We start from the raw sequence: 144,179 nt of genomic DNA on the forward strand, positions 1-144,179 counted from the left end.
TATGGGCAACTACAGGAAGCCAGTGGAGGGAGATGAAGAGGGGTGTGACATAGGTTCTCTTGGGCTGGTTGAAGACGAGGCGTGCTGCTGCATTCTGAATCATCTGAAGGGCTCTGATGGAGCTGGCCGAGAGTAGTGAGTTGCAGTAGTCCAGTTTTGAGATAACAAGTGCCTGGACTAGTATCTGTGTAGCCTGTTTGGTGAGGTAGGGTCTGATTTTCTTTATGTTGTACAGCATGAACCTACAGGACCGTGCAGTTGTTGAGATGTGGTCTGTAAAGGTCAAGCTGTCATCAAGAATCACCCCAAGGTTCATGGCCGTCCTGGTTGGCTTGAGATCAAGGGAGTCAATCAGGATCCTGAGCAGAGACCCCCATACTTTAATTTCTTGGTGCATGGGGGACTCCTATACTACAGGACAGAGCATCAAGGTGAGCCCTGTGACCTCCTCATGGTCCCCCGACCAAAGACCTAACTCCTGATAAACCTGGCCCACTCAAACCTGCTGGATGGCCACCTGGAGGCCTGCAACACCTTGGAAAAGTTAAATGACAGATTCCTCTGGAACAGCATGGACACAGAAGTCTGCTCTTACTGTCAAGAGTGCCCCCATTGACAGCACACTGCACCCCGGAACCCTTTACCTGTGCTAATCATCCCGCTCCCCATCATTGGCGTCCCCTCAAGAAGATGGACCTCGTAGGGCCACTCCTGAACTCCAAGTGAGGTCACGAGTACATCCTGATAATTATAAATTATGTAAAATACCCAGAGGCAGTTTGCCTTCAGAAAGCCACCTCCCACAATATCACCAAAGAGCTCATGCTCCTGTTCAGCCACATGGAGATCCCAAAGGACATTCTGATAGATCAAGGTGCCCCCTTTATATCCTGTCTAATAGTTTATCTGTGTCAGCTGTTGCAAATGAAGCACCTAAGGATGTCTATCTACCACCCCCAGATTGACGGCCTCATCGAATGCTTCAATCAGACACTCAAGCAGATGCTGCAATGGGTGGTAGATGAAGAGGGGAGGATTTGGGATTTGGGATCTCCTCTTTTCCTTCTGAGAGACTCCAATGGCCCCCACAGGATTCACCCCTTTCAAGCTCCTCTTGGGACAGTTGGATATGGCCCACTAAACCTGGGAAGAACAGCCCTCACCGCTCAGCTCCCCCAACGTGTATGTATAGGACATGCAAGAGTGGATCAACTGAGAGGCCCTGATCATCCATAAACACATGGAGACCATTCAACGGGACGAACAACAAGTCTATAATTCAACAGTCCAGCCCTGGGAGTTCCAGACTGGTGATGAAGTACTCCTCCTTCAACCGAACACCTCCTGTAAGTTCCTGACATGCTGCCAGAGCCCGTAAATAGTCCTTGAGAAGGTGGGCCCAGCAACTACTGCCTGTGACATCCCGGTAAGTGCACAGACACCCAATTATATCACATTAATCTGCAGAGAAAATGGGTTGAGCCAGTGCCAGTGGTATCTGTATTTGGCAGTCTCCCCCCCAGATCCAAACAGGAGTGCCTTGGTCCAACAAGAAGATGAGCTGTTACACTCACAAATTAAGTATTCTGATGGCATTTTAGTGTATGGATGTTTAGAAAAACATAATTAATTAGCAAAAATAAAAATGTCTTAATCGTTAGTTTATGCAGCCTTTTAGGGGCCCTTGGTAGCTCCTTGTCTAGTCCAATCGTCTTAGTGCCTAAGCCTGGCAGAAGTATCCGGCTTTGCAATGACTTCCAGAAGTGGAACTAAGTCTCAGACTTTGATAGCTACCCCCTCCCCTGTGTAGATAACCTAGTTGAGTGGCAGGGGAGAGTCCATTTCAAATCCACACTTGACTTAAGGGATACTGGCAATTGGCCCTGGCCCCCGAAGCCAAGCCCAAGACAGTCTTCAGTATGCCCAGCGGCCACTGGCAGTACCGGGTTCTCCCCTTTAAGTTACATGGAGCACCAGCTACATTACAAATCTTGATGGACATCATCTTTGTACCACCTCGGTGAGGTCCTGGGGGATGCTCCAGAAGGCAGGGCTGACAGTCACAGTAACTGGGCTACCGCATTGGCCGGGGCTTACTGAAGCCATAAGTAAAGAAGATAGAGGCAGTAATGTAGTCCCACTTCAAAGAAACAGGTACTATGTGTGTCTTTTTGGGGTTGGCAGGATATTACAGAAGATTCATCCCTAATTTCTCCTCTCTAGCCTCCTCCCTCTCAGATGTCATCTAAAAGGACCACACACAACTGATGTGCAGTTGCTGAAAGAACAGCTCCTCTTCAGCACCCCACTTGTTGTGGGCAGTGCAGAGGGACACAATTATTTCTGTATGTAATATTTGTGATAAAGTGATAATCTGACCCCCCCTCTCCCTCTCTCCCTCTCTCCCTCTCTCTGTGTGTGTGTGTGTGTGTGTGTACCTCAGTATCTCCAGTGTACAGTGTGGATTCTCCAGTCCAGCAAAGAGCAGCTTTACTCCTGAATCCTGCAGTTTATTCTCACTCAGGTTCAGTTCTCTCAGTCTTGATGAGTTTGAGCTGAGAATTGAGGACAGAACTCTACAGCTTTCTTCTGTCAGATTACACACACGCAGCCTGGAAAAGAAATTATGAAGCGTTATTTATCTGATTGTGAAATAAGGTGTTTCCATCAGTTGGGAAATAAACCGTCTACCTACAGTGTGTTCAGCAGCTGTGGGGAAAGTTCTGGTGGAGACCATTTACACACTGTCCTTTACTACTTCATTACAGTGTGTTCAGTGTGTAGATCAATGTACATTGTGCACACATTTACTTTCCATTACAAACATTTTCTGGAATATTTTTCTCTCCCACAGAACAATAGAAACATGTTTATAAATGGGTAAAAGCTCCATGAGGACAGATAACATATATACGTATATACACAGATTTTATATATGGAGTTCAAATTTAAATCACTTACAGTATTTATTTCAATTACACACCCATTTCATTAACCTTTTGTGAAACTCAACTTCTTATTAATGGCAATTATTAAAGAAATATTCAATAGGAAACAAATTATTTTTCAAAGCAAGCCAACACATCTATAAATTAAGACCGATAAGATTTAAATCATTCAGTTAAGATGAAAGAAATGTGTGTATAAAAGAAGGACAGGCCGCTCTCTCTGTGTGTAGCTGTAAACCAAGATGGTACAAATGCCTCAGCTGACAGACGATTTCGAGCACACTGTTAGAGATATTTAGAGACCAGTATGATTTTGCTGGAGGATGAAAGCTGGTTTATAAATCACTTCTGTTTGTCATGGTATCTTCATTAAATGCTGTTCAACACTTTAGAGCCAGCACTGATTTAACCAACACAACAACCTTGTGCCATTTCTGTGCATGTCCAAGTTAATCAGTGCTTGGATTTCTTCTTATTGTCACGTTTCAAACAGAGAGACGTGACTGATTGTAACATGAGAGGCTGAAGATTTCTAACCAACTGTCACTAAGAAACTTTAAACTATTTTAACACAGCAGTTTCTCTGTGTGATGCTCGGTGTTCATGATCACCTGGGTACAGTCTAGATCTCTTTTTCTCACATTTCATGTCAAACCGTTTTCTTTTCACCTCACCACATTCACACCTACTTCACATTTCCTGTAAACTGTTTCCAGATTTTCGCCTTCCCAGGTGCTGTTACACTGATTAATAATATGTTTTATTTGAATGATTACAGTGGATATAAAAAGTCTACACACCCCTGATAAACTGGCAGGACTTTGTGAGGTTAAAAAAAAAAAAAACCGAGATAAATCATGTCAGATAAATCAATTCTACCTTTATTGTGAAATTTTAGCCTATAAATTAATAAGATTCAATAAGAATCATTTTACAATAAGTGGGCACGGTGGCTTAGTGGTTAGCATGTTCACCTCACACCTCCAGGGTCGGGGGTTCGATTCCCACTGTGGCTCTGTGTGTGCGGAGATTGCATGTTCTCCCTGTGCTGCGGGGTTTCCTCCGGGTACTCTGGTTTCCTCCCCCAGTCTAAAGACATGCATGGTAGGCTGATTGGCGTGTCCAAAGTGTCTGTAGTGTATGAATGGGTGTGTGTGTGTGAGTGTGTATGTGATTGTGCCCTGCGATGGATTGGCACCCTGTCCTGGGAAAGGCTCCAGGTTCCCCGTGACCCTGAAAAGGATAAGCAGTATAGAGGATGGATGTACAATAAGCTGGTTGCACAAGTGTGCATACCCCTAAACTAATACTAGTTGAAGCACCTTTAGAGCACAGCATGCAATCTTTTTGGGTAAGCGTCAATCAGTTTGGCACATCTTGCCATTCTTCCTTGCAAAGCTCTGTTAAATTGGCAGGGCATCTCCTGTGCACAGCCCTCTACAGGACACCCCACAGATCTTTTTTTATTAGATTTCGGTTTGTTTTGGGTCATTCTCATACTGAAAGTTGAAATTCCTCTTCATCTTAAGTGTTTTAGCAGAAGACTTTCTTTTGCCAACATTGACTGGTATTTGGAGCTGTTCATTATTCCTTCCACCCTGATTAAAGCCCCAGTTCCAGCTGAAGAAAAGCAACACCAAAGCTGCTTTTCTGCCACCTGTGTGTGTGCGTGTACCTCAGTATCTCCAGTGTACAGTGTGTGTGTGTGTGTGTGTGTGTGTGTGTGTGTGTGTGTGTGTGTGTACCTCAGTATCTCCAGTGTACAGTGTGGATTCTCCAGTCCAGCAGAGAGCAGCTTTACTCCTGAATCCTGTAGTTTATTTCCACTCAGGTTCAGTTCTCTCAAGCTGGAGGAGTTTGAGCTGAAAACTGAGGACAGACCTCTACAGCTTTCCTCTGTCAGATTACACAGACGCAGGCTGGAAAAGAAATGATGAAATATCAGAACACTGATCTCAAACACACCAATACAGCTAAAGTTGACCACGTAACAGACATGTCAGTGTGTTTCTCTCACACAAAGAAATCAGAGGATAGGACACCACCATTTACATGTATCATTTACAAAAGCAGGGACGTCTTTCTGCACTCCACAATCTCTGAGCTACAATTTATCATTAAACCATTACTTCATGTACATAACACAGACATGAGAACGAGTAACCTACACACACACACTACACTCTGATCTGTGTTCAAATTTCTACAACCAACACTGCAGATATAGTGCATTTTATTACAGAAAATAAAGAGTTGTAGAACTCGACACTACCAGTTAATAACGACAATACTAGTCGTACTTTACAGTGAGTTATATGTTGAATTTCACAGAGATGATAAAACAGTTGGTGTGTATTGCTCTCTGTGCTCATACAGTTACAAATCGGTCACCTTGATTTTACACAGACACTGGTTCAGTTGTTTGGTGTGGACCCTAGCACAGATGGAGCGTTTGCATATGTCCAAACAGATCCTAAATATAGAAAAAGTTTGATTGGTCCAAGACAAACGAGGTAGGTGTAAAAGCATCTTTATTCTTTTTCATGTGTCCCTCAGTGGAAATGGCTGTGCGATTGGTGATATGTTATAGGATGAGAAAATGGAATAATGAATAATGTCTAATGATGGAAATTTTCCTACATCCTCTATATCACCAATGTTGCAAAAGCTACTTTTCAGCAGTTGATTTATGTAACTAAGTGTGCTGTAACAAAAACAAGCATGGAGAAGCGTGACAGAGCGAAACTCCCCACAAAACTCTGACACAGAATAGGCAACAGCCCAACTAAAGGATGAGGAACTGGTACCTAAAAAGGGAGTGTAGTGAGGTGTGTACCGTGATTAAAACGTCACCTTTATTAACTGCATGGCCAATGAGCTATCTTCCTACCACAGTATATAAGCGATTGTTTATGCCTCACAGAACACGTCATGGTCAAAAACCCACCCCTTCCTTCATTGCTACCGAGTGCAGAGGTGTGTGTTTTTAGCATTGTTGCTTAGCTGTTTGATGCTAGTGTTGTCCACTTGTCATGCGATTTACTTGTCTAGTGTGACATTGGGATACCGAGACTGTGCGGGTGTGGTGTGGTGTGCCATCAAGGCCCCCATTTGTGTAGCATGGCAGTTTAATGTAGCCCGGTCGGAGCACCAGCTGTGGCTGTGATAACTACTAAAGAAGCTATCATATGATTTTCGTATGTGCCATCGTGAGTACTATGTCATTGGATCATTAGATACATCATTTGGTTCTATTACTCGAGCTAAATGATCTTGCATGTTTCCAAATTCAGGTTGTAACACCTGTTTGTTCTTAGGGTCCTCGATTTTGCATGCGTTAAGGCTGGCTGAGTGAGATGTGGTTGTTTCAGTATAGCTCCTCCCCCTCACTCGCGGAGCCATGTTGCTGTTTGGTTTTGGACTGCTTTGCTTGTTTTGGGTTGCCTTGGGCTGTTTTATCTTGCTTTATTTTGCTTTGCTTTGTGTTGGTTACTGTCCCTGAGATCAGTTTCCTTTAATTCAACTGTGTTGTAACAGTCTTTAACAATTATGCTGATACTGCTATGTAGTAATGGTTTTGGTCAGCTTTGGTAAACTTGCTACCTGTAATCAGTTTGAGTGTGGGGTTATCTGTGTTTTTGTGACAGTAAGTTTGTTTCTGTTTTGTCTAGGTTTTTTTTATATTCTTTTGTCTGTTTTGAGCATATTGTAAACAATTGTGTTTTTGTTCTCCTTGTAGGAGCTGAGTACTTCCTGAGTGTAACGTATCGGGACTGGAGGCGGATACAGGTGCAGATCAAAGTCTTTATTAGACCCGTAACTCACAACGAAAACGCGGTCTTCACCGGAAAACGAGAAACTGAAATCGAGAAACTGAGAAACTGAGAAACTGAAAATGGCATGGAAACAAACATCAACGATACAACCAATAATATTGAGCGACGTGCTCAGTAACCAAGGCATTTAAATACCAAACATAATCACCTCAAAACATAAACACTTGTGGCAAAGGAAAGTCCCTTCAATAAATGTTCAGCAGGAAGCGAGCGAACCAAAACAATGTCATGTGACTCGTCAGGAGCCGAGTCACAGTGCCCTCTGCTGGCCGTACCGTAACACTGAGGCTGCGGGGAGTTCTTGGCTGCACCTTAGGCTTAACTTAACTAAGGGTCGTTATTATTGCTGTTTATTTGTAGTGAATTTTGTGGGTATGATTCTGATTGGTGGGGTTCTCTTCCCTTTTGTATAGCTGGTGCTGTCATACTAGCCTGCCCTTCATACAGGAAGCCTCAGTCCTCTTATGACTGTTCATTTCTTCTTGTGACTGTTTTATTGACCAATGCCTGACTGTGTTGGTTGCTTTTTTTAAATTTATTTTTATTTAAATAATTCTTTTTAACTTCAAAATAAAATGTATTTTTATATGGAAACTCTTGCCTGTTCTAAGTGGAACGTATTTGTGTCTTTATTTGGGTTATTTTCCCCGTTTTCTCGGGGTGGCATAGTTGCTACGAACAAAATCGAGCCACAATGCTACAGGAGATATTACTGTCAATTGGACTCTTAAAACTTGAAGTTAAGTAGAGTGTTTTATTGTTTACTTTTTATATTTTGTATTCATATTGGTAAAGGCTGTCGAAGGGACAAGAAGGAATGGATACAGCAGAAGGGTTTTGAAACCTCCATGGCATCTTCAACGAGATGACTGGCACGAGAACAAAGTCCAATGTCCAAAGCAAAGACAAGAATTGGAATCTTTTGAATACCCTGGACAAGCAAAACAAGAGGTTGTTTGAACACTTCCGGGGAACTCTTAATCAACCAGACCTGACCACCACCCACAACTCTGAGTCGGACGAAGTCCAAGAGGATCTCTAAGTGGACACCAGCAAAATCACAATCAAGGAGGTGAAAGTCACAATTAAAACCCTCAAGAACATCAATGCGGCTGGCTTGGATGAGATACCCACTGAGGTCTTAAAGCATGGTGCCCAGGCCATATCCAAAAACTTAACAATGCTGTTTAAGAAATGCTGGCAAACAGAGAAATCCCAGAAGACTAGTGAAGAGGTGAGATAGCCAAGATGCTGAATAAAGGCATGCACCTACTGGCATCACCCTCCTCTCCATGTCTGGGAAGGCATTCTGCATAGTTCTATTGCAGCGGCTGTTAAAAGCAATCGACTGGTGCCTGAGGGAGAAATAAGCCAGGTTTTGTAGCAGAAGAAAATGCATAGAACAAATCTTCACCCTCTGAAACATCGTGGAACTGTGCATTGAATACCGGCAACTGCTGGCCATTAACATAATTGATTTCAAGAAAGCATTTGACAGCATCCATAAAGAATCCATCTGGTAGGGATTCCTATGGTATGCCAGTAGTCTTTATCACCATCTTCAAAGGCCTGTACCTGTGATCAAGCTTCTGTGCCCTGTAGAACCTTGGTGGAATTAGAGGTATGCTTGGGATCATCGTCCTGTTGGAAGGTCCAATGGCACTCAAGCGTCAGCTTCCTCACAGACGCCATGAAGTTTTCTCCTAGGATTTCTTGATACTTCAATGAATCCATCTTGCCTTCCACACGCTGCAGGTTTCCAGTGCCAGAGGATGCAAAGCAGCCCCAGAGCATCACCGAGCCTCCACCATGCTCGACTGTGGACAATGTTCTTCCTTCATTCTTCTTTCTCCAGACATACCGCTGATCCATCGTGCTGAAAAGTTCCAGACTTTTCTTGTGCTTTTGGGTCAGTAGTGGTGTACGTCACGGAGTCCTGGCATGGAAACCTTCTGCATTTAGTATGCGCCTTACTGTGCTCACTGAAACCTCAGTGACTGTTACCACCAAATGTTGCTGCAGGTCTTTTGCAGTCACTCGAGGGTTTTTCACAACCTGCCTTTTCAGAAATCTGCTTGCAGCCATTGATATCTTCCTTTTTCTGCCCTGTCCAGGTATTTCGTACACTTTCTACCCCTAGCCAGTTCAGGTAGTTCATATAACTTCTACCCCTGGCCAGTTCAAGTATTTCATGTGTTCCAGATTTGCAATGGGGGGTGAATAATTTTGATTGCAACTGTATGTAAGTCTATTAGTAAAATCTGTTGCCTATAGCAATCATTGCTGCATTAAATGCCAATGGTGACAGTTAACAAATGGGGAAAAAGAACTTTGTGTTCTTTTAACATAATTCTCAAGAACTATTAATGATATCTTAATACCCTTTTAGATTTTGGTTCTTAAAAAAACTTTTCTTTTGGCATCCTAAGTTTTAAGGCCCTATACAGTTCGATCCCAGAGATATAGGGATCTCAACATGGCTCCATGAGTAAATTGTTAAATTTGACAAATTTTCAGTGGTCAAAAACCAAATGTGAATCTGCATACAGCTGATACTTTTTGTCTTTTAAATAAGAATGTCTGAAAAGCAAATAATGTTGAAACTAGAACTATGTCGTGTTCTCCATCAAAACAATTGCATAGATTATACCAATTTTTAACAATATCCGAGGGCCGAAAATACACTGAGGTGGTCAAGTTGAGTCACAATAACTTGCTCTCAATAGTGTATATTTGAACCAGTTTCAGCAAATTTGGAAGAAGGGATTTTGTTCATTTTAACTGCTTCTGGAGCTACCAATAGTTCACATATGCGGTATCATAGCTACATGTTTGAAACAACTGCATGCCTCTTAGGGCAGTGTGGTAACTCTCCCTATACCCATGTATTCAATAAACCAAGATTTGCCTCACCTTGAGTGTTTGCTTATTAGAATTTCCTCGTTATAAAATGTGAAGCACAGTCAGACATGCTAGATCAAATAATATTCACTGCTAAGGGGTATATTTAATGGAATCACTGATATCACCTCACACTTCCCTATGCCTATTGTCCTGTTTTAGTAGAACTGTAATATCTTGTACACTTTTGCATGTGTGTTCTATGTAAAAATGCGCAGATCTTATTTAGCTGTGTGTCATCTTGTGTAGTTAGGGTGTTGTTTGATGTAGCACCATGGTCATGGAGGAAGGTTGTTTCGTTTCACTGTGTACTGTACCAGCTGTATATGGTTGAAATGACAATAAAGCCCCTTGCCTTGACTTGAACTTCGAAACATATATTTTCAACACCTCGCCATGGACAACTGTAGCATTGGAATTCATTTGGTTAAAGATGGTAAGTGCCACAGCAAGAGTTTTATCAGAAAATGTGGACATACTAAACTTTTTATCTTCCCAAAAGCAGTCGTGAGCTGCTTTTTTGAAGGACTTCTTTCAGGGTACCTGACTCCACAACGACATTGTGTCTGGATCATGTGTGTATGTAATGTATTTCTTGTAGTCCTACAGAAGGTTTGTTATGAACCTTTCAGAGCGCTCCAGAAGGAAACCTCTACAAATCATTGACCTACAAACAGCTGACCATATCAGCACCATCACAGGGAAAACAATCTATCCAGGGCAGAGGTTTTATGTCACATGTGTAAAACTCAGCACTCAGGACCAACAAACCGTCATAGGGGAAGAATCAGACATGGGTGTTGCTGCAATGATTGCGTCTTGCAGAGAAGACCTCCCTGCAATCTCTAGTTTCAGAGAACAGTCTGAAAATTCCATCAATATTAGGCTCACTAAAGCAGGATTTTCACCTTTCAAAGTACAAAACACTAGTAGGAGATACATAGTAGCCTACGGAAAAAGAAAATGCAGTCTGTTCCCAGGTGGCCACCAGCTTAAACATTTCTCCAGCTCTCCTGGAGGGTGAAAAAAAACAAGTCTGTGTGAACACTCTACAAATGAGATGATTCATGCCTTGAAGGATACGTTGATGTATACAGACCTCATGAAGAGGAAACTTCAGATTTTGACATTAGCCCTACCCAGTTGGATTATCGAGAGAATGGCAACAGAATTCAATGTTTCAGTTTACCTAGTGAAGAAGGCTCTAAGAAAGAGTCCAATGGGGTTGACTGAGATTGACATAAAAAAGGGCAAGAAGCTGAGTCAGGAAACTGTGAACAAGGTCATTGCCTTTTCTGACAGTGATGAGTATTCAAGGATGTATCCTGGACAAAATGAGTTTAAGTCTGTGAAGGATGAGAGTGTCAAAAAGACCCCAAAACAGAAAAGACTTCTGCTTGTGAATTTAAGAGAACTATATACTGAATTCCAAGAGAAAGGGCCAAGTTGCAATGAAGATATTGACATTATTGTTTCTATGTGAATAAATAAAGGTATATTTCTAATTTCAGCATTATTTGTTCTTCAGACATTTCTCTTTAAATACAATAAGTATCAGATTTAAACAAAGTGATTCACATTCGGTTAAAAATGGGTAAAACTCTACAGTTTGCACCTGGAGCCACGTTGAGATCCCCATATCTCTGGGATTAAACCATATAGGGCCTTATAAATGAAGATACCAGACACATTCCAAGTCCCTGAGGTCCAAGTCCAAGTGAAGTCTCAAGTATTTGAGGTGGAGTCCAAGTCAAGTCTAAAATCATTTCTTCATCAATTTTAGACAAAAAGTAATAAAACAGTAACAGTACCAGAGGTTTGTTTAAAGTTGATTAAAGTAAATATGATAGAGCATTAAGCAAACAGTGCAGTTCAGTGTAATATTAAAATAATAAACAATGGGTAATACATTTATAAATAAAAAAATACTCACTCAGCTTTCCTGGAGGCTTTGACCACTGGCAGTAGCTTCATAAGACATTTGTTCGATAGGTCATATTTCCTCAAATCAAACACATCCAGCTCCTGTTCTGAGTTCAGTAACACAAACACCAGAGCTGACCACTGAGCAGGAGAGAGTCTGGTTCCACTGAGACGACTGTAACCTCCTCTGTTCAGGTAAGTTTGTACTTCCTGCACCAGAGAATGATCATTCAGTTCATTCAGACAGTGGAATAGATTGATGGATTTCTCTGGAGATGGATTCTCCCTGATCATCTCCTTGATGTACTCAACTATTTGCTGTTTGCTGTGAGAGCTGCCTCCTGTCTGTGGCATTAAGCCTCGTAAGAGAGTCTGATTGGACTCCAGTGAGAGACCCAGAAGGAAGCGGAGGAACAAGTCCAGGTGTCCATTCTCACTCTGTAAGGCCTTGTCCACTGCACTTCTGAGGAGATCAGACATGTTTGTCTTGTTGAGAAGATCAGACAGATCAGTGGTTTGCTGCTCTGTTACATTTCTGCTGATGAAAGACAGAAAGACATATAAAGCAGCCAGAAACTCCAGAACACTCAGATGTACAAAGCTGAACACCTTCCCCAGGTGAAGCCCAAACTCCTCTCTGAAGATTTGGGTACACACTCCTGAGTACACTGACGCTTCTCTCACATCAATGCCACACTCTCTCAGGTCTTCCTCATAGAAGATCAGGTTTCCTGTCTCCAGCTGTTGGAAAGCCAGTTTTCCCAGTGCCAGGATACTCTCTCTGATCTGCTGAGGATCAGGGTCACATTTCTGATGGTACTTCTGTTGCTTGTGTTTGATCTGAAATATCAGGAAGTGTGTGAACATTTGAGTCAGAGTCTTGGGGATCTGTCCACTCTCTGCTTCACCCAACATTCTCTCTAGAACAGTGGCTGAGATCCAGCAGAAGACTGGGATGTGGCACATGATGTAGAAGCTTCTTGAAGACTTCATGTGTGAGATGATTTTATTGGCCAGGCTCTGATCACTGATCCTCTTCCTGAAGTACTCCTCTTTCTGAGAGTCACTGAACCCTCGTACCTCTGTTACCAGGTCTACACACTCAGGAGGGATCTGATTGGCTGCTCCTGGTCGTGAGGTTATCCAGAGGAGAGCAGAGGGAAGCAGGTTCCCCTTGATGAGGTTCGTCAGCAGCACATCCACTGAGGCTGATTCTGTCACATCACACAATCTCGCATTTTTCTGGAAATTTAGAGGAAGTCGACACTCATCCAGACCATCAAAGATGAACACCACTTTGTAGGAGTCACAGTCTATTAATTTTATTTTTGTTATTTCTGGGAAAAAGTGATGAAGAAGATCCATCAGACTGAGATTTTCCTGCTTCATCAGGTTCAGCTCTCTAAAGGGAAGTGGAAACATGAAGGTGACGTCCTGATTTGCTTTCCCTTCAGCCCAGTCCAGAATGAACTTCTGCACAGAGACTGTTTTTCCAATTCCAGCAACTCCTTTAGTCAGAACACTTCTGATGGACTTGTCTTTAAAGAACTCATTACATTTGATGGGTGTCTCCTGTGTTGCTGGTCTCCTGGACGCTGTCTCAATCTGTCTCACCTCATGTTCATTATTGATGTCTCCACTCCAACCTTCTGTGATGTAGAGCTCTGTGTAGATCTCATTCAGAAGTGCTGAGCTTCCATGCTGTGAGATTCCTTCATTAATTCTTTTGAACTTCTCTCTCAGGTTGGATTTCAGCTTTGGCTGGTACACAGACGTCAAAGACTCTAATAAATAAAATAATAACATGTTTTAATGCAAAATCACTGAGCACAACATAAAATGTAAACTCCTGTAAAATGCTGCTGTTCATTCATGATTCATGTACTTTTTTCTCTTAGTAGTAGGCACCGACGCGAGCGGCAGCCAGTCACAGCAGCTCCTGCAGCTTATAACTTTAACTTCTTTTTTTTCACCTCTTTCCGACTTTCTATTGTTCTGCATTTTACGCCAGACTTTTTATTTCACCTTATTGTCTATATGTGTGCCCGAATTTTTAAATGTGTTTCTTGCAGTATTTTTAGATCCACCAAGATTACTCGGACAATGCTTGTTTATTCAAGGGAGCAGCTCCTGATGTACTAGACTAGAGTGGCGGCCTTGTCGACGGACACACCAGCGGAGCTACGGAGGCACAGGCGAGGGACGAGAGCGAGTGTGAAGGTTAGAGAGAGCCAGGAGAGAAAAAGGACACTCAAACCTTGCCTTCCATCATTTGTTATGGGAAATGTAAGATCACTGGCCAACAAGTCAGACGAGATTGCAGCACTGACGAGTAGCCAACGCGAGTACAGAGAGGCCAGTTTGTTGTGCTTCATGGAGACATGACTAACAGGGAACATTCCTGATTCTTTGGTCGAGCTAGCTGGCACTAGTGTGAGCAGACAGAGGAAAACAGAGCGGTAAGAAGAAAGGGAGGAGGTATAACTGTCTTTGTTAACTTAAAATGGTGCAAAACTAAACACATAACAATAAAGGAGAGCATGTGTATGCCAGATATAGAGCTATAGGCTGTGGGACTGAGACCATACTATTTGACCAGGGAGTTCTCTCACGCCATTATTGTGACTGTGTACATTCCACCATCGAGCGCACTAATGATTATTGACGGGAACTTCAACCATGTCCCACTCTCTAAAACCCTTACAAACTTCACACAGTATGTAAAATGTAACACTTCCCCCTCCGGGCAGATCAGACCACAACTTGATCTACCTTGTACCTGTGTACAAGCCTGTAGTCAAACAGCAGCCTGTCACCACCAAGTCTGTAAAGGTGTGGTCCAGTGAGGACGAAAAGGCCCTACAGGACTGCTTCTAGACCAGAGACTGGGACCTGTTCCTTGAGGAACACGCAGAGGACATTGAGGGACTCTCCCAGTGTATTACAGACTACATACACTTCTGTGAGGACCGGATTGTATCCACAAAGAAGTACCGCTGTTTTTTAAACAACCAGCCATGGATCAGCAAAGACATTAAAGCCCTCCTAAACAGGAAAAAGAGAGCATTCATGGCAGAAGACAATGAGGAGGCCAGGTCAATCTAAAAGGAGCTAAAGAGGGAGCTGAGGAAAGCAAAAAAATAGCTACCGGGATAGGCTAGAGTGCAAGCTGGAAAAAAACAGCGCCAAAGAGGTATGGGAGGGCATGAACAGAATTACTGGGCTTATAAATTCCAGCCCAGCCATGGAGGGCAGCCTGGAAAATGCAAATAAGCTAAACCGGTTTTTCAACAGGTTTGACTCAGCCCCCACCCCTGAGAGCTCAAATTGACATTCACACATGCCTGATGATGAGGACAATACAGGAATCATCACAGACACAGGCACCCCAACAACCCCTCCCCCTCCAGCAGCCCATTCATAACATCCAGCCAGGTGAGATGGGAGCTATCCAAGCTCCAAATCAACAAATCTATGGGCCCAGACAACATCAACCCCCGGCTGCTCAAGGTGTGTGCCACACAGCTTACAGGTGTATTTCAACACCTCTTCAATCTTTCCCTAAGGCTGAAAAATGTGCCCCAACTGTGGAAGACCTCCTGCATTGTTCCGGTGGCCAAGAATGGTCATCCAGGGTACCTCAAATGATTACAGACCTGTGGTGCTGACCTGACATGTCATGAACACCTTTGAGGCACCTGAAGACCTGAGACCTGAGGCACCTTAAGCTGATTGTAAGTGACTGCCTTGATCCGCTGCAGTTTGCATACAGGACGATAAGGAGGAGGAGTACAGAGACATAGTGGGGACCTTTGTCAGATGGTCTGAGGATAACTACCTTCAGCTCAACATTGGCAAGAACTGATAGTGGACCTCTGCCGAAACAGAAAGCCCCCAACACCTATTACCATCCAGGGGGAGAAAATAGAGATGGTGGACTCGTACAAGTTCCTGGGAGTGCACATTAACAGCAAGCTGGACTGGTCAGAAAACACAGATGCTCTCTACTGGAAGGGAAGGAGCAGACTATTTTCTCTAAGGAGGTTCAGGTCCTTTGACATGAGCAGAAAGCTACTGCAGATGTTCTATCAGTCTGTAGTAGCCAGTGCCCTGTTCTTTGCTGTGACATGCTGGGGAGGTGGAATTAAGGCTTGGGAGGCTGACAAACTCAACAAGTTGGTGAAGAAGTCCAGTTCTGTTGTTGGTCACAACTGGACAATCTGGAGACAGTGGTGGAGAAGAGAATAAGAAACAAAATCAGGTCCATTTTGGGAAACCCTCTTCATCCACTGTATGCTGAGCTGCTGCAGATGGAGAGCTACAGGCTCATCCCCCCCAGGTGCAAGACGGAATGCTTCAGATGTTCCTTTGTGCCGACAGCCACCAGACTTTACAACACCTAGCCACCCCCTCTCTTGACCTTACTTTTGACTACACTACAAATACACTGATACACTGTTGTAATATGGGTACCATACTGTACTTTTTGCACTGCTCACACATAACATCTTAAAAGCTTTTGTTATATGTCTACACTGATTATACTGTACAGCTGCAATATGTATATAGTATTGCACATATGCGATATGCACATGGGCTACTTGTATAGTGGGACTGTACATTGTTGCTTGCTGTATATACTGCTCATATGTATGTGTGTGTGTGTGTGTGTATTTATTCATATATATATATATATATATATATATATATATATATATATATATATAGAGAGAGAGAGAGAGAGAGAGAGAGAGAGAGAGTTTGCGCTTATGTCTATACATATTTATACATCCTGTATGCACTCTTTATTTTGAGGGGGGGGTGGCTGTGACTCAGGTGGGGGTGGCTGTGACTCAGGTGGGGGTGGCTGTGACTCAGGTGGGGGTGGCTGTGACTCAGGTGGGGGTGGCTGTGACTCAGGTGGGGGTGGCTGTGACTCAGGTGGGGGTGGCTGTGACTCAGGTGGGGGTGGCTGTGACTCAGGTGGGGGTGGCTGTGACTCAGGTGGGGGTGGCTGTGACTCAGGTGGGGGTGGCTGTGACTCAGGTGGTAGAGCGGGTTGTCCACTAATCGTAGGGTTGGCGGTTCGATTCCCGGCCCACGGGACTCCACATGCCGAAGGGTCCTTGGGCAAGACACTTACCATTTATATATCCCTGCATTGTTCTCCTTACTATCTCTTTTATCTCTTCTTTCTTTTGCTTGGCTACTGCTGTGACACCCTAATTTCTCCATCTGGGGATTAATAAAGTAATATCTTATCTTATCTTAACTTAAATATTACTGAAGGAACAGGACATTGTACAGAGTAACCACAAGCTGGACCACGAACAGAACAGAAAAGTAACAGATGTACATGATGATAAACTCAAACTAAAAGTGTTCCTTTCTAAAACTATTTCCTCTCTCTAAAGTGAACCTGATGGAATAAAACCATGACTCAGAGCTCTTACTGTTCTGCAGTGTGTTAGCGAGATCTGTGTGGTTCATGTTCTTCAGGACGTGCAGTGTGATCTTCAGCGCTCCGTCTCTGACACTGTGCAGATCCTCCTCATCCTCCACCTCCCTCTCAGTGCATGCTGGGTAATCTGGACTCAGGAGCTTCCTAAACCTCTTCAGCTCATTCTTTATCAGAGTGATGACTTTGTGTTCCAGCTCCTGGTTAGAAACACACAGGAACAGATCTAAATATTATAATGTTACACACTGAGATGCTTTTATTTTAGGAAAAGAAGAAAAGTCTCTTTCTATTCCCACAGTTACAACTGAAATTCTGCCTGATTACCCATAATGCTGCTGCATATCGATAAAACCGTAAACACACACCGTGAATATGGAGTCCAACTGATTTCTGCTGAGGTTTGATTTCTTCTGTTGTGGTCTGTGAAGAAATAAAACACATGATGTAATATAGACTATATGTATTCATAGCTGCACAACACACACTAATACATACAGAGACAGATATTTAACACTATCCTCTTAACACAATACACTGATTTCAGGATTTCTCACTGACACTAACATGTTTATGAATAAAATAGTGATCTAGTCATTAATGTCCCAGGTGTAAATGTTGTTGTGTAGCAGCACAGACCCTCCAGCTCAGGGTCTGCAGGCTGAACTGAACTCTTAAAGCAGTTTTCCACACTGCCAGTCCGAGAGCTGCAGCACTGCACACTTTAGTGTTTTACTGCTTCAACACCTGATAAAGATCACGAAGGGCTTCAGAATGAGACCAGTGAGTTTGATCAGGTGGAACACTGCTGTAAAACACCTCACTGTACTGACCTCACATCAGGAGAACTGGCTCCGTCTCTGAAGTGAAGTGGAAAATCCATTGACCGGTCACTCTTCATGGACACACAGCTGGGTTCTGGTGAGTCTGATCTTTTTCCCTCCATCATTCTAGAATTAAACAGAAATATCAGCAATAATTAATACTCTGCTGTCTCAGCACTGTTACACAATGTGTTCATCATTAAACACCAATAATTCCATCTTTTCAATTCAGCTCCAGACTGCACACTTATTCAAACAGGAGACACGCCCCATACCTCAGGAATTACACTGATGTCAGGAGTCCCAGTCACAGATAACTGACTCAGCTGGGTCTTAAAGCCTGTAGAGTTCACTGACTCAAAGCTACGCTGCTCTTCTCCTCCACATTACACAGTCCTTTTTACTCTTCTCTCAGTGAAGGATTTCTCTAAACTGTTCTTAGATCAGATCAGTGATATATTCACTGCTATTAAACACCTTAAACCAAAGTTTAGTTCCTCTGTTAACTAGTGAGTGTTTAGAGATACAGATCTGTTCCATGAGACGGTGTGTGTTTATTGCTGGTGAATGGAAAAGTAACTCACCTCTCGTCTCTCTTTAAGTCCTGTTCTCCAGACACACTCATGTTGGAGGTCATGTCTCCTTCTCCAGATTACAGCAGGACACACGTTTACTTCACTCCAACAAATCAAACCCTGTTTCAGCACAGAGTTCACTTACAGGAAATACTCACGGTATCAAGTCATAAAACAACCTGTGTACATTCAAACTTCAGTACAAACCCACAAAACTCTTCTGCATCTAGTGTACATTCAGTGTGTTTATATATTATAGCTTTAGATGTAGATACTCACTGTGTTTTTACTCCTGAAATGGTGTATTTTCTCTCGACACAAAAGGGAGACGCTGAGCTTCACCTTCATGGGCACCTCCTACCTTTTTATTGTGCAGAGGGCAAAGGGCAGTAACTGTGGACAGGTAATAAATACACACCAACACACCCAGATTTTTATCAGATCGCACTCTGATCCATGGAGCACGTCATGGTATAGCACGTCAAGCTGATATAAACAAAACCATTAAAAGAGCTCCTTACCTTTTACTAGTTATTTAGAATAAAAGTGAAGTGTCCTTCTAAAACATTTCCACTTTTTTGGAAACCATTTCTGATGTTTTTTTTTTTACTTATTGCAGCATTTCTGGTTTTTCATGTGTTTTCTCTTTTATTAGACATTGAGACAATAACCACTTGACTGCGATTTGTGAGTTCATGCCCTGCCCACTGTCAACACTTCAACAAATCAACACAAGGTGACTGTGAGATATAGCCGAGCAAATCAGAACACCTGCTTCAACTGAACCTTTAGCCAGAGGCAATAATTCTTTGAAAAACAGAAATATTTCTTCTCAGGTTGTGATGAATTTGGAGTTAGAGCACACATTAAGTCCAGCTTGGGGTCAAACACATTCTCTCACCAAAAGCTGTGATATTCACACACATTTTACATCAAAAAGGTTTTAATTTATCACCTGCACCATGTGATGATTGTGTGTGATATTTTGGATATTTTGAGGTGTGATGTCTGGACTTTTTATCCATTTTCTTTCATTCATTCTTCAATCATTGCTTTTTTTAAAATTCTTATTCTCTCACGTTTTATACCATATGATTTTCTGAGAACATGTTTCCACGGAGTGAATTTGAATTGTTTCGGAATCAGTGTTTACTTTGTAAAACCTCTTCCCTCTCTGGCAATGACTCATAGTCCCATCATTTTTTATATATACACCTCAGTGATTTTATTTTTTATCCCTAATGAGCAAACAAGAGGTTTGGCAACTTTTAGTACTGACATTACAAAAATAATTACATTAATTTCCTGCCAGAGAAGAATAACATCTTGCCTCACTAATCACTTTCCTTTATGTTGAACTTGCAGGACTATAGTGCCTCCACCAGAGAGCATTACAGCGCTGCTGAAAGCCTGCCACGAATAAAATAAATAAATTCATGCAGTATGATGCTACATACATGATAATACATTTATCCTTTCATTAAAGCCAATTAAATCCATGTACAACAGATAAAGCGCCCAACAATTCACAACCTGCTGGTCGCTTGTGTCAAGTCTTAATGGTACAGCCACCATGGTACCCCTGAATGTTAACGAATCTTTCACAATAACAAAGGGATGTAATGATATACGAGTATGATGGTATACCATGATAAAAAAAAAAATCTAAAAATAATAACATAGTGACAAAGAAAACAACTCCATATAACATCGTCATTTGAACTCTAGTCTTCCAATATTATTGGAATCCATAAATAGTGTGCCTCCCACCCCTAAATCCCAGTTTAACCCATGATTAAACCACTACTTTTAACCTCTTTGTGCTTTGGAATTGACAAATTATGAAGCTTGAATAGGAGATAGAAGCTTCTAATACTAAGGTCACTAAATATCCTTTACACAACTACACCCAAATCAGCCTTGTTTTTTCTCCTCAGTGGGGAGTGACGTGTGATACCTGGCTTGCAGGTGAGACGTGGCTTTAAATAGCAGAAATCGTGCTGTGTGATCACTCTGACCTCTACACCATCTGTCTCTGTGGAAATGCTGCGTCACACGACTAAGCTTTTTTTTCCCTTCTTCTTCACTAATCCACTTGCGTGAAGCGCAGTCCGACAGATCCCTTCCAACCCAAAACTGTGACATCTTTACAAGTACTGTAGCTTATTCTTTTAAATATTTATAAGCATTGCCCCAAATCAACAATGTTCTTTAAAAATGACACGAATCCTCTAACGAATCTCGTGAAATATTACAGATTTGAATCTAGCGTGGCATTTAATGGAAGTCAAAGTGACGTAATGTTTGTGATGTGACAATAGCAGTAGCTAACACATCAGGGGGTGGACGAACCAATACAAGGGCCTGGGCCTGTTTTGGGTCTGGCCCTGTTCTAGGTCTAATCCTGTTCTGTGTCTCACCCTGTTTCGGGTCAAACCCTGTTTTTGATCAAGCCCTGTTCTGGCCCTGTTTTGGGTATGGCTCTGTTCTGGGTCTGGCCCTGTTTTGGATCAAGCCCTGTTCTGGGCCTGTTTTGGGTATGGGCCTGTTTTGGAAAATGCAGTTTTCAGACACTATTGGTATTTTGCAAAAGTCTCCCTTTAAGACAGGGTTTTTATATTTTCTGTGTAAAGAGCTTATTTCTGATATTGTTAGTCATGTTAGGGCAATATGAAATATCTTCTCCATCCTACCAAGGTTATTTTCACTTTTGACCCATCACTTTAGCTCAGATCTAGGATTTTGCACACCATGACTCTCTGCCATTCACATGGTGTGCATTCCACTAACCCATGCTTACATGTGGAGCTCGGCTTAGCCGACACCCACTTCTCTCACCCACTTTTCTTCTGACATGTTCCTGACATTCTCCAGCGTACTTGGTGTGTGTGTTCTGTTACAACCACACAATTCGTCCTTTGCCCTGCTATCTTCAGTTCTACTACACTTCTGCTTCCTCTCTGTGATTCCCATAATCCTTTTTATGTCTGTGTTCACAACATTCTTTTTGCTCAAGACCTTGCAACCTTGAGGAAGCCTTTATTAAAAAAAAAAAAAAGGCTCTGAATGGAGCCAACTAAACAAACTTCAGAAAGTTCAGAGCTCTTGTAGTCGTTTAAAAGAGTAGGAGGATCTGTTGTAGATCTGTTAAAGCAGACTGCTAGTATGACGCTTGTACCCTTTTACAAATTAAATAAGGTACAAATCCTTAAACACAGACTGAAAGAGAAAGCCTGAATACCTAACCATGCTGACCTTGTTGTGGGACCAAACGACCCCACGTAAAACCGTTACGTGACATACAACTGAAGCTATGTATCTACAGCAACTCTCAACTTCTTTATCCATAAAGCAAAATTGTGAAGCAGACTGAGATCACTCTCAAGGTGGTCTGAGCACGGTTCGCTAGTGGATCATTTCACAGGGGTCCGAGTTCGTGTGTTGTGTTCAAAGACGAAAAAAAAATAAAACAAAATGCTGAGTCATGAATGTGAGACCACTTGGAGCACCAAAATGGACCAAGCATGAAAACACATTATTTGTCTCTGCTACTCGGCCAGTAAAATAGTTTCAGTACAGTAAGTACTACTCACCAGATACTATCCTGTGTGGGTTCATTCATACATACATACATACATACATACATATATGTATATATATATATATATATATATATATATATATATATATATATATATATATATATATATATATATATATATATATACACATACACATATACATACATACATATATATATATATATATATATATATATATATATATATATATATATATATATATATATATACACACACACACATCTAAACTCCAAAGGTTTAAAAGTGAGCTCAATAAAGACAAGAGGCCTTTTGTGTGTTTCGTCTTTTTATATATACATTTATACCTATATACACTGTACATTTATGCCAAAATAAATCAACATGTAAAATTATATTGTGCACATCACATACTGTACGTGTGATCAAGGGAAGTACGAGAGAGGGTGGGATTCATTATCCAAACACACAACATTAACACTACTGCAATCTGTACACACACACACACACACACACACACAGGTTCTACAGCATGGCCAAAGCCATGTCCGTCAATATCTTATAGTTCTCCTGTTAAATGTCATCAAAGTCAGATATGTGACAAAAACCTGTTCAAATGCTGGCTGGGTTCATTTCCAGGAAGGTCACAACACCAAAAGTAGCTTTAAAATATTAAAAAGGTCTCAAAATGAAACTCTGAAATACAAAAGTTGAAGTCAATAAATAAATAAATAAATAAATAAATAAATAAATAGGCCCAACAAACAGATCAGAGCTCTCGCCACATGTGAGAGAAGTATGCACTGCACTTTTTACTCCAGACTAAGTTTTAGGTATGAACTCTTGCTTATCTATCCAACACCCCACACATCCAATTTCACATTCATATTTTATATATATATATATATATATATATATATATATATATATATATATATATATATATATATATATATACATACATATATATACATACACACACACACACCCTTTTTAAGCCATTTTAAAGCCTTCCTCTATGACTTGAAGGCAACATTTTATTTGAAGGTGACCTACATAACCACTTTATAATACGTGTATAAGAATGGGTACTGTGATATGTAAGGAATAAAGCCCAACAGGGTGTGCTGTTACAGGAATAATCAATAATAAAAAGACAAGGCACCCATTAGCACCCTGAAGTTGATCCTTTTCCTCGAGTAGCATCGCCCAAAGCACTTTATTCCTCTTATACCATAGCATTTACCAAGAATGACTGTTTTTAACGATTAAAGCAAAATGCATCGTGTCATATTATTGACAAAATCCTGAAGACTTCCCCACAGCAGAAAACTTGACGAAACAGCTTTACCTACAGAATGTTTTACAATGATCTCAAAGGCTCTTTCCAAAAAAAAAATGCTAATAATAATAAATGTGTCCAAGACTCCTCATATCAATCAGACATTTTCAATAGTTATATAACAGCTTTGTTTATTACTAGGCTTTCAATTACGTGAACTGTCCGGTATACAATTCCCTGTGAGTTAGTAATTACTATGCAAATGATATAAAATGACCGATAAACATTGCATTTCAGATATAAAATACCTTCATCTTCGGCTGTTACTGCATGTTTCTTAGGAGCCAGCGCTTACTGTTACACTGCGAGGCGGAGAAACTGTTTATTGAGAATAATATTCATAATGATTTAAATGATTTATTAAGCACAGGGTTCGCTCGTGTTCTTTTCATCACTGTTTTATAAAAGCAGCATGCATTACAGCGGTTTTATCTGATCAGATGTTTTTATTTTTGTCTGATGTTACCCGTAATAAAATACATTGTAAAACACGCTCTCTCATGGCCCGTTGCTAGAACATACAGTATTACAACAAGCACGTTACAGAACACCTTCTCTGTAATTATTACATGAGGTTCGCTTATAAAATAATCATATGTTAGGATGTTCACAATTATGTGATGCTTGAGCACATTATTGCTAACGATGCTTCATAGTGTCAGTGTTACAAGCCAGTAATTGTGTACAGGCTTCAAATTCCTTTCTGAACACTAAACTGAGGGCCACAGCAAGGTGCTGAATATGGGATAATTATTCATTCATTACTCTGTAAATGCTAATGCATGTGTTATGAACTCCCAATGTAGTACCTACTGTACGACACCCGCCTCACCCTGAGCTTACACTAGGAAGTGGACTATTCGTTTCCTGTGTAAGTTCACAATGCAGAGTCTTATTCAACAAGAGATTTGCAGTACTTTAATAAATTTCAGCACTCATCTCATCTTCTGGGTTTCATTACAAAACTAACAGTGCCTTGGCTAAAATCTTGCTCATGTGAACTCAGAGTTTGAATAAATATAGGATGAGAAACCATGAGCATTTTTTTTTGGCACAATCCTAAATATTGGTTTGAAATAAAGTTCAGAACCTTATACAGCTGAGGCTAAAAGTTACGTACAGTATACCTAGGCGAAAGATATTACATAAGAATTCCATTGGGTCAGAGGTTTAAATACAGCAAGTTCACCATCTGTTTAAACAATCTGGAAGGTTCCTCCTTCCTGATTGGACATTTGTAATGATAAGGAGTTAACTCTGAGAGCACCTGTAGCTGTATTGAAGCGCTGTGTACGGCGGGAAAAGGTCAACCTCAAGGTTTTTAATCTGAAGAGCTCCATTCTCACTGTGAAGCAAAGGGGTGGCAGCATCATGCTGTGGGGGTGTTTTACTGGAAAAGGGACTGATGCACTTCAGAAAACAGATGAAATACTGAAGAAACTGCATCAGGGTTGGATTTCCTATCAGGACAATGATCCTAAGCAGACCTCTAAAGTTGTAACAAAATGGCTAGTGGGAGCGGCCATCACAAAGCCCTGACCCGAATCCCAGAGCGGATTAGTGGACTGAGCTGAAAAAGCGTGTCTGAGTCAAGAAGCCCACAAACCTGTTCGCCAGTTCTGTCGGGAGGAATGGGAGAACATTCCAGAACAGTACTGTGAGAAGCTTGTGGAAGGATTCAACAAGAGTTTGATTCAAGGTTCAAGCAATGACACCAAAAACACTCTCACACACACAAAAAAAACTGTCTCTTAGCTCGTTTTGAAATTACGGAAATAAAGCAGATACTTTATGATTACATGAAATGTGTGGAGTTGTGGAAAAATGAGCCTTCGTACATGCAAACCTTTGGCCTCGACGGTTTGTTGGTTTTCTTTTACACATTTCTAAAAAAAAAAAAGAACAACCCAAAAAACAAAACAAAATCCCTGTGACAGCTCATCCCTACCATGCCCTTACTTTCACTTCAGTCTGGATTTGTCCTTAACACGCTTAGCTCTCCCTCCGTGTACGACGAAGGTCGCACTTGTCACAGCTCGTTATGCCCGAGAAGGATAAAAAAAATCAAGAGATTTCTGCCAGAGATTCTCACGCCTGATGTCTCTCACCCTTCCTGTCTGATACCTCTAGTCAGAATATGTCACAGTTACAGATACTCCAGACACACTGTGTGTGTGTGTGTGAGATTACAGCTGTACATTGGTGTGAATGATTTACCTCGTTCTTTCTTATTTACTTGACAGGATTCACAATATCTCCGTGTTAATATTGCTTATATGAAATGGTTCACTGCCACAAATACGGTCTGAAATTCGTTCTGCTCGATATAATAAACACCAAGTGTAGTCGAGCAGAGTGAGACAAGGGGGAGCTACAAGGCTAATGCAGATAAGAAATAATAAAGCGCAACCAGATCTTCATTGAGACATAACTGCTATCTAAGAATAATAACCTCATCTTTGCAATGGAGCTGAAACCAAGGTTTGAAGGTGAGATTTTTACCAGAAAGCTGGATATAACAATATAATTAACTTATACTTAAAAACTCATTTATTTAACTGAAATATGTCACACAGATAAAAGTAATCTGACACTGGTAGATGATGTGTTTATGGAAAAGATTTTTAGCACCTTCAGCATAAACTTAAAGAAGATAATATTGAACGTTAAAGATGTTTATGCCGCTGGACTGTACTGGGGCGGGGGAGGACTGCATACATGCCATTTTTGGCCTAACTGTTCCTTTACTACCCATCTTTTGCTTCGTGACACGTTAATCAAGTTCACTTTACTTTTAAGAAAATTACACCAGTAGCTTGTTTCTCAACCACCTCTACAGTAGGCTTGTGCCAATAATCAGACATCATACATCCTTTCAAGCTTCCAAGAAGAAGTCTATCGCATTCATCCCTGATGGAAACACACAAAAAAACAATAGAAACCCTCATAGAATGTGTAAAGGTTTTAATGGGAATTTCATTGATTTTAAATGGTCACTGTGGGTCTCTACTGGAAATTTGTTGCCTTATATTGGTGGAATGTTATGTCTAGTGGATACCATTAAGGACCAGTAATGGTTATGGTTTTAATGGTTGGCTGAGGGTTTGTAATGGTATTTGTAGTAGAAACCATTAGAATTTCTGTCATGGTTTTTATTGTTGGTTTCTATTAGGGGTGGGAGGCAGAATCTACAACTCTAGTAGATAATCTAGTGATTATTATTATTATTATCATTATTATTATTTTTTTTTTAAATAATAAAAATAAAATATAAAGTGTGAGAGATCACAATGTTAGCTCATGCCTACTGTAGAGACTAACACTTTTCAAAGGTGCCGTAAATAGAGAACCCAAAACTTGAGAGCAAACATGAGAGCCCCTCAGGCCACACACACACACACACACACACACACACACACTTTTCCACTAAGCTTATATTTATCTATTTAAAAAGCAACTGTACTTCCTGGACAATAAATCTCTCTCGAGTGTCACACACATCCCAGAAATCCCTTCATAAATGTCCAATGACAGCATAAAGCTAAATTGCGCTAGCACCCCTGTGAGATTTTTGATGCTATGCTAGCGTCAAGCTAACCTTAGTGCCTGGTTTGGTGTGTATCGTAACCTTCCGTTACAAGATATAGACCCACGAGACCAGGAGCAGGAACATTTCTGTCATGTATATGGCACTATTCTTATCTAGTTACATATTACAGTGCTTTTCTGTTTGTTTGTTTTTTAAGTAAAGTGCTCAGGTACTTCAGTTAGCATGGTTAGCCCAGCCCACGGCTAGCAAACTTAGCATTTCTCAGGAAGGAATGCCATGATTTCAATCCCAAAGTGTTACAATCCAGAAAATACAGTAAACTATAGTGGTGTAAAATAAGCTTTCTATGAGTGCTTATAAAGGCTTAATCTCATTTAAGCTGCATTAATGAGCTGAGTTCCACCTGAATCGGTTTGCCCCTGTTACACACACACACTCTATTACATATGTTAGTCAGACATTAGAACAAAGACTGGATTAATTACAACATTCACACACAAGGTACATGGTATTCTCAACTGCTACTTTCCTTCCAAGCTCATTCTTTGCTCAGCACGTGTGAGATATATTACTTTGGCTCTTAAAAAATAAACTCTACTAAGAAGTTTAACATTGGCAGTGATCGGGTTACGAAAATAACACGGTTGACGCAGCACACACACTGCATCAGGTTTGCAGCTTCTAATAATAGTGCATTTCTACTGGTCTAATGTCTCTCTCTCTCTCTCACACACACACACACACACACACACACACACACACACATAACTGCCACTGACCATATAACAACCCACTCTGCCGTGGAAGCATTTTAACTGACGTCAAATCAACAATGAGAACGCTTCTCATTTCCTCCCTGTTTAATATATTATTGGAATGTTTCACATCTTTTTTGACTGTATTTGCACCAAGGGCGCTTGCACACCTTCATCATGTGGTTCTTTTGGTCATTTCAGACATAGATGATTCCTCTGTCCTGTCAGGTTGGGTGCTCGGGTGCAAAAGCGCGTCAGTAGATGCTATCGTATGCACAATGTTATGACACTGTCTGTTCCAGTCGCACTGTGCCCATGCTACGTTGCATGAGCTGAATGTTTTTTTATGTAGGAGACGTTCCCGAATGAACGTTTCATTGTTCCGGGACCAACAACCCTCTCTTTTCACCACCCAATGTCATTCCTCCCGTTACTGAGCCACCTGAAGAGTTCGTCCAGACGCACCAGTCGGTTTCCAGAGAGAAGGGAAAACCCATTGTACAGCTCTGCATGTTGAGCAAAATATATATATATATATATAAAATTGTAAACCCTAATAGTCCTCACTGAAATGAATAAAGAAAGAGGTGCATAATCAATACTGTTAAGAATTTCAGATTTTGGTAAGAATTTGTGTTTCTGGAGGAAGGTTTTAACCAGCTTGGGAGTTGGAAATGGGTGGAAGGAGCACACAGTGTTGATCCAGGAACATCAAAGGAATATTGATTCAGGAACATGTCCTACTGACCTTTTAACCTTGGGAATAGTGTAATGCATCATACATGTGTAATGCATACACAATTGTAATACATGAAAAATTGAGCTGCAACTGGCAATTCATTTTGTAGACACAAAGAGAATTTCAGCACTCTTCAGTTTCCATTCGCGTAACCTTCATCTGTATCTTGACCAAATAGTTACCAGCATTTTTTGATTCAAACCAAAATGCAAACGAATTAGGTCTGCAAATGCCCAGCCAAAAAACAAAAACAAAACAAAAAAAAAGTCAGTCTGTTTTTTTTTTTAAACAACAACTCTTTTTTTTTGTCACATCACGGCACCCACGGTACAAACGGATGACAAGGAATTCCAGCAAAAATGGGTTTCTACACGTGGTGCCAGGAAAACTGGCAAGAGATGGTGAAGAGGTTCAAGTAAAGAGTTCCATCTCTCCATCCATCAGGTATTGCACTGTGACGCGATCCTTGTGGATCTTTGGTGGTGGTGGTTTGGTGAACGGAGGAAGGAATACAAAAACATGGCAGTAGAAGGGTAGGATTTTTATCTTTTTCCACTGGTTGGAAGCCCCATCATCCTGGTTGGACGTTGGGTTATTCCCCGGACAACTGAACAGTCAAAATAAATAATCTCGAGGAAGACAAGCCTGCTTTCCATTACATACTGTAACACAGGACTTTTACAATCTTCTTGGCAGTGCTTAGCCTCTTCTTTTTTTTTTTTTTTTTGCAAAAATGGGAAAGGGGGATCTAAGCAGGTGCAAATCACAGGTCAGAACTAGATAAAGAAGAGTGAAGAAGAGAGTCCCACCTGTGGACACACATAAAAGAAAGGACACAAACGGGGCAAATGTTGGATGGCTTTTGGTACCCGTGTTCAAGCTTGTGCATATTAACAAGGGCTCGTGGGTGTGGGTTTAATCTGGGGGCGGGGCTATTGGGTGGGTCCACTAAGCTTTGAGGGCATGCCACTGGGCAACAGCAGTGCGAGGATGACCCATCATATCCTTCCAATGTTTCACCTCTGCGGGGCCACTCTTCCACGACAGATAGATCTGAACAATCGAGAGAGAGAAAGAGATAGAGAGAGAGAGAGAGAGAGAGAGAGAGAGAGAGATTTCAGAAAGTACCCCTTTTGTTGACGTGCTGTTAGATTCTACTATAAAGCTTGGGCGCACTCGCAGTGCTTCTACGACTAGCATCCTTTAAGAGGAGTTTCATTATAATGACAGGATGACTTTTTTGGAGAACATTTTCTTTTAATAATGATAGAGAGCATCAGTTACGAACAACAAAATGATGAAAACAAGTTCAGGAAAACATCACAAAAAAGTCTCAGACTGCGGCACAGCTGCTGAAAGGGTCTGTTTACAGGACAACGTATAGAAAACACAGATAAAGGCTCTCTGGTTTGAGATTTATGATTCAAATGGAAATTTATGGCCTTAACCCAAAGCACTATGTTTGATGGAAGCCAAACACTGCTCATCACCCTATCGCTAACACAGTGAAGCATGTTGGCGGTAGCATCATGCTATCAGGGTGCTTTTCATCAGCAAGGACAGGGAAATTAGTCAAGGTTAAGGGCAAGATGGTTGAAGCCAAATACAGGGCAAATGTAGAAGAAAGGTTGTGCCAGTCTGCAAGAGACTTGAGCCTCTGGACGGAGTTACAGTCAAACAGGACAACGACCCTAAGCATACTGCCAAAGCTACATTAGAGTGGTCCAAAACCAAGAATCTGAATGTTTTATAATATTAAACTCAGTGGCAAGATGTAAAAACTGCTGTTCAACACTAGTCTCCTTCCAATCTGAAAGAGCTTCAGCAACTTTTCCAAGGTGAATGGGCAAAAATATCAGGATCCAGATGTGCAGCTGTAATTGCAGCCAAATATGGTATTACCAAGACCCCGGGGAGGGAGGGAAGGGGTTGGGGGTTTATTTTACAAATATTTTACACATTCAAATGTTAGGCCATTATTCAGGACCATGTGCGTGAGAGAGTGGGACCTTACACCTGTACCTTGCCTATGACATCATTTCGACTGAGTCTGTCCTTATCCATGACTGTGATGACGATGGTGGTCTCTCTCAGCACGTGAGCGGGAACGTCGAAAGGAAAGGACTCGTTAAAAACAGGGTTCAGACACCTCTTCATTACCACGGTCTTCTTCTTTTCCACCCGTTTGTCTTTGTGCATCAGCCACACTTTCACGTAGGGGTCTAAAGTGCACACAATACACACACACACGTTTCACTCGAAATGTCCAATTTTATATAAATGAATGCATCGTCAAAGGTCAACACTAAAAATTATTTTCCAGTATGAAACTTTAAAAGTGTCATATACGTCATTTAATCTCTAAAGCTGGATTTCATGCTCCTTGCAATCACATAACATTCCATTTTATTGTGCTCAAAACCCTCGCTGACACCAACACCGAGCTGGTGTAAGGTTCACAGGCCTACCTGAGGTGCCGCCGATGTCCATGGCTTTTAGATTGCGTGCCTTTATGATGTTCACAGTGATGGTGTTAGCCGTGGGATTGTAACACAGTGACACCAACAGGTCACCTCGACTCCCCTATACATACACAGACCACACAGACGCGCACACAGACACACATAGACACAAGCAAATTACTAGCCATCTGTTTCAGAAGGAGGCAGGAGACTTGTGGTCCACACATAATGTCAATCAAAGCTGACTACACATCACAGAGAATTAAATCCCATAATTCTGAATGAGAAAAAAGAAACAAAACAATAGCAGACAACTGAGGAAAACCTCTAGCTTATAATTCCTTTGCATTTGCAATCTATCGTCTTGCCGAGTGACATGACTAACCATGGGTTCATTTCATCTTCAGGAAGGATCCGGAAGGGGGTGCGAGGTGGGAATACACCCAGGACGGTACGATCGTCCATCGCAGGGCACCATGTACACACGGAGACAATTTAGAGTAGCCAATCCACTTACCGGTATGTTTTTGGGAGGAAACCAGAGAATGAGAAAACCCACACAGACACAAGCAGAACAGATCAGAGAGTAGCCTGAGCTCAGGATCAAACCAGGTACCCTGGAGTTGTGAAGCAGACAGCAGACCTGCTGAGCCATCCGGCATTACATTAACCAAAATACATTTAATCATGGAAATGCTCTTTGACATAAGCTATAACTCTGTTAAGAAAAAGAATTGCATTCGCATCTATGCTGGAAAGCTAGTGCATGTTGAAAAGACACCTGAATGCTGGACTGAAGAGAATCCAGAGATGTGTGGCTGATGTACTACATCTGAAATGGTGATATTTTCACTCTTCACTACCATTTACAGTCTCAGCTACCTTAGACAAAAGGTGTTGAACCAGACCAGGCCTTTTGGAATAATGTGCTCTGAACAGATGAATCAAAGATCGAGCTGTTTGGCCACAGTAACAGCAGACATGTTTGGCGGTGACCAAAGACAGCTTTTCAGGAGAAGCACCTCATACCAACTGTGAAGCACGGTGGTGGAAATGTTATGGTTGGGGTTACTTCGCTGCCTCAGGGACTGGACATCTTGCATTCATTGACTCAACTATGAATTCTGTTTCATATCAAAGAGTGCTTGAAGATAATGTGAGGTCATCTGTCCAAAAAATGAAGTTGAACCGAAACTGTACCTTTCAACAGGATTATGATCCTAAGCACATGAGAAAATCCACCAAGGAATGGCTCAAAAAGAAGAAATGAAGGGTTATGGAACAGCCTAGTCATAGCCTGGATTTGAATCTCATTGAAATGTTGTTTGGGGGGGGTGTAATGCTTTCCTCACAGCTTCAGCGTCGATATGTTTTGCGCCTCAGTGGTACAAGGAGGAAGACACACACTAACACTAACCTCAGCTCTTCACAGCCGTGAATGAGGCATACTATCCAGACTGTGGGCCAATACAACCTGGAAAGTGTATAAGTGGACGGGCTAATGGCTTGCGTGTATGCTTTGCGGGCTTAGATTGGTGACAGGGTCGCAGCTTGATGCCTATTACATGACGAACGTAGAGCACCACATACTCCTGTGAGCCAAAACACGATTAAGCAATTATCTTTAATTCCCCTCGAGCGCAGTCAATCCTATTCCGTCCAATTTTCTTCCCCTTCTTCGAATGCAGAAATAGAATTGCGCTCACCAGCATTCACACACACACAGAAATGCTGGATTGTGACTCACACTGCCATCGCTGCACGGTTTCAGCTCTTTCCAGACTGCCTCCGTGTGTGCGAGATTGATCTTGTTGAGGGGAATGGACACCTCGCCTATGGGGTCGTTCCTGCTGAATCGGTCATAATCCAGCACCTGCAGGTACAGAGTACGCTGGACCACCTTCTCATACGGGAAACCTAGAAGTTGCATAACGTAAACCATTAAAGCAAGTTTTTGAATCAAGGTTGACAGCTCTGTGATTTTAGGATGGGGACACTTTCAACACTCCCATCAGGACAAAAATGATCAGTCAAAATAAATTTGTACTGAAGTGACATGACCTTTTCTCCCTGGCCCAAAACAGTTCCAAGAGCCAATGTATTTGTTTTATTTTTTCTTTGTCACACATCTGTATATACAATGGCATGTAATCACAAACAATATAGCATGAACTCATCGTTTCTTTACCCCATTTTCTCCAAATTTGCTCACAATTCCTACCCACTACCTAGCTATCACACACTTTCTCAACTTCTCTCTTTCACATAGATAAGCTCACAGACACCCAGCGACTGGCTAGCATCGCTCCGATTGAACGAGGAAGAGTATTGCCCCTCCCACCCAGAAAGCACAGGCGATTTTTGCTCATTTGGACCCCTGGCCATGGATATCTGTGACAGATGTCAGAAGGAACCCTATATAATTCAAAGGGCTTGAGTTCTATATTGATTTCAGACCTACTGGGTGACCCAGTACACATAAGACAACATGCACAAGAATATTATAGCTTGATAAAAACTGAGATTGAGGTAATAATAGCAGCATGGTATGTAATATTAGCCAGTCAAGCTGAATATAATTCCACTGGAAGACAGAGAGGTATTCTTTACCTTCAAACAGGAACGTTTCATTCCAGTGAGGGTTCAGGTTCTTTCTCTTCACCTTAGTCTCCAGTTTGTGCTTCTTGTCCGGTAGCAGATAGATTTTAACGAACGGGTCTGAGGTCCCGGAGAAATCTTTTGCCGGTAGATCCTGGCCTTTAAGGATCTTCACGGTAAGTGTGGAGTCCTGGAAGCTGTAGCCCACGCTGAACTGTATTCGACCCAGCTTCTCACACACCGGACCCTCATGTTCTTCCTCTTCAGAGCCCGGAGACAACTGCAATCGTGCCCAAAAAACCCCAATGTTAAACGTTAAATTCGTCCCCTTGTTTTTATTCTCAGATCAACGTTTTTTAAATTAAAGGCAGAATTTGAAAATAAATAACGGCAGATTTATGTCATATTTATTAAATAGAAATGTAAATCTGTAAAAGTGTCATAACAGACCATAATTGTCAGAGATTTGAAAGTGATCTAATAATCAAATAATATTTGATTTCATTCACTTTAGCTTTGGGTTTAACAGGGGTGTGTAAACTACTTAGTGAGGCTTAATGTACTAAAACAATGAGCAGAGAAAACCATTTTTCAATTCATTGGATTACGGTGTCACTGTTTTAGCGTTAGATACTGTTTATTACAAGAGAAATGTGTGAGGAAAGATGCTTTATCCGGTCGTTGTTTTAGTATATTAAGCCTTGTTAAGCGCTTCAGAATGTCTCCCGTAACCTTTCCGATCAGATCAGTTTAATCTCTAATAGTTTTTCCCCGTCTAAAAGCAACTAGCTCATGTGTAAAGTGGTTATCGTATCAGTCGGTGCGACGGGTTTAAAGGTATGACCATAAGCTCTGTTGGGGTAACCAGATAAGAGTGAAAGCAATGATCAGGATCCCATGGCCTGAGCAACAGGAAGTGAAGAACGATCCAGAACACTGTAGGCGCTTCCCTAATGCAACCCTTAGGGATTCCCTGCCACTGGAACAAGTATTCGGGAGTTCTTTCTTCCAGTGAACAAATGAATACTGAAAGATAGAGTGACCTGTTAAATTAGCCGAGTCTGGGGAAAGTTCACTGCTACAAGTGGAAACACCATCATTAGGCATGATGATAAAAAGAAAAAGAAAGAAAGAACACCATGCCACCCACATAATGCCAGGCAGACCTGGTAAAGATGTTTCCTGACTGCCTCCGTGGTGATGTGTTCCTAGTTTAATTACTGGGCTCTCCCTGGAAAACAGCGACACGTGTGTGTGAGTGATTAGAGTGGGAGAGAGCACCGCTCACACCCCTTACTTAGCACATCATGTTACATCCAACTCAAAACCACAACATGTTGGGTACGAATGGATGTAGTAGATGGTCCAGATGTTCCTCTACACACACACACACACACACACACACACACACACACACACACACACACACACACACACGTGTCATTGCCTTACCATGAGCATGTCGCTGGTGACGGAGTTGGCGAGGTCCGAGACGGAGGAGTTAGCGTCAGTGCGGCGGTTGCTCTCATCTGGGGTCTGGCCTTTAGGACTGCTGTTGGCTTTGTTACCGATGGCTCTGCGGGCAAATGCGAACAGTCAGTGGATATGAGCTGCGTTGCTATTCAAGGACACAAATCAGACTTAGGAAATGATTACGCTCTTCCCGGGAGTATGATTTCTGTGATGAACTTATAAATGATGACCTCTGATAGAACATTAAGTTCATACATGCCCAGTGAAACCTTTTATTTATATACAGATACAGGACTGCTCTGAAAGGGTTAAAAGGATCTCTACTGTGTATTACTGCTCTGGTTATAGTACTTAAACACACGGTTCACAGTAAGCGTGTGTGTGGGTCTTTTTTGTACAAATATGTACAACTTCACTACAGGGTGTAAAAAAAAATGATACATTTTCAATCCTGGAAGACTGTAACGCCGATTAAAAGATTTCAAATGATTCCGTTTCAAGAGACCATCAATAATAAAGCAGCTTCCTGACAAACATCTACACTTCAAGCTCCAAACACTTATTCAGCTGCGGCAGTGTCTGAGACAGACGACAATCCCTGACCCAATTTATCAGCTCCGCTCAGTTTCAAATGCTTCAAAGGAAACAGCTTGATAATGATCCGCATATACGAGCAAAAAGCTGTGGATATATCACAGGTAAGCTTTTACTGTAGCTAGCTGAGTGAGCTGGACTAGCTAGCTGGTATGAAAACTCCGTATTAAATTCAAAAGGTCATGCCGATGTTCAGTAACGATGGAGTTAAATGTATAGCTTACCGATAACGCCCAGGATCATGTGTGAGACCTAGCTAGCTATGTAGGAATGAGTATGAGATAGATAACTCACTCCAGCTAAAACGTGGCTAAGCTAATTACGCAGCTAGCGATCAGTTTCTTTATATGCAGCGGATAACAGAGGTGGCTTTCATCCCAATCAGCTATACACATGCAAAAAAGTGATTTATAAAGTATTTATTCAAGCAGATTATATATATATATATATATTTATTTATTTATTTATTTTTTTAAACAGACGACTTGTTTACTCTTACTTGAGTCATTCTTTTGGGATTTTTAACCACAGTAACTGTATTTTCACTCGTCATTTTTGCTCAATTTCTTTCAAAATACAAAATTTGATAGCATTTTGAGATGTTTATAAAGCTGTGAATCTGCACTCCAACTTCATCCTGCAGTAACACAGAGCCGACGGAAGGAGGCGACGAACGTCTGCGGCTAATCTGTGTGTTATTCCTCTGGGAAACCCGGGTTTGTTGGCAAGGCAACAATTAGATAGAACACGCACACACACACACACACACACACACGCGCTTTTATTTCCATCAGCATATATGCCAACGAATCATAATCTAAAAATGTGTGCTTGTGTGTGTGAACCAACACTTCTCACACAGCATTTCTTTGCCCTCACAGTGTTACACACACACACACACACACACATACACATATATATTTTCACACTATTACTGGATTACACAGGCACCAAAGAATCATGATCCAAGTATGTGTGTGTGTGTGTTGATGATGCTGTAGATGAAGCTATATGAACTCACCAGCACTCAAGGTGCAAGGCGCATTCCATTAAACTAGACTTGTGTTGACCCTCGGATATTCACGTACATTACCTAACCATGTTTCATAACCAAACAAACAGCCACCAAAAGCAACTAAAATATTTCAGTGCTAGTGTACTCGTAGCTTCAACGCGTGGTAGGTAGGATTATAGAACAGGCAAAATTAAGTACTAGCTACGTAGCTCTTACTAGTCATAGTTTAGCACACAGCTCTGATTTAAATCTAAACTAAATGATGTCGGGTTTAAGAATACACCAAAGACTGAATTCCAGGAATGTGCCAGTACAGTATGTTACTGAATACTGGTTCTGGGGCCAGCACTGGCGATTGGTATTAGACAACAGCTGAGACTCGGAGTACTGTAAATGGAAAATGTCAAATAGGTGTATTCCAATTTAGCCCCGAAGTTTCCTCGGCAACCGCTCTTCTTTTCAGCTTGCCATGTTACAGAGTCCTAGCAAGAACTAAGCGCTATTATAAAAAAAATAATAATAATCAACACCTTCTGACCAATCAGAATCAAGTATTCAGGAGTGTGGTGAGATGAGAAAACCGAATTCATACAGTTCAATACATTAAGACCTCTTCCATACAAATGAAGGTGTTTTAAGGATCTGCGGTCAGCCTGTACACAGTGAGGCTTTGGAGCGTGACTTGATTTCTCCTTTTATTAGGAAACTAAATTTCTTTAAAAGAATGCATCATTTCCAGATTGCTGGAAGTGTTTTAAATTCTCCAGAGAGATGCGCAAAGACAACTGACGACAAGCAACGACTACCAAACACACAGACACTCACACAAAGAGCACAGATGTCTAGCTGGACAGGACTAAAATGCTCAGCACACTCACAGGTTTGTCCACGAAAAGAAGGCAATTTAGGCTGGAATTCTGTCAGGGGTGAGCGAAAAATGTCCAATTCCATTCTGAAAGCAGCTTTCCATCAGAAATTGCATTAAAGTGCCATTTTCTTTCTGGGGATGATGATGATGATGATACTGTTTGGTCAGTGTTACCAGCGCAGCTGTGTTAAACTACAGAAAAGTACCTCTTTCCCCGTTTCCAGACTAATTCTCAAAAAATAATGGACACCGTAAAACTACCTTCAGCTCCGCGGGTGGGCAAATGCAATCGAGTCCAATGATGATGATGATGATGATGATGATGTGCTGCAGGGTACCGAGCTGCGTAATATCACACAGAAGAATAGATTACATCACAATCAAAAGAATTTCGGGAACACTTGTAATCGCGCTGCTAGATTGGTACTTTCCGTCCCCCCATGACCTTTTAATTGAACTAAGTATTAATTAAAGGATAGAAAGTGACTTGCGCTGAGTTCTTTCCCCCCCTGAAAGTACAACTCTCTCCATCCATAATTTATCACTTCTAATAACATCATGTTAGGGTCAGTGTAGAGTGCACACATAACTTCACATAACATCGCCTTCGTTTATCAACCTTTTAGGAACATTTACTTGCATCTTTCCTGACACGGCTCATCTGCATGTAGTGACATCCACAAATCTCCATAAAAGGTAACGTGCACAGGCATGAACGAACAGTCAGGGTCAAGCCGGAAAAACAGAAGCGGAAGATATTTTGACTCACTTCTATGCCAATTAAAGTATTTAATAATATATTATTATTATTAATCCATCCAGAGAGTGATGCAGCAGCGCTTTAGCCCTTTCATACACGTGTTTTCGGGTTCTTCTCGTGCGTGAGGATCCCGACCATGCGTATGTACAAACCCCCTGGTGAGTATTAGAGACTGTTATTGCCGCTACGCTGATTATGAAGAGCTTCCATCACACTTGTGGATAATCGTATACTCGACGAACCGAAGCTTTGTGCAGGAATGGGTTTTTTTTGTTTGTTTGTTTTTTTTTTAAATGACAACGGGCGAGTGGTAAGTCGTGGTGAGTCAATTTCATTTGCCTAGAGCGATTGGAGTTGATCTCAGTTTCCAAGGGTTTTTACTCTTGGGAGCATTTCAATAAGAAACTGGAGACGGGTTTGTCAGCAGGCTGCACTTAACTTCAACACAGGAGTCGTGCAAATACAACACCAACCTCCAAATTAACAGAAGAGGCATAACGCACATCGCAAATACTTCAATAGAAACAGGGTTTCATTAAAGTGCTATAACTGTATTTGTCAAGTGAAGGGTTTTTCCCCAGGCCACGACACATATCTACTAAATCATCTGGAATCTGATATCAATTGTACTTCCAGTTCTTCTTCCTTTCTGACAGAACAGCCTTAAAAAAACGATTTTTTCCCCCACCGAATTAAAACAATAAAAAAGTATTCTAGTACAGCCAGACGTGCTGCTGATTTTTCAAAGTGAACTTAAGGGGGATACTCCTACTTCATTCAGCGTGCGTTTTGTCAGAGGTCCGCTTGAACTAAATGTTAACAATGCAAAAAAAAAAAAAACCCAGAATGAAAGCCAGTAACCGCAAGCGTCCAGCAGTTTAGCATTCGCCGATTGAGATCATGCGAATAGAGCTTATTTCCTTCACGATTAGCACCATTTGGTTAAACAACCTCTTTGAGACAACAGTTTGAATATAAAGGACTCCCGACTGCAAAGTATGCAATATTTGTTTGAGTCAGCCTCATGTCACTTGGTAATGAGTAAGCCGTTAAGACATTAATTATGAAATACCCAGTGACGGGATTTACGTATGCAAGAACGAGCGCAAAGTAATAAAGAGTGGATTTGCTCTTCTAAATGTAAACATTCCTTCAGTGCATAAAATGAGGATATTTCAATGACATTTTATTCATTTATTGTTTTTGCTTCAGGACATGTCCGAACTTCAGGGTTTTTGCTTGGACGCTCAGTTCTATGCTCAGTGTGGGAGGGAAAGTTGTTGCTGTATTGTTCCTTCAGGGTGACGTGTGATTATGCAATGATATCGCGCTATGAAGCCAACGCTTTCTCTTGCTTTTCAGAGATTAGTAACCTTAAGTAACCTACTTCGAAGGTTCTGGGACAATGCTCCCTGAGATCAAGACATGGTCTGGTGTTAGGATCATTCTTTATGGAATGATCCTAACACAGTTAGGTCCCACAGTTATGGAACAGTCTTCCTATTAGTGTTCGGGACTCAGACACAGTCTCAGTGTTTAAGTCTAAGCTTAAAACGTATTTGTTTACTCAAGCCGACCCTGACTAGATTCTGTTCTACTTTCTCCCTCTCTCCTTTCGCCGAGCCCCACACGAATTTATGGAGATACTAGAGATCCAGATCCTTTCTGCCTCTGGATGGAGCTCAAATCTTCTTTAATTCCAGACTGCTGGGACTACGGCTGCTCCTAACGCCATACAGACTTCATATAAATTCATAATGAACTTTTTCACACTATCTGTTGTTACCCAGATGAGGATGGGTTCCCTTCTGAGTCGGGTTCCTCTCAAGGTTTCTTCCTCTTAAAACATCTTAGGGAGTTTTTCCTTGCCACCGTCGCCACTCAGTGGCTTGCTCAGTTGGGATAAATTCACACCTTTAATATCTGTATACCGTGTTGATATTTCTGTAAAGCTGCTTTGAGACAATGTCTATTGTAAAAAGCGCTGTACAAATAAAATTGAATTGAATTGAATTGAATTTATCAACATCATCCTTTTTTATGCATTGCAACAGTGACTGCGTTTACATGGACAGCAGTAATGTAATTATTGACCTTACTCTGAGTAAGATAATAATGTGATTAAGGTGTGTACACGAGTCGCTTTTAGAATACTCCTGTCATGTTCCCGTTTTACATGTTTTAGAACATAATTAGATTAACCGCACACGTCATTACGTCACCGCGCCACGCCGTCCGACTCCCTCCAGAATTTCACGTATCGACATACAGTTCATCTTCGTTATGGTACCGTATATAGATTTGGGTGTTTTTTTAAATTTTTTTTAGGAACGCTTTAAGTGCAGTTAATTATTTGTCATGCTGCACGTGCAAATAGACGACTGCTTGAAGCCGTGGGCTGCGTCCCGAACCGCATACCTACAGCCGTACTCTCTTGTTCGCCGTAAAATGTTCAGCACTGCCGTGCGTGATCGTGTCCTGTCATAAATTCATATGAAAACTCTCACACGACGTTCATAATGTGATTAAGGTGTTTACATGTCTGTAATACACGTCCATAATGCGACTAAAACAGGAATAATCCACACGTCTTAATTCGATTAGAGCTTAATTCGAGTGTGACCTTAATCAGATTAAAGTAAGTAAAAATTGCTGTTTACATGGTAGTTTCTTAATCAGAGTATCATCTCAATCGGGTTAAGAGTGGATTATTGTTGTCCATGTAAACACACTGAGTGTGATGTGAATTTCCATCCATCCATCCATTTCTTACACAGAATCGCACACCCATTCACACCCCACGGACAATTTGGAAATGCCAATTAGCCTACAACACACGTCTTTGGACTGGGGGAGGAAACCGGAGTATGCAGAGGAAGCCCCCACAGGGAGAACATGCAAACTCCGCGCACACTAGAGGCAGAGGTAGGAATCGAACCCCCAACCCTCCCCCCCGTGCTTCGGGGGTTTCCTCAGGGTACTGAGGGATGAAGGATGACGGGCATTTCCAAATTGTCCGTAGTGTGCGATTGTGTGCACAAGTGTGCCCTGCGACGGGTTTGGCACCCCGTCCATCAAAACGTTCACTCCTTTATGTATTTCTTTCCTGTCATTTCTACATGATACATTATTAAGGTACTTGTGCATATTACAGAGATCCTCAAGCTTTCCCTCCATTTCTGCACTCCGCTGCATGCGGCACTGAAATCAGGAGATTATAACCCGAGACCACACATCCTGCAACATACGCCTGGTTTAACCCAGTTTCAGACGCACACAATGGATGATTTGTTTTTTATATACGAAGATAACAAGCTGTCAAGCAAATCGTTAAATCATTTACTCCGTTGTCTTCATCGGGTCCGATTCGGCATGCCGCACCGATCGTCAGTTCGCTCAGCGCAAAGAGCTGCAGGAACTGAAAAACGCACATAAACAGGAAGTAAATTTCTGTTCATGATTATAAGCATTGTTACGAGGCGTGCGAGGAGGGGTGTGTGTGTGTGTGTGTGTGTGTGTGTGTGTGTGTGTGTGTGTGTGTGTGTGTGTGTGTGTGTGTGTGTGTGTGTGTGTGTGTGTGTGTGTGTGTGTGGGAGAGAATTATAGTTATTCAAGATGAGCACTTGTGTAAGAGGAGTGGGCGTTTAGGTTTTAATCCTTCATCGAAACCAAGGGTGCGCCCCCAAAAGCTTGTGTTCGAGACAACATGCTTTTCTGGCATCTCCGTGTTAATATCAGATTATAGCTAAAGATAAAGGGTGGAAAACCATGAGGCGAGAAAAAGAAGGGACTGTATACAGTAGTAGGAGGGAGAACTGAGAAACGAGATAAGCACTACTTAATCCTACACACAACGAGTCTGGCGTAACACATCTGAAGTGTCTGCTTTCGGATATTCCGCGAGTAGGATGTAGTAGTGTATAGAATCAAGACAATGAAGAGAGGTCTTATCAGAGGTGAAGCGCAGCACGAATATCATGTGTTGGCATTCCTCTTGCTATATTGCTCTGCATAAACCAGATCCCAAAATCTCCACCACTTCAGTGAAATTGGCGATTAGCCTCATAGTTCACAAAAGTATGTGGTATTAGTACTGGTGTTTGCTACGCTTATTTGGTAACCCAGCATTCTCCAATATATCAGAGCTTATAGATTAGGGGGAATATTCCACCTCCTGCTTGTGGTAGACTACAGCCATAGCCGTTTTCACAAGCTAATGCGCTAGTACACTAGCAACTAGCATGGAGAAGTGTGCCAGTGAAAGGAGTGTTAAGAAACTTTTTCATTTTGGACTGACCCACTTTAGTTTTTTATGCGTTACATTTTCATCCAAGATACCTGGAAGCGCAATAACTCAAGAACGAGTGGTTGAATGTTTGTAGGAGTTATATAGAATTATCAGTGTAACCTGCGATTAGAAATATTTAAAATAGTTGTTGTGTTTTGTTTCCTTCCTGTTTGTCATACAAAGATGTTACATACACGTTCATGTTCAAGAACTCAATACTTATTTTTGGCTAGCTGTGATTATCACCATCGGTTCACACCATGCCGCAATTACCAGATGACAATCCGGACATTCTCCTCGTACCTGTTCATGTCTTCGCACTCAGAATTCAATTAATCCGTACAAGATGATAGCGGCGGCTGTGGCTCAGTTGGTAGAGCGGGTTGTCCACTAATCGTAGGGTTGGCGGTTCGATTCCCGGCCCACGTGACTCCACATACCTTGGGCAAGACAATGAACCCCAAGTAGCTCCCGATGGCAAGTTAGCGCCTTGCATGGCAGCTCTGCTACCATTGGTGTGTGTGTGTGTGTGTGTGTGTGTGTGTGTGTGTGTGTGTGTGTGTGTGAGAATGGGTGAATGAGACACAGTGTAAAGCGCTTTGGATAAAAGCGCTATATAAGTGTGCCATAAAAGATGATGATTTTGACGACTGCACAATGACATGAAACTGTATCGCATGTCTTTACTTTATTTTCAGATTCATCTTGCATCATTAAGACTATTAATAATAGTAAATTTATCCGAAATATTAAACAGAAATGTTCCAAGATAACCACTTAACTACACTGTTACTGCTGAAGCCGCCGCCATTTTGAGCATTTCCACATGACGTTGCAGCGCTCAGGTGGTACAAGTCGGAGATTTTTACAATTACAAGTTCGACAAGGACGTGATCGCTTTTTTTCAAACCAGATGCTCGTAATTACGGTAATTACGACATGGCATGGACGCAGCTTGCGTTCAAAACTAGATTGTGAAATGGATCCAAACAGAGTCAAAGTCACAGCGAGTTCGAAATGTCCGAAATCTTCGATAGCTGCATTCATGTTTGAAGTATATTTAAGGGAATTCCATGCATACTGGAGCTATCCCAGGGGACTTGGGGCATGAGCCGGGACACACCCTGTACTGTATGGGGGGTGCAAATTCATCGCAGGGTACAATCGCACTCGCACACTACGGACAATTTGGAAACGCCAGACAACGCATGTCTTTGGACGAGGGGAGGAAACCGGAGTACCCCGAGAAAACCCCTTGAAGCACGGGGAGAACATGCGAACTCCGCCCACACAGGGCGGAAGTGGAATTCGAACCCCCAACCCTGGAGGTGTGAGGCGAATGTCATGTGCAAGTGTTGCAAAATAATATCGTAAAATGGGCAAAACAACAGAACACAGAAAGATCTGACTTTAGCCGCTTGCTGCTTTTTAGAAGTCACATTTGCTTGCTGGAGTAGCTGCAGCACTTACGGTATTTTTATGAGAAACGGTTTAAAAATAGAGCAGCTCAGGGCGACGGTGCTGCCGACACGGCTGTGTTTCACCTCTGATCACACGTCAGTGTTAGTTAGCTGGACACCTGCCAATGCACACCTCATTTTCATTTCCATTCAATTACCTTCCTCTGCCATGTAGAGATGCACACACACACACACACACACACACACACACACACACACACACAACACGAGGAGAGTCTTGAAGGGTGTGGGATTATGTAACCGCTGTCTTTTGGTACTTTTTTGTTTTTTTTAACTTCAGCTGCGGCATAAAAAGGCTACAAATCTAAAAACGGCTTTATTTGTAGTTATTTTGTTTTACACTATTGTAAGTGGCAATTTATTACAATTTCATCCATTCTTAATATGTATTATAATAAAATAAATGCCATGTACCGTGTGTTTTGTGGACCACAAGATACAGTTTCTTGTACCTCTGCCAGGCAGTGTTGTGATGAAGCTGCATAATTGCATAGTACAGTATAAATATATACACGTGTGTGGATATGAATCATATTACATAGATGCATATTTCTGACCTTCTATGTTTGTATTTTAAGCTACAAATACTATCCACGATAAATAAATAAATAAATGAATGAATGAATAAAGACCCTAGCAGAAAATAGCATCATTATAGTAATTACATGGTTTTACAGTTAAACATTGGTGTGTAATGACTGCTTAGTAAGGATGGACAAATAGGATTTCTTGACAGAAAAATTTGCACCAGAACATCATAATAATAGTAATAATAGTAAATAATAATAACACCTTCATGACAGTTTTATCTTGCCCTGCGTTTCAGATTCCTAGATATAAAGTTATATATAAATGGAGAGCTACGGCATGTGAAGGCTAAGCACTGGGTCTTCCACACGGTGTTGACCTGGTATTCTCATATGTGTTTTCTGAAGCGTACAGCTTAGCGCACGTTAGTCTGAGTGTTAGAGACAGATTTTACGAGGCATGCATGCAGGGCAGAGCTTGCTAAACCTGCTGCTGTCACGCTTGGCCTGCATTTATTTCCATATCATAAGGATGAAGATAGCAAGCATTCCCTCCCTGGGTATTGCCTGTGTGTGTGTGTGTGTGTGTGTGTGTGTGTGTGTGTGACAGAGATAGTATGTATGAAAAAGATGGGGGAACAATTCTGACAGTGACTTAAGCTGCCTGTCTCAGCTCTGCTGCTTCTGCTTATGAAATGATACACAATCCAGTGTGTAGGGAAGGGACACTTAAGGGATAGACAGACAGAGAGAGTGAAACAGAGAGAAAACCTTTCCCTAGAACCTTTTTGCCAATTTCTTGTCTGTTCCACGCTTTGCGAATGACTAGGAACCCTGGCGGTTATCCGGTTTCATAGACCCACACGTAAATACCATTCTGTGTCTTCCATTCGCTTTGTTATTAGGACATGGTGAATACTCTACTCGATGGGGACGGTGATAAAGTCCATAGACACAAATGACGGGCCATTATCTGTAGTTATCATCATCTGCATCGCCCAGTGAGAGAGAAAAGGGAATCAGGAAGAGAGTTTGTGTCAATTCAAGTTGTGACAGAGCGCATCAAGTGCAAGTCGTAGGCCACAATGAGGAAGCTCTGGTGATATGGGTGACACTGAAGGTCAGCATATATGTGTCTATTTGCACAGTAAAGGCTCTCAAGATTTGGTTGGCCACTCTAGCGGTTGAAGTGGCGGGGGAGTACGTGGAGTCAGAGCAGGGGTTCAGTTAACCAATCTGCACGTCATGAAAAGAATGAGGGGTCCATTGTGTGGAGGGAAAACCGACACTAGCTCCAGAACCATAACATGGCATAGGCAGGGAAAACCACTCGACCACTCTAGCAGCATGTAACCAAAGGCCTGATAAGTTGGCTGGATGGTGGGGGTTTGTGGAATACTCTGTGCAGCAACACTGAGGGAGAACCGGATCCAGCCCTGAGATGCACGTTAGCGGAACTGAGTTAATATAGCAGATTCGGCAGTGAACAGAGATCAGCAGAGCGAGTGAAAAACCACACAACCACGCTAACAGCTATCACAGAGCAAGTTTGTAGAGATAAGGGAACACAGTGTGACATTTTATTTACTTGGCTTGTGCCTGCAGTGTGTTGGGCAGATAGCAAAATGAATGAAACAAAGATCATGCCTTTGGAGCCCGCTCAATGCTCAACACACACACACACACACACACACACACACACACACACACTGCTCATCATAAATTCAACAATTTGAAGCCGATCGATCGAGGTTTACATTAGTTAGTCTTCTTAGTTGTAAATTTATACATGCTCAGGAGCACGATTTTTTGAACTGATACCAAATTTCTTGTGTAAATGCTCAAATAAATCTGTCTGTATTCAGCATGACAAGTGAGGCCCACTGTCTGGTGACGTCTGAGAACCAGAAAGAAGTCTGATCTTACACCAGGGGGCCACACGTCCCCAGTACCCCTATAGCAAGACGCCGCTCTGTAGGCTTTAAGGGAGGTATCCATTACTATCCAATGGGGCATCACTTAGTTAATTGTTAGGGCGGAACGGTATCCATCCCACTCAGGAAGGTGCTGATCTCATTTCTTGCAGCATAGTACATATTCTAACAATCCAGAGCCAAGGCCAGGGAGCAGACAAGTAGGCTACACCGACCGTCTGTTAGCTGCTCTGAGTCGTCACCTAGGTTCCACAATCGAGACTGTGTCTGTTCCCAGAGCTAAACAATAATGTAGAAATATTCAGAAAGTTTGTTTCAGTGACCTAGTTAACATAAAATTTGATCATACTGAATGCACAGCCTTTGATCTGAAGCTAGGATTGTTAAACAGAAAAATGGATTAAACCAAATGAATACACAGCACTAAATGAAGCCCGTCCTCCTGGACAAAGTTATATACATCAGCCCTGTCTGACTGGGAGAAGAGATGTCGCACTCATTTATAATGATAATCTAGGCGTCACACACAAACCTAGTCATAAATTGAACTCTTTTGAAGTTCTTTATGACAGTGTAGAGTCTAGAGTCTACTGAGTTGATTCTGCTAATTATTATTTACAGAGCTCCAAGGGAAATTCCTTGGTGAATTTACAGATTGAATCTCGAACCTGGTTGTTTCTCTAGAGAAAGCATTAATTATTGGTGATATTAATAGTCATTTTGAGGACCCAGAAGACCCTCTGAGAACATCGGTTGGGTCCATTCTAGATTCAGTAGGGGTCAATCAGAATGTAATCGGACCCACTCATAATGTTGGTCACATTGTGATACTAACATCCATCCATCTTCTACCGCTTACTCCTTTTCAGGGTCACGGGGGAACAAGGCGGGGTACACCCTGGACAGGGTGCCAATCCATCGCAGGCACAATCACATACACGGACACTTTAGACACGCCAATCAGCTGACCATGAATGTCTTTGGACTGGGGGAGGAAACCAGAGTACCCGGAGGAAACCCCCACAGCACGGGGAGGACATGCAAACTCCGCACACACATGGCCCTGGGGTTGTGAGGCGAACGTGCTAACCACTAAGCCACCGCGCGCCCCTGATACTAACATACGGATTAAAAAAAGAAAATATAGTCACACTTCCACAGTCTGAAGCTATATCATCTTGTTTAAATTGCATAGCGATCATAATATATGCACCTCGCCATGCTACCGTGTAAAATGTACATTCTAGTCAGCTAGTGCACAGAGTTTTATCAATAACCTCCCAGAGATATCACTTATGATTGGATCACCGTCTGATCCCAAAGAACTTGATCAAGCGACTGAATGCTTAGAGTCAACATTCTGCTACATGCTAGATAAGGTAGCTCCAGTCAAATGAAAAATCATTCGAAAGAAAAAGCTAGCACCCTGGTATAACCATCACACACACACACCTTAAAACAGACCACTCAACAATTAGAACGTAAATGGCGTCAAACCAAATAGTATTTCAAGGGAACAGTCCTCTCCTGGCTCAGGTCTTATTTGACTGATCGTTATCAGTTTGTAGATGTAAATGGAGACTTCTCTATGCATACTGAGGTAAAGTTTGGTGTTCCACAGGGTTCTGTTTTTCTTTATATATGCTACCCCTAGGTCAAATTATTCGTAAACATGGAATTAGCTTCCACTGTTATGCTGATGATACACAGCTGTATGTTTCAGTGATGCCAGAGGACAGACAGAAGCTTAGTAAAGTTGAGGATTGTGTAAAGGACATTAGACGTTGGATGCTTATTAACTTCCTCTTACTTAATTCTGATCAGACAGAAGTACTTGTACTAGGACCACGTGTAGCTAGAAGTATTCTTTCTGATCTCACAGTAACTCTGGATGGACTTTCTGTGTCATCATGTGCAGCAGTAAAAGACCTCGGAGTGATTATTGACTCCAGCCTATCATTTGATGCTCATGTAGATAATATTACTAGGATAGCCTTCTTTCATCTCAGAAATATTTCTAAGATAAGAAATATAATGTCACTACATGATGCAGCAATATTGGTTCATGCTTTCGTCATCCCTAGACTAGATTACTGTAATGTCTTACTGTCTGGATGTTCCAGTAGGAATATAAATAAGCTCCAGTTAGTCCAGAATGCAGCTGCTAGAGTCCTAACTAGAACTAGAAGATACGACCATATCACACCGATATTATCAATACTGCATTGGCTCCCAGTGAAATCTCGCATTGATTATAAAATACTATTACTGACCTATAAAACACTGAATAGTCTCGTGCCACAGTACCTGAGTGAACTTTTGGTCTTCTATGATCTGCCACGCCTACTTCAATCAAAAGATGCAGGCTATTTGTTGGTACCTGGAATAGTGAAAACTACAGCAGGGGGAAGAGCTTTCTCTTATAGAGCCCCACAATTATGGAACAGTCTTCCAATTAGTGATCGGGACTCAGACACAGTCTCAGTGTTTACGTCCAGGCTGACATATTTGTTTACTCAAGCTTTTTATGAATAGTTTTTCTCTTTGGTAAAGGAGCCGATCTAGAGGATCACAGACAGAGCGTTGTGGTGAACTGGGATGTTTCGATGCTGGATTTATATATTTCTGTAAAGCTGCTTTGGGAAAATGTCCATTGTTAAAAGCGCTACACAAATAAAACTGAATTAAACTCCCAGCTGAAATCGCTCTGTTGAGAGCATCCTGCTTCATATTTCGTCACCATCCTCCTGCCCTTCCTCAACTCAAGGTGCTACAGAGCCCAGTCACATTCTATGATTTATTTATGTTTGTTTTTTTATTTATTTATTACATTTTCTATCTGATATGATCAGTATGCTTATCAAAAACATTAGTTGTAGGTATTGATTTCAGCAAACTGGATGCGCCACTCAACAATTCAGTGAACAAATCTGAACAATATATTCAAGCTGGATGGTTTCATATGTCTTGAGTCACTGATATGATACTTAAAGATGGAACCTCTAAACTCATCCCAACCACATGAGTTGGGAATATGTTTAAATTATATATAAATATATATAAAAGCCTTCAGACGGTTCACCAATTGGCCTCACTGCACTGTGAACAGAACAACATCATTAGCTCTATAGAGCTCTGATATGAAGCTCTATAGTTTCACTTTGATTGCAAACCATTAACTCGCAGGCAAACAGCTGTGCCAGGAAAACAAACTGGTTCATAACAACACACACATTTAATGCACTCGATTTTATCATAATTACACTCCCACTCAGCACTGAAAGCAGCGAAGTGAGCTGCAGCAGATTAGATATTGAGATATGCGATTCATTTTAAACTGGGACACACACCATGGGGCAAGGAAAAAAGGGGGCAGTGGGATTGAGGCTTGAATGATGGAGAAGAGTATTTTATTTTAACACTGAGTAGCTGAGGTTTAAATAAGAGCCGAGTTCCCAGTGGAGAAGGAACTGAGAGAGTCTTACTTACTCCTGCTCTCTTTGGGTGTTAAGTTGTGTCTTACTTAGTCTTGCTCTCGTTTTCTGCCTCTGGCCCACTCGTTCACTATGATCTTTTAGGTACATACGTATACCTTTATAATGTGAATTGATGCCTTACATAACAATATTGCTGTCAATCATTTCTTTTTCTTTTTTTAATTGTGAAAGAATTATTGTTATGATTCATGAAATTCAAAAGAATACCCCCCCACCCACCGCCCTACCCCACATTTGGTGCTTAGCTGTTCTAAGGCCAGACGTGTTTAATTCTCTCGTTACTTCACTGAGGGGTAAGTAAATAAAAGGCCTAGAGTTGATTTCAAGTGTGGCATTTGCATTCGGATTCTGTTGCGGTTAACTCTCAATATGAAGTCCATATTAAGTCATCGTTTTTTTGCAACATCAAAACAAACCCTTCACACAGGTAGCAAAAACATTCAGTGTGACCAAATCAACCAGTTGGTACACTTCTTAAAAAGAAAGAACGCACTTTTGAGCTCAGGATCACCCAACGGCCTACAAGACCATGGGAAAAACAACTGTGGTGGATGACAGAAGAACTCTTTCCCCGGTGAAAAAAAATCCCTTCACAACAGTTGGCCAGATCAAGAACACCCTCCAGGAGGTAGGTCTTATCCGTGTCAGAGTCAACAATCCAGAGAAGCCTTCCCGAGAGTGAATACACAGGGTTTAGCACGACATCTTTTGTTCTGGAACAACATCCTATGGACAGATGAGATAAAGATAAACTTGTACCAGAATGATGGGAAGAGAAAAGTACTGGAGGAGGAAAGTCTGCCCATGATCTGAAGCATACCACTTCATCTTGTGGCGTGGGTGTGTATGGCTGCCAATGGAACTGGTTCCCTTTTGTATTTCCTGATGATGATGATGATGATGATGATGATGTGACAAAATCAGTGTGTAGCGCTATGTTATCTGCTCAGATTCAGCCAAATGCTACAGTGCTGATAGACAATGATCTGAAGCAAACCTAAGACATTTGCAATGGCCAAGTCACCTGACCCGAATCCGATTGAGCTGAACTAAAAACCTGAAGGTTAAATGCGCCGAGAATGAGCAGGAACTGAAAACAGCTGATCAGAGCATGACCAAGGAAGAAACCCAGTGTCTGGTGATGTCAGATATTGGTTCCAGACTTCAGACAGCCATTGACTCCAAAGAATTTGCAACCAAGTAATAAAAGAGACAATTTAATTTATGATGTTTTGTTTAAACTTGAACTTTTAAGGACACACGCTTAAAATCTGTATACTGTGTTTATATGTTTCTGTAAAGCTGCTTTGAGACAATGTCCACTGTTAAAAGCCCTTTACAAATAAAGTTGGATTGAATTACTTTTGGCCCCTTTAAAAAGGGGGTGGGGTGATGGAGCTGTTATTACTCCACTGCTCACCTGATTTGGACGCGAGTATCCTCAAAATATCCATTCTCCAATATACTGCGATAGACAGCTGCAAAAACAATTACATGGTCAGTGTCCGAATATTTATGACCCTTGTGTATATAAAATGCGTATTGCATTTATTTCCATTGTGCACATCTCATTCACATCTCAAATTCCACCTCCACTCCATAATTCAGTTCCGCAAGGAAAGATTCGGTTGAGCAGAAATCTCAAGTTCAACACTGGTTATTACTGACAGTGACTCAGAAAACTCCAGCCTCATGAGGACAGAAACAGATTTTTGAAATGAACCTGGAGAACTGTGCAAAAATGGCTTCAAGTGTTTGGACTAAGAATAAACATAACAAGTCTTCTGGCTCAGCAGGGATGCTCCTAGAGCGGCACATCTGCACTGTGAATTAATATAATAATGCTAGGTGTAAAAATTAGCATGCTAACAGAGCCTGGGATTCCTCAAACAGCATCGCAGAGCACATATATCTGCGAAGCAGGAACGGCAGTGGGCTGTTAATCACAGGTTGCCACCAGTTGCAGCCACTCCAAGCTCTCTGGAGGCTGAGAACAAACATACGCCGTCAAGATGATTCCCAGCTGAAGAAGATTAGATATAGGAGTTGCTTCCTCATCCTCCTCCTCACACGCACCTGTCTTATAGAAATGAACATTCCTCCTGGGCCTATTAACATCTGGTTTCTGGTGTGTGTTCATGCCGCTGAACGTAAAAACAACCTCATCTATGCCTTTGCCTCTAGCTGCAATTACTGCAACTCCTGTCTAATCTCTGCTATCAGATCCGTCCTGCATTTCTGGCACTTCCATATCAACCTCTCCACATTCTACGATCCTCTACTTGTCCACCACGCTCAACTGTCCTTCCCTCGAACCTCTGAGTGAATAAACCAGACGTTCAGCAGCTGAGAAATCAAACACTCCAAGGTCTTCGTCAAATCCAAGGTTTTTCTGTTGCCCAGCAACTCTACAATGCACAATCTCACTCAACTCACCATCTAACAGTATATCTACAGTAGCTGATATCCACTGGATCCTGTGTAATAACACATTTGATCTATGCTGTACTGTATGTACTGTAAATGTAAGGAAGGAATTATCATCAACATTATTATTATTATCATTAATAATAATAATAAGCAGTAAATCTGTAATAATTTTGCCAAGGAATCAACAAGTATACTGGTAGATCATATATATAAAAAAAATCATTTAAAAACCAAACAACCGAAGTACCCCAAGTGTAAAGGAGAAGGAATAAGTGTAAGACATGCTAGATATTCAATATGCATAATTTAGTATATACAGTATAGTGGGAAGGGGGTTCGAATCCCGCCTCTGCCCTGTGTTCTACCCAGGTTTCCTCCCCAGGTACTCCAGTTTCCTCCCCCAGTCTAATGACATGCATCTTAGGCTGATCGGCATTTCCAAATTGTCCGTAGTGTTTGTGAATGGGCTGGCCCCCCGCCTCGTGCCCCAAGTTCCCTGGGAAAGGCTCCAGGCTCCCTGCGACCCTGTGTAGAATAAGCGGTACAGGAAGTGGATGGGTGGATGGAAATGGCAATCAATATAGTTATATACAGGATTGTGCAAAAGTTTTGGTGTAAAGCAACGATAGATGCCTTCAAAACGAATCCATTTAAAACACTTTTACATTGTCTAAAAAGTGTAGCTACTTTCTTTACTGACGTACAAAACATTTTCTGTCTTTAATGAACGTGCTGGAAAAGTAATATTCGGAAATTATTTGACGCGAAATGTCAAAGTACTGCATGTTCTCCTTGGCATCCCGTCGTGCGTTCTGTTACGGCTCATGAACCCATCATGAGCTCTTGGGTTGCTTTCAGACCCCCAGTATCGCCTTCTTTCGCCCGGTGGCTTTGGGGCAGGTGTGGAATTGTCCTTCAAACTTGGGTCTGGACCAAATCAAGATGTGGTACTGGAATGCTGCCAAACAAACGGTCCAATTTAAGTTCCAACACAAAGGAAGTCCTGAGCATTATGGGGCTGTCGGTTTCAACTTCCCCCGATTAGTGTGACTGAACTACAGCCACAAAACTGTAGCGACGGAATGGGACACGCGAGTGAAATTTGTGGACTTGTGTTTATCGACATGGGAAAGGAGAAAGGCTGGAAGTCACTGAAGCATCGCAAAATCAAGCATTATTGGCCGCAACAATCACAAAAAAACCCTACAGGTCTGTAAAATGTCCGTCTAGGGTTGAAAACACACACACACAGGAACACATACACACTAAACAATGTGACAAAATGACTAAACACTTAAGCGTGTGTCTTGTCTGAGATGCAGAAGTCTGTATATTATGGATGAAGGATATATTCAATAAAGAGTTTTGGTATAAAACGATGCCGTAGTGTGTTTGGTTGGTGCACTAGTTGATGACATTTTGCGGCTCGCCTTCGAGAACGCTCGGTGAACGCAAATCGCAGACATTCCGGAGAACTACCTTTTATCGCCAGGAGGAGTTTCTTGGCTCGCGGGCTTCTCCTGTAGGTCTGGAAGGTTGGCAAAGTCGTCCTGTTCGGCCAGGCCGATCGCGAGAGATAACACCACCATCTTGCCTTCCCTGAAGTAAAACACACACACACGTACAATCATCTCTAGGCTGGACGTAGTCATTTAAAAGAAGACAAGAACAATTCTGTGATTTTTTTTTTTTTTTTTTTGTATTTTAAACAGAACAAACAGGAAATACTTTCGACAACTCTTTTGCAATTATTTTATTTGGAAGAAAATGTGCAAGGGGTGATGGATATTTCTGTATTTCATGAGGGGAAGAGTCTCAGTTGTACAGCATTTAACCATTTATTTCTATAATATTTAAAAAAGTCATAAAACTCTAATAGTACCGGTGTCGAAACTCGCACAGTTCAGAGTAAGCAATTAACCACCGACGGCTGACAGAGTGTGAGCGCGAGCCCCGGCTGCACCGCGTGAGTGCTGACCGTGTTTGATTTGCACGTTTTAATATTGCGGTCTGTAATTGCGAAACCCGTCAGCAAAAACTGAATGAAAGGAACGACTCGGTGCAGTGACTGATACCAATTAGTTCTCCTTAGTGACTCATTCAAAAATATTGAATATGTAACATGCTGACAAACACACACACACACACAGTCCCGAAGCTCCTGTTGTCCCTCAAGCAGTGTAGTGACTCACTCTTTCCTCAGACCCGCTCCTCCTCTTCCTTCTGGCATACCGTCCTGCTGCCCCCCCCCACTTTCATTAATCGATGATATAATTAATTGGTTAAGCATTTCTAAATACACCAATTCATGGTAACATGTGCAAGGGACCGTTCTATTTGAAAGGCAGCCCCCTCAGATCTTTTGACAGATCTGAAGGAAGCATCGTGCGGATCCTTCTCGGAGAAGCCGATCCCACGATTCCGCTCTCAGGATAAGCTTTCCAAGGCAATCTGCAAAACTGTCAATCAGCCAAGACGTCCCTGCAACACGCGCAACCTCGTGCCTAAATCATCGGACATTTCGTTTCTCAGAACGGACCCGTCTATGCGGATCCTGACACCAGGACAAAATAAAACATAGAATAGCGCGCGGCTCAAAACAGCAGGAATGGCTTCTACGCTAGTCACTTTCTTCCTCAGCACGCGGTTTGGAATCAGCCCTGGGTAGGAGGCGTGGGAGGCAGAACCGTAGGAGTTCGAAACGCACCAAAATGTGATGGTGTCCAGGGTCCACTTCTTTCGTTTTGTACAAGAGCTATTATGCAAATGTTAAAGGAAAAGGGGAACTCTGTGTGGATCGTAGGGTTTGTTTGGTATTTTTTTTGGAAAAGTTTTAGCAATGACAAGAACTGGACTGTTGATAAGGATAAATCCACTTCCTGGCGAATCTCTTGTGGAATGAATATTGGATAAACGTAAGACTGGACAGGCGTGCGGATGATGCACATCTCAGGTTTGTGGGTAGAATTGTAAACACCAAAAAAAAGAATCTGGACATTGCGCGTGAGATTGTTGAGCTATGGACAATTTTATATAGCGAGGATTTAGACCAAACTACAGACACTGCTGTTTGTTTTGCGGCTTCAGTCACTTCTCGGGTGTTGCGTATCCATCTACAGGTTGTGAAACTGAAGGATATACTGTAATAATCCACACCGTGTAATCCAGCCTTCCATTTTCCATAGCACTTATCCTTAGGGTCTCAGAGTCGGGGGGGGGGGTCTCTGCTAGAGGCTTGGAGCGGGGTGCCAATCCATCGCAGGGCACGTTCACTACGTCGCCGTGTCACGAACTGAGTTTCGTTCTCTCCTTTCGTCTGTCTGCTGTTCCTCTAGTCCATGGCAGTCAGATGAGAGAGGGTAATGATGCTGAAAATGCGAGCTCACCGCTGTGAGCAGCTGATCTGATAGCAGCTGCACGTACTGATACAAAAGACAGTAGTGCAAACACACACACACACACACACACACACACACACACACACAGAGTGGAGATTTATATCAGTGCTTATATGACCTTGTCACACCTGGACACAGCGTGTAACTAGTGTTACATATAGTGTACAACATTTTCAGTTGGACGTATATTAATTAATTAATTAATTAGGTTTGATGGGGGTCCAGACACGGTGTTCTAGAAATGGTCGATCCCGAGGCATGGAATTGCAGGATAGTAAATGCAAACGAGGGAAAATGCCTCAAGGGCTAGTGGATGCTGCAGATCTCCACAGCTTTCTTTTCTCAGGGAAATGCTTGCAACAGAGAAGAAAACACACTCAAAAAGGTATAAAGGAGTGCCAGGAGGTTAGTTCAAGTTGTGGAGGACAGCACAACTGTCGTCAATCGCTCCAGATCCTCATCAGGCGACAAGGAAAGGGTAAGATGGCTGTATTACTGCACCATTTATTGGAAATGAGGCGCCGCACATCACCACATGACTACAAACTGCGAGGACATCTGCGAGGACATCTGCAAGAACGGCAACGAGGACGGCCATGACACGCAAGACTCCTTGCTCCTTTCTGTGTGAAAGGGTCAGGAAATATTAGACCATCTATCCAGGACGGTAACGCGTGCGTATACTCTGCAGCCGAAAGAATCGACAGAATAAATAACATTATAAATAAATAATAATATCAGCGCATTGAAAACAAACTACTTACCCACGGATAACATGAGGTCGCATTAAAAGCCTGCTATTCTCTAATAACTGAAGATAAATTACACTTACTGCATATTCTGATTGTTTTCTTTGTTGAAAAAAACAAACACACCACATTTTAAGTGTCCTCCGTACCGAATCGTTTATCCAGAAATCATTTTCATTTGTGTCTACGAGGACAATGAGGCCACAGATGTGTCATAAATCTGGCGTTAAACGGCCGCGTGTTGGATCAGATTAGTGCTTAGACTGCAAGACCGATCGACTCGGCACCTGTGGCTGACGGAAAATTAAAAAAGTTGGGGGAAAAAAGCGCAATTCAAATATGATTCACATTCACAAATGCCTGATTTGTTGAGAATGTGCGATGCGACCGGTGAAGACACAGTGGACAGGCATGAGAGAAAGACAAGGACGAACAGGCAGAGATAAACGCAGTGTGTTCAGGACCCACAGTTCCTGCACGCGCGTGCATGTTATACAGTATAATCCAGATCAGTTAGTGCTTGATGAACGAGATGATGATCAGCTAACACCGCGTGGATACGCCGGGCGGAAGCGTGTAGCGTAGAGGACACTGATGTAATGCATGCCAGTCACAACATACTGTCCACACTGTGAAATACATACTCCTAGACTACAGAGGAACGAGGAAGCTAACAATACTGACAGGCAGAGGGAATTACAGATGGCGTGGATGTGCACACGCTGCGAGCACAAAACGAATAAAATCCTTTCATTCATTCTTTTATTTACACACTCTACAGACAAGCCTAATGAGACCGAGATGTCATTTACAGCAGGGTGGTGTAAACAGCAACATACTGCACAATAAAACACCAAAATATATTATATTATACTATATAGTATTACAGTCACATCTGCATCTACGAATGGCTGCTGCGAGTTACGGGTGTAACGAAATGCAGTGAATACAACGAACGGATTATTCAGATTGAACGGCGTATTCGATTTATTTATTTGTTTGATTTTGAACTGGCGCTCCAGTTCTGAAGCTGGCAAGACTTCCATGAGGCGAGGCGATTAAAAAAAGTTGCTCGAGTGACATCATACAGGTGCGTCTCAAAAAATCTGAATATCGTGGAAAAGTGCGTTATTTTTTTCCCCTCTACCCAAGATTTTCATACCGAAAAGTGGAACGTTTGTGCGGGTGAATCCCAAAACACACCAAACTCACAGTGAAGCACGGTGGTGGGAGCATCGTGATATGGGGCATGGTACCTCTGCAAAAGGTACTTGGGGCATTATACATCATCAAAGAAAACGTGAACAGAGCGATATATTCAAGGCATATTCGAGGAGAATTTCTCATCTCATCAGTCAAGAAACTGAATCTGGGTTCAAGATGGATGTTTCAACGAGCCACAATATCTGAAGATGTTTGCATGGCCGTGCCAATCTCCTGACTTCTGAAACTGCGAGTTCATCAGAGGGATGCTCATAACCTTGGGGAACTGAAGATGATTTAAACCTACCGAAGCTGGAAGCTGACAGGTTATAAGGTTGTCAGTCACACACTAATGTTATTTCTCGATGACAAACACAACACTAGGTCCACTTCCGTTATTATATGCGTGCACGGATCAGGTTCAAAAGCGGTTAAACAGCGTTAAAGTGGGTTATAAATAGTATTTTAGCTCATGTACTTACAGGAAGGATTTGACGTCCATGCCCCTGGTACGTATTTGCCCCATCACGTGATCCCAGCTGCCCGGGTTGGAGCGGGACCGTGCCCCTGCGCCCGCTCTGTAGCGAGATGCCCCGGGTGCGGCTGGGCTGCCCCTTGCCCCCGGCCTTGCACCCCCCCGCTGCCCCCCGCCGCCCCCGGAGCTGCTGTGTAACTGCCCCAGGCTCTGTGAGGTGGCAGGGGGGTCGTTGGGCGGCGGAGGGGGCCGGGGGGTCAGGGGCTGCTGGAGGCTCTGCTGTCGGACGAGGGGCCGAGGACGACACGCCGCGGGTGCGATGTGCTCCAGAGTGGACGCTGTGGACAGCGGGGATGTGTCCCCAAAACTGCAGGAGACATACGGGAGAACGAAGGAGACGGGGCGTGTAAAGTGAAAGGAATGGGCAATGAGTCATGGATTAGGAGAGGAACGAGGAAACTCGGGGAGAGGTGACGGGATGAACAAGAGAGGAAACGCAAAGGAGGGGATGGAATAAAGTGATTATTTTATAAGGGGAGGAGAAAAGCCACCAGGAGGACGAGGACAAAGCGTCAGAGTTTAGACACAGGAGAGAGGAAATATGTCGGTTTAGATTTAAAGAGAAGAAGAAGGTAGAGAGGGAGGATGCAGACATTTCAGGCAATGATGGATTGATGAAGAAAAAGAGACAGAGAACAAAAGTTAAGCAGCAGCATCATCAAGTCACGGACACAGTGATGAGGCTCGGTCTGACCACAGACCACTGGCCATGTCTTCGGGTCCTCATGAGTAGTTTTACAAGTGCATTCAATGTGACGAGGCTTTCTATCCGCTTAGATAGCTGGCTAGTCTTAGCAATGATGATCATGCACGAAAATGACTTCCTTCTTCCATAACATATATATATATATATAGACCCAAAGACATGTCCACATTTCTGCATACCCAAATACACATCTTCTGAGTCACTTCAGTATTTCAGTGATATGGGGTGTTGTGTGTGTGTGTGTGTGTGTGTGTGTGTGTGTGCGTGTGTGTGTGCGCGTGTGTGTGTATGGTGACCCAGAAAAGCAGTCCAACTTTTTTAAAATAAATACAGCATTAATAAATGTATATGATTTATTTATTTATTTATTTGTATGAACGGGATTGAATGTGCCCTGCCATGACTTGGCACCCGGTCCAGCGTGTACCCCGCCCTGTGCCCCGTGCTACCTGGGATCGGCTCCAGGTTCCCCACAACCCTGTACGATAAGCGGTGTAGAAAATGGATGGATTTCTTTCTTTTGAACCCAACATCATCGGTCTGTCTCTTTTCTCGTTAAAGTCGACTTGCTCTTCAGCGCCACCGTATTGACGACGATAATCCATGTGCCCTGTACCACTGCTTGGTGCCCGCGTGCACTCAGTGCGCTGCTCTGGAGATGCGAACCCTGCAGGAGATCGGCACCAGCCCCGATCAGTGTCTTTTACAAAGTAAATTAACGTCGGCGACTGCCCTCATCTTATTATTTCACACAACAGCCATATAAAAAAATAAAATAAATGAATGGCTGATTTCTCCTTTTTCATGCTGGTGAACGGATGTGGGGGGGGGGGGGGATTCAGGACAGATCACATAATCTATAAATAAATAATGAGTATCTACAGTAGTGTGTTAGTTTGATTAGGTGTGTGAGTAAGTACAATCGGTTCTGAGTGCACAAGCAAGAACTGCTCATTGTATTCGTCCACGTGGCTGTAGGGATGGCGCCGTGTTGTGTTGCTTTCATAAGGACATTTTGGTGTCCATCAGGACATTTCATTTACGGTCTACGAGAAACGTTCATTGACGGACAGCAGGCACGCGAGAATCGGCGACGTACTGGATTTCATCATTCTTTTGAAAAAGAAAGCGCACCTTTTTGACGGGACATAACCGTGTGTCTGGTCATAGGACGGTGTCTGTCTACACGTTGTCTGCATTCTGCGTCCCTGGTGTGTGAACTCTACAAGGACACTTTGAGCCACAGGAAGCACTGGACTCATTACGCAGTGCCCTAAACAACGTGCGTAGAAAATAAACCAGCATTTAAAATAAATAATAAAAATAAATGAAGAAGAAGAAGAATGCATAAGCGGATATTTCTATGCACGATTTAAAAGGGAAGTTCAGCAGCTGAAACAGCTTGATCTGTTTTTCATTCTCATATTAAATACGACACGCTGGAATGTGTTTGTCGTGCAGCTCACTGCATATTTCCTCCCGAGCATCAACGGTTTGAATTTTTATTTGATTTTTTTTGTCATAAAAGTGTGGAAAAAGTATCACGCTCTTCCCAAAAAGTAAAAAAAAAAAATGTACAAATAAAATAAAACCTGCAATGTATGTCTATATATATATATATATATATATATATATATATATATATATATATATATTATATATTATATATATATATATTCTGACAAATACCAAAAGAAATCCTTTTGAAAGCAACCTTGGTGGTTAAAAGACGCCAGATTCACACCGCGTGATTGGAGCATGTGTGTTTATAATGGAGCATTCTTTTCATCGATTTAATTCAAATTATATAAATAAATTTTAAAAAAGCAGTTCTTGGTAATGGATTCAGACGTTTTGGATTTGATCGTGTTCCTTCGCATCCTCTTCACTCCTCCAGCTCAACTTCCTCCCAACAAATCTAACACGTAGCAAACACTGCAGAATTCACCGCTGTCTCGGAAACGCAAGTCCGGATACAACCGAGTAACTCGTACAGGATCTTCTTAAAAACAGAACCGAATTACCAGCACGGGAGTGAAGAACAACACGAAAAGGAGGAGAGAGAACCGGGAGCATTGGAGGATTGAAGGAAAGAACGAAGGCTTGAATATATACACAGTAGTGATAAGAAGAAGAATTCTGACAATGTTATTAACAAATAAAGGGGGAAATAACCGAACAACGGGTTCGGCTACATTTCCGGTGTCTTTCCAGGCTTCGCAAATCCGTTAAGATTCACCGAGAAACTACACGAGCTGGCCTTTAAGACGCTCTCGATTAGAAAGATCGTCTCCTTTTGGTCGAGATCGTATTAACACCAGAACCGCATCCATCAAGTATTGCAGTTGTATTGTGATGCTGATGATATACATCCACTTTAAACTTACATGGATGGATAGCAGGACCGTCCCTGCTACAGTACTGTCTAACAGTGGATTTGTTTCTGCTTATGGAAGCATGAGTAAGATTATACGCTACTTCCTCAAACCCCTTCATCAAACATGTCCCCCGTTTCCTGTGGAAAATGCTTAAAAAGCGGCCTGTATCTTGTATCTTGCCCCTATTACTGTCACTCACTTGTTTGGCCTCAAGACGCCGGAGTGCATGTGGCTCTTGACGGTTTGCCACCTCCCGGCCTTGCTGCTTCCTGCCTCTACACTCCTGGAGCTGTCGCTGCGACTGGGGCCGGCCCCTGTCCCCCCACCCGCCTCGCACCTCTCCAACGAGCCACTGCAAATGGCCAGGAGAACGAGAACGGGACGGACGGACGAACGCACACAAAAGAAGAGACGGACAACAAAACAAGGCAAAGAAGAGATATGAATCCATCAAATTCGAGCCAATCTTCGGTGGTGGTAATCCAATTCTTGTTAATATACTTGTTTTTTCTTGTTGAACGACAGGATAAGTTTGTCAAAAAAAGTGTCGTGAGAAGAAATAAACGTGTGAATAAATAGTTCTTAATAAAGCATGTTTATGGCCTGGTCATGTCAGTCTTACAGTACGATGCCTGATGCAGGGGACACGTCACAGGCTAACAGCTACCTTAAGCTACACGAGATGGTTCTCTGTGGACTGCAGACGTGAGACAATGAACCAATCGGGTTGTTTTCAGCACGGATTTGTGGTCCGGTACAGCATTTCACGCTCTGTAACGATCCGGAATAACTCTTTAAAGATTATAACGACTCTGAAATGCTGCTCCTCATCGGATGAGGCTCAAAACGAATAAAAGAATGACAACGCCACCAAACTACCTGGAAGCTAAACTCGGAAACAAAAACAAACAAAAAGAAAGAAGGAACATGTACTGCTAAAAAGTAAAAAAAAGATAAGATAGGGACGTAGCTGAGGGTAAAACGCAATGTAAACGCCATCCATGTGTCAATTTACACCTTAAATATTGTTAACTTCCATGTTTTAGGTCAACCGTACAATCAAATCACCGCAAAACGGTTATACGCTGTCAATCAAACTGTTTGCGGTCGCACCAACGGAGGCGACGGACGTTTGGGGTTTACCCGCTACGCCCCCAGTTCAAGAAGGAAAACACAGCCAGTCGAATCACACAGAGGGACAAAACTACACGATGAAACCTGCAGGGAAAAACAAACAGCCATGAGGACATTAGTAACAGCAGCAACATGGATGCTGCCCAGTGGATTGGGGTTAGGGGTTAGAGTTATGAGGATAAGATGTCAGCCGAGACGGCTGTAGAGAAGTTGTTGTTGCAGTTATTCATTAAAGTCGACTTCCTTCTGAATCAAAATGACAGGACGGACTTTAGTGACCTGACTCACGAGCTCCTCACCGACGTGTGTTTATTTTTCGTAAGCAGATGAACACTCGATTAAGAGTTTACTAACTCAAGCACGCCTGTTTCGCGGTTATCCCCAAGTGTGTGCGTGAAAGAATGTTTATCATTTTTAAAATGATACATGATGGGCAATTTAAAAAAACAAACATTTCGTTCCCTAACCAGCCGAAATAATTAGACTAAATGACTAGATAACACGACTTCCAGTTTGCGATACGGAGAAATGTGGAAATGTAATGATATTAAACTTCCTCCCAGTTTTGTTGACATGGTTGGATTTTTCAGTCAGCAGTGCGAGCGGAGCGTTCGCCTCCAGATGTTGGGGGAACAGAGGTTCTAATTAGAAAGGCGCTCGGGAGGCGATGTGGGGTGGCGCCAGCCTTTCCCATGCCAATGTTCTCCATCTATTATAGCCTGCTTTCAATTAGCGGCTGATTTACCGGGAGAGTGTGGCGAGAGACAGGACTCTCCTTCTCGCCGTCTCCCCGATAACGACCTCAATTAAGCAATTAAACCAGCAAGCCGGGGGAACGTGACGCTAACCCAGAGCTTTGCTCTGGATAGGCATTAAGTCTGCCCAGTGACAAGTGGGATTAAGTCTGCTCGACTATAGCGTGTTTGAAATTTTAATGAATCACTGCGTACAGTATATGATGACACAAATGGCCTTGGAAAATGTTTCAAGTACACCATTACTTTTCATGTTATCATACAACGCTATGGGCACAAGACTTCCTTCCCTTAGGAGGGTGTAATGTCATGGTAGCAGCCGGTGCTGATGTCCACCACCCAGTGGGTCAGTCTCTGTTTAGACCAACCATGGTCCTGGAGATCTAACTTCCTGAAGACTTGAGCTCCAACCATAATTGTGCCTACCTGACCATCTCGTCATCGCCTTAAGAAGTTCTTGATCAACGACAACAGATGTGTGATTGTGGTTGGAGATGAAACCTGCAGGAAGGTAGATCTCTCTAGACAGTGGAGATCCTTGTCTTTTCCCACGGTTATGTTCGAATTGCCATCATCCAGACCCAATTGGACCGTACCACTGGGCTTAATGAGAAACACTCAACAGGTTCCCCATTCATCCAATCGACTGGTTGAGAAAAGAAGGTTATTTGACATTGCACAGGAAGCCTGGGGACAACTACCGGGTCACTCCAGACTCAACAAGCCACCAACACATCCAAGGCATGAAGTTCTCCCACTCTTTTTGTTGGAATGATCGTTAGTCTTTAGAGAACGCTGTGACATAAAAGGAATCACACACTTCAGGATGTGCTGTTGGGGTGGTACCGGCACTCTGCTTCACGTTGGGCTGTATGGGACCACCCCGAGCATTGATTATTTACCTACAACACCATGGCCCACCATGTATTATTCCTTTTTTCCTAGCTGAAGTAACAAAAACGTCAGTCTGGTTCTCAACACTGTACTGTCAGTACAACGTAAGCAAATTATACTCGTGTTTGAATTAAAAGCCGCTCGTGGCGGTGGACCCGGACTGTCGGACCGGAACGGCAGGGTGAAGTTAGTTACAAGCAGCCGGTTAGAGAAGAAGGACGAAGGCTTACGTACGAGTTAGCTACGGCCCTGCGCTGACGGACGGAGACGCAGACAGACAGGCACTTACTTGGGCGTTAGACGTGGGTCTCCGTATGGAGCATAAGGAGACATGTTCAAGAGGAACTCTTTAGGAGGGTAGGAGCTCCACCGCTGCTGAACATTGCTGCTGTCATTATTGTTCCAAAAGTCCCTGTCTAGATCACTGTAAACAGAGAGAGAGAGAGAGAGAGAGAGAGAGAGAGAGAGAGAGAGAGAGAGAGAAACCAACTTTTTTGAATCATGAATCAAATTTGTTATTATATTAAGTACCTTTCTGATCATTTCTACTCACCTTGATAAACCTTCCGATCATTTCGTCTTCGGTTTGAGGAAACAGACTTGTACAAACATAATTCATGCTTTCCAGTCATGCTAATTTGCTCACACAGTCGCTGTTCCTGATGGCAATGTTCAAGATTTGTTAACCACGTTGCCGGGGGGTGGGGGTTAGGGGGGTGGGGGGTATAAATAGCAGTATTCTGCTTTATTAGGTTAAAAAAAAAAATCCTCCAAAGCGCATACTATTTTGCTTGTTTGAAAGACGCAACCCTACATAGACACAAATCTTTAGTGTATCCCAGTGTCAGATTGCTGCTTGTTCTGCTGATATGGAATTATTTAATGCTCGTTTAAATATGGAAGCACAGCCCCATCATCTGTGTGAGGGCTTCGTATCGATATTCACTGTGCAGATTTCATACAAATGACTTTATTAGATCAAAAAAACAACAAAAAAAACCACAGAGCCGTGCTGCTGCATTATCGTGGTGTCCCTAACGTCAGTGATAGATTTTGAAGACACACCCACACTCAAGAAGGACCTTACTTGATGGCTTTATTTTCGCCCCGGCCTCGTACCGACACCGAGTCCGGAGAACTTGCTGTGTCCAAACTTGGCTTATTCCTCTTCCCCTACAGAGGAAGACAGACATGGAGAAAGATTTTTTTTTTAAATTAGATAATTTATTATTGAATTATTATTTCTCATATAAAAGCACATATAAAATGCCTTGCATGCGCGCACACACACGAACACACACGCACACACTTTTGTCACATTTCACAGCATTGTATTAGACACTTGTATATGCCATGATTTCATATGTGAAACCTTTAGGATTATTCTATTCCAGTGAAGAGAATTAAGGGATTCTCTCCTCCGAGAAGAAAATGTGCAGTGCACATACACTCCTTCACATTTTATGAATGCGAATCGAACGAACGGATGAGTGAACGATCTTTTTAGGCAACTTTCAGACTTCCCATTTGGCAGAACAAGGCCCTACGTGTGTGTTTGGCCTTTTCAATTTGCTATAACGATGTCACGTGGTGCGTATTCAAGGCCTCTTGTCATCCGAAGCCATCTCCGCTTAAGTGAGTGCGGGAAGGTTTTTTTTTTTTTTTTTTTGAAGCATCAACAAATCCATGTCATACACCTGTACTACTGCACTGCACTTTCATTTCCAGCAATTCCAGTGTACAAGACATAAAGGATGTGACCCGTTCAGTAAGGATCTCTTTAGGGATTCCAGCTCAGGGGCTTATGCAACACCGTGCCTCGGCCCCGATATTCACAGAGAGTGCTCCACGTTATATAGTCCACGGGGACAAATATGAAGCAATACTCTCAGTGCTAACTGGTCTACACACACAGCTCAGTGTTCAGGGTATGTGCGACAGCTGATTTCATGTGTCATTACCACTCTAACTCCACTCTAACCAAGTCCTTCCTTCAAGTGCACACAGAGCTACAAAGCATACACACGACCACTGCAACCATCTGAGCAATGACCAGTGGCAGGAGATAAATGGAAGGTTCTACAACTAGTGGTTTTCTTTTGGAACTAGGGGCTGCTTGTTCCAGTGTGTGAGTTAGTTGCTAGTGTGAGATAGTTCCCTTTCCTGAGTACCAACAGCATATAGTCCTTACCTTACCCCATGACTGGGATTTAACAGTATCCATGCAATCATGCAAACAGCTCATAAAAGGTTCCAGCTACGTCACACTCCGGCCGTTTTCATCAACCCGAGTGACCCAAGCACGTTAGTGGTTGTATTGTACTCCCTATTGTACTTCCTTTTGTTCCAGCCCAGCATGCTTTTTTTTTGTGGATAAAGTGGGGGTTGTATATCGACGTCATCACATGATATCCCAGACAGCATTTCCCCAAACAGAACTCACAATAAGTGCTGATGCTGTACTTTATTGAGGATGAGAAACACTCAAAGTAGTAATACTGTATTGAGAATATAATTGATCAATCTTCTGTAAAGGAACAATCTTTTATTGGAGGATTAGAACCACTCAAACGACTCAAATCACTGAATAGACTCAAGAAAATCAATGCTAGCGGAAGATCACCATCGCGCTTGGGTCACTCGGGTTGATGAAAACGGCCGGAGAGTGACGTAGTGGGAACCTTTTATGGGCTGTTCGCATGGGGGCGTGGACACAGTTAAGTCCCAGTCCATAGCTGAGGTAAGGACTATATGCTGTTGGTACTCGGCAAAAGAACTAGCTCACGTGAACACGTCACTAGTTCCAAAAGAATAAAAAACTAGTTGTAGAACCTTCCGTTTTGCTTCGTCTTAACCGAAAGGTGTGAAAAGGCACATGCCCAAAAGGTTTCCTGTTGCCCCAAGATGTCTTCTTTGGTAACAATCTAGTGGTTCTGCGACCAAAGATCTGTCCATGTACTAGTTTGGTGTTTGATCCAGGCAACTTGCCTTCGCATCTCCGTTAATATTATTACTTGGTAATATTCCACAATATACTGCCACGACACCATTCTGTACTCCTTGCACCTGCGGTTATGACATAACTTAAATAACAACCTGGAGGCAACTGTGTACCCGTATGCCACCCATATTCACCATAGTGTCGTACGCTTTCTGAATCAGCATGTGATCTCCTAGAGAATAAGAAGCAGCCACTGAGAATACATCAGGGTCTGGCTTTTTACGAGAATCAGTTGTACTGCGCTCCTCTGTGTTTAGCACTTCTTCGTGCCATTAACAAGTCTTGCCAACCGCCAACTACTGTTTGTTACAACACTGTTAAGGAGCTTATGGTCATCTTTCCAGGGGGCTGAGCAGCCAAGCCTACTGCCCATTTGTTGCTCACTCCAGTTGCGCAACTCTTGTTGTGCATGACATAGAGGTTGACTATGATACTTTGCCTTGGCCGTCCATTGTTATAAAGAAGTAGAATTTGATATGTTCAATGCCTTAATTTGTAGTGTAAGTGAGGAAACCAATGAAGCTATCACAAGGTACTTTGTGTTATAGTCTTCTTCATCTCAGCCTTGTCTGGTATTTGCTGTTATATGGCGGCTACTCTATTGGGATCTACTCCCTTTTCACCTAGACATTCACTACATTACCTTTCTCTCTTACACACACACACACACACACACACACACACACACACATCGCTCTCTCTGGGATATTTCCATTGATGTGTTTTCCTCTAGCTAGATAATACAATGCCTAACCATTCCCCCTCACTACCTCAAAACCAATTTCTGACGGTTTGTGTTTTTTTAAATAAAAATAAAACTGTTGTTTTCACAACAAGATTAAAAATGGTCATGTTGTTCTCTCCATGAAGGATACCTGAATGAAAACTGGCTCCGAGCAAGAAACGAGTAAAGTCAGGATTAGTGATCCCGAACGTACCATGTGAACAGTTCCGTTATCAATGCGTTATCAATGAAAGACTTAGTTATGGAAATTCTGCAAACAAAGCGACTTTATCAAAACCCCAGGGAATGCCCTAATGCGTGACTGCTTTCTAAATCAGGTTAACGTTGGTTCTGTGGTATAACATCTAAACTGGTAACATGCATTTAATCAGAATCCCACAACCTTTAATGTCAGGTGGGCGGGGCTATACTGAGGTTGCTTGCTTATTGCACCACCATTACTTTTATGAATGATTCATACATATGAATAATATATGGCCAACAGTTTCTGCAGACAGTATAGAATGTCTTCGCATGCTGTAGCATTACATTTTTCCCCGTCACTGGAACTAAAAGGCTCAAACATGTTCCAGCATCACATTACCCTTATTCACAAAGTGAGCTTGGTGTGGAGGAACTTGAGCATCCTGCACAGAGCTGTGACCTCAAGGCCTCCTTGCCTGACATCAGTGCCTGGCCTCACTAATACTCTCGTTGCTGTATGGACAAATCCCCACAGCTACGCTCCAAAATCAGAAGAGTGAAGCATATTATAACCGCAAAGATGGGAATAACTCTATTAATGCCCTGCCTTTGGAATGGGAGGTTCAACGAGCAGATACGGGTGTGAAGGTCAGGGGTCCGCATACTTTTGGTCCATATTTGCTTCATATTTCCCAAAAGCCCCAAACAAGTCTACACTTTGCATGTAGTAAACATCACAGTTTTAGCTTCTCAGACCGTAAATATTATTTAAGCGCGAGTTTGTAATCATCCATTCAAAAAGGTAAATATGATCCAATATTGTATTGTGATAAACATTAGGCTCGTATTGATATTGCATCACAGGAGGCACCCAATAGCAATCAAGAAACCCAATCTGACTAAACCCCTCATGTATTCCCAGATGAGGCCGACCCAATTATGCCTCCCTGAAGGCCATAGAAATTAGAATTATTATACATGACCACCTGGGGTCTACCTGCAAGTGTGGTACTGGAGGATTGATAATTTGCGTGTCCTGTGACAGATCATCAGCTGACGTTAAGGTTTGGTAGTGAAATGTTTCTACATAATGCTTAAAGTTCACAAAGTCAACATGAAGCCACAGGTCTGCGAAAGAGAACCAGAACAATACTGCCGCTTTAAAAGAACACAGTGTCTTCTTGCTTTCTTCCTCGACGTCTTAGAGCTGCCAAGCCAAAGTGAGCAAACGCAGGAGAAGGGCATTAGTCACGGAGAAGACAAATACCCCAAAGCATCCTCTGACTCACAGCACTAAAAGGCTACTTTAGAACTGTAGAGGTACTGTAGAGATGGGAGGACTTGTGAGAAAGGCAGCCATCTTTCTTAGAAGACTCTCAGCCCATGAGAAACAAGATTCGATTTTCTGATGTCCTGAAATGTTACGTCTGAAGGAAACCAGACAACACAAAGTTTTATCACCTGGACAATTCAGTGCCACGAAACATGGTGGTGGCAGCGTCGTTATTTGGGGAGGTTTTTCAACAGCATCTTGAGAGGTTCCGCAAAGACGAATGCTAGAAGATCCTTAAATCTACGCCTGGAGATATTGTAGCAGCATAACCCCAGTATTTAAAGCCTGTAATCACTGCTAAGGTGCTTAAACTAATACAAATAATGTAATTCCATTTTGAATAAAGCTGTAAAGTAATACAATAAGGAACATTTCCTGAAGGCAGCTTCTATTTTTATAATGAAAAGGAACTGATATGAGGAGAGATAAAACAGTGAGTCAATAAGCAGCACTGATTGTAGTAGTATTACTTGTCGATAATCGGGTTACTCGGTTATTTGACCAATTGATTATTCGTGGAAAGTAAATTACTTAGAGTCGGTAATGAACGTTAAATAAGTAACAATGACAGGATGTACTGTATATTTGAGTTGTCAGGAAAATCTCGTCCTGTTGGTGATGTTCTATTAAAAAGGTGTGACTGGCTAACCCTAGCCACCTAAATAAACAGGAGGTTCACATAATGTCAAGAACTTCATCACCATCATCATCTAGACTAAATATGCGTTTATGTAACAAAGATTAGACGTGATGAAGACTGAACATCTAGAGAGCGGGAAATTCAGGAGAACGCGCCCTGAAAGATCGCAGCTGCCAGAAACGGCGTAAAAGATGTTAAATGATTTGAAGAGGGACGAGGAACGAGTGGCGCATTCGCACTGCTCCAGCAGCGGTGTCGAAATGTGTTTCCTGCCAGGACGCAAATTACTCTGCAATGATCCGTCTGATGGAGAAACACACCACGTCTGACAACGGAGGGAAGCGACGGCGCTGCACACGTATTTATTATTCAACAACAGGTGGTGAGAGAGAGAGAAAGAGAGAAATGCATTCTTGTTTAGGAATCACGTAGTGCGACCACATACGCGTTTTTCATAAACAGCGTCTGCCATGGCGTCCTCACACAACAGCATCCGAGAATCCGAGAATAATCGGTGCGTACAGATATCAAGTGAAGGCTTTCTTTCGCAGACGTCAATGAGGAGAACATTTAAAAAAAAATTTTAAACAGAAGTGGGATATATACACACACACACACACACACACACACACATGTAAGTGGGGTCTTATGAACCACCACTAGTGTGCATCCTCCACCTGGATAATGTGACGGCAGACATAGTGCATCAGAACTCCCACCACACACCAGCTATTAGTGCAGAGGAGACAGTGATGTAGCCAGTTCAGAGATGGGGATTATTAGTGCATGATAGATAAGGGTCAGTGGGGGAATTTGGGCGGGACACTGGGGTTATTCCCCTACTCTTTACCATAAGTGTCCTGGGATTTATAATGACCACAGAGAGTCAGGACCTCAGTTTAACGTCTCATCCGAAAGACAGTGCTGTTTTTACAGTATAGTGTCCCCATCACTATACTGGGTCATTAGGCCCTACACAGACCACAGGGTGAGCGCCCCCTGCTGGCCTCACTAATACCACTTCCAGCAGCAACCTTAGTTTTCCCAGGAGGTGTTCCATCCAGGTACTGGCCAGGCTCAACCCTGGGAGATATGGCTCTGGCAACATGTCAAGGTTAACGCTTGGCAGTGCTGGGATTTGAACTTCTGGTCAATATTCCAACGTACACAGGTGCTGAAGCGCGGGATCAGTTATCTGACAGACAGATGATTGCGACATGATTGCATTTTGGCACTAAATGCAAGTCTTACCCTGTCCCAGTTCGACTCATTTATCATCATTTTTACACCATTTCCGGCAGCTGGGATTTTTTGCACGGCTTTATACATTTCATAAAGGAAGGAGGGGGAGGGAGAGGTGACGGTCGTCTTATGATACTTTATTCAGATAAAAATACAGTGTGAATTCTTATTCTGTGAGTGTCTGGTAAAGTCTGTGGAATATTCACCACCGACAGCTTTGACCATCATATCCTTGGATTAATGCAAATGAGTAAACACTCACCCTCTCAGCCTCACAGGGATTTTTGGGGGGGGTTTTTGAAAGAGAGAGAGAGAGACAGAGGCACTTGTGGTTTTCCATCAGATGCATAGTAGTTCTGATTAAACACTCAGTCGGCTTCGCCAAAAACCAGGAGGAATCGCAGAATGCGGAGACGAGAGAGCGGGGAAGAAGAAAACTCAGCGGGGGAAGAAATCACTCAGCGGGGGAGAGAGAGAGAGACAGACTGTGGAGAGAACGAGAGAGTAGGAGGAGGAGAGACGGAGAGACATGAAAATGACCGGATGAATGGGTTTACAGAATTTGCAATAATAAGAGAACAACGAGAGAGGCCAGCGAATTAACATGTCAGACACGGAGAGAGAGAGAGAGAGAGAGAGAGAGAGAGAGAGAGAGAGAGAGAGAGAGAGAGAAGGAGGCTAGAGAAGAAACGCTGAGATGAGCACAGATGCTTTCACTGTCAGAGACACTGAAAACCGTGCAGTCCCACTCAGTCACAGCCCCCGCGGGGTCTGTCCTCTTCCTGTCCATCAAGATTTAACCCTTTGAGACCAGCCGCCTAAGCAGTGAGACAGCAAGAGAGACATGCTTTTCCTCATGTGTGAAACCGCAAACAGTCCTCGGTTTATTAAAGCGGACCGTTTACTTCCTCAATAAACAAGAGGACAGAAAGCCATACAACTGTCTGGTGAAAAAGTCAAGAGTACAAGACAGAAATTCAGTTTTCGGTTCTTGCGTTCCATCTCGTGCGAAAGTTCATGCAGGTCAAGGCTGTCAGGAGGGACGCTTCACGCTTCAAAATACGCTTGTGGTTCTTTTGGTTTTGGTTAACGTTCCAAGTTACGTGTTAAACGTTAATCACGTATTCCCCATGTACGAGCCGTTACTATAGAAACAGTACCGTATGTTAAATGTAATATGTTACAATACAGAAAAGCCGCACACCTTTGGGAAAATCAGATTCGAAAATATAACAACGCTAAGGTACGAACTCGCACGCAGAACATTGCCATGTTTGATTTGGGCCGTGCAAACTAGCAAAGACAAAAGACGTGAGAACACGCACGTGTACACGCATCTTAGCGTGTCAAACCCGTTCCTCACCATCAGTCTATACACTTTTGGTATTTGGAAGGCAGATATCACCTATATAAGGGGTTGAATATCTATTGATTTTTACTAGTTCGATACTAGGCGTGGACTTGTCAACAAGTGGTCTTTTCCATAGTTAAAGTTTCACACAATGTGCATCTAAACAGTTCTGGTTTAAGGTCTTGTTCATTTTCTGCGTAGAAAGTTTTCCCATCAATCCAATATAATATAAACATGCATACAACAGTATCCAGACGTTATGGGAACTGTGCTGGAGACGGACACGTACGGTACACGTAAACAATGCTGCGCTAATCAGAACTGCAGAGCAATTCAGATACTTGCAGTACTTTTGGAAACTATCCTCCTCCTAACCTCCTACAGTACGTTAACACGACATTATCAAAAAAAAAAAAAAAAAAGGGATGAGTACTTGGCCGCAAGAGATTCCACGCCTGTGCTTAAATGGTGGAACACGACACGCGTATTTATTACCGTGCACGTTCATTGCTCTGATTTATTTCTTGCAGGTGCTAACAATGGAGTCTACAAAAGCAGTCAGGGAAATGCTATTTGTAGCATGTTAAGTGAGAGAGTGATAAACTGGCCTAAAAATAGCAACGTCTTCAATCAGGTTTAGTTTTAAAAAAAAACATGAGGGGAAAAAATGTAGTCATGTAGTCACGTAGTTCTTTGGGGTTTTTTAAAAAAAGATTTTAAGAGAGGATCCGGTAGGAGGGAATTAGTTGAGGAGCTTGATCAGATTTACCTCCTGACAGGAGATGAAGGCGGAGCTCGAATTTATTTGTTTTAAATCGAAAGCTCTCGTTGACCCAAGATCATCTGTCACTTGGAAAAAAATCAGGACGATCAGCCAGTTTGTCGCTGCTGGACAAAAGGACTGTTTATGTCCTCCTCAATTCCCGAGGTACTGCAGAGAGCGAAGCAGGAGGTGAAGTATGGCGGTGATGTCATAGGTTAAAAGTACAAGGTTGCCTTATACGCCCTTGTTGCCTGCCACTCGGCGATGCCAATCAGGCAGTGTTGAGAGGGGGAGGGAGGGAGAGAGAGAGAGAGGGAGAGAGAGAGGGAGGGAGTGGGGGAGAGGGAGGGAGAGAGAGAGAGGGAGAGAGAGAGAGAGAGGGAGAGAGAGAGAGAGAGAGAGAGAGAGAGAGAGAGAGAGAGAGAGAGAGAGAGAGAGAGAGAGAGAGAGAGGGAGAGGGGGGGGGAAGAGAGAGAGGGTAATCCTATACTATATAATAATAGGAAGCTGCTAGGTGCCTGCAGGGTGTGGATATGGACCAGAGCCCAATTACTGAATGTAATTAAAGCCTGTGTTCATTTAAGCCACCTACAGTCCACCCGTCTGCTTCTCTCCTCCCCCTTTCTCTTCTTCTCCTCTTTTCTCATTTCCTCTCCTTGTTAATCATCCATCTAGAGTGTGATTTCCCCCAGCCCTCCCCATTCAGTTCATTACTGTTAATGAAATTAATAAAAAAAAGTGCCTATTCCCAAAAAATTACAAAAAAAATAAAATAAAATAAACAGATAAACAAACAAATCCACCCTGCTGTTTCCACTTCCACGCTGTAAACCATTTCCAGGTTCCATGTTCGTTTACCTGTCGTTGAACGGGCCTATGGAGCTAGCCTGTATGATACAGCTAGTCAAGTCAAGACAGTGTTAAAATAAGCCGTCACCCATTTAGGGTTTACCTTGAAACAGGAAGTGACATCACTCACCAGTCTGCGTTGGCACCATCCACAGACGCCGCAGAGCGCCACGAGCCAAACAACACACACAGTTAGACCGACTGACACGAGGAACACGCCCAGCGACAGGGAACCTGAGAGAGAGAGAGAGACAGAGAGAGAGACAGAGAGAGAGACAGAGAGAGAGACAGAGAGAGAGACAGAGAGAGAGACAGAGAGAGAGACAGAGAGAGAGACAGAGAGAGATGGTTCTCAATTCAAATCAATGCACACATCACGTCTTTGTATCATTTAAGTTTTGTAGCTCAGGTAAATATTAATCATCTTTAACCCTTCACACCGTATTCATACAGAAGCAGCGACTGCGAAAGAAAAGTGAATCCCAAGGATAAACCCCAGATCTTCTGAAAAGGTGTAATAGATATCATCAGTACATGGTTTGGTCACATGCTCGCTTTCCCCTCGTTCCCCTCTCCTCCCTCTTCTAAACTAGACGCGGTTTCATTTCCAAAATCTTTCAGATTTCTGATGCAGCGCCGATAAACACGGTGCACATCCGTAGATGATCGTGAGAGAAGAAAAGAGGGAATGATACATAACGTGGGAGAAACAGGAGACGGGCATGAAAGGAGAAAGTCGCTATATCTTGAGACAAGGAAAAGAACGGGGAGAGGGTGGAAGGAGGAGGTGGAGAAATGGGAATACATTATTTCAGAAAAACACACAAAATGGAGTGAATTATGGTGAGTGGAGGAAGGAACCAGAGGGTGGGAGAGATGCTGGGGACGATTGGAATCGTTGACAGCTCTCAGAAATTCTACTCTGACAACAAAAAGCAAAAGAACGACAGAGAGAGAGAGAGAGAGAGAGAGAGAGAGAGAGAGAGAGAGAGAAACTTAGGAACTGAAATAAGCCTAACTTCTCTTGTTGTCTACAAACAGAATCAGGTTGCAAGCCACATGGTAACATGAGAGAGAGAGAGAGAGAGAATAAGAGATGAGCCAGTCACCTGAAAAGACACTCTTTAATAATGTAAAAAATAAATAATAATAATACTAATAATACTAATAATAATAATAATAATAATATGTTCCCTCTGCAAACTGAGCTAAACTTGGTATAAGGTTCTATACGGAAGCTGACCAGCATCCAGGCCGAACACGCAACAGAAGCGCCCACGGCCAATCAATATCCGTGTTTATTTACGCGCTGACTTAACAGCACTTGAAGCTTCAACCATTTTAAGTAACCTTGGAGAAGTGGAGGTCACTTGTTAAGCTCGAAATGTAGATTACAGTACCGTAACGTTCTGCTCGCTGGAATAAGAAAAATAAAACACCACCACCACTGTATTAAGAATCGAACTTTTGAACTATAAATTCAGCTATGATCTTGTCCTGTGGACGATATGTAAACATCTGTTATGTGAAATAGCTTATTCAGGACAGGACTAAATTTAAAAAAAAACAACACGGGATTTTTATGATCCGTCTTATTTGAACAGTATTAAAGATTTAGCAGATTCCGCAAGGGGTGTGCAAACTTTTGGGCACAACCGTATCGCATTCCACCATCTATAATTTCGCTATTTTACTTCGCAAAGGCGTTTAATGCTCGATACGAATCGGCAGGTGGTCTTTTCGACAGCGTGGACGCACAACGTTAACTATTTAAACATCCTTCTAAACCATGTGATCAGGAGTAATCCGTAAGAGCCCAAAGAAAGCCAGGAGGGACCTGCAGGAGGGAGCTTCATCATCGACGGGACCGTGCTCCTGTCAGGGATGGAAGTTTATTATATGGCGTGTTTACTATTACAGTAATTTACGACCTCCACCTACTTAAAGTGAGCTGCAAAGCCTAGATGACCGAGTGCTTGGCGTATCCACGGTACGCTTCCTGGCATCTTGCACTGTCGCTACAGCACAATCTGCTGAATCATCGCTTCCCACCTGCTAATGAATTCATTAACGCGACTAAGCCGATTCGTTTGTGTGGAAGCCATATTGTTAAACTGGTGAAATAATATTCATGACAGTCAAGCTCAAATATGTTCTCGCTGTATTAGGCTAGTATTACATGCTGATTCAAAGCTTCCTCACATTTCCTATCCACTTATTTGTTTATTTTATGGTTTTGGTACACGAGACAAATCCGCCAATCAGAGCGGTGTAAACCACGTATCGTTCTGCTTCAATTAAAATAAATGAATAAATAAATAACGATAAATCTATTCTAGTTTCAATAGTTCCAGAGTGCCATTAAATTAAGATGTTAGCCTTCTTATCATAGGGTTTCGCCTATATAAAAAACACACACACACACACACACACACACACACACACACACACACACACACACACACACACACACACACACACACACACACACACACACACAGGAGTACTGATTATCATTGGTTTTTTGGCAGACAAAAGTTATTAAATGATAAAATGATTTCCTCAAAGTATCCGTCTTGATCCTTGGTTACTGCTTTCCAAAAACAAGCCATTTTGGATATTAAATCCTGACTCAACGTCTTCATAATTAGCTTCTTACTGCTACTTTCTTGGACTCAATTCAAATTCAAACGCTAATTAGTAAAAGCCAAAATTAAAAGGTGTACTTCTACCGGTAGCGTTCCCACCACGCCTCGCTACTCGGCCAAAAAATAAAGTCACCTTTACAATCTCATCTGCATTTTCACCGTCAACAAGGCAGCTCTGTCAATCAATCGATCACAGCTCACATGCACTTTCTTAATATTTAGTGCCCTTGCCTTTTAAACTCTTGTTGTATCCTTCCCCAAAGCTTCTCACAGTACTGTTCTGGAATGTTCTCCCTTTCCTCCTGACAGAGCTGGTGTAATTCAGTCAGGTTTGTGGGCCTCCTCGCTCAGACACACTTTTGCAGTTCAGTCCACAAATCATCTCTGGGATTCAGGTCAGGGCTTTGTGATGGCCGCTCAGATACTTCACTGTCTTTCTGACTTCCGTATTTCAGGATCATCCTCCGTCCTCGTGGCACCATCTGTTTTCAGAAGTGAACCAAACATGTTTCCATAACGATACCACCACCACCACGCTTCACAGTTGGGATGGTGCTATTCGGACCTTCACGCTGGTCTTGGAGGAAAAGCATCTTTGTTGTGTTCTTTGAGGTGATGTTGGACTCTCAGTGGTGGATGCCCAGTACATACTTTGGAACCGGATGCCTCCAACTCCTTCACCAGCCCCTTTGTTGCTGTCTGGGGTTCAGAAACTTTTGGAGTTCCTGAACGATCTGTCCGTGAACGATCCGTGTGGTCCACAGAGGCTTGTAGCTCCACAGATTTGTTTTTCCATGATATCAAGGACAAAAAGACACTGACTTTAAAGGTAGGCCTTTAAATACAGCCACAGGCGCACTACCCAATTAACCCCTTGTTATGACAACTCGCCAACCAGAAGCTTCTAAAACTCATTACGTCAAATTTCTGGAATCTTCCAGAGTGTTTAAACAGACAGGGAAGAGGGGAAAAGAGAGAATAATATAAGATTGTGTGAGAACCAGATACCAGGATGAAAGAAGCAGCCATGATTCCTTGACAGAAGAAGAGGAGGAGGATGAGGACGATGAGGAGGAATGAGAACACGGTATTTGAAATCTCTGAAAAGCACACCAGGTGGGTAGAATTATGGAGGTGCAGGAAAGGGGAGAAGGAGGAAGAAAGATGGGAGGAGAAAGTGGGTCATTAAGGTGCATTTTCCACCCGTTCCACTTTTGATATCCAACAGTGCGTAGGATTTTATTTTATTAAATTTTTTTAATGAGTCAGGAGAGGAAAAGTGCTCTATAATATGATGTTCCTGAGCTGCTGTGAGGCACTCGGGTAATTCTGTAATAGTGATTCACAGCCAGCGACATGTCAGAGGTTATGCGTGCATCATACGCCAGCACAGACTTCAGTGCGACTTCAGGCACAAAAGAAGTCTGGCTACAATGTGCTTGGCAGGAGTCGCAGGCAATCAGAGAGAGTGAGAGACTTATTATTATTAGGATGCTTTTCATTCATGAATACTTTCGAATATATATATATATATATATATATATATATATATATATATATATATATATATATATATATATATTTTTTAATATCTATATATTAATTCATATTCCCATTCAAACGAACATGGTGCCTAAATGCTAGTGCAAACTGACTACGTAACCATGCCAATACAAAACGGCAAACGCGCCGTTTAACACGATACAGAGGACTTGCAAGTGTTGAACGGGAATGTTTTCTGTCAGAACAATGAGAAGTTCACTGCCACGTGACCAACAAGCAAAAGGATCTGAAGTCCGGCCTGTGTGGGGGAACTGACCAACTAGAATTAGAGTAGAAACCATGGCGAACATCAGAAGGGGCTACAAACACTGACTAGTCAGACATAACAAGACTAATTACAAAGAACACATGAGAAGCTGCGCAATGATCAGAGAGTGTGGCCAAGCCAAGCCAAGCTGGGTCAGTCCGTGTGGGTTTCCTCCTCGCTCCCAAAACCAATATGTAGATTAGCTAGTCTGAACTTGTGTCTAAAGACAGCATTCAGTAGCAGTAATAATCCCAGCAGTTACGCAAGGAACTTTTTTCCTTTCGACAGGTGCTGAGACTAAAGCTTCCAGCGCAATATAACGTATTACTATGGGAGTCAGGATGGGCAAGCTAATGGCCAAACGCAGAGAACTACAGGAACTGAGGCTCATAATCACATTATAGAGCATGCATTACTTCTCAAAGGGGAAACTAAAAGGCTTAAAACACAGAGGTAGCGAGGAGCACGTGGGGCTGAATAACTCCAGCACTATAGGAAAATATTCAACAGTTTTGAAACCTTTTACCTCTTGCTCCACCATTAGTGACCAGCTCATGGCTACTAATTTAATTTAAAAAAAATACTATTAGCATTCAAAATATTACATTTTAATATTAATAACTGCCAGATTTGCTTTATTTGTTTTATTTTGTCCACAGTCAAAATGTATTACTAAATGTTTTGTTTATCAGCTCTGTTGCACTATTATTATTTTTTTTTTCAGTACACCGACTCTACATAAAGACTACAACAGGTCATGGAGTCTTCACAAACACTACCCCCGGCTCCACAAAGGCTACAATTCCCAGTCCAGCGAGCGTTCCGGTCCTCGGGTCATGATAAATGGCTGCGTGTCATTTCTCTACGGCCATTTTTCAGCTGCTGCCAAGAAAGCCTTGACAGGTTTATGACAAATCAGTGACATGATTATTTGCAACCTAGTCTTAAAAAAAAAAAAAAGCCATGGTGAGTGGATCTTCACTCCGAATCGCTCAGCTGTCTTAAAGGAACGTCCTCGATCATCCATGTTCTCTCACGTGTTAAGCTATGATGTGGACTAGGAAGCGAGGGAAGAAATATATTTTTATGTAAACAGTGTGATGCAACAGCGAGTGTCCTCACAACAACACAGAATAGACACAGAATAGAATTTTCATAGCGCTGGATTCCATTCCAGTCCCATGTGTATTACACATGCAGTACACTGTATGCTCGAGAACATTTCACGTGCTTCCGACGTGTAAATCGAATCGAAATGACCAAAACAAATACACGTACACCATCAACGTACGCCGTTACGAAGCACGTTCTTTCGCCCCCCCGCCCCCCATTTTCAATTGGCCTGAAACGCAAATTTGTAATCATTCGAGATCATATGGTTCCATCGGACAATTCTTCAGATATTGGAGTTGTAAACTTTGAATATGTTTATCGCAAAAATAAATAAGTAAGTAAATAAATAAATAAATAAATAACCCTGTATGGCAGACTTTCCTGACATCCAGTGGTATCCGAAGCAGCTCAGCCTTGCAAAACAAAACAAAACAAAACAAGGACATTTGATTAAAACCGACCCTCCTGAACGTCCTATGCATCTTTGCTGGTAAACATTAGCGTTTCTGGAACCAAACCAAGCACACGGCAGCGCCCGCGCTTGCTGGAAGGCATTCAGACGTTCAATTACGAGGTTCAGTCGCTTCGCCTTCCTCCAATTTCTAAATCTAATCTTCTGGACTCTGGTTCCCCGAGGGCTTCTTCATTAGGCTTTTCTGATTGCAGTGGCACAGAATGCAGGTAATTGCTATTGTGATATCACAGAATTATTAAAGAAATTGCATATTTGTTGTAAAGCACTGACGTAACGTCATAGTTTTTTTGTTTTTTTTTTTAAAACCTCCAAACGTTTGTGGGGTGATGTGTGGAGGAAGGGATTTGCCATCTCAGACGATGCTGATGTGCTCTGAATGTTGCTGATGCACATCCCTTAGGCCAGCGTTTGATAAATCTACATCATTGGCATGGCACAAACCACCAACCCCATACATATACACACACACACACACACACACACACACACACACCTGATGGAGGTTTGGACCATTCCTAATTCATAGCTCCGTTATTCAGTCTGTTTTACCATGCCTCGGTCAGTGCCTCACTACACTCGCTCAGTTAGCTATGAAGGTGCACTGGGTATCATACGTTTCAGTGCTACACGACAACACTAGCCTAAAGAACATAAAGGTCATAAACATTTTTTTTCCTTTCTCTTACCTCGCTGATGAAGATGGACAGCTACCAGACACACACACACACAAAAACAGTATGCAAAATTTATGTTATAAATCCCTCTGCTGCAAAACAGCTAACGCAAGCGTAAAAGGCTTAAAAGCACTGCGACCTTGACTCCTCTTCAGCAGGTCAGACTCAACCTTTTATTCATCGTTTAATACAAATAGCACAAGTATCTCCCTGTCCACTTCCCTATTAGCCTCCTAACACTGGATAACTTAAACACTTCTTGTTATGTTTGTATACGAGACATTAATGCTCAGATAACATCAAGTTCCCTCATGATATTGTTCAGCATGATATCAGAACGTATGTGGCGGTCTGGGAAAACCTTCTGGATGTAAGTGGTGGGGAAAAATGGCTTTCAGCCCAAATTTCTGCCAATATTATACACAACAAATGTGAAAATGTTTTAATTTGGACTACTTTCGAACCTTGCCTTGGATTAAAAAAAAAAAAAAAAAAAAAAAAAGCATCTTGTCATTTTGCTGAAAGGATCCAACGTTATTGACCTTCACAATGCAGAGACATCCGAGACTCCTTCCATAAATGTTAAATAATTGTCTGCTTACAGAAGGCGTCATGATATCTTTGTTAACTAACAACGTGTTATCGTAATATGTTTATTATTAAGTCACTTTTTGTGAGCTGTTACTATAGAAACATATTAGAATGAATCTTAAGTTCTAAATTCAAAGTACAGACCAACAGATGTTGTTGTTCTTTCGGCTGCTCCCGCTAGGGGTCGCCAAAGCGCATCATTGGTCCGCATATTTGATTTGGCACTTCCTGATGCAACCCACTCATTGTATCCAAGCTTGGGACCATCACCGAGATCTACCCCCAGTGTCTGGGTTGGTTCCCTGCCCGGGCCGCGGCAGTGAGAGCGCAGGATCCTTAGCCGCTAGACCACCAGGGAACCCAGACCGGTGGATGTAATAAAGTACTAAATAAATAAATAAATAAATAAATAAATAAATAAATAAAACAGAATTGAAAGACGACTAACCATCTAACCTGTCCCATCATGCACCATTGAAAAGAAGAACAGATGCAAGTACAGGTTATGTGGTTTTGTTAAAAATCAATGCAGCAGACAAATCAAAGGGCGGGGCATTATAAAGAAACATCACGCAGGCAAATCAGGCAATTGGCAAACAAGCATAAACTGCTGCGAGTACAGGTTATTTAAAAGTACTAGTTTGATTGCAAACAGGTGAGTTCCATTAGTAATCAGGTGATGAGCAAGGACAGACCCTTGACTGGAGGTCATAAAAGACCTCTGGATGATCATTACAGAAGGTTCACAGGATCAACCAATTTCCTGCCTCACTCTCTGAACTTATCCATTGGTTAAGAAGGACATCCAGGGTTCAAACTAATAGATAGCACTAGTTGTTGTTTTTTTCATAAATGCTCATATTTGAGACATTGTGGCACTTGTTCTGACAAAATGTCCTTTGGGATACTGAAGTTCTACTTCAGTACTATACGTAAACCAAGAAGGGCTTGCACCTTGTACCATGGCTTTGTCCTTGACAACACCTCCTTTGTGCATGATATAGCCCAGGAAGTTTACGAGTCTTTGTTGAGAACTCAATTTTCTCTGCTTTGGCAAAGAGATGGTTTTGGATAATGAGATTCGGCAACCTTTTAACGGGTTGAACGTGCTGGGTTACACAGTCGGAGTACATTAGTACTCCAAATGAATCAATCACAAATTTTCCTACCATTTCTCTGAGTACATTGCTCATTAATGAATGCCTGGAAGACAGACCAGCCTATATGGCATTACCGGGTCTGCATAGTGACGTGGGGGTTGTACTGAAGGCTTCCATTTGTCAATCTCTCTGTGTGCAGGTAGGATGCATTCTCTGGATTTATGAATTCAGCATAACATTCGGGAATCAAATTCTTGGCTGGTCCATAGACATGGAAGCTATGGTGATTCAGTGGTAAGCAGCAATGAGGGGAGCAGGTTCACTTTTTCTCATTCAGTCCATGATACTCTTATGTTGCAACATTGAAGCCAAGGTAACCCAAGAACAATTGGAGTTATTACAGGATTCCATAACCAGACAACAGATCATCTCCTTGTGGAGATGTAGCTGGTGTGAAGGCATAGCTTACTATTTTGATGGGTTATGAACCATCTACTAATTGGTTTTCTGTACAATGCGTCAACATTAGAATGGAAGACTTTAGTGGATGCAGTGGAATCCGAGATGATTATCAGTATTGGCATCTATGGAGTTTCTGGCCACCTGATTGTTGATGAGCACTGCAAGAGGAAAGGCATTGTCTGAACGCTGGTCCATGACGGGAATTTGGAATTGCTTGGTGGAAATGGTACAGAGGATATGCACAGATGGAAGATGCACTCTAAAGCATTGTGCCACATTTTTATTGGGTTAGGCTGGACCCCGGCGAGGCACAGGGGGCTGACCAGGTCAGAAACATTATAGGCCTTGGTTGATAAGGTTGACAGCACATGGGAAAGAGCTGTGGTGACAAGCTCTGTGCATATGCTTCGGTAGCGCCTGCAAGGATTGGTGGGGTCACTAACAATTTTCTGGCCGTGTATCTTTTCCCCAGTGGTGAACAGTTCGTAAATAGATGCGAGCTGGAATCCAGTGGTATGGATTACTCATTCTAATAGTTTCTTGGACTGAGAAAAGGAGTGGGATGGAGAATGTGAGTACTCTCAGTGATCAAGCTTCCTCAACTGCCTCAGAAACCCTCTGCTCTGCCTTCTTGACCAGGCATGTGATGTTCATAATAGTGCAGCAGCTGATAAACACAGGTGGGTGTGATGATTGACCTCTGATGCATGTTTCAAGAGTTTTGAAAGAGCATATGACAGCATGATCATATATTTTCATCCAGACAGGCCTAGTGCATTCAAGTGCCTGCCTGGCGAGCAGTGAGATGAGCTAGGCTCCTTTGTCTTTGTCAGACTCGATCTCCATTGTGGTAGGAAACCTTGGAGCTTTTTCCATTATTCTGGTCAATGACAATTCTGTTATGGTACATAGAAGCCTGTGACCCGATGTAGCGGCTGGCAAGGCTTGCTAGTGTAGGAGGATTGCAGAGATCTGCTGTTGCCATTCTACTACATGACCTTGAAGAGAAAGGGCTTGGTGGAGTTTGCTGAAGCTTGCTGCAACTATATAATATCTAGCAAATTCGTTATGTATTATTCCATAGTATGCACACACCTAACAACACTCCATTAGCAAGTCATCCTGAACAACAATGAACGCTTGGGAAAAAGGTATTCTAAGCATACTGTAAACTAGATGAACTTTTGTTCTATAAAGATACACACCTGCCATCATAAGGATGCCTGATTTCCATCAGGATTTGAGAATCATTACCGAGAGAAGCTGGACAACATTGCTGAGTAAGAGGTGATGAGGTTAAGAGATGCCCTACTTCCTGAGGAAAACTGAGAGGAAAATTCACATAATGTTCCTCCAAGCAGAGGCCTATTTAGACCAGTATAAGACTAAACACGGCTTGTTTAAGTCCCTGAAGGGCTAACAGTCTGGCATCTGCTGCCGGCATCATCAGCGGTGTTGCTATATGAGGAAAGAAAGAAATAGAGCACAGTGGGGTTTTTTTGCCTCATCGACTTTTTTGACAGAGACGAAGCAAACAGCACCAAATTATTTGTGTTTGTTTATTTATTTATTTATTTATTCACCGGTGATTCATCTTGACAGGTCGGTGAGGATATGTTGCCTTTGTGTTAGCATCTAATCAGAATCTCGACAGTGGGGGGAAAATATGATGAATGATACAGTACTGCGCTGAGTTATCCTAGATTTTCGTATGATAACCTTATACAGAAAGATTACAGATGATCATGGTTTTCACACACATTTTACAGCTATACAGGTATAGCTGTAAAATGTGGTTAGATTTTTATTGATGAGATTTTATAAAAATGTCAATTCCTTTCTTTGTCTACTATTCACATAATCATCACAATACAAACTACTGTAGCTAAGTTAAATTTATCTAAAGTACCATCCCATTACCTTTAGTGGCTGGGTATAACCAGCAGCAGGGGATAATGTAGATAATGCCCGCTAAAGGTGAAATACACTCACTTTTTACCGTAGGCTAGCCTCGCCCGTCGACGTTACAGCAGGTTAGCCCCGCCCATCCACTTTACCACAGGTTAGCCCCACCCACACACTTTACAGCAGGGTAGCCCCGCCCATCCACTTTACTGCAGGTTAGCCTCGCACATCAAAGTTACAGCAGGCTAGCCCCGCCCATCCACATTACACCAAGTTAGCCCCACCCATCCACGTTACAGCAGGTTAGCCCCGCCCATCCACATTACAGCAGATTAGTCCCGCCCATCCAGGTTACAGCAGGTTAGCCCCGCGAGACCTAATCATTGATTTCAATATGGCCGTTTATCCAGGTTTCAGAAGTAATGGAATACATGTAACGACATTATGTAATCAGGATACAAAAAACTTGTAACTGTAATCTGTTACAGTCACATAAAAAAACAAGTAATCAGATTACAGGTACATTTTGTAAAAATAAATAAATAAATAAATAAATAAAACATGATAGTAAACATGTTTCTTGTTATCTTTTGATTTGAGGCTTGACTGCTCTGCTCAAAATGCATTAAAATTATTGACTGCTCTCTTATGCTTCTCCCACCCCCACCACCTCCGCCCCTCTCTCTCTCTCTCTCTCTCTCTCTCTCTCACACACACACACACACACAATATCTATTTCAACTTCGATTTCAATTCCCGTGTCTCATTTCAAATAGAATAATGCCGCATTAGCCAAAAAATCCAATTATACCCCGAACGGCAAAAAATAAAAAACCCCAGCTCAGTCTCGATCTGGAGTACGCATCCCCTCCGTCAATCCTGAGACTCTGATCCTGTTCCACTCGGCTGCACGACCGCTGGTTCACAGACCTGTTTACTTTCACTGTTTACTCCATCTTGCCTTTACTCTCCTTCCTGCCTGAAACACCAGCATGTAAATATCCACTCCAGCACGAACGGAAAACAACTCCCTGCTACAAATCTTTCTCACGTGTGCACACTCCAAACAGCGCTGTTACCCGTGCTACACTCATTGTTAAATAAAAGTTTTGTAAATTAGCACAGCTGGTCTGCTTTTCAAACTTCGTGTAACACTCCAGCTTTCAGGTACACCAGGCTACACGTCCACCTCCGCGCGTGGAGAGGCAGGCCTAGCCTGTGAACTTTAATTAGCGTAAAAGCAATAACGAGTGTCCTGCCATGGTGCATGGAACGGGACCAAAGTGAATTAAAGGCATAAAAAAAGTGATTCTGGTCGTCCAAGATGGCCGCCCCCAAAACTACACAGTGAAGATCCTCTCCAAGGTCCGTGATTTTGGGTTCCTCTCAGTGTGGAGCTCTGTTCAGTGTCCGTGTGCCTTTTTTTCCCCTGGAGTCTGGCATCCCAGAATAATCTCCATCTCCAACAGGATAACGTGAACCTGTCACTCAACTGCAAAGGAAATATGGGTGGAGATAGGTGTAGAATTTGACGTCCACAATGAAAACCTAGTGTCTTCTAGGATGTCTTTCATTCAAATCCTGAGATTTGGGATTTGCCAAATTGGGTGTGGGGCTGGGGGAGGTTAAGGGGTCATATTTTCTATAGACCAGTCTTCATCTTTGTTGATCAGGGTGATAATCTCTAACTTGGATCTTTTGGCTTTGATCAGGGTATCTTTGTATCAGAAGGTCTCGTTTATGACAAGAGGAAGTCTGAGGAAAAACAGAATCTATTTCCAAGCCTAAGGCTATGCTCACCTAACAAGGAAATATTGGCAACCATCAGAAAACACATTGATATGCAGGCTGGTTATGGATGTGTTTGCAGGCAGAGATTGATTGCTTTTTTTTGTATTTTGTGCTATAAGCCAATAAACCTGTGCATACAATGCCAAGCCAAGCATACATTTTTGGAAACGGCAAAGCTACCTCGCATCAGCGTATATAACTAACACCTGTCGCAGCCCGTCTTCTGCTGGCCGTGTAAGAGCAGGTTCGGTGGAAACATGGAGCATTGTTTTAGTGCACTGGCATGCATGTTGCCAATTGGAAGAGGCGTAAAGTGTGGAAGACTCTCTGGATGAGTACTGGCTGTGAAAGATGGCAAAAAAATGCAGGGCAAGACGGAGAAGATGTAGAAGAGGGGAAGAGAGCGTGCGAGCGAGAAAATGAATTTCAGAGAGATGATGGAGGGCAAGGAGGAGCGAGAGAGAGTCGAGTGCCAGAGTGGCTCTTGTTTGACAAGAGAATGCAGAATGAGCTTCCGAATGGATGCTGAGAAAGAAAAAGCAAGATACAGAAAGCTGTCAAGTGAATACACATTCAAACGTTTTTCTTTGGGGGGGAGCCTCATCTCAGCCCCTGTCCTGTCACTGGTTCGTTGCCTAAATGTTTGCACGTGTTTTGTGTTATCGGGTGAAATCAGTTTTTATGAACTCTCTGATTTGAAAGGAATAGTCCTACGTTATAAATCGAACCCAAAACTCCCCCAAATCACCCACCTAACAGACACTAAGCATTGTAAAACAATGTTTCCGAGCTCAAGAGTGAAGTGGTCCATGGCATCACGTTCAGTCCTAGAGGGTTATTAAGCCAAGAAGTCTCCTCATGTACTCATTCGTAACAAGCCCCAGCTGAATTGGGCCGATGCTTATAGCGTTCAACAGCAAAGCAGACGAACATGCTGAACATGATGACAAGCAGGAAATCAACTCACCGAGCACCTTTCAGAGGAAACGATGTCCGAATCAAGGAGCTCAGACAGCGGGTGAGTAAACATGAAATTCTAACTTTATACACTTTGTATATTTACCCGTAAACACTCCTAAAAAAACGTCGGAGAATCCCACATTGGTCTTACAATGATATGAACACTCCTCAGAGACTAGCTGAATGGGCGTGGCTTAAGATGGGCTCAGGATTGTGCGATTCGACATGTGCCATATGGCTGACGTCAGGATCGACCCCCCCTACAAACTGCACTCAAGACAAGCCCAAACAAAAACCTCCTGCTTCTGGAACATTCTCACTATCTTTACTGATGATGGAACTCATGATGGTAGCAGCAGAATGAATTAAGAAGGTTTCAGGAACATTAAGTTTGGAGGAACTTCATCATGCAGCAAGACAACAATCCAAAACGCACTGCCGACTCAACACAGGAAGAAGGAAGTGGAAGGTTTTAGACTGGCCAAGTCAATCACCAGACCATAACCCAACTGTGCATTAAAGCAGGAAGGTAGAAACTCCAGCGATTATAAAGTAATTCTAATAAGTGATGAAGCCAGGGGGTAAACATTTAATTTGTATTACGAAGCCAGCAAATTGCCTCAAAAATGGCCTTTCGTACCAATACGGCGAAACAAGAGGCCTGCGCCAGCACGGCTACCGGCGTGGAGAAATCGCCTGATTGTGCATCAGTGTGCAAACACAGGCCAGCGGCATCTCCACGTCCCCGTCAGCTTCCGCGGCTCAGCGCAGCTTTTAATGGAGCAAACTGAATTAGCATACTGACGATTTACTGAGCGCGGGATAAACATTCCCGCGCAGCGAGTCAGAGTGATAAGGCTGTACACAAATCGCTGAATCATGAGAAGAATATAAACAAATGTGCCGCATAAAGAAAAAAACTAAATATGACCGAAGTCATTTTCTGTCATAGGATATGCGCCAGTGATATGCGCACAGAGCAGCTGCAAACCCGGACGTTTTTAATTCACACGGCTACCTGCGCCGAGGAAGCTCTCTCACGGCTCTCTTCTTTATCTAAATATGGCCACCTGAAAGCGCTGGACAAGAAAGAGATGCGTCTGCATCAATGAAATGTCAGTTTGCTTTGGGGTTTTTTTCCCTCCACTATAACATACCCTTATATCTGGAATTGCACCTGGACTCAGGGTTGCCAGTTCTAAATCGGGGGGGGGGGGGGGGGGGGGGCACAGGACCAGCTAAACACACAGTCCTCTCCAAAACTAAATTCATTTGTGTGTGCTGTACAACAAAGGCATTTGGGTTAGGAGATCAAAAGATGGAGATGAGACGAGAGTTTAGGATTTCAGCTTTTATGTCCTGGTGTTTACATCCAGACGTGTTACTCACCATAAAACATAGAACCTTGAATATCAAACCACTTTTTAGGTGAGCAAAAGTATAGGAACAGATCAGTCTTGAAGTTAATTGCAGTAAATAACACGTAATATTTGGTTGCATATCCCTTGCTTTTAATAACTGCGGAAGCCTGAGACTCAGTGACACCAAACTGTTGGTTTCTTCTTTTACACGTTTTTCCCGCAGCCTCTTTCAGTAGTTGTTTGTTTCGGGGGGTTTCTCCCTTCAGTCTCCTCTTCAGGAGGTGAGGTGCTGATCAGTTGGGTGAAGGTCTGGTGATGGACTTGTCCAGTCTAAAACCTTCCACTTTCCCCCTGATGAAGTCCTGTGTTGAGGTGGAAGTGTGTTTTGGATCGTTGTCTTGCTGCATGATGAAGTTCCTACTGATTCATTCAGACGCATTTCTCTGTAAATCTGCAGATAAAATGTTCCTGTAAACTTCTGAATTCATTCTGCTGCTCCATCATGAGTTCATCATCAATAAAGATCAGTGAGAACGTTCCAGAAGCAGCCGTGCAAGCCCGAGCCATGACACTACCTCCACCATGTTCCACAGATCAGCTCATATGTTCTGGATCGTGAGCAGATCCTTTCTTTCTCCACACTTTGGCCTTTCCATCACTTTGATAGTGCTGGTTCCAGAACTTTTGTGGATCATCTCTGTATTTCTTTGCAGATTCTTACTGATGATGAGTGGTCTGCATCTTGTGGTACGGTCTCTGTATTTCTGCTCTCGAAGTCTTCTTCAAATGGTGGATTGTGAGACCTTCACCCTGCCCTGTGGAGGTTGTTGGTGATGCCACTGACTGTTGTTTTTCTTCACAGCTCTGACAATGTTTCTGTCATCAGCTGTTGTTATTGTTTTCCTTGGCCGACCCGTTCGGTGTCTGTTCCCCAGTACACCAGTGATTTCTTTTCTCTTTCAGGACAATCCAAGTTGTAGTATTGGCTATACCCGATGTCTGACTGATTTTCTCTCTTTTCTCGGCTTCAAAATGGCTCGCTTTTCTCCCACAAACAGCTCATACAGTAGTTGAGATATGTGCATTAGTTCAAACATTGGAGCCGGGACAACACAATAATTTCACCGCATTGATTAAGTCATTCTCGTTAATGCTAAGGGTTTTTCTTTATCCTTCTCCGTGTTGCAGCTTGTGAAGGATGGTTGAAACTGGGGAAAAAACCACTACATCTTGCATGAACAGGAAACTTTCCCAATATATCATCGTGCATATTTTTTTCCCCTTCTAGTGCTTCGTGTCTACTTGACTCGGGGTCAATTAATGGGTTTGGGTTTTTCTTCACAGCTCTGACAATGTTTCTGTCATCAGCTGTTGTTATTGTTTTCCTTGGCCGACCCGTTCGGTGTCTGTTCCCCAGTACACCAGTGGTTTCTTTTCTCTTTCAGGACAATCCAAGTTGTAGTATTGGCTATACCCGATGTCTGACTGATTTTCTCTCTTTTCTCGGCTTCAAAATGGCTCGCTTTTCTCCCACAAACAGCTCTCTGATCTTCATGTTGGTTTATCCTTCTTAACAACAATCGCAGTCTTCACAGGTGAAACTGACGGCTAAAACCGAGCGTAGATGTTCAGAGCTATTTATTGTTTAAACAATCGATCTAACAGGACACACCTGGGTACACACTTTGCTCACTGACAAACTGCGTGGGCTGATAGAACATAGGACATTTTGTATGTCGTTTAACACGTCTACATATAAATACCAGGAAATCGGACGCTGAAATTCAGTCTCAAATTCATCTTTCGATCTCAAACCCAAATGTCTTCAGTCTACAGCTCAAGATAAATGCTGCACGATTATCAAGTTACTGATACGGAATATTTTCTTTATGTGTAAACCTGGAAGTTAAAAACACACAAAAGCTTGTTCATGTACTCTCTTCAGGAAATGAACGTGCAAATTCCGACTCGGGCGGAAATAGACGTTAGTTCGGGACTTTTGATCCGGTTTTGCTTCCGCTGCCAAAACGATAGCCGAACATTAGATTTGTGTGGGTTAGGTGGGCCAGACAAACACTTAACGGTGTGCGGAGCTAATCTAATCCACCACGCTTCGCCATCTGCTGCTAGAACATAAACGCACTGCGTGATGGAAACGTTCTGGAGTTAAAGCGCTGAAAAACGGGCCGATTGTGAAGTTTGATTGCTACAGGTCTTTTTCTTTTCTTTAATCCAGCAAAAAGAAAAGTTGGCAAAAGCTCATACAGTAGTTGAGATATGTGCATTAGTTCAAACATTGGAGCCGGGACAACACAATAATTTCACCGCATTGATTAAGTCATTCTCGTTAATGCTAAGGGTTTTTCTTTATCCTTCTCCGTGTTGCAGCTTGTGAAGGATGGTTGAAACTGGGGAAAAAACCACTACATCTTGCATGAGCAGGAAACTTTCCCAATATATCATCGTGCATATTTTTTTCCCCTTCTAGTGCTTCGTGTCTACTTGACTCGGGGTCAATTAAGCGCCCAGATAATCTGCTGGGATAAAATCCATTTAAAAAAGAGACACCTCATGCGGCTATGTTGAGGGCTTGAGGCTGCCTCGCTTTGGCCCGAGGCACATTTAAACAACAAAATTAAAATGTGCAATTTCAGCTGCTCGCAGCGCTCTGAAGGTCAGCTCATCCATTCATCTTTATTCTTCCTTGCCTGCCTCGTCTGTCTGCCTCTCCTCAACCATCACACCCGTGCGATCGGCTTAAGATGCTTACAACGCTAGCACTGCACTAAATTCTTCTAACTGAGGCAATTTGCATATAGAGTGTTAATAAATCTATAGACATGTCAGTTTTGCATCAATTCACATCCTGCGTCTGCCTTAAAGTCTAGGTTTTCTTCTATTTAATGGATTGTTTAAAGGATTACTTACTTCTATTGATTGGACAGAGTATACTAATTAGCGGCCACTAACTGCATACTGTGAAATCCGTTCGGTGTGCATGATAAAAATGGCCCAGTGAGGGCAGCGACGAGGTGGAAGAACTTTATAACCGGTCATGTGGAAGTCACTGCTGCGCTCATGAGCACGTCCTTTAACCCTGCTGGGATAAAAGTGTCTGGGAAAAAAAGAACGAGTGAAAATGTAAAAGCGTCGCTGCTCAGGCATGGAACGGTAATGGCATACGGTGATGAACTAGACGGGTCGCCATTACTATAAAAACGTCTGCACGTTGACTCTCATCTGACCTGACAGCCAATGAGCCATCAGAAACACACACACGCACACACACACACACACGTCATAAAAGTCAGACTGGAGAAGTGCTTCAACCTCACTATTAAAGAATAGGCATGACCTCACCGTTGTTTTGTTTTTTCAAAACGTACACACTGCCCCTAAAATCTCCCATCAGCACCCGCTACTGGTGACTAGCGTCGTGCAGTTTAGTTTTTGTCCTGTAAGTGTTGTAACATCGTTAGAATGTGTTACACAGCAACGTTTAATGCTGAAATCTGAAATTTCTCCCTCGTCTCTCGAATCCAGCTACGATGATGCTAATCCCTGCGAGCGGATAGTATTTTACCGTGCTGTGTTCCCACCAAGCTAGCACTAGATTAAATCTGGGTTCATGGGGGACAACATAAATAAATAAATAAAATAAAAATTCTCACACATACCATGCTCATTTACGGCCATCTGTACGAGCGGTTTATTACAGCCTGAGGAACACAACGCCGTGAATACGGCTAACGTCTGGATCGGCATCTGCTGAGAGTTCTTATAGAAATGTTTTGAATTTAAAAAAAATTTAGAGAGAGAGAGAGCGAGAGAGAGACAGAAAGACAGGGACAAAAGCAGACAGTTCAAGAAACGCTGGAGACGTGTATCACGAGACGTAGAGGTCACAAACTAGTTGCTTATACTCAGGGGAATGTGGGAATGTAACAGATTCCTTCACGGTTTGTTTAGAAGAGTGGCCAAGGCTACTTACTTCATTTATAAACTCTCTTTCTTTCTTTCTGTTGAGCTACACATGATGCTCCTGAGACACCAGTGATCCTGACCCCTTCTGCTCTCCGCACCTGCCTGATCCATCCTGACGTTCTACTTCTGGTTGGAGTTCTCATCAGTTGGGGTCACATGCTGCTGCTGAGGATGTCCCACATGGTGCAGTATAAAGATCACTGAGATTACTGAGGACGGTTCCACTTAAACACCATAAACATGGCGTTGGACCTCAGTTCATATGAGCAGTTATACTATCAAGGCTTTAGAACTACAATCACCACAAACAGTTCTACACTCGAGTCTCCATCAGTGAACAGTGAAGAAGTTCAACACAACAGACTTCCTGTAGAAACTGTAATGGATTTCCAGCTTACACAACTGCACTATTTGACCATGTAGTGTTGGCACATTTATAGAAGGGGTGTATTTATTTATAATCGCACTATCCGGTGTCACCCAGATGAGGATGGGTTCGCTTTTGAGTCTGGTTCCTCTCACGGTGCCTTCCTTATATCGTCTCAGGGAGTTTTTCCTCACCACCGTCTCCTCTGGCTGCTCATTAAGGATAAATTCATACACTTAAAATCTATATCCTGAATTGATATATTTCTGTAAAGCTGACGTGGGACAATGTCCGCTGTTAAACACGCTGTACTAATAACACGGAACTGAATACGCCACTAATTAATTGATTTATGTGGTATAATCAGGTCAGGAAAGAAAGAAAAAAAAAAGAAGTAGAAGAACTGTGTTTTAAACATTTATTCTGTCAAGGGTAAGTGAGTATGTGTGTTTGGGAGTGGATGTAAATAATTCAACATCTACCATTCATAAATAAATACACAGAGGAGAGGAGAGGAGGAGAGAAGAGTAGAGGAGAGAAGAGAGGAGTGGAGAGGAGAGGGGAGTGGAGATTTTTATCCAACCCCAATTCCGAAAATGTTGGGACAGTATGGAACGAAAAAAAAAACCTAACAAAAAGAGTGGTTTGAACATTCAGTTCACCCTGTACTAGACTGAACACACATTATTAGATGTTTTACTTTTACTGTGAATATAATTTATTTTTGAAAATATACACTCTTTTCAAATCTGATGACTGCAACACACTGCAAAAAAAAAGTGGGACAGTCGACTGTTTAGCGCTGTGCAACATCACCTTTTCTTTTAATATCACGTTTGGGCGCTGAGTGAAGACACCAGGTGGTTAAGTTTAGCAAGCGGAATTTTCCCCCGTTCATCCATTATGCATTTCTTCAGCTGCGCAGCTGTACAGGGACTTAATTTCCTAATTCTGCGCTTCATAATGCGCCACACGTTCTCAACGGGAGACGGGTCAGGACTGCAGCAGGCCATGCTCGCACCCACACTCTCTGCTTACGCAACTATGCGCTTGTAATCTGGGCAGAATGTGGTGCGGCGTTGTCCTGCTCTGGATGGCAGCGTATGTTGCTCCAAAATGTGTACATATCTTTCTGCATTAAGGCTGCCCTCACAGATGTGTGAGTTACCCATGCCATGGGTACTGAAACGCCCACATACCATGGGCACCGACACACCCCTATGCCATGTGCACTGACACGCCCCCATACCATGGGCACCGACGCACCCACATACCATGATAGACGCTGGCTTTTGGACCTGAAGCTGATAACAGCTTGGATGGTCCTTTTCCTCTTTGGCCCGGAGAACACAACGAATGTTTTCTCCAAAAACTATTTGAAATGTTGACTCGTCGGACCACAAATCTCAGATGAGACTGAGTCCAGAGAAGTGGGTGGAGCTTCTGGAAAGTGTTGATGTACGGCTTCTGCTTTGCATAGTAAAGCCTTAACTTGCGTCTGTGGATGCAGCGGCGAATGGTGTCGACTGACAAAGAGTTACCAAAGTATCCCTGAGCCCATGTCAGGATCTCATTACGGACTCATGACGGTTTTTAAGACGGTGACGTCTGAGGGATCGGAGATCACGCGCATTCAGGAGTAGTTTTCGACCTCGCCCTTTATGCACCGAGATTTGACCGGATTCCTTGACTCGTTTAATTATATTGTGGACTGTAAAATTTGATATGCTGAAAATCCTACCGATTTGTCTTTGAGGAATGAATGTTGTTCTCAAAGCTTTGGATTATTCTCTGACGCATCTGTTGGCAGATCAGTGAGCCTCGACCCATCCTTACTCTTGGAGGACTCTGCCCTTTCTGGGGGCTCTTTATATACTACGATTAGACAATCGCCTCACCTGTTTCACATCACCTTATTTCAACTTGTCACAAACTATTAGTCCTAAATCGCCCCGTCCAACTTTTTTGGAGCTGGGGTTGTACAAGGACAAAAGACGAGTGAAAAGAAAAGGAGATATGAAAGAAGAGGATTAACAAAGACGTAAGGACAGAAGGATGGGGAGTGAAATAGGGTGAAATAGAGAAAGAGCAAGTGTGAGAAGGTTGGAGTTTCTATCCGTATCTCCATCGTCTATTCACTTTCATCTCTAAGCATTTGAAGATTTGATGGTTCCTGATCTGCAGTCCTGCTAGATCGTGTGCGTGTGTGTGTGTGTGTGTGTGTGTGTGTGTGTGTGTGTGTGTGTTACAAATTTGGACTTTTTCAAAATTACATTGGAGGAAAAAAGGAACATTCAAATAAACCATTAACTTATCGAAACATATAGGCCTGCATTGTTACCTGTGTGTGTGTGTGTGTGGGTGTGTGTGTGTGTGTGTGTGTGTGTGTGTTCTGCTCTTCCCCTGACTGATATGTCTTGGCATGCCTTGTCAGTCAGTCTGAAATTAGATGTCTCGCCATCTGTTCTTGGCAATGTGGATTTTTTTTCATTCTCTTTCTGTGTGTGTGTGTGTGTGTGTGTGTGTGTGTGTGTGTGTGTGTGTGTGTGTGTGTGTGTGTGTGTGTGTGAGAGAGAGAGAGAGAATGTACCAGCCTTCAATCAGGTGCTGTCATTTTGCCTATCAAACATTCATTCGCTTATACAACTGTGGTACACCTAATTTCATTTCAGTAATACAAATCTCAGACAGTGCACAGAGTCTGTGCCTTTAAGGTGCCAAGAAAAACAGATGTGACGTCAATAATAATAATAATAATAATAATAATAATAATAATAATAATAATAATAATAAACTGACTGCCAACCAACATTGTTCATCAGGTCGGTTTATTATTATTATTATTATTATTATTATTATTATTATTTACGGAAGCCCTAAGCCGGCCACGCATTCTTATTCTTGTTTTCATTCATTCGTTCGTTCATCCGTTAATTTTCAGTGATCACTTCATCCTGATAAGGGTTGTATCGGATCCACAGCTTTGAGTCTAATCTCCGCCCCTGTATTGTGATTCTTGCATTTCCAGACTAAACTCGCCTGTTCTCGGTTTTTGATTAGTTTGTGGATTTACTGATATGTTTCGAAAAACCTGGTGTTCCGTGCTTTCTTAGGATGAAGTTTGCTCGTTTCCTCGGTTTTCTGAGGACGGATAATTACCAGTTGGTTCTGCCGGCTTAGATTACTGGACTGCTCTTAGTGAACACAACACTGAGCGTACGCACTCGCATCACGTGACTTGGTGAGTTACGTTTGAAATGATGCAGGAAGGCCTCATTATCATTTTTGTAGAACTAGCTGCTTCTCCTGCCCTCGATTCCCTGGGTTGCACCGAGTGCATATGATGGCATACGGTTTCCCCCAGACAGATTAAGTGTGACAGATTGGCAGACCCCAAGCCTGACGAGAGCAAGAGAATGAGAGTCATGCTATCATAGCTTACCGGGTAAAGCCGGGCTGAAAACCTGATCTCCCAAGGATGCTCAGACCTGGAGAACACCACTGAGTTCTCTAGCTTCACGAGAAAGGTTTTTCTACTGACCAGAGACGAGCCTCCCCTGGAAATCTTTTGAGGGGGGTCTACAGCCTATGCAAGCCCAGGTTACCCCAGTGACAAGGCAGCTGGAGACAGTCGGAGAACAAAGGCTGTCCAGAGGCCTGACCACTCTGACGAGGACAGCAGCACACTGCCTGCTGACATTGTGCATGACGTCATTAACCACCTGCTAGTTCTGTCCGGACTAGCAGGCATTCTGGTTTCTCAACCAGCCTGATTCCTGTCACAGCTTCAGAGTTTAGAATTAAACCTTCAAGCAGTCTGATTTCTGTCACAGTTTCAAAGTAGGTCTGATGTTAGAATTAAACCCCCAAGCGGCCCGATTCCTGTCGCAGCTTCACAGTAGGTCTGACTTTACGATTAAACCCCCAAGCGGCCCGATTCCTGTCGCAGATTCACAGTAGGTCTGATGTTAGGATTAAACCCCCAAGCGGCCCGATTCCTGTCGCAGATTCACAGTAGGTCTGATTTTAGGATTAAACCCCCAAGCGGCCCGATTCCTGTCGCAGATTCACAGTAGGTCTGATCTTAGGATTAAACCCCCAAGCGGCCCGATTCCTGTCGCAGATTCACAGTAGGTCTGATCTTAGGATTAAACCCCCAAGCGGCCCGATTCCTGTCGCAGATTCACAGTAGGTCTGATCTTAGGATTAAACCCCCAAGCGGCCCGATTCCTGTCGCAGATTCACAGTAGGTCTGATTTTAGGATTAAACCCCCAAGCGGCCCGATTCCTGCTGCAGATTCACAGTAGGTCTGATGTTAGGATTATATCCTCACGCATCGTAACTCCTGTCGCAGCTTCACAGTAGGCCAAATCTTAGGATTAAACCCTAGAGCTGTGAAACAGTAACACTGGTATTCTTCCCCTGGACACAGCCTGTTCGTTGGTACTGGAACTTGGGACACAAATGTACTTAGTCTTTAGATTAGTGACCGGGATTGAATTTGCCAAAGCTGCTATCAGTTTGTTTCATTGCCTTTAAGGTCCCTTTATAAAAGCCATGTAACAAAACCTCAGATGATAGCAGGGATTCAAGTAGTTAACATCCTGGCATAATGAAACACAAAGGAAGAATGCTTCTTCATACCGCTTAGGATTACCAAGCACAACAATAAAGCCTGCTGTCTCTTCCTGTAATGGCACTCTTTGTTCTTAATGCTCTTGAGACCTGAGGAAGAAGATAGCTTCGATATCACTCGATCATGCCATGATATAGACGCTCTTCTTACAGCATCGGTTTCCATTGCCTTGTATGGAAATGTCTGTATTTTAGTCAAGATTCAGGAGGCGTTATGAATCATCGCACATCCAGGGGCAACTTCAGCATTGCGACCTCCATTTAGACCCACCTACACACACACACACACACACACACACACTCAATCTCTCCGTCTCATTCTCAGACTCCAACACTCAGAGGAATCTACTGATCTAATGTGAAAACAACACGCTCAGTTCCACATCCATTTGTGACTTATGACACACAAAAAAACATTTTACAGGTGCTTAGCTGCTAGAGTGCATCTAATACCTCGTAGCACTTGAAAAAATTATAAGATATGTTTCTCACATATTGATGAGCTCTCATGAGTGAAAAACAAAATCTCTACCAATTAACATTTGGGAGTTCAGATGTGTGCCATCACGCAAGGACCTTCTATCTGGCTCTGATTGACAGCGTGAATTGAAAAAGAAAATAGGGCAACTAACTCAGTTAGCCACATCAGTGTTTGTCTATTAAAACACAAATTACAGCTATCAGACCTGCACCATGGCAGACAGAGGACAGAGAGATCTGATTGCATGTTGTGAGGCCTGTGTGCTGAAAGTGGTGGCACTTCAGCACTTGGTTACTCACACTAGGTCATCCTTGCGTGAAGGCATTTCCGGACTCCGTATGAGGTACAAGAGTGCTCTAACTGACTAGCTATCTAAACGTATCCAAGCTCATTCGTGTTTAATTAACGAGAGTGTCTTGGCATAACCATATTTAGTGCTGTATTTTGTCTAATACTTACTTCTCATTTCCACAAATTCCACCCTTGTTTTCCGATTGTGTCCAGGTGTTCCATGTTACGTCATTGATTCGATTGCGAAGTATTGCTCACGGTATATGTGCATTGCTCAGCCTTGGTTTTCCGCTTCAGTCCCCCCCCAGTTACACTTTCTGGTCTTCTCCTTTAAAATCACTGATTATCCATGTTTGTTTTTGGGTATTTTGCTATATAATATGGAATAATTGCAAAATAATAGTAGCGAGCTATCAGCACCTAACATTAAGGTATTTGATTTATTATAAGTGACAGACCCTGATGGCAACTGATGAGTTGATTTGGGTGACAAATCAACGAGTTTTTGTAAAGTGCTGTGCCAAAAGGCGCTGCCAGAACAGCTTTAATGCACCATGGCAACTTCTCTGGAGCAATGAATACCAAAATTCTTCCAAAAGATATTCCCTCAACACTGTTTTGATGATGGTGGTGCTACTGGAGAGCATGTTGATAATTTCCCATTGGTGTTCAAGTCTTGATTGCAAAGGCACACGTTTTTTCATCCTCATCAAACCCAAATACGAGCCCTTATATGTCCTGTGGAAGGGGGTGGGGACGTTCTTGAAGAGACCACTCTAAACAGGGTAGAAATGTAACAGACTGTGACCTCTTTCGCCAGGAGATCAAGTTCAAAGCCTGCCAACGTCAGAGCCATCCATGGCTTGGAGACACAGAAAGCATATCTGGCCATGAGTATCTGATCATTTGATCAATGTGTGGCAAGGCAAGGGGTTTCAGTTATCAACTGTGCGAGGTCTTTGCATTGTGAAGACCTTTCCCTGGCCTGCAATCTAATTCAACATTAAAATGGCATTCAATCCATGATGAACACTTTTCCACCATCTAAATATCAGAGAAATTTCATTATGTACTCTGCAGTGCATCAAGCGGTAACACTCAGGGCAAAAAAAAGGCATAAAAATGTCTCTCCATTTCTCTCGTAAATAAATAAAAGCACAGCTTATAAATTCGGCCTCCTCGTGTCTCCTGTCCCTCTTTTAGTTTTCATTCATCTAAGCACCGATGGCTCCTTGACTTAGCTCAGAGAGAAACAACACACCAGTCCACTTCCTATATTTCAACCTAAAACAACATGGAGGCCGAGCTCCAGACAAAAATATAGACTATATAGAAGATTTCCTTTCACCGGACTTGTTTAATTAAACTAGTTAAAATCTTAGAGAGTGGTAGGAACAACCACCAGAGACAAGTCTGACATAAACAACAGTAGACATAAACCTGAGTGTGGGCTAGCTTTGGCAAGATTTATCCCAGCCATAAGGATTGTTTTCTGATACTACTAAGATTCAGAACCTGAAGTTACTGAATTCAAATGAACTGACATTTGTTCCTGAGTGGCGCAGCTCTCACAGGTCCGGCCGGGAACTTCATCTGGTGGATTTCAGTGATGGGTGAGACTTACACACAGCGTGCAATGCTTGAAGAGAAATCTGAAGGTTTACCTTCCTGCTGTTGACCGTTGCATTTCGGAATCATGCCGTAACGATATAGGACGTCTTGCAGGCAGGGATACAGCACGGAGGAACAACCGATTAAACAAGATTCATAGGCAGCGTTAATGTTTTATATTGCATGGTAGCTACAATTAAGCCTCATTTGCTCATCCAAACAAGATACAAGCAAATGTCGAGGGTCTGAACATAGCGTGTCCGTCCACTCCCAGTCACCACCCACAAGAGCTAATAAAGGATTAATGAAGCTCATACTGTGAGATGTGAACAGCACCCCCACCCGCATGCCCACCCCACCCCCCGGGCTACTAATTAAAAAAGTTAAGATTTCAAATCTCAGCAATGTAAAGCTGCCACCGTTAGGCCATTAACCCGGTCAATTCCAGGAGCTAATCCTTGAACTTTGACCCCAGTTTCCTCCCAACCTTTTCCTCCCAAGGACAGGCGATATTGTACACGTGTGTATGTATAATAGATCATTTCTCTCTTTTTGCTAATACCACGCTATCACCACACACACACACACACACACACATAGTGGTTGACCTTCTCATTATGTTCTCACCATCGGAGCAGCAACACCCAGGACTTGGCAATGACACTCTAAGAGGAAGTCGCTATTTATACCCTGTGCTTATTTTTAATCATGTCATTGGAAGGCTAAATTGGAAAAAAGCGGGTCTTATCGATTGTTAGCTTTTGTTTTGTTTTTTTTTAATGTTCTTTGAAATTCTTCATTTGTTTCCCAAATTTAACCCAAACCCTAGCATTGTTCCTCTTCAAACCTCAGTAAGCCATGTTTGCTAAATGAATGCTGCCTTTAAGGAAGCAGATGTTTCAAGGCCAAATGGTTTAATTATATCACAGCCAGTTATTAAAAAATGTAAATATACTGTTTTAGGCTGGTGAGTTTCCTTCAGTGTACCAGGGACAAAATCGTCTATTCTTATTGTGTCCCAAAGCTATTCTGTTAACTGTATTGTGACTACATATTACCATGGTGTAAACAGAAAGAACAAGTGGTACACAACGTCAGCAGCTTCGACTGGGATGCCTCCTCCTCCACCACTAAATCTTTTTATTATTATTATTATTTTTTTTAAAGAGTGTAGGATGAACACAAACAATGGCCACATGCTTATTAACATATTAATCCCTGATCACTCACACACTGAGCGATGCTTTAATTACCTTCATTTCAAACATTGGCACACGCATCAGATAATGACGAGTAATTTGCTCTTCTAGTTTTTAATGTATGACGACTTCATTTGTTCCAGATTATTAACTCGTTACTTGTTTAATGAACGCCTGGATTACTGTCAGTTCAAGCAGGTTTACTGCGTAGCCAGACAGGCTGATCCCCAAGCCTATGGAAAGCACCGAGGAGAGTCCGGATGACACGCAGATGGTGGGTAGAAATGCTGTTCAGATGGTGGATGAGAAGCTCTGAGAGACACACGAGACTGTGGGAGGAAAGACAGAGAGAGCGAGGGGATGGAGGAAGGACGGCGACAAGACAGCAGTGTGTCTGTGTGCGAACACAAATGAGTGAGTCAGGAGGACTGAAGTAAACCAGAGATGGTTATGCACCACACACACACACACACACACACACACACACACACACACACACGGGTATGTCCTTTATGAATGGACCATAAAATGAGCTCCATATCTCTTTCCCCTGTTTGTGTCTCGCTCTCTCTCTGTCTCCAGCTGTATCTGTCTCCTTCGAACACTCCCCCCCTCCCCCCACCCCCACCCACCAAGCCTGTGGAATTATCTATGAATGATTTGTTGCTGGGAGCTTGTCTCTCTGTGCCCTCTTTCGTGCTCGTTCTACCTCCAAGAAACAAAAACATGCCAAAAAGTGTACTGACGACTCTAAATTACCTGTAGGTGTGAATGAGTGTGTGTGAATGTGTGTGTGCACGGTGCCACGTGATGGGTGTTTTCCCAGCTCAGTGTTTACCCAGTGTACTGTTAGATCGATTGTTTAAACAATTAATAGCACTGAACTACTGAATCTACTCTAAGGTTTGAGCTCTGGGTTTCTTCTGTGAAGACTGCATTTGTTCTTAAAAAGGATACACCAACATGTAGACCAGACAGCAGTCTATGGGAGAACAGTAAGCCATTTGGAGGTTGAGAAACGAGGGAAAATCAATCAGAGGCATTGCACAAGCATTGCGCATAGCTGATACAACAATCTGGAATGTGCTGAAAAAGAAAAAATCGCTGGTGTACTGAGAAACAGACACAGACTAGGTCAGCCAATGAAAACAACAACAGTTGGTGACAAACATTGTGAGAGCTGTGAAGAAAAACCCAAAAACAACAGTCAGTGGCATCACCAACAACCTCCACAGGGCAGGGTGAAGGTCTCACAATCCACCGGTTGAAGAAGACTTCGAGAGCAGAAATATCGAGGCCATACCACAAGATGCGCACCACTCATCATCAGTACGAATCAGAAAGATCAGACTAGAATCCACAAAGAAATACAGAGATGATCCACAAAAGTTTTGTAACCGAGATGAACCTCTATTAAAGTGATGGAAAGGCCAAAGTTAAGGAACTGCTCATGATCCAGAACATACGAGCTGATCTGTGGAACATGGTGGAGGTAGTGTCATGGCTCGGGCTTGCACGGCTGCTTCTGGAACGTTCTCACTGATCTTTATTGATGATGAACTCGTGATGATAGCAGCAGAATGAATTCAGAAGTTTACAGGAACATCCTGTCTGCAGATTTATACATTCGAATGAATCAGGAGGAACTTCGTCATGCAGCGAGACAACGATCCAAAACACACTTCCACCTCAACACAGGACTTCATCAGGGGGAAAGTGGAAGGGTTTAGACTGGACACGTCCATCACCAGACCTTCACCAAACTGATCAGCATCTCACCTCCTTAACAGTTAACACAATACATTTTTAGCTCTACACCAGTAACGGGTTTGCGTTTGGTGGGTGTAAAGTTCAGCAATAAATTGCACTCCATTAGTACCCATAAAGAATAATGATGCTGCATAGCTGTCTAATGTACCTCATATTTAGTAGTTCATTTAGATCATGTTCATAAAATATGTTCATAAAATAAACCTGTGCAGCGATCACAACGGTATTAGTGCAAAGTTCTTTTTAAGTTTAAGGAAATCCTACGTGTTCGAGAACCTGCTAGAGTTCGAATTTTATTAAAATAATGGTTCATTAGCATATCTCATGGTGTAACTTCCTCCAGCCTCAGCAGCACTTTCCTTTCACACATACACACACAAAAATAAAAGACGTGTCTTGACTTGCAAGTGTGTGTTCATTAAGGACGATCTGGAAATCATCATCAGGCGTCACAGCAATACGTACATGGTCTCTCACGACAGACTTTTAGCTTCCCTCGACAGTCTGCTACGTCTCGTCAATAAGCGTGGCCAAGACAGGAAGAGGATTTGATGGACACGCATGATAACCAATGACTGACCAAACACCATCTTCCTGCTTGCTCGCCACACAAAACTTTTCTAAAAGAAAGAATTTTTCAGTCTAGCGAATACATCGTGCTCAGAAAGGTTCGCTCGATGTCTCACCGTGTTCAAAACTATTTCCCTACTGGAAGCCAGACGTGCAGACCTCCAGTCAAACTGCATCCTTCAGCATTCTCAAAGTCTGAGGCTGAGACTACAGGTCACTATAGAGAGACGGAGTCAAAGACAGAAAATCCATAAGCATTAACTGGGAAAACAAACGAAATAACACGGCTCAGGATTGTAAATGCGCAACACGAGTCTGTGCAAAGCAAGAGAAGGAAGAAAAAAAAACACCTTTCTTCATGGGAGCCTTGAAGTGGAAAATGTGAAATTGAGGGCGAATACTTTCTCACAATTGCAAATTCATAACCATTCATTCTGCACACCAGTAGGATCATTGTTAAGATTGATTGCAGGGTTAGTGCTTACAGATGTAATCTTTTAGACTACGTTAGACGATGCCATTTTGTAACGTTTGTGTAAGTTGCATGAGCTGGCATGTCAGAGGTCAGAAGTCATGTGACTCGCAAGTGAGCCGATCAATGATTTCAGGAACACTCCCAGAACGTCGTTCTTTCGGTCACGTGTTAAGACAGTGGATAGAAACTACGTTTACAGAGCGAGGAACGCACCAGGAAGCCAGACTGCACCACTGTGTACAAATGTAGGTAGTAGTTTAATGACTAAAAGAAACACACTGATACACAGGAAACCGAAAACATTTCTCTGACTCAGGAAAAAAAAAAAAAAAGCTAGAAAAAGCCTGCGGTCCTGCCTGTGTCACGGCTAATAGAAATCCAGCTCCTCTGTTTTGACATCCTGAAATCCATCACTAATTCTTTTTGGCGTTGAGGGTCAGAGGTCAGGTCTCTATGACGATGCTTGCGGGAGATCCACTATTTGTTTTGCTGTGAGTTGAGGAACTAAATGTTGCCCTCATATGAATAATAATAGTGTGTGTGTGTGTGTGTGTGTGAGATACTTTTTGATCAACCGCAATGAGACTCTGTGTCTCACTATGTTGATCTGCCCCACTCGTTTTTTTCCTCGGTCTTACAGTCAGCAATTACATACCTGACTAATACCTTCTCTCTCTCTCTAACTGCAGGTTGCACTCTTGCTCCTCCTCCGCCAACCTTTTAAATCTTGCTCATTTCCTGCTTTTTTGCTTCTTCTCTCCGTCTGTAATATTAACGAGGCCTTTGACCAGAAGGACCCTGCCATTAACAAGCAATTACCTTCAGGCATTTATAAAACAGCAAGAAAGGAAACAAAGCCAGTGAGGTCAGCTCACATTTTACTACCTTCTCTGTCTCACCTGTCGTCTCGTCTCCGTCTCAATCCCTCACTTGCTCTCTTGTTTATGACGCAGCCTTCCTGTGTCCCTCTTCTGCAGAACTGACCCTGTCTCTGGACTCATAACACACAGCAGTATATATAAATACAATTGCAATCAAATAATCCCCCCCCCCCCCCCCCAGTGCAAATCAGGTTTATTGTCAGAATGTACAGACTTTCAGCTGTTTCCGATGAACAAATCAAACAAAAGCGATTGAAATAGTTCAACACAACGAATGCTTCAATCGCTTTCCTCAAATTCAACTGAAAAGCCAATTTATAATGATTTATTCAGTTTCAAAATTATTCACCCCCCTGAATAGAATCCCTCACAACAGCAAAAATATGCAAAACAGGTGTTGTCTCAAGCATACCTGATGCAACTAATCTTCATTAGTTCAACCAAGTGTGCTTGAGCTGGAACACATGAAATACCTGAACTGGCTAGGGGCAGAAAATTTATGAAATACCTGGACGGGGCAGAAAAAGAAAACTATCAACGGCTGCAATCAGATTTCTGAGAGGTTTGTGAAAAACCCTCGAGTGACTGCAAGAGACCTGCAGCAAGACTTGGTGTAACAGGCGCTGAGGTTTCAGCGAGCACAGTAAGGTGTGTACTAAACACAGAAAGTTTCCATGCCAGAACTCCAAGACGTTCACCACTACTGACCCAAAAGCACAAGTAAAGCTGCTCAAAATCATATAAATAATCCACAGAAGTTTTGGGATTCTGTTCTGTGGAGCGATGAAACAAAACTGGAACTTTTCAGCACGATGGATCAGTGGAAATCCATCTATTGAGGAAAATGATCCAGTATTACATAAAAATGTGTGAAAGTTTTAGATTAGCGGTTTAATGTGAAGGTGAGATTAGAGTCAGGTGTTTTCAGTCAGTGGGATGATGATCAGGTGTGAGTGAGTGAACGTCCGGTTTTATTTAAAGAACAGGGATCTATCAGAGTCTGATCTTCACAACAGGTGTTTGTGGAAGTGTATCACGAACAAAGGAGATTTCTGAGGACTTCAGAGTTGTTGTTGAAGCTCATCAGGCTGGAAAAGGTCACAAAACCATCTCTAAAGAGTTTGGACTCCACCAGTGCACAGCCAGACAGATTGTGTAGAAATGGAGGAAATTCAACACCATTGTTACGCTCCCGAGGAGTGGAGTCCAACAAAGATCACTCCAAGAGCGAGACGTGTAATAGTCCACCAGGTCACAGAGGAACCCAGGGGAACTTCTAAGCAACTAAAGGCCTCTCTCACATTGTCTAATGTTAATGTTCATGAGTCCACCATCAGCTGAACACTGAACAACAATGAAATGCATGGCAGGGCTGCAAGGAGAAAACCACTGCTCTAGATAAATAATATTAGTGAACTGCAGAAGGGTAGCAAAGATCACGTGGACGAGCCAGAAGTCTAATGGAAAATGTTTTGTGGATGGATGAGACCCAAATAGAAGTTTTGGTTTAAATGAGAAGCGTTATGTTTGGAGAAAGGAAAACACTGCATTCCAGCATAAGAACCTGATCTCATCTGTGAAACATGGTGGTGGTAGTGTCATGGTTTGGACCTGTTTTGCTGCATCTGGACCAGGACGACTCGCCATCACGGATGGAACAATGAATTGTGAATTATACCAGAGAACTCTGAAGGAAAATATCAGGACATCTGTCCATGAACTGAATCTGAAGAGAAAGTGGGTCATGCAGCAAGACAACGACCCTAAACACACGAGTCGTTCTACCAAAGAACGCTTAAAGAAGAATAAAGTGAATGTTTTGGAATGGCCAAGTCAAAGTCCTGACCTTAATCCAGTAGAAATGTTGTAGAAGAACCTGAAGCAAGCAGCTGAAGCTGTTCTGTACTGAGGAACGGGCTAAAATTCCTCCAAGCCGATGTGTAGGACTGATCAACAGTTACCGGACTTGTGTGAAAATCTGATGAAGTTTTAGGTCATATTTAAGCAGAAATGTAGGGTTCACAAACTTTCAAGCACCACTGTATATTACAACAAGTCCCCATTAAGAGGTATAAACACGCCCTCGTGCACACAAACAAATACATGTAAACACACTTTCAGTGCTGTCACCACTGCTTGACCTTCTCAATGTGTTCTTAACCTCTCTGCAACGCTGTAGAAATGCCAACGACACTCACGACATCGGGAGCGCGTCTGCTGCGGAATGCACAATTAGTCAAACCTGCACACTGATTAGGTAATTATTTTTTATTTATTTTTGCACAGGCGGTGTGAGAACGGGGATAGTTTTGCACAATATGAAAGCAATGACTGTAGAGTTTTATAATTAGGACCACAATACTAATATTAGCTTTCTTCTCACACATGGGTATCGTGGTGGTGTTTAGCACCTGCTATCGCTACATTTCAACACACGGTCACGTCACACTTCCGAAAGACCTGGCGTGCTGCATGAACATCTGTCACAAAGCACATAGTGGGAACGTTTCAGAGCAGAACACACACCAGACATGAACTAGGATCTATTGTAGCACTCCAAATAGCAACCTTTTTTCTATTTGAGGTGAGCTGAATAATAATAATAATAATAATAATAATAATAATAATAAGCAAACAAAAAAACAAACAAAAAGACAAAAGGACAACTCGGTTGTATCCATGCTCAGCATGTTCGTGCAAGAGACGGTCCTTCTGAAGGTTATTGCCAGCACATGCTGCATGCCTGCAGTGCCACCGGGCATCAGCAACCTGAACGCTGCTCTGGAAAATCCTGAAGAAGTCATGCGGAGTGAGCACAGGTGGCGAAGAGGCACTCTCAACGTCCGTTCTTTCGGGGCTCTGCTCGCACTGCTGCTTTTTTGCGCAGCCCTTGACGCCTCAGAGCGGAGAGCACATGCCAAAAGCGTCCAGGCACTGTGTTTGATCCCTGCCAGGCACAATCAGACCAAGGCCAGGAAATCTGCTGCTTAGATCAGGCCTGTTGAAGCTCCGCTGCGATTGGACAACTCAATCACTCAAATTCCCCTAACAACTCAACGCCAAAAAATCCACACACACATACACAATATATATACAAAATGAAAAAATAAACTGGAGATGAGAAGCAGCAATGCACTTACTCTTAACCAGCAAGGATACAAGGATAGTGCTACTGATGTGAAGTACCAGCCAAACCTAGAAGGAAAGATGTTCCAAAATTTCTGCTCATCAACACAACAGTCTCCATCCAATCCTGCAGGATGTTGAGCAATTTTTGGGCAAAAATACCAGTGAGATTCAGTGAGTGAGTGAGTGAGTGAGTGATTCCGTGAGTCAGTCAATCAGTGATTGAGTCAGTCAGTGAGTCAGTGCGAGTCAGTGAGTGAGTGATTCAGTGAGTGAGTCAGAATGAGCGAGTCAGTGAGTCACAAGCAAGGTCCAGATGTTGAGAATTTTTGTTTCAGATGGTGCAGATGTCAGATATGAAGCTTGCAGGACAAAGCAAGGCCCTGTAAACATGGAAGAAGATTTCTGCAAACCAACTGTGGATCTGTGAAACACAAATACGCCAGTTAGTCTTGTTTTATTTATCTGTTGATCTCATTTGATATTTTTTTGTTGTATATACTCATGCAACAAAAAAAAAAAATTCAGTTTACACAATTCCGTCGGGAACGGCTGGGGAGCGGGATTTTTGAATACATCCTTTACTCATGCGCAAAAAAAAACCCAAACAAAAAAAAAAAAAAACCCGTCTACCCATGCACAACCTCTACCTCAGACATTCAGCTGCTTCCATGTTGTTTCTGTTCTATCCTTACTGGCAGTCTATTAGAAGGAAAATGAAAATAAATAACAGCCTGATTAAATGAGCTGTTATATAATTTATAACACACACACACACACACACACACACACACACACAATAAATGGATCTCTAATTGAATTCATGATCCAGTGATCATGATCAGGTTGGTTGACATCAATTCACATCCATGTTACGTCATCCATTTCAGAGCCAAGAGTTTTATCAAAGAGACGCATAAATATTTTATTCCAGACCTCCAGATGAGAAACTAATGCGGTTCAAATCAGGTTTATGTTCTTTTGGAATCATTCCGTCTATGAATGTCGTGGTAAAGTCTGCTGGTGTGCTGCAATGCTTTCACATACTGGTCATGCCGTGTGTTGTCTACAGGCTTAATCTATCATTGAAGCACGGTCGTTACGTGCAGCATGTTAGGATGGTTGCAGAATAAAGATGCGAGCGTGTTAAAATGTGATTAGGGATTTTTTTTCCATCATTCAGAGGCGTCTCTAATGCCTTAAACTCCCTAATCAATCGACTTACCGTTTACGGCGTCTTTGCGAAGCCGTATGATGACCGCGATGCTAATAGATGTCAGGGTGTAATGAACACGATACTAGGATGAGATGCTCGGCTTTCTCCAGCGTTCTCTATATTCTGGTCTATAGAACACCTTCTCTGTAAGTTATGCAATCATACACGGTCCGTTCTGATGAGTGTACATAGTGTGAGGTCCATAAGTATATGTACAGCGACGCAATTGTTCGTTATTTTGCCCCTTCATTTTCACAGGCTCAAAAGTAACCGGACAACTCCCTGCTCAGCAGTTTCATGGCTGGGCGTGGCCCGTTTCCTCGTTATTTCATGACAAATTAAGCATGTAAAAAGGTCTGGAGTTGTGTTGAATTTGCATTCGGTAGCTGTTCAAAGGAACTCTCAGTATGCAGTCCAAAGAGGTGTTGAAGAAAATCCCCTTCACAACATCTAGCCAAGTCAAGAACACTCTGGATGAGGTATCATTGTCAAAGTCTACAATCGAGATACACCTTCTATACAGCGGGTATATTCATGCTCAAGAACACAAAGGTCAGATTAGAAAATTACTTGTTAGAAAACATCTGAACAAGCCTGCGCAGTTCTGGAATAAGATTCTTTGGACACATGAAACCAAGATGAACTTGTACCAGAATGACGGGAAGAAAAAAAAAAACAGTATGGAGAAGGAAAGGAAGGGCTCATGATCCAAAATATACCACGTCCTCTATCAGACATGGTGGAGGAAGTGTTATGGCATGGGCATGTATGGCTGCTAATGGAACAGGGCCACTGGTGTTTATGGATGATGTGACTACTGATAGAAGAAGCAGGATGAAGTCTGAAGTGGATAGAGATTTCATTTCTGCTCAGATTCAATCAAAACTGATGGGACGGCATTTCACAGTACAGATTGATAAAGACCTGAAACGTACGGCGAAATCAACCCGAGAACTTCTTACGACGACGAAATGAAATGTCCTTAAATGTCCGAAGACCTCAACCCAATGGTGATGTCCATGGGTTCCAGACTATGCATCCAAGTAGGCTATAATTCCAAAACAGTTAACGCAACGCTTTGTTTAAACCCTCCTCGAATTAAAGCCGAAAGTCTATAAGATTCAATCGCATCTTGATTACTTAATTGCGAATGCATTGTATGCAACGTATATACCACGCCGGACGTAAGCATATGCCCAGTGTGTGCTGACACTCTATCAGTCTAGCACAAAAGGGAAGCAGAAACGGGCATTACCGCAGCAATGGTGATCAGAAGGACCTTATAACCGAGCAAAAAATTGCCACGGAATGGCTTCCTGTTAAGGATGGCAAGTGAGTTTAGTTAAGGACCGCACCAAAAGCCTCGGCACAGGAGACGATAAAGCGGAGAACTACGGCTAAACTGACAGGATAAACGATAAAAAAAAAACAGGCTACACAAGCAGAGGGTGTGAAATGCCAATTTAAAGGCGTAAACGAGCATGGAAAGTAAAATACACTGATATGTTTTATGCCAAATATACTACTACACACCAGCATAATGATTGCCATAAAGTGTAAACCATCATAAATTGTCATAAACCAAGGACAAGAAATGATATCAAATGACATCATCATGAACGTTCAATATCACCAAGCGGAGTGCCGTATAACGGCGTAGTCCGGAGAGTGGAGCGGCTTATTCCGCTCATACAACAGCCATTTGCCGACAAGTCCATTCTTTAATTTGTTAATAAATGAAACAACGCATCATATTTAACGTTTCATTGTGGTTATTTGTTTACAGAGAAACCGTAAACTCCTCCGCCCTGAAGACCTTAAAAGCACCGTGACCGTTACGAAGCGCCGACAAGGGAGTCTCCTTCCAAAAATGAAATAAAAACCGCTTCCGAAACGTTTACAGTTAAGTTGGACGGCAGACCGTCTGTGCGTCCTCTTAATAAAAGCCGGATGCTGTTTGCGTTCCCACGTTGAGTTTTCGTCCCACCGTTCGAGTTTTCGACTAGCGGGAAAAACTTTCCCGCCCAAATATACCCACGTATACTGGAAGTAATAATAGAAGATTACTGATAGCTAACGAATGTCACAAAACAAGGTGCGTCCTAGCTGGCGAAATATCGCTGTCTAAAGTTACGAACGAAGGCTATTGTTAGCTGTTTGTACGAAACGGTCAATTATCGTTGACTGTGTTGTTGCTATTTACATTCGGCACACTGATTAACGTCAGTGATAAATCTTTTGTTCTCTCTCGCTCTCGGGGCCTCTCTATGATTTGGAATGACGTTTAAGACAATGGGTCATGGTGTATTGATTAGCTTATGAGTCCCCCTTCACCTCGAACGTCCTACTCCCAGCCTAGACTTATTACGATGATGATGATGATAATACTACTACTACTAATAATAATAATAATAATATTATGATGGCATCTCGGTGTGGCCCAAGCCAAACTCGCTCAGACACTATAGCAAAGATTTGAACTGGTTAAAAAAAATTTTAAAAACAAAGGTCTATATGATTAGCTAGAGATGGATTACTGATGCCATTTGTTGTGGTGGTTGAGTAGATTTTTACGCAATTTTCTTTTCATTTCCACCTGGAACATGAGTATGAGGGATGTGTGACACTGTGTGACCTTCATGTCAGAAACGTCGCTAACCACGTGAGCTACTTCAGCCAATGGACCAGCCTCTGTGACATCAGGGCAGAGCAGCAAGACGATCCGGCTCGCCTCCTTCCACAGGACCACGCTCGGGTTTATTTTTATTTCTCATTGGGAACACACCAGACCGTTACTACACTACACCTTCAGATTGTCTAGAGTAGTGATGAGATGGAAATTTCATAACGTGTGTGTTTTAAAAGAGACGCACGATGATTCCTCATATTTGAATGAGAAATATATATACGGCTGTATTCGGGTTTTTCCCCGAATGAAATACGAAGACAACGTGTGTGCGCCCTTGAACCTCAACATGGACATACAGTGCGCTACAACAGCGTCCTTGCTTCCAAAAGCACGTGTTGATTCAGAGGAGAGAATGCTACAGGGACAGCATTGTCAGCGAGCTAGCCCACACACACACACACACACACACACACACACACACACACACACACAGAGAGTCAATATGTCCACATTGAGATGTGTGAGGAATTTTCCAAAAAAAAAAAAAGTGTCAGAAACGAGTGATGAACTGAAGCGCTCTTAAGTTCGGCCAATCAGAACCACTTCCTTAAAAATATGCAAGGCTGTGCATGTACAAATATCAACACACACACACATAATGCACACACAAAAATTGCAAAGATAAACACTCATAATGCACATATCACAAACGTCTACAGAGCATACACAATCAGAGCACAACACACACAGACACACACACAATCAGATTTCAAAGGCAGACACTCACAATGCACAGATAGTACACACAAACAGCACATGGAACATTCACATACACAATACACACACGAAATACAGGGCATATCCACTATGTACAAGCACACACACTCCACAGACACAGTACACACATAATACACACACACACACACATACACACACACTATATTATATATGTTTCACATGCACATAGACTGCAAACAGACAGACAGACACACACACAGTCTGCTGCTCCTGCAGATGAGAAATTGGTCTGATGTGTGTGTGTGTGTGTGTGTGAGAGAGAGAGAGAGAGAGAGAGAGAGAGAGAGAGAGAGAGTGATAACACTGAATTATCATCATCACATCTAAATCTGACTCACTGAGATCATCTCAGTGGTTCTGCTCTCTCCCTGTGTGTGTGTGTGTGTGTGTATTAATTCTCAAGCTAGGCGAAGGAGAGTCTAATTTTAGCCTCACTTCTCCCACCGCGCAACAGGAGGAGGAGAGGGCAACCAGGGCATGGACGGATGGATGGATCTCTCTGGAGGAGTGGACAGTGGGACCTCATGGAGATGGAGACCTTACCATCTCTCCGTCTCTCTCTCTCTCTCTCACACACACACACACACACACACACACACACACACACACACACACACACACACACTAATGACTGTGCGTGTGATTGAGGGTGTGATGACCTTGTGCATGGCTTGGAAGCACCTTGGAATCCAAACGCTCAACAATGCACAAGATCAACAACAACAACAACAAGTGTCCTGATCTGATGATATACACCACGTTTCCTCCACGTGCACGTTTCTATAGAAACCTGTTTGCACGTGAAATTGTGCATATGTGATATAAGCTATCCAAAATAATCCTACATGTCAAAGCATCCCTGGATAGCCGAGAGAGAGAGAGAGAGAGAGAGAGAGAGAGAGAGAGAGAGAGAGAGAGACTATGAAAGTACCATGATGGTATTTTCTCACTCACCTTTGCCGTCCTCGGCGTCTCGGTTCAGACGCATGGCTGCCTTTTCCTCTATTCTTCTCTTTCTTTCTTTTTTTTTCACTGTGAGAAAGAAGAAAAAAAACCCTCAAATTAGGAATATATATTGAGTTTCCCTCTCGTGCCGTCACAAGCGTGGAAGAGCCCGCGCGTGCCTAGCAGTCAGACCGCGCGCGTCTCCTATCCGCTACACTCCAGCAGGTTAGTGTGTTTTCTCGTTTTTTCTCTCTCTCTCTCTCTCTCTCTCTCTCTCTCTCTCTCTCTCTCTCTCTCTCTCTCTCTCTCTCTCACACTCACTCTCACACACACTCACACACACACCCTCCCTCGCTCGCTCGCTCGCTCCCTCTCTCAATCCATTACACTCGGTTTGTTTGTAGGAGACCGGATGGCCACGGGAGGCAGGTTGGACGGTGTCTTGAGGCTCACGCGTGACTCCTGGCAGCTGGAATCACCGGCGCGTGGCACAGCTTGCTCAATGTGGCACGTGCAGCGCGTCTTTTCTCCACATTCTTCACACACACACACCCCCCCCCTTGCTCATACAGTGTTTTGGAAACTATATTTCTTTATCATCAGCTTTCAGCGTTACCGCCAGTGGTCTGCTCTGGAGCATTATCCAGATATGTCTTTGCACGCTCTAGCGTTACAATTTCCCTGTAGTGGAACTAAAAGGCCCAAAACCTGTTCCAGCACGACAATGCCCCTGTGCACAAAGCCAGCTCCAGGAAGGCTGGACTAGAACACCTCGATCCCTCAACTCCACTGAACACCTTCACTGAATGAACACAAATCCCCACAGCCATGCTCCGAAATCTAGTGGAAAGCCTTCCCAGAAGAGTGGAGCACATTATCAACAGCAAATAGAGTGGAATAAATCTGGACTGGGACGTTCAACAAGGACATATATGGGTGTGAATGTCAGGGGTGCACATACTTTTGGTAACAGAGTAAAAAAAAAGAAGTATAAAAGAAAATGCAAGAAGAAAAAAATGCTTGGTTATAATAATGATAACAAACGAAATACTTTTTTTTTTTTTTTTTTTTTAACGAATAAATCACCTCACCTGGATGTTATGAGGATGACGCTGGACAGCTTATACGGATTATTATACAGGTATCGGAAATACAGGCCCAGCCCTGCGCCAGAGTCACGCCAAGTTATTTAAAATGCAGGCGGCGTGTTGGTTCAAGAGACCCGAGTGCCAGAGTGGTGCCACTTAGCTAAGTGGTTTAGTAATTAGCATCCCATAACGATTTTAGCCGTTGCTAACGCCCCGTCACACTTTGCAAAGAAGCGCCAAAAAGCTCGTGGAAAATCGGATGCCTGATGCACAGACGAGCGTCCAGGCTGACAGACGGGAGACAGTTCAGCCTGAATATCGGTCTGCTGCAGAACCCACAGAAGAAGAAGAAGAAGAAATGCTCTTTGTTAAGTACTCACTAGCAAAATTATTGCGCTACTAGCTGTGAAGTAGTGTGCTTGAGGGGTGAAGTAGACGTTACTGTACATATTAGGAGAAAAGCTTACCCAGAAGGCACAGAGAACTGATGCAATTTCCTGACACAACAATGAAATCAGTAAACAAAAAAGGTATGTCCTGAATGTTAAGAAGAAGCATCGACTGTACAAGTCAGAGTAGCACGATGCACACGTCTTAAGCGCGTGTTAGCAGGGAGCTCTGTTTTTCAGCTCAGGAACCTTTACGTCGGCTTGCGGCAGCGTTATATTGTTGCCATGACAACAACTCAAGGTATTTATATGCCCCTATTAAACAAATCATGCAAAACAGTGTGAACAGAGGCATGCTGAAGTAGACTCCTGTTTGGGGGGGGGGGGGGGGGGGGGGGCATTATATGAGGAACGCTCTATAGAAGAGACCACAAGCACGGACGCCAAACTGAACAGGAGGAGGAATACACTCGCGCCACCAGTTCCTTTATTCGGTCGTTAGATTTACTAATTGTTTGGTCTACACCGTATGTACTCAGGAAAGGCAAAAATCAATATACGCTCTCGTCGACTGGAATATTCATCAGTTTGCCTCTGGACGCGAGTCAACAGGCTTTGATCATGCCCTGGTTTCATGGTTGACCGAGCACAAAGGTCTGAGTGATTCCGCCGCCTTTATCAATCCGCCCACATACTATACTGTAGACCCAACATACTGACTATCACATGGGTGCACCCGCAGATTCTGACAGCGCCCGCTGAGAGAAAGAATTACAATATCATTTAAACTGGTTAGAACAACTGCACTTGAAGCGGCTACTGAACAGCAGGTCGTGAAGGTTTCTACATCTTTCAGGTCTATAATCGATCTCAACCAGATGCCATGTGGAACTTTCTGGCAAGCTTTCTAATCTAATCTAATCTAATGGGACCGAGTAAGCCCGCAGACTAGAACAATCATGAAACTATAGTTTATAGTTGACAGCAAAACACAAAAGTTGTTGTTTTTTTTCGGGGGGGCTAATTCAACAAAAGCCCTTTGTCTTCGATTATAAGTGGTTTTCGTTTTTTTAAAGTAATTAGAACTGGTTTTATTCTCAGCCCAGAGAAACTTGATAGTCTCGCCTGTTGGAATCGCACGCATTCACTATTCACACATAGAGGGTGTAACGATGCATCTTGACATGATGTTATACGGTTAACATCACTATATTATAACCTTTGAAAGATACTGATGTGCTCTTTTTTTTATATATATATATAAACACCAGCCCCATGTTTCTGTGCTCGACCCTGCCTGAGAAAGAGGTCACTGAACACGGTCATTTTAGCCGACTTTGGAGCTCTATTTTTAGTTAACGTGACACCTCCGGAGCTCATAATGTTTCGATTGATCTTTGTTTTCCGGGTCTGAGCCTTTGTTTAATCGATAACATTTCTGGGGAGAACGTACTATACGTTGTAAACGTATTTATTTTGAAGATACGGTAAACCCGTAGTGCATTTTGTCTACAGTATTATCTTCTGATCTATTTCGTTTTTTTATACACGTAAGAATGCACATTGTTTTGCATTGTTTACGATTCAGAGAGAGTCTTTTCAGCCATCATATTACTATTCTGAGAATCAAATTGAAACAAATCATGATCGGAGCGCATCATTACGTCCCTAATACTACAAAGGTTGTAGACAAAGATTCCCCACACCACAGCTGAATTCTGGAAAAAATGATGGAACGTTGGGAATGCAGAAGAGAACAGGAAGTTCATGTTCAGTAACATATAACCTTCAGAGCATTACAGTACTGTGCAAACGTTTTGTGCGATTTATGAACCGCAAAAATATTGAGTGGTAATGAAATGGAAAACGTCTTTAACAGGAAAAATAATAACAATCCACAGAAAAGGTTCTTCAACAGTATGAAATGTGTAAATATTTTACTTGGGATATTGATTTTTAATATTGACCTGCATGAATTAAAAAATACTGGAGGTACTGCACGGCTGTTTGAGCGAAAATGGAATCGACGCGCTGTACGTTTATTCATCATCGCCGAATAATTAACGGTAAATCCTGAATGGCCTTTCGATTGAAAACAAAAGGGTGGTCTCTGACTTTCGCACATTTTTAGGGTTTAACCATATGATACTGTCTGATGCGTCATGTGGTTCATGTCAGCGTGGATATTTTTGGATGTACAGTATATTGACTCAGGAATGTGCCGGTGCACTCACATTACGCACACACCGTCCCTCAGGTGGGAGAGAGTTCTGGGTTAGCGTGTATTCGGCAGCGATGGACAGATAGCGTCTCGCTCCTCTCCTCTCCTCTCCCCTCCCCCCCTCCTCCCTCTCTTGACAACAAAGCTCTACACATGAAATGCATAGTGCTTCTTCTCTCTGCTTCAGATTCAAAGCGACTTCTCTGGCAGAAGATGAAAGCTGTGCCTGCTGATTTGACAGAGAAGAGAAAAATCAGAGAAGAAATATCATCGTGGAGAGCTGTTAGCGAGAGAGAGAGAGAGAGAGAGAGAGAGAGAGAGAGAGAGGTTATTAAAACTATGTTTCTGCCTTTCTCCATTTGTCTCTCTCTTTCTTTTCTAACTTTTTTTACTCTCCCTGTCTCCATCTCTGTCTTGCTCCCTCCCTCCAGATCTTTTCCTTCACGTCATGTCTTTTTGCCTTTAAGTCTTTCTCTCTCGCTCTCCATCTCTGGCCATTTATCTTTTCATCAGTCCTTTCCCTCTCTATCAATTCACTTGTCTTTCTCGAGTCTCTCTTTCTCTCTCTCTCTCTCTCCTCTCTCCCTGACTCTGTCCGTTCATCTCTCCTGGGCTCACTGAAGAGACCCGAGTCACTCAGTGGCGTGTGATCAAGATGGCAGGGAGCCCTCGAACACATTTGTGACGCGGCCAGATCTTTTACATCACCAGCCAAAAACTCGATCTATTCATACACACACACGCACAAAAAATCAATTAATTCCAGTGAGCAGAGGGTGTAGCAGGAGCGTATGCCTAGGGAGGACACAGAAAAGAGAGAGAGAGAAATCACTAATCAATCAAGTTCACCGGTTCACCCTAGACAGAGGCAGACAGCGCGTGTGGCGTTATCCGAGGCAGACAGAGTGTGTGGCGTTTTCCGAGGCAGACAGCGCGTGAGGCGTTATCCGAGGCAGACAGCGCGTGAGGCGTTATCCGAGGCAGACAGCGCGTGAGGCGTTATCCGAGGCAGACAGCGCGTGAGGCGTTATCCGAGGCAGACAGCGCGTGTGGCGTTATCGGAGGCAGAGTGTGTGGCGTTATCCGAGGCAGACAGAGTGTGTGGCGTTTTCCAAGGCAGACAGCGCGTGTGGCGTTATCCGAGGCAGACAGCGCGTGTGGCGTTATCCGAGGCAGACAGCGCGTGTGGCGTTATCCGAGGCAGAGTGTGTGGCGTTATCGGAGGCAGACAGCGCGTGTGGCGTTATCCGAGGCAGACAGCGTGTGTGGCGTTATCCGAGGCAGACAGAGCGTGTGGCGTTATCCGAGGCAGACAGCGCGTGTGGCGTTATCCGAGGCAGACAGCGCGTGTGGCGTTATCCGAGGCAGACAGCGCGTGTGGCGTTATCCGAGGCAGACAGCGCGTGTGGCGTTATCGGAGCCAGACAGCGCGTGTGGCGTTATCGGAGCCAGACAGCGCGTGTGGCGTTATCCGAGGCAGACAGAGCGTGTTCCGTTATCCGAGGCAGACAGCGCGTGTGGCGTTATCGGAGGCAGAGTGTGTGGCGTTATCGGAGGCAGACAGCGCGTGTGGCGTTATCGGAGGCAGACAGAGCGCGTGGCGTTATCCGAGGCAGACAGCGCGTGTGGCGTTATCCGAGGCAGACAGCGCGTGTGGCGTTATCCGAGGCAGACAGCGCGTGTGGCGTTATCCGAGGCAGACAGCGCGTGTGGCGTTATCGGAGCCAGACAGCGCGTGTGGCGTTATCCGAGGCAGACAGCGCGTGTGGCGTTATCGGAGCCAGACAGCGCGTGTGGCGTTATCTGAGGCAGAGTGTGTGGCGTTATCGGAGCCAGACAGAGCGTGTGGCGTTATCCGAGGCAGACAGCGCGTGTGGCGTTATCCGAGGCAGACAGAGCGTGTGGCGTTATCCGAGGCAGACAGCGCGTGTGGCGTTATCCGAGGCAGACAGCGCGTGTGGCGTTATCCGAGGCAGACAGCGCGTGTGGCGTTATCCGAGGCAGACAGCGCGTGTGGCGTTATCCGAGGCAGGCAATGCGTATGATGTTTAAATGAAAAACAAAGGGAAACGCATGCGAGGGAGAAAGATCTTACAATAACCTTGGTGCGCAAGTGTGCATATCCTTTAATAACGGTGCACATGACTCAACTGGAGCGTAATTATCACACAGCTGTCATCAGTGAAGTGCTTCTGATTAACCCCCCAAATAAACTGGCTCTATATGATTTTCTTTTCATCTGACTGCTGAAGCCATCGTCCACAAAAGCGCTAATAAAGCATGTACGGGGTCTCGCTGTCGAAGGGTATCGATCAGGACAGGGGTACTAAAGAATCTCCAAAGCATTAGATATACCGTGAAGGCCGTTATCAAGAACTGGAGAGAACCGCGGCACCACGGTGACATCAAGAACAGGACATCCCTCCAAAATTGACAATAGGACAAAAAGAATACTTTTCAGGGATGCTACCGAGAGATCTACAGCAACGTTAAAGGAGCTGCAGGAATATCTGGCAAGTACTGATTACTTCCTGCACGTGACAGCAATATCTCGTATTCTTCACATGTCTATGTGGGCGATGGAGTCGGGTGGCTAAATGAAAGCCGCTTCTCATAGGGGGACCAAAAAAACATCCAAGCTCACCTAAATCTCTTACACCATGTGGTAAAATGTGTTATGGTCTGGTGAGACCAAGGTACAACATTTTGGCCGTAATTCTAGAATATATGTTTGTCGCAAAAACAAGACAACTTAAAGAACACCAAAGCCATGGTGAAGCACGGTGGTGGCAGCATCACACTACAGGTCTGCGTCTCTTCAACTGGGACTGGGGCTCTAATCAAGATCGAGGGAATCATCTGATCTCCAAATACCAGTCTAGGAGAAGTTACTATGCAGAAGTGTGCTTCTTTTGCTGTGCATAAAAGCTTAATGTACTCGATTAAAAATGTAAAAGGTGATTAAAGTGAGGAATAAAACACTATGGGGCATGGCGTTGTAGGAAAATAAGCCATGACGGGCTGCTCAGACACAAATGCACATCCAAAAGGTCTTACTTATACCACAGCAATTTGCCAAAAAAAAATTACACTTCATCGCACGTTATTACCTCCCTCACCACTCTCTTTTACTCTCTCTCTCGAAAGCATACCCATAACTAACAAACTACAAAGCACAACGTCCTCTCTCCTGAAGACTTTCCCCACGGCAATCAAACTTAAAAAGTACAACTTTATCTCAAAGCGCCAACACTGACTGAAGTCTTCTTCAATAAACGTTAAGGAAATGTATCCTTACAGAAAACTTCTTCAGAGCAATGCTTAGACCTTCTTCACTCTTCAATAACCTTAAAAAAAATCTGTTCATTTGCCTTGGAGCTGATGTTACATCATAGGTTATAGAAAAGCAATCAAGATCTTCTGAGCAATCGGAAAGGAAAATATCGACTGATTTAGATCCGTTCTTGGGTGGCCACTGACCACTTCCTGACTCCGCCCCCTGCTCCATGTAGTGAGCGACAAACAAATGGGTGAGATGTTACGGCTTTTTGTCTCTTCATCTGTAACTGTGAGACACCAGCAAATAACTTCCCGTCACAAAAATGATAATAAACCCAACTCCTAAATATAATGGCAGTCGCATGCTACACCCAGGGAATCAAACTCACTGTATACTGAAGATCTACACAGTGAACGATGCTGCAAGGAGCTAGAATTTTATTTATTTATTTTTTAAAATGAAGAGCAAGTAGCAAGGTCCAAAACCAATCAGATCAAAGTTTAACAAGGTTCTCCAGCTTGCTTACAACTAAAACAGCCCATGATGATGACATCACATGGGGTAATGAGACACAAGGAAAGCTCCAAGGTGTGGGTTGGAGCACAGGAGTGAAACTGGAATGGATTGGACCACTGGAAAACCACAGAAAGACTCCACACAGAGAGGAAGAGACCATCCATCCTCTATACCACTTATCCTACTCAGGGTCATGGGGAGCCTGGAGCCTATCCAAGGCAACTTGGGGCACACAAAGTGGGGGAACAGACTACATGGGGTGCCAACCCATCGCAGGGCACAGTTGCACGCACCCATTCGCCCACTACGGACAATTTAGACATTCCGATCAGCCTACAACGCATGTCTGTGGACTTTGGAGTACCTGGAGGCAACCCCGAAGCATGGGGAGAACATTCAAACTCAGGACACAGGGAGGAGGTGAGAATCGAACCCCCAACTTTGGAGGTGCGAGACAAACCAACCCATTCTAAAGAACTGCCTGTGCATCACTGCTACACATACCACCAAACTCAGACTTATCGAGCTGTAACCAGAGAGACAAAGCAGTGACCTGCCCCATCATCCTGTGTGACTTCCGAGTCGATACGTGGGAGCTGAAGATCAGCTCTCTGATTTAAAAAAGTGCACCAGAGGATGTACTTCCTGCGGCAGCTGAATAAGTTCTACCCACCAAAGAGAATGATGGTTCACTTCTACACCTCCATCACTGAATCCATACTCATCACCATCTGGTACACCGTTGCCACTGCCAAAGACAAGGGCAGACTGCAGACTGCTCTTCTGAGAAGGTGACTGGCTGCAATCTGCCACGCCTTCATGACCTGTACACCTCCAGGACCCTGAAGCAGGCTGTTCAGATTGCGGCTGACCCCTCTCACCTAGGACACACACTTTTCGAGGCACTGCGGGTCCACTGAGACCAAAACCTCAAGTTCCATCTGCAACTGGCCTCATTAACAATACTCAGGACCCACCATGGTGTCTTATCCGCCTCCATACACGTTACATTAACGAACAAGCCCACATTGTTGTTTCACACAACTCAGACTGCTGCACTGCACCTTCTTACTTCAGCTGTGAGCATTCGAACTAGCCCACTTTTGCACATCCTGCACTAATGTACAGTTAATGTCTTTATTTTTATTTTCCTAAAACTTTATGCTCATAGTTTACATAGCTTTCTAGGGGTTTTTTTATGCTTCTCATTTTCATAACGTTGTTTATCTTATTAATATTTTATTGTTAAACACCAGTACACCAAGACAAATTCCTTGTACAAGTAAACCCACAGTACTTGGCAATAAAGGTGATCCGGATTCTGATCAGGTAGAGGCTCGGTACACACAGTCTTACCAGCAGTGGGCACAGAAACAGCTGGTGGGCTGCTGCTCGCTGCACAGCAGGGGAGCTCGAGACCCACTTCATCCTGTGCTGTGAAAAATGGGAAAAAAAGAGACATGGAATTTTCACACCCAAATTTCAAACACTAATCCCAAGCTTCAGCAGCATGACTACAATGACAAAATGTTAGATCTTGCTCGTAGGAGGACAATACCACTTGTCCCCAATCCAGAACCCCCCCCAGTCCAGCTGAGCTTCTCTTTTATTACAGTGGTCCTTATTCTACTGTTAGGATTAGGACACTGCTGCTTTTATTGTTGTTTTATAGGATTCCTACTGTTATAACAAGAACTATTTATGTTTATTATTGTTTCTTATTATTGCTATTTACCAAATCGAGGGGGCGTGTCCATCTGTTTCATCACCTGACCCTGATACGCTGCAGTAATCCGCCGTCTGGACTAAGACGAAATCAGACCCAGCTTCACTTCTTCATATCAGTTTTGGGTGTTATTTTTTATTATTATTATTATTATTATTATTATTATTATTATTATTATCGTTGCTGGTGCAATTACACCTGGTTCCACAAAAGTCCAAAATAATCCCCTTTTAGACATTTGTTAGCAGCAAACAAACAATCTGCTGTGGATGCCTTTTGAGAGAGAGAGAGAGAGAGAGAGAGAGAGAGAGAGAGAGAGAGAGAACGAACATCCTCCTACAGTCAGTAATAATGAACTGACATTACATCATTCAACTCTTAATGCCTTTGTCCAGTTGTTCTGACTCACTGCTCAAATCACCAGAGTGCCAAAAAAGGTTCCTGGACATATTGCCGTTAGTGAATATTTTGCAGAGAGCACCTTGAAGCATTGACTCCGGCCTTTCCGTGATGGTGTACCGTGTAACTCATCACCAATTACTAGACAGTGCCGGGTACGCAAGCTAATTTACAGTTTTACCTCTGATACCCTTCTCAGAGCCTGTAGCACGCAACAGAATCGACACGAACAAGCTTGATGTCTTAATAATTTTCCAGGAGAAGCAATGTGCACAGAAAATGTCACACGATATTTCACCATCTGTTCGATGAAGAATTAGGCATGGAGTTGGTTGTGCCTCAAAAAAGTGTCACGAACGCAAATAAAGAACCTCGGAAACCGCGCTCCGAGGACAACCATGATACCTTCATGTATCACATATTAAAATGACACGGCTGTCCGAGTACATTAACAGAGTTTTGCAAAACGATTAGCGGGCGTTGCTCACTTTTAATGCTAATTTCCAAGTTTAATAGGAGTTACCAGGAAGCCATTTGTGTGTCCACTGGAGTGCACTTTCTGAGAAGACAATATAGCATTACACTTTGCGTATCTACACTGGAGCTGAGGGTTTGTAGGAAAACACTTAAGATTATTTATTTGTAAGCATGTTGGGCTCACTGTTTAGCAAGAAAAGCATCCCAAGTTAGTATCATCTACCAAATATTGAAACAAATTGTGAAACAGTTAGACAGCCAAGTGGGTAATGTAGATAGTTAATAGTAGTAGTGTTTTCTCCTGAAATTGGTCACCTCCTACCAGCCAGCTCTTCCCTATTATGCGACAGCTACAAACCGGGGAGGGTGAAGGCTCACTTCCTCTGAGACATGTGCAGCCAGCCAGCCGCATCTTTTCAAACTGCAGCTCGTGTTGTGTAACGCACTCGGAGGAAAGCGCTGTCCTGCCCACGGCTGGCTAGAGTTGCAGAGAGCACAGCCAATTTCCGCCGTGCTGTTTGGGAGCCTGCACGAATAAACAGGTTATGAAACTCACAGACTACATCATCAACACTTCAGATTATTCATTATCCTTCTGGTGCAACTTGGTAGCAGTAGACAGAAATGTAAACGTCAGACATGGCTGCGTTCAGTACGAGAAACGCGCAGGAGTCTCGGCTGCTCAGCCCCCTCAAACAGGAAAAGTGAGCACTTTACAATGCTGGAACGAAGAGGAGTTGGCAGCTTGAACGTGACAGTGCAAAGAGATGCACAATGCAGAAACGCTTGATACAGCCGTCAGCCTTGTACACAGAGTCAGCCTTTGATGTACTCTTAGAGGGTCTCTAAACTTGAATAATGAGCCCACACTACCAGAGCGCACTCGCTGATGGCCTGCCATCGGAGCATTCTGATGATCAATGCAGGAGTGCAGATCAGCAGCAGCGGCAAATGCACTGCAGACTATCAAGTCTGCTTTAATGAAACTGAAGCTGCACCTTTCATCCGACGCTGAGCCAATTCATAGTATAGTCACCCCAGCGAGTCACTGGGCTGTGCCACAATACATCACTTTCATTAAAGAGCTCCTATAAGTGTTCAAGAGGGCATTGAAGAGCATGCATATTACTTACAGGGGCAGATGCAGAAGCACTAGTACAGGCAGATGAAGCCCTGCACAGCATGCAGCCATATATAGAGGGAAATGATCCCATATTACATATCTGTGATGGGGTAAAAGTATGTGCACCTGTGCTTTCAGTATGTGGTGTGACCCCCTTGTGCAGTAATAACTGCAGATAAACGTTTGGGGTAAGTGTTGATCAGTCCTGCTCGTCGGCTCGGAGGAGTTTTATCCCGTTCCTCAGTACAGAACAGCTTCAGCTCTGGGATGTTGGTGTGTTTCCTCACATGAACTGCTCGCTTCAGGATCTTCCACAACATTTCTACTGGATTAAGGTCAGGACTTTGACTCGGCCGTTCCAAAACATTAACTTTATTCTTCTTTAAGCGTTCTTTGGTAGAACGACTCGTGTGTTTAGGATCGTTGTCTTGCAGCATGACCCACTTTCTCTTCAGATTCAGTTCATGGACAGATGTCCTCACATTTTCCTTCAGAGTTCTCTGGTATAATTCACAATTCATTGTTCCATCAGTGATGGCGAGGCGTCCTGGTCCAGATGCAGCAAAACAGGTCCAAACCCTGACACTGCCACCATCAAGTTTCACAGATGAGATAACATTCTTATGCTGGAATGCAGTGTTTTCCTTTCTCCAAACATAACGCTTCACATTTATAACAAAAAGTTCTATTTGGGTCTCATCCATCCACAAAACATTTTCCATTAGACTTCTGGCTCGTCCACGTGATCTTTAGCGAATGCAGACGGACAGCAGTGTTGTTTTTGGAGAGCAGAGACTTTCTCCTGCCATGCACACTATTGTTGTCCAGTGTTCTCCTTATGGTGGACTCATGAACATTAACATTAGCCAATGTGAGCACGGGCAGACTGGCCATCTGGAGCATCAGGAGTTTCCCCGGTGGGAAAGTAACAATAATATTGCGTCTCCTTTCCTTTGGTGCGGGTGACTCACATGCCGTCTTGATCGTTTCATATGTTCTTTTTCCCCGTTTGCCTACATTACAAATAAACTCAGCAAAAATAAAAGAAAGAAACATCCCTTTGTCAGGAGACTGTATTTTAAAGACACCTGCCACTAGTACATTCTGGACTTCTCATACTCATTCGGCACCCAGTGTGTTCAGAAAGTGTGTGAGAGTTGCCTTTGAGTATACTACATTATCTGGACAACTGGCAAGCATGTGTTGAGCCAGACAAATATCCTGATCTTACATGTAGAATTGAAAGGTCTAGACTGTTCAGTGGCGTGAGGCTTGACTTGGCTGCCATGAAAGCCTTCTCAATTATAGATGTAGTCGTATTTGCGAGTGGCCACACTTCGCCCCATACAGACTTTCTACATCTCTGGGATTGTTGGGTTTGTTTTTTTTGCACTTTCACAAAGGCGGCTGTTGTTAATAGTGTGCGCATGCCTTGAGGCATTGGCATCCAGTGCGTGTTTTCTCCCTGCAGAGGGAAATTGTAATGACAGATGCCTCCCAGCAAGGTGTGTGGAAAACCTTGAGAGTATAAGAAAACACAACATGCCTTGATGTCAGCATATTAACTATCTCAGAATGAAAGTTCTGGACGACAGATAACAGACAAGCTGACTTGCAGCAGTCCAGCTGTGCCATGGGGTTTGGTAGATTTACGAGGATTGGGACAGACACACAGCTCCCTTTACAGTGTGATTCATGGATAAGTCGAAGACAGGACGTATTAGCGGACGATTGGACAGATATACAGCTACAGTGTGATTTTCCAACGCAGATGTCGTCTTTGATGAACAGCAGACCACACACACCTTGAAATTATGGGTCTGGCTCTGGGATAAATCCCCAGCATGCTATCATGTTCAAGTAGTCTCAGGCATACGCACGAGTGCACGCTTCATCTACACGCCAAGGCAGCACCGAGTGCTGTCCGTTACTGTAGGGTGAGGTGCACACTATCAGGGCATGCTATTCATGAGACTATTCATCATTTACCAAAAGTGTGTGTGTGTGTGTGTGAGAGAGAGAGAGAGCGAGAGAAGCAGAGTGATTATGTGATTACGAATTAAGTATGTAATCAATGCTCCTTCTCTTCGTGCTATTTGGTACACTAATATTCATGCCAATAAAACTTCAAGAAGGAAACCCAAAAGAACCGAGAGGTTTCTTGGATTTCTGAAGACTTCCCATGTCCTAGTGCGCCGTCTCTGCCAGAGAGATGGACATAGAGGAGATGAATTAATGAGCACGGTGACAGAAAAGAGTAAGAGTAAGCTAGAGTAAGACTTTTTTGGCTACTTTATATTGAGAACATTGGTAAAGCTGTATAAAACCTCATTTAGTCATTCAGCGTTTACGAGATCATATGGACATAAAATGAATGTTAGTAGTTAAATTTGCCCCTGGCATTATTGGATTCTGCTTCATACCACGGTATTCCAGCTCAAACCCGCTTGCCTCTGCCAGGAGGTTCAGACCCGGCCATAGAGAAGAGCTTTTCAGCAGGAGGAAGAGTGAACCTGTGGTCTGGATTGAAGAGGGAACTCCACACCATATTCATTCATATTTATGCAATAAATAAACGGATCCGTCTGTGCTGCCCCCTGTAGGCCTGTTAGTCATAACACAACTCACTCATTTCATCTCCTCCTCAATCACGGGTCATTTGAAGAAATCGATGTAACAGAGCCAAACACTTTACAGGGGCATCTCAAAAAAATGATAATATCGTGGAAAAGTTTGGGGGGTTTTTTCCTGCAATTTAATTCAAAAAGTTGAACTTTCATATATTCTAGATTCATTACACATGAAGTGAAATATCTCTAGCCTTTTTTATTTTTGAGGATTACAGCTTACAGCTCAGAAAAATCAAAACTCCAGTATCTCAAAATATTAGAATAAAGAATTTATAATACAGAAATGTCGACCTGAGAAGACTCTAATCAGATAATCAACTCAAAAGGTTTCCTGAGGCTTTAATATCTGACAGGTTCAGTACACGAGCACAATCACGGGGAAGATGAAAGTAAACGCTGCGTTTCATTTGGAAATCAAGTTTCCAGAGTCTGGAGGACGAGTGGAGAGGAACAGAATCCCAGCTGCTTGAAGTCCAGTGTGAAGTTTCCAGTCGGTGATGATTTGGGTTGCCATGTCATCTGGTGTCGGTCCAGTGTATTTTCTCGAGTCGAAAGTCAATGCAGCGTCTACCAGGAGATTTTAGAGCACTTCATGCTTCATCTGCTGACGAGCTTTATGGAGACGCTGATTTCCTTTTCCAGCAGGACTCGACACCTGACCATAGTGCCAAAACTTCTGGTAACTGGTTTACTGACCGTGGTGTTACCGTGCTCGATCGTCCAGCCGACTCGCCTGACCCGAACTCCATAGAGAATCTACGAGACACCCGACCCGACAATACAGACGAGCTGAAGACCGCTATCAAAGCGACCTGGACCTCCAGAACACCTCAGCAGCGCCTCAGGCTGATCGCGTCCATGGAGAAGGTTGACATTTACAGTATTAAATTCTTTATTCTAATATTTTGAGATACTGGATTTCCATTGTAATTATCAAGGTTAAAACAAAAAAAGTCTTGAAATATTCCACTTTATGTGTAATGAATCTAGAATAAATGAAAGTTCCACTTTTTGCATTAAAGTAAGGCCGGGGGGGGTCACTTTTCCATGATAGTCCAGTTTTTTGAGATGCACCTGTACAATCATAGCATTTGATGTAATAGTACCACGTTTATAATAAGCTTCATCTGTGTTGTGCATCGATATCTCTTCCAACATGGCAGCTGGAAATATCTCCCAGCTGCCTTACTGTAAATAAAATACCACATAGGGAAAAAAAGAAGAAGAAAAAAATAATCAATCAGAGATACCCCCACTCGCCCCGGCAGTGACTTATGGATCTTTTTTTTTTTTAAATAATAAAAGAGATTCATAAGCAGTTTGCTTATGCGTTTTGAAGACAGTGATTAATGAGTAATGGATGGCTATTTAAGGAAAACAGACAAAACTGTAATTGTTCAAAGTGTTTTTAGAGCTACAAAGGCGGTCATTCTTGATCAGGGCTTTCAGGCATGTGACTGTTACTTAACTTCAATAAGGAGGCACCGATCCTCATCCTCATCATCTTTAATAAGACAAATCACTGTACAGGTTTAAATACAATCAATACATCTCTCACTCCCCCCATAAGGAGTCCCACCAAGCAGCTCATTCACCAATGACCCTCTCTTCTGTTCGATCGCGTCACACAACAGCTCAGTCTCACGTACTTAAAGTCTCTTCCACCTTCCGCTTCGTCCTGATCCACAGCACCGAGACCTCACTTGCTGCTTTTATCCAGGTACTCCAGGTTTGGGGCGTCCAGTCTCTGCTCCATCTCTCTGTTCTTGGTGAACTCCTTCAGCAGGTCCATCACTTCTCCCTGATAGACATCTGGGGTAGGTTTCACTTCTAAACACAAACACACACACACACACACACACACACACACAATTCCGGATCCATTCACCCATTGCGATCGTCTTTAAATCTCAAACTGCAAAACAGGAATTTTGTGTCCTCACAAATTCTACAAATAAAAACATCAAAATCATTTCATTTTTATTATTAATACTCGTGCAAGATTTTCATGCCATTTCATCGCGGATAAAGTTTCTCGACTGACTCGTCCGGCTCGCAATTAAGCCGTTTACCAATCAGTGGATTTCCACGTGGCTCAGACCTCACCCGTTGCCCAGTAGTAGATGTCCCAGTCGTTACTCGGCTCGTTGATGAGGCGGTCGTACTGGCGCAGCTGGGATGCGCTCATGTTCTCCAGGTAGCGCTTAGCGAAAAGACTAAACCGATGGAAAAGAAACCAAGAGTTACAGGATCAAGAGTCAAGACGATCACATGCAGCACAGTTCCTTTACAGCAGTTTACATTTTACCTGTAAATCCCATACCTAATTATTAGGCATGTACCTCATACATACATACAAACCAAATTCCAAAAAAGTTGGGACACTGTGCACATCTGGAAAGGCACAATCAGTGCTGAAAGGAATATACAGGTTTTAGAGCATCTGCTTCCATCCAGATTCCATCCCATCTTTACTTCTGAAAGACTCCGCCTCTCTAAGATCCTCTTTTTAAACCCAATCATCTTACTGAACCGTTCCCAATCAATGTTCCTCCAGCTGTTTTTATGCCTTTCGTCACCCCCATCCCTACTTTTTTGAGAAGTGCTGTGGCCATCGAATTATTTTTTCCCCCTTTAAAACAAACGGAACGTTTCCTCGGTATAAACATTCGACATGCTTTCTGTGTTCCGTAGTGAAGAACATACGCGTTCATGAGATTCTGTTGTTTTTTAAAAAATGTACATTTTCAGAGGCGTGGTTGTATTTTATAGAAATAAAACATCGGAAGACACTTCTGAGGAACTCCGGTCTCATCCTCCTCCGTGCTTTCTGCGCCAGGGCATCTTCCCCCACACGCCGGGTTCGGGAGGGTCATGCGGCGCTTTAGTTCTGAGGAAGGTACCGGAATCTCGGCTGCCTCACCTGAGCAGGATGCAGTTCTCCAGCATGCCTCTCTTCCTGCTCTCGTACAGCAGGCGTTTCCGCTTGATGTCCAGCGACTCGTTTTGCTTCTCCTCCCACGGAGGCAGTGGGATCGTCACCTGCTCCACCTCTGGCGTGTCACCGCGGTAAGACCGACTCAGCACCGATACCGGAACAGCTGAACGCGGGGGAGACCGAACACCACGCAGGAGCTGGTAAAAAATAAAAACACAAACAAAAGAGTGATTAAACTCTCAGGTTAATATTAATGCTCTAATACAGTGTTTCCCAACCGGTGTGCCGTCTGTTGAGAGCAGGGGTGACATTTCTTAAAAGAAAAGCTACACATGCTTCTGGACCATCAACTTCATCCTCATGGAGCTAAAGCCTTGTTTATACTTCCGCCTGGCTCCGCAGCGCGAGCCTCCACTGACTGCGCGCGCACCTCCACAAACGCACAAGGCGTTTATACTTGACGCGCTCGCCGTTGTAATATTCTTTTAAACGAAAGAGGGCGACTCTGAGTAATCATCCTGTAAACCAACAGGAAGTAGCCGAGAGAAGAAGTACTTTGTCGGAACAACCATATCAACACTTACAAACATGGCGTCTCGTGTAGAGTTACTGAATGCTGAGGAGGAATTGTTCCGTTTGTTTTCAGTAAATTTCACTAAGACCCACAGTCTGCACATTTTTTACAGTTCGGCTTCGAGACCTGCTGGACGGGGGATGTTTTGGCTCTGACCTGCCACCTAGCGGATATCGCATACTGTACACAAGACACTCGTTGATTTAGTTTCGTGTAACGGCACGTCTCGAAATGTTTCATGTGTGTTTCAGGGTGGAGTTTCGGCCCCTTTAACTCCTGCATAACATCCTTCATAAACATGAACACAAACGCCCCTGACCTTCACTCAACGCGGCTAGCTTAGCATAGCATGCTATAAACCTATCTACAGGTGAACTGTTCGCAGCGCGTTTGTGTCAGGAAATTAAAGTTCAAAATACTAATAATTACTTGTACGTAAACAGAAATACTCACCGTCCTCATTATCACTGTTGAGAGCATTGTGACCCGTGTTTGATGCGCAAATGCTGGTAACACACGCCAAATAAATAAAATCCCCGTATGAGAAGCCGGCGCCTGATTGGTGCTTCGCCGAACAGCTTCTCGGGATGTGTAGTTCTCCGAATGGAACGAATTAAAACTAAACCAACAACGTATATCAAATTCAGCATTGTAAAACTTAACTCATTGCATTCCTCTCTTTCACGGACTAGCTTTGGCTAACTTTACTCCCAGGACGGTAAACGTGTATTAATTAATACGCACACTTTTCAGCTTATTTTTTATTATTATCATTATTGTTATTATTATTACTATTATTAAATAAAAAGTTATCCACTACAAAATATTAATACATGGCGCCATTTTGTTTAACAACTTAAAACATCTCCTAATATCACCTTGCATATTAATTTGGTTACTTTGTATTCCGGCACCTTATTTAAACCTGGCTGTGTTTCTTCCGGAATTTTTTCCCAGGTAACATTTCATCGCTGCATCGGGCGGGTTTGTCTTTTTTACCACCCGTATTCGACAAACCGCGCCTCCTTTAGTATGACTGGCTATTTAGAGCCAGCTTCTTGCGACAGCCAATGGGTGAGCTTGATGCGCATAGCGTTGGCCAAACGTAACGCGGGAAGGCGGGGCCCAGTCAGAATGCAGTTGGGAAACGAAAAAAAGATAATGCGAGCAGCTTGTTTGCTAGCTAGCGAGGGACGCTAGAGGTTTATTTTTTCCCGAACAGAACTCTGATCAACGCGTTCGTCATCCGCGCGGCGTTCAGAGGCACAGACACCGGGTTGGGCTTAGTGATGGCAGCCGCGCAGGTTGTTGGAGAGGCGGCGGAGCACGTCGACATCTACGCAGATCTAAACACGGAGGAGGTGAGAGAGAGAGAGAGAGAGCGCGTGTGAGTGTGAGTGAGTGTGTGAGTGTGTGTGAAGGCCGGAACGCTGCACCTGGGATGTTTTGAGCTAAAATAACACCTGGTTTGTAAACAGGTGATGGCGCGCGCTGCTCTGGCTCTGAGAGGAGGCTTAAAGCAGTGTGTTTAGTTCAGGAGAGGAAGCTCTGCCTGAGGGAGGAGGGATGTTCGGGCTAATATCATCATGTGCTGACAATAACGCCTACTAATCACCATTAAAAGGGAAAAAAGAAACCCAGAGGGTTCCCTCACACCAAATGTTGTTGTGGTGGTGTCAGGACATGTTTAGTTAGGAGTCATGAAGACCTACAGCCTCCAGTGTAACATGGTGGTGATGGACGTACACCTCACTACACCTGACCATCACACCTGTATGAGCTTGTTGTACCTCACAGTAAATAAATAAATAAATAAACCCCAGTATGAAGCTGTTCCTCCCACATCCGCAGCTCTTCTCTGAAGACTTTCTACAAGATAACGGAGAACTTTGTTAGCGAGGTCCTCTCAAGGTTTTGTTCTCAACATCTCCAGGAGTTTTTCCTCACCACCGTCTCGCTCAATTGGGATTAATCCACACACTTTAAATCTGTATCCTGTGTTTATATGTTTCTGTAAAGCTGCTTTGAGACAATGTCCGTTGTAAAAAGCGCTATACAAATAAAATCGAATAGATAGTAGTGAGTCAACACCAAGGTCCGCCCCATGCTGACTGGAATCAGGTGTCCTCGTACCCAGGGCAGTCCCGTTGTCACGGTTCGATTTCTCTTTGCTGCAGGGTGGAGACTCTCTGGAGGCAGAAGCTGACGCTCTTTACGACGACGTGTTAACTGGATCGGTGGACAGCGAGAGCACTCTGGGAAAACAGGAGCCTAAGGAGGATTGTAGACCAGCGGTGGAAGCTGGCGGAGGGAAGCGCTTCTCTGTCTACGTCGGCAACTTTAACTGGGTGAGCGTTCAACACCGACACTAAAGGACTGCCGACCGGCCGTTTCCTCTGGGTTAACGCCGGGGTTTTCGGTTGTTTCATGCAAATGAGGCGTGATGTGGCGTTACAAGTAGGCGGAGCTCAACTCCAGTAAAGCACGGCAACGCCTACTATTCGTATTCTTAAAACGTATTCACAAAACGGCTTAAAATTGTCGCGCTGCGTATTTACTCGGTGTTTATTAGACGGTGTTAAACGGATATGGACCGTGATTGGCAGTCTGAGGTAAAATCCTAAATTATAATCGCATTCTCACATTACTCTACTACATAATGTTAGAATTTCTTTTTAAAGTTGTTCTTGGCTTAACCATTCATCAGGAGTTCCTCTGGAGTTCTAGTACAAGTTTAAGATTATATATATATATATAATATACATGGGTGACATATCGCCATCAATTTATTGTAGTCATGGAGTTTCAGATTTGAAAATGGTTTAATACGTGTTCATATGTACATCTCCGCGTTGACAGGGGCAGTAGAACTAAATAAGAGCAGTTACTCTATTGTGATTGGGCCGTAATCATCCAGTAATTTCATTTCCAGTGACTGACGGTAGAAAGTTCGGTAAAGAATGGTATGGGATTTAAGAATGGCTTGAATGAAGTCCCACCGTTGATCTGGCTTTTTGTTTCACGTGTTGCGCATTTGGTGGCAACGAGTCTAAGACAGACACATTTCAAGTGACTGGATTTAGCAACTGGAAAAATGAAGGTCAGAAATTCAGAAATGGGTTAAAAATGAAACAGACAGTTAAAACGGGAAGCGTAGCCACGCAAATCAGCAGTGAACACGCAAAGAGAGTGGATGAGCACAGAGAATATCTGAAAGAAATATGCGAGACTTTGCTCTTCTGTTGCCGGTATTGCTCTTCGTGGTCACAGCGAAACGGATGAATCAGAAAATCGGGTAAAGTTCTTACAGGTGATGGATTTAAGGGCCACTGATAACTGACTAATTACCCAGCTATTCAAAAATAGAGAGAGATCATTTAATTATGTTTATAACAAGCACCAGAATGAGTCAATCAATATAATGTCCAGTCAGGTTAAAAGTGACATCATACGACGAGTGCATGAAGCCGGAATTTTTTCCCTTATCGCGGATGAAACGGAAGACATAAGTAGGCATGAGCAAGCTGCAGTGGTTTTAAGATCTGTCGACAGAGACCTCGATGTCCATGAATCACTCGTCGGATTTTATCGGACTGACAGAACAGACGGTGAATCTTTGGCCCTTCTTTTAAAGAATGTCCTGACAAGCTTTAATCTTCACATCTGCAACTTGAGAGCGCGATGTTACGATGGTGCGGCGAATATGTGAGGAACCTACTGTGGTATAGCTACACGCATTTTAAATGAAAATCCACTGGTGATGTACGTCCATTGTCACTCGCATATCCTCACCCTCTGCATCGTGGATGTCCGTCGCACCGATACAGCTGAGAGACCTGCTGACCAATGATCATTCTCTCTATAACTTCATCGAGGGGTCAGCAAAACGACATGCAGCTTCTGAGTCTTTGTGAGAACGGAGTGGTGACTTTTCAGGTAAATCTACCACACTGAAATCTCTACGTGACACAAGCTGGAGCTGCCGTGCAGAGGCTCTCAAGGCCATACTGGATAACTTTGGGACTATCGTCGACACTCTTAGTGAAATTTCTGAAAGCGATGTGTGAGTCGGGGGACAGGCAAGTCGTCTGCTGACATCTTTCAGCATTTTGAAGTGACGAATTCTCATACAGTACAATGTTCTGTCCAAAGCGTTACAGTCCACCTTACATGATACCAGTGTGAAAAGCCCAGCATCTTCCACAATCTGCTCTTTCAGCAATGAGAGCTGATCTCCACTTTCAGCAGCTTTGGGAGTTCACAGTCGAGTTGTGCGATAAGAACAACTACCACAGCCCACATCGTCCATGGAGGAGAACAACCAAAGCAACGGTTCCTGGACCGAATTCAGATTCCGCTCCGGACTATTACAAGGAATTGCATTTCAGCGTACTGAACATCACTTTATAGAGATCTGTGAGCGAATTCAGGAAAATGACATTAACACTTCGACTGCACTTAATCACATCCTCAGCTCTAATACGGACACCGAAGTGGACCTGACATTTATTTGTGGTTTATGGATTTCCAGAAGAGGAGACGAATGCAGAATTCTCACGTATCAACACTATTAACTGGAGAAGCGAGTGTTGAACAACGACTGTCAGTGTTCAGAGACTCAAAGCTAGTCCACAGTCTAGTAAACGTTTGCAACCTCTTGGAGTTATTCTTGACCGTGCCGATGAACACTGCATCATGGGAAAGAAATTGTTCTTGCTTGCGTCGACTGAAAACATACATGAGAAACCCCATGAGACAGGACAGACTGTCGGACATTGCAGTACTGAACACTGAACAGACCATTCATATGGATTTGGATAAAACAGTTAATCGCTTTGATGCCGTGCCTGGTGGCCGGCGTTTAGTTCTTCACTAAGGTATGCTGTTGTTTTGATACTTAAACTCGTTTGCTTAAAATTTCTGTGAATATTTTGCTGAGGCAGGTACAAAAAGACTCTTAATTTTTTTTCTTGCTCCCCCAACTCGAGAGTCAAATGTCGCCCATAAATATAATGTGTATACATATATGTATATGTGTGTGTGTGTGTGTATGTCAGAACGCTCTGTGAACATCTTTTAAGTATTAAATTTATGACCTGATCTTTATACATGCTGGATGAGGAGGTCTGGGGTGCAGTCGGCGTTCCAGTTCATCCAAAAGGTGATGAGTCAGTGGGGTTTAGGTCAGGGCTCTGTGCAGTTTACTCGAGCTTTTCCACCTTCTTCCAATCTTCTCACACCATGTCTTCTTGGAGCTCTTTCCCAGTGGTCACCAACCCTGATCCTGGAGATCTACCTTCCTGAAGACTTTAGCTCCACCCACAATTGTGCCCACCTGACCATCCAATCATCGAATTAAGAAGTTCTCGATCTGCTAAAACAGATGTGTTAGATTTTGGTTGGAGATGAAACCTGCAGGAAGGTAGATCTCCAGGAACAAGGTCTCCAGGTGGTCACTGTTTAATACAACTGTGTGCTTCTAACTTTGTGGGGACAGTTTGTAGAAGAACCACATATGGGAGTGAAGATCAGGGGTTTGGGCCATGACATGGAGCGACTCTTCACCAACCGGGTCTACTTTGCTGCATGTGTATAAATCAAGCCTGTGAAATCAGCCCAGTGTGCTTGGGTCGCTCTGTTACCAAAGAGGCCCCGAGGAGTGCTAAGGTTTCAGAATCACGAAATCATCACGGCCAAATGGTCCATCACCTTCAGGTTATCGCATAAACGGTTCTAGATGTGTAAAGGGCTGAACTGGTTCTTAAAAGATGCAGTGCACCTCTATTTCCCATCACCAAAATGCTTTTTGAGATTTGCCTTCCAAGGACAGGAATCCCTGAAAGAGAGAGAGGGGGAGAGAGAGAGAGAGAGAGAGAGAGAATCACCTGGGAGACATCCCTCACTGACCGAGTGGTGACATGGGGTCATGGAACTCCCTGATGTCAAATAAAAGCACATCAATCAGCTAGACTTGAGGACGGTCCCGAAGGTTTTCTTACTGGTTCTGAGACAGTGACGTCAGATACACTGCATGATCAAAAGTGTCACCCCCCCCAAACTGTTCCCACAAAGGTGAAGGTACAGCATTGTATAGCATGACTTTGTATGTTTGAACTAGAGCTGCAACAACTAATTGATAATAATCGATTATGAAAATCATCGTCAGCGAATCTCATAATCAATTAGTTGGTCTGCGCGTGGTACGTTTACTCATTACGTTACTTCTGTTCCTAAAACATGCCTCGGAGAGTAAATACTGAAGTTGTGTCCTTTACACTTACACTATGCACCCTACCGTCTAGTTCAGTGATTTCGCGGACATCTAGTGGTCAGTGGTGTAATTGCAGGGGGTCCTGCAAAGTTTTTAAAATGTTTAAATTTTATATATATATATATATATATATATATATATATGCATTACTATTTATAGATGCAAAAAAAAAGCACGGAATTAAACTACAGTCCTAAATGAATAATATATAGTCTGGTGTGTATTGGGTTGTTTTCAGTCTTATATAATTGGACAAAGAGATATTTAAAGATTTTGTCTTAAGTTTATATTTGTAACATTTAGTTTGTGGATTTTATTTTAAATAAATGGAAAAATGGTACCGAAAGTTTGCCCACCATCCAATTAATCAATTATTCGAAAAAATAATCGGCCAACTAATCGATTATGAAAATATTATGCAGCCCTAGTTGGAACTAATAGGACCAAACCTGTTCCAGTATGACAATGCCCTTGTGCACAAAGCGAGCCCCTCACCTGCCTCTATTGTTGATTCTACCCATGTTGTATAGAATCCAGCAACCACACCACTCAGTTCTTGGCTTCTTTTACTAGTACCCCCTGTTGTACATGTATTCATTCTCCCTGCTGTAGCACACCTACTTCAGCTCAACTGTCAGTGGAATCAGGTGCGTTGAGTAGGAGAAACACCACAATGTGCTGTATAGGGTTGGGAACAGTGCTACGTCACGAACACTGTGATGTAGTACTCATGAATGCCCCTAGTGCACCGACCTTGTTATAACCTGTAGGTGATTGTGTGCACCTTGTCAGCTGGATCCGGTGCAGCTCCAGATGTCTTTGTGGACTGCTGGACACCGGTGCGTCCCCATCACCATGAGTTTGGTGTGTGTGTGCTGTCCGTTACAACACGTCACTGCACATCATTACACCCGTTCTGAAAGGGATAAGGCAACGTAATCCAGCACGATTCCCCCTGTGCTGAGGTCCTACAAAACTGCTCAAAGCAGTCGCAGAGATGGTAGCCTCAGGCATCAACACCGACTGTAAACAACACCGGACAGTAAGCACCGGTCAGAAAGCTTTTGTCAAGGCGGGAGAGAAGCCTTCCTCACAGCCAAGACTGAGAGCAGGTCTCCTTGCTTCAGCTGCTGATTGACAGCTGAGAGTAGATCTGGGCAAGCAGCTAAAGTTTCCAGATCTCCACAACACTCCGTCCTGACATGGTAACCTTTTCAGATACCACCAGACAGGTGATCATGGTAGAACTGACCGTGCCCTGGCAAGAGGAGGCATATGAAAGGAAGCATGCCAAATACCAGGAGTTGGTGGAGCAATACAAGAACCAGGGCTGGAACACTCACTGTGAGCCAGTAGATCAGAGATCCACAAGGCAGACCCGTGGTCTGATCACCACTCAGCTGGGTCACCCGGATGAGGGTCTCTGACGTTGAAAGACCCGAAACACCCAAAAACCCTGGGAACATCATTGAGGATGTATCCCAGCATGCACCATATGATATATTTGAGAAGCTTAACGCATCAGTGAACCTCGACCGCCCGCCCATGACCCAGTTGTCCTTCCTTGGACCACTTATACTAGGGAACCACTGCATACCGGGATCACCCCACAAGACCTACCGTTTTGCCATCAAAACCTGTCTTTCAGATTATTATTATTATTATTATTATTATTATTATACGTGCCCATTTTTCCTGCTTCGACCACATCGACTCCGAGAACTGACTGTTCACTTGCTGCCTAATGCTGTATATCCCACCCCTAGACAGATGCCACTGTAACGAGATAATCAGTGTTACTTCACCTGTCAGTGCTTTTTAACATTGCGGCTGGTCGGTATAATGGGCGTGGCCTAATATTCCGATAGCCTTGTCCACCAGGCAAGCAGAACTAAACACAAAGGTACCACGTGGAAGGATCGGGATCGTTTAACCCTACATGTACCAAAACGTAGTGTACTTACTGTTGTACACCTGACTTGAAATCTTCATTACGGATTTATTTTATTTGATCAAATATTCTCTCACGTTACATGCTAAGTGTTGTTGAATCCTGTCTAGCTGAGAAATGGACTTTCCCGCTTCTAACCCGATCATTTCTGCTGTTATTTTTAACCCAAGTGGACGTCAGACAGCGATCTGATCGCGACAGCACGGAGGCACGGCGTGAAAGACATTGTAGAAGTTAAGTTTGCGGAGAACAGGACTAATGGTCAGTCCAAAGGGTGAGTTCTTTCTCTCTCTTTTTTTTGTCTCTCGCTCTCTCCCTCTGCCCGCCTATCAGCACCTTTTTCTTACTTTTTTTTTTATTACGTGTCTCTGTATCTTCTAGCTATGCTGAGATGGTAGTGTCCACAGAAGAGTCGTTCAGGCGTTTATTAGAGACTATGCCACAGTGCAAGATCAACGGGGAAAAACTGGAGTGTCGTCATGCTTCACGGAGAAACCTGGCCGAGTTCGAGGCTCAGGCCCGAAAACGTAAGTGAACCTCGGAACGAAATCTTCAGCGACCGTTTTCTGATTACCGAGCTGTTAAACTGTAAACGTCGGTGATATGCGAGACCACGCGCTCAGCTCTGCTAGCATACTGCTCTCTAGAGACGTAACGAAATGAGTTTTTGGGGAAGCTGGCACTGTCATCATATAGAGGAACCGTGCCACTTTAATCACCAGCGTAATGTTCTTGTCTTTCGAAACAGGAATACCTCTGCGTCTGAATCCTAAAGGTGATCTGGAGCGAGCCGACGGAAAGAACCCGTCCGCCTCCTCTCCCTCAGACCCGCCTTCCTTACCTTTACCACTGATGTTCCCTCCGGCCAAGCCGCCTCCCCTCATGCCGTCATATTTTAGCACCCCTCCTCCTCCTCTTCCTCTTCCTCCTCCTCCTCTTTTTAACACTCCTCCTCCTCCGCTGTTCCATCCACCCTCACCTCACGCACACATTCCCAACGCACACATTCCCAACGCACACATTCCCAACGCACACATTCCCAACACACACATGCTCAATGCACATGCCCAAAACTCTCACACACCCTCGCTACACATCAACCCCGCCTTCTTCCCCCCAAATCCTGCGACACACAGCAGCAGCAGCAGCAGCAGCAACAACAACAACAGCAGCAGAAAAACAGCATTCAGTCAGCCGGGGTGAGGAGAACTTGAGACTTTCCTGGGTTTTTGGTTGAACTCTTATACACATTATGATGTTTATTTTATGCAGGGGTTGAGTAGAACAAACAACGCACTCGTTTTTATTATTCATTTACTCCAAACGCATCGTTTTATTTCCCTCAGTCAAGCAGGGAAACTAATTTCTCACCACATTTCGCCAGCGCAAAGTCATTAAACAGGCCAGGGGCGTGTGGGTACTGAGGTCTCCGTGTCCGAGCGATCGGCTGAGGAGTCTCGGTTTGGGGTTTGATTTGGACTGGGTTTCGCCGAGCGTTCCGAGACGTTAACGCATCTCGTCTTGTGTCTGACAGGGACGGAGACTTCGAGGAGCTGATCAACAGGAACAGAACGATTGCAAGCAGTGCCATCACTAAAGCCATTTCTGCAGCCACGTCAGGTCCGCCCTTATTTATTTGACTTATTTGTTTTCATTTTTGATTCCTTTATACTCTTAATATCTGTATTTATTCAGAATCTGATGATACCACAAGAGGCAAAAATCAGACTCTCAGCAGTACGCTTGTCACATGATGTGAAATCATCATCATCATCCTCCTCCTCCTCCTCCTCCTCCAGTCCCAGTGTCTGGTAATCACGCTCTCTCTCTCCTTCCTCTCAGGTGATATCCGGATGGCAATAGAGACGCTCTATACGGCGACAGCGGTGATCAAACAGTCTCGTGTGTTCTACGACAAGCGATGCCGCATGCTAGTCGAGTCCCTTAACGACTGTCTGAACTCCATAGAGACTAAATGCTTCCCTTCGAGGTATGTGTGTGTGTGCGCACGCGTGTGTGCGAATCTGTTCTGTCGGGTCATCTGCCGACAAAGAGAATAATCCTCTCGTCCTCTGCTTGTCTGTAGTAAGAGAGACCGTTCTCGAGAGCGAGCGAGGAGCCGATCGAGGGATCGATATCGAGAGCGCTCGTCCAGCACAGACAGAGACCGGGAGAGGGAGCGGGAGCAAAGGCGGGAGCGAGGGCGCGACCGAGAGCACAGAGACAGGCATTGATGGGTGAGACGTGTTCCCTTCTCCTCCTCCTCCTCCCATCATAACACCTCTTCTTACAACTCGTCCTTGTGTTTTGTCCTAATGCGCGTTTTACTCCTTCTAGAACGGTTCTTACCATCGTCAGTCCGTGGAAGAAGACGAGGAGGACCAGTGGAACGTACTGAACACCAACACGCTCGTTTAGGGTCGTACAAGACATTTCAAGTTTCTAAAAGACACCATTCTCTTTGTTGTGTAAATGGTTCTGTATAGGAATTGTTTTGATTTAAAAAAAAAACAAACAAACTAATTTTTACTAGCTGGCTGAGTAATCACACTGCGGTACAGCTTCTGTTTACTTCGTTTTAATGTTTAACACGTCAGTGCCGTCTTTTTTTTTTTTCCTTTTTCCCCCCTTCATTTTGTAAGGAAACACAAATGTACAATAATAAAAAAAAATACAACTGTGTATTCCACCGCTGGTGTGTAGTATGTGCCATGACAGCCAGGTTTCCCCACGTGTACGACAACTACTGTTTGTGTATTTTAAGGTAAGACACATTTCGCTAACGCAAAACAGAAGGGATTTATGTTCTGCACTTTACAGGCGATAAAACTTGCACATTTGTGCTACGTGCGTGTGAATTATTCACTACGAAAGATTTTCACAGCATCTAGTTATGAATGCTTAGTGTGCTTCAGAAAACAGATGCAGTCAAGAAAAGCGTCAGGACCTCGGCCAGAGCGTTAAAACGTCCAGCAGGACAACGATCAGCTGTCTAAAGCGGAACAAAATGGTTTAAAGACAACAAACTGAATGTATTGGACGGTCATCACAGAGCCCTGACCCGAATCCCAGAGAAAACGTGTGGACTGAACTGGAAAAAAAGTGTGTGTGAGCGAGGAAGGCCCACAAACCTGACTGAGTTACACCAAGTTCGGTGGTAACGGTAAATGTTGGCGCCCCTGCATAAGGCAAAAGGTTGTTTTTGTGATTACTCAGGACTCAAGAGTCTCATCAACAAGTCATCTTTACCATTTTATTTATAAACATTAGAAAAGGAAATACAAGCACTGCACTGTGTGTATGATGATGAACAGATAGCATAGAAGAGTAAAGAAGCCACAGAAATCAGTGCAGCGAACACGATTTCACACACACAGAGAGAGAGCCAATGAAGCCATTTTGAATCTATCCCGAGTCCCCGGGGTCTTATTTCTCCAGCGGCGCATAGTTCAGCAGTTTCTCGATCAGATCGACGTGAGACAGCAGCATCCTGCGGCAGCAGTACCTCTTCAAGCCCAGTGCGTCCAGAGCGTCCCTGCGTGAAACAAACCGCACAAGAGGAGAGCGGTGAGACGAACCGTACCATGTTTTGGAGCTGTGTTTATGCAGAAACGTGGACGATTCGAAAGGGTTCACAAACTTTCAAGCACACACGTGTCAGGGCCTCAGTATGGGTGGGTGAGTGAAAGCAGTATTTTAGTGAGAGTATTGTGTAAAACATAAAATATATATACACACTTTAGTGCACAGGACAACACATACAGTCTCTCTCTCTCACCCCTCTGTGTATTCAGCCTGGAGGAGACCCAGGTAAGCCTCCCACTTGTTCCCGACAATCTTCCCACAGGTGAAGCAGCGGATCGGGATAATCATAGTGAAGTCCTGCACAAACCGGAACAAGTGACCAAAACAATGACATGTTTACTGTACACATGGGTTCTGCTGTTCCTGCGCGCGCATACACATACATAACTATCATCACACCCGACTTCCTGTATCCGCGTGGTGTTTATGTTTTAATTAAACGTCTCCAAGAGAAATAACGGATCACTTACCGACTACACGAGCAAGCCGTTCTCCACGTTTCGAGAAAGGAGAAAACACCGAAAATACGTCGCTTCCGGTTTTGTGTGCGTGCACAAAATGGCGCCGAGTGAAACGAGTTCGGGATGAAAACAGTTCCGGAGAAAAACAAACAAAACAAGTCGAAAACTCTTTCCGCAAATAAATACGATTTATTATGAGTGTTTACATGTTTTAATATTGCTTATTTATGTATGTATTTATGTCAATGAATTATTATTCTTTTAATATCCTGTCAGGTTTATATCTTGTATTTTGTAATAATTTGCAAGAGACGTACCCATAGGTGTCTCCTTGGTCACGCAAATGCAGAACAGCATTATTATGACCAAAAGTATGTGGACACCTGACCACCCCTCACACCCATCACATATGTGCTTCTTCCCCAAACTGTTGCTACAAAGTTGGAAGCAGTTGTCCAAAATGTCCTTGTACACACACACACAC

At 43.1% G+C, this 144,179-nt stretch overlaps 5 protein-coding genes across 5 annotated transcripts in view; 1 reads left to right on the forward strand and 4 right to left on the reverse strand.

The window, feature by feature from the left end:
- The window catches only part of LOC108270637 (NACHT, LRR and PYD domains-containing protein 3), a 118,813-nt gene extending 99,972 nt beyond the window's left edge, over positions 1–18,841 (reverse strand). Inside the window, exons 1-8 of the mRNA XM_053683355.1 lie at positions 18,745–18,841; positions 18,475–18,585; positions 17,900–18,016; positions 17,435–17,489; positions 17,062–17,266; positions 11,619–13,392; positions 4,694–4,867; positions 2,439–2,612 (exon numbers count right to left, since the gene is read on the reverse strand). Coding sequence (XP_053539330.1) covers positions 2,439–2,612; positions 4,694–4,867; positions 11,619–13,392; positions 17,062–17,266; positions 17,435–17,489; positions 17,900–18,016; positions 18,475–18,527 — 2,552 coding nt within the window. The 5' untranslated portion in view covers positions 18,528–18,585; positions 18,745–18,841. The remainder of the gene's footprint in view (positions 1–2,438; positions 2,613–4,693; positions 4,868–11,618; positions 13,393–17,061; positions 17,267–17,434; positions 17,490–17,899; positions 18,017–18,474; positions 18,586–18,744) is intronic.
- Positions 18,842–23,001: 4,160 nt separating this feature from the next.
- syt7b (synaptotagmin VIIb) lies at positions 23,002–114,368 on the reverse strand. Its single transcript, XM_047158254.2, has 12 exons — positions 114,076–114,368; positions 74,328–74,431; positions 65,178–65,263; positions 64,380–64,514; positions 58,171–58,530; positions 53,818–53,937; positions 34,924–35,047; positions 33,484–33,751; positions 32,621–32,790; positions 30,880–30,994; positions 30,434–30,633; positions 23,002–29,464 (listed from the first exon to the last, which is right to left on the reverse strand). The coding sequence occupies exons 1-12, from the start codon at positions 114,107–114,109 to the stop codon at positions 29,360–29,362; spliced, it is 1,821 nt and encodes a 606-aa protein (XP_047014210.1). The 5' UTR covers positions 114,110–114,368; the 3' UTR covers positions 23,002–29,359.
- A 15,035-nt stretch (positions 114,369–129,403) lies between these two features.
- On the reverse strand, positions 129,404–132,040 carry sdhaf2 (succinate dehydrogenase complex assembly factor 2). The gene is made up of 4 exons (XM_017478172.3): positions 131,881–132,040; positions 130,839–131,050; positions 130,022–130,131; positions 129,404–129,745 (listed from the first exon to the last, which is right to left on the reverse strand). Exons 1-4 carry the CDS (start codon positions 131,905–131,907, stop codon positions 129,615–129,617), a joined length of 480 nt encoding a protein of 159 aa, XP_017333661.1. The 5' UTR covers positions 131,908–132,040; the 3' UTR covers positions 129,404–129,614.
- Positions 132,041–132,530: 490 nt separating this feature from the next.
- Positions 132,531–142,331, forward strand: LOC108271016 (cleavage and polyadenylation specificity factor subunit 7). Its single transcript, XM_017478169.3, has 9 exons — positions 132,531–132,788; positions 133,605–133,775; positions 139,820–139,923; positions 140,031–140,176; positions 140,398–140,848; positions 141,184–141,269; positions 141,492–141,639; positions 141,736–141,886; positions 141,987–142,331. The coding sequence occupies exons 1-8, from the start codon at positions 132,717–132,719 to the stop codon at positions 141,881–141,883; spliced, it is 1,326 nt and encodes a 441-aa protein (XP_017333658.1). The 5' UTR covers positions 132,531–132,716; the 3' UTR covers positions 141,884–141,886; positions 141,987–142,331.
- A 557-nt stretch (positions 142,332–142,888) lies between these two features.
- Positions 142,889–143,736, reverse strand: polr2l (RNA polymerase II, I and III subunit L). The gene is given in 3 exon segments (NM_001200783.2): positions 142,889–143,184; positions 143,428–143,531; positions 143,705–143,736. Coding segments are annotated over 2 exon segments (204 nt in total). The 5' UTR covers positions 143,523–143,531; positions 143,705–143,736; the 3' UTR covers positions 142,889–143,075.
- Positions 143,737–144,179: the final 443 nt, after the last annotated feature.

This window comes from Ictalurus punctatus, chromosome 10 (genome assembly GCF_001660625.3).
Source record: "Ictalurus punctatus breed USDA103 chromosome 10, Coco_2.0, whole genome shotgun sequence".
In the NCBI taxonomy this organism is placed as follows: Eukaryota; Metazoa; Chordata; class Actinopteri; order Siluriformes; family Ictaluridae; genus Ictalurus; species Ictalurus punctatus.

Bases quoted from the DNA above. Each gene is read 5' to 3' on its own strand.
- syt7b (XM_047158254.2), bottom strand. From the start codon at position 114,109: ATGCGTCTGAACCGAGACGCCGAGGACGGCAAAG. The intron at 65,264-74,327 runs GTGAGTGATGTC...CTTCCTCTGTAG, and splicing joins GATGGTGCCAACGCAGACTG to GGGAAGAGGAATAAGCCAAG. The intron at 30,634-30,879 runs GTAGGCCTGTGA...TGTGCACTTTAG, and splicing joins GGACATCGGCGGCACCTCAG to ACCCCTACGTGAAAGTGTGG.
- LOC108271016 (XM_017478169.3), top strand. From the start codon at position 132,717: ATGGCAGCCGCGCAGGTTGTTGGAGAGGCGGCGGAGCACGTCGACATC. The intron at 132,789-133,604 runs GTGAGAGAGAGA...TCTTTGCTGCAG, and splicing joins CAGATCTAAACACGGAGGAG to GGTGGAGACTCTCTGGAGGC. The intron at 141,270-141,491 runs GTCCGCCCTTAT...CCTTCCTCTCAG, and splicing joins CATTTCTGCAGCCACGTCAG to GTGATATCCGGATGGCAATA.
- sdhaf2 (XM_017478172.3), bottom strand. From the start codon at position 131,907: ATGCTCTCAACAGTGATAATGAGGACG. The intron at 130,132-130,838 runs GTGAGGCAGCCG...CCATCGGTTTAG, and splicing joins GAGAACTGCATCCTGCTCAG to TCTTTTCGCTAAGCGCTACC. The intron at 129,746-130,021 runs GTGAGGTCTGAG...GTTTGTGTTTAG, and splicing joins CATCTACTACTGGGCAACGG to AAGTGAAACCTACCCCAGAT.